The sequence below is a fragment of the Mytilus edulis genome, chromosome 5, assembly GCF_963676685.1.
Source record: "Mytilus edulis chromosome 5, xbMytEdul2.2, whole genome shotgun sequence".
NCBI classification, from domain to species: domain Eukaryota; kingdom Metazoa; phylum Mollusca; class Bivalvia; order Mytilida; family Mytilidae; genus Mytilus; species Mytilus edulis.
Genome location: NC_092348.1, coordinates 86,537,638 through 86,681,816, shown reverse-complemented (window position 1 = coordinate 86,681,816; position 144,179 = coordinate 86,537,638). Strand labels below are relative to the sequence as shown.

General features: G+C 32.3%; 6 protein-coding genes across 12 annotated transcripts in view; 4 read left to right on the top strand and 2 right to left on the bottom strand.

Moving 5' to 3' along the window:
* Positions 1–4,847: 4,847 nt before the first annotated feature.
* LOC139524695 (transmembrane protein 145-like) lies at positions 4,848–24,451 on the top strand. 5 transcript variants are annotated; one of them, XM_071319702.1, is made up of 14 exons: positions 4,848–5,007; positions 6,318–6,392; positions 8,171–8,245; positions 8,650–8,850; positions 11,467–11,557; positions 12,173–12,244; positions 13,077–13,226; positions 14,024–14,196; positions 14,674–14,846; positions 15,775–15,895; positions 20,372–20,431; positions 20,743–20,988; positions 21,998–22,030; positions 24,131–24,451. In XM_071319702.1, exons 1-14 carry the CDS (start codon positions 4,912–4,914, stop codon positions 24,323–24,325), a joined length of 1,761 nt encoding a protein of 586 aa, XP_071175803.1. In that variant the 5' UTR covers positions 4,848–4,911; the 3' UTR covers positions 24,326–24,451. The 5 variants fall into 5 exon arrangements, with proteins under 5 accessions (XP_071175803.1, XP_071175802.1, XP_071175800.1 ...); XM_071319701.1 differs by lacking the exon at positions 15,775–15,895 and adding an exon at positions 18,277–18,397 and having other exon boundaries at positions 4,851–5,007; XM_071319699.1 differs by lacking the exon at positions 15,775–15,895 and adding an exon at positions 16,983–17,103 and having other exon boundaries at positions 4,851–5,007.
* Positions 24,452–36,205: 11,754 nt separating this feature from the next.
* Positions 36,206–63,267, bottom strand: LOC139524694 (cystathionine beta-synthase-like). Of its 2 annotated transcripts, XM_071319697.1 has the most exons (17): positions 63,095–63,267; positions 61,044–61,193; positions 59,681–59,787; positions 58,773–58,907; positions 58,041–58,120; positions 57,648–57,782; positions 55,268–55,337; positions 54,669–54,760; positions 54,288–54,413; positions 53,904–53,988; positions 51,053–51,164; positions 49,051–49,131; positions 46,621–46,638; positions 41,516–41,650; positions 40,674–40,782; positions 39,605–39,689; positions 36,206–38,615 (listed from the first exon to the last, which is right to left on the bottom strand). In XM_071319697.1, the coding sequence occupies exons 2-17, from the start codon at positions 61,181–61,183 to the stop codon at positions 38,518–38,520; spliced, it is 1,608 nt and encodes a 535-aa protein (XP_071175798.1). In that variant the 5' UTR covers positions 61,184–61,193; positions 63,095–63,267; the 3' UTR covers positions 36,206–38,517. The 2 variants fall into 2 exon arrangements, with proteins under 2 accessions (XP_071175798.1, XP_071175799.1); XM_071319698.1 differs by lacking the exon at positions 46,621–46,638.
* A 178-nt stretch (positions 63,268–63,445) lies between these two features.
* LOC139524689 (fibroblast growth factor receptor-like) lies at positions 63,446–105,507 on the top strand. Its single transcript, XM_071319688.1, has 14 exons — positions 63,446–63,550; positions 68,312–68,689; positions 69,481–69,783; positions 81,634–81,912; positions 82,358–82,450; positions 86,615–86,703; positions 87,841–87,975; positions 91,772–91,934; positions 95,851–95,961; positions 98,462–98,652; positions 100,757–100,870; positions 101,422–101,533; positions 101,986–102,082; positions 102,739–105,507. The coding sequence occupies exons 1-14, from the start codon at positions 63,505–63,507 to the stop codon at positions 102,893–102,895; spliced, it is 2,268 nt and encodes a 755-aa protein (XP_071175789.1). The 5' UTR covers positions 63,446–63,504; the 3' UTR covers positions 102,896–105,507.
* A 10,380-nt stretch (positions 105,508–115,887) lies between these two features.
* Positions 115,888–128,079, top strand: LOC139524691 (lachesin-like). 2 transcript variants are annotated; one of them, XM_071319692.1, is made up of 8 exons: positions 115,888–116,068; positions 117,615–117,724; positions 119,000–119,258; positions 119,543–119,700; positions 120,999–121,200; positions 122,283–122,516; positions 123,620–127,588; positions 127,769–128,079. In XM_071319692.1, exons 1-7 carry the CDS (start codon positions 116,020–116,022, stop codon positions 123,754–123,756), a joined length of 1,149 nt encoding a protein of 382 aa, XP_071175793.1. In that variant the 5' UTR covers positions 115,888–116,019; the 3' UTR covers positions 123,757–127,588; positions 127,769–128,079. The 2 variants fall into 2 exon arrangements, with proteins under 2 accessions (XP_071175793.1, XP_071175794.1); XM_071319693.1 differs by lacking the exon at positions 127,769–128,079 and having other exon boundaries at positions 115,892–116,068; positions 122,283–123,287; positions 123,338–123,808.
* Positions 128,080–138,758: 10,679 nt separating this feature from the next.
* On the bottom strand, positions 138,759–142,832 carry LOC139524687 (uncharacterized). The gene is made up of 2 exons (XM_071319687.1): positions 142,733–142,832; positions 138,759–142,083 (listed from the first exon to the last, which is right to left on the bottom strand). Exon 2 carries the CDS (start codon positions 142,079–142,081, stop codon positions 139,469–139,471), a length of 2,613 nt encoding a protein of 870 aa, XP_071175788.1. The 5' UTR covers positions 142,082–142,083; positions 142,733–142,832; the 3' UTR covers positions 138,759–139,468.
* A 1,345-nt stretch (positions 142,833–144,177) lies between these two features.
* LOC139524692 (lachesin-like) overlaps positions 144,178–144,179 on the top strand; it is a 13,303-nt gene continuing 13,301 nt past the window's right edge. Inside the window, exon 1 of the mRNA XM_071319694.1 lies at positions 144,178–144,179. This exon is cut by the window's right edge and continues 105 nt beyond it. The gene's annotated coding sequence lies outside the window, so the exon portion shown is untranslated.

The window sequence follows — 144,179 nt, the reverse complement described above, 5'->3', positions numbered from 1 at the left end:
TCATCCTAGCCCCCCCCCCCCCCCCCCCCCCCTAAAAATTAAATGGTAGCTCCCTTACTTGGCGAAAAAAATAATAAAGTGGCGAAAAAAATAATAAAGTGGCGAAAGAGGTGGCGAAAAAAATAATTGACCCAGGGGAAACCCTGAGTAGCCAATGTACTGGTGTTCCTGAACAGGTTTAAGCCCAATTTCCTTTTTAATTTTAAAAATATGCTCTCCGTATGGATTTAATCTTTTGTGTTTGCAATATTCAATTTTCGAGCAAATCATCGATAATATTCATAACTTATTCGATATAAGTAATCGATAGAAGTAACATGTTTAAATTCCATATAGCGCATTCATTAAAGGGGCACTAGCTGTAAAATTCATGTTCACCGATTCAAATTCTCATATTTGATTTATAACAATGTAAAACATTTATCCAAACTATTAAAAGTCTAAATAAAACACACCGTGTAGAACGCCACATGCGGGGTGTCGGCTATGTTTGGCATGGGGTGGCAATTTTGAAGCGACGAAAAAGTAACAAGGTAAGTTCAAGCATCAAAATTTCTTATTTTTAGAACTCGCAGTACCATATAATGTATTGCACGGAAGGAACCGCAACATAATCTATTTCCTGAAAACAGAAGCAGTCGTTTTCAGTGCTCAGTTTTCTCAAACACCTCGCCCTAGTTTTCCGTGTTGCAGATTTTGAGGCTTTATATGCAAATTTCGGTATAAAAAATTACTTTACACAGCTACCTTCCGTATCATTTTTATAGAATTGTATTCCTCTCATTGACTTATACCAAATACCAGTTTCTTAGTTAAAATTAATTGGTTTTAAAACTGTTATTCATCAAAATATAAAGTGTCGCTCGGGGTGTCAGATTTTGCGTCGCAAGGGGTAGAGGCTTGTCATAAAAAAGAATACATTTTCTTATAAATCGATCTCTATCTGATACTTTTTAATTCAAACACACTTACACTGTTATGATGACAAATTACAAACTTAAGGTATGTAGTTCTAGCTGGGCGATTATGAACGAAATAACTGTCTTGAATCATATTTTCTTGTAAACCTGTTCCGTTGTATATTTGTGTACAAGTCGTTGTTTTCTCATTGACAATTGTAGTATCATCAGGATTATATACTTGAAGTTGTGTTGTCATTCGCTGAAAAAGATGCCGGTGAGTGTTTCATTGGAAATAGTGTTCTAATTCTTTTAGGAGTGATCGATTTTTGCAGCGTGCACGAATGCTTTTAAGATGAACCTGATGATGAACTATGATACATTTGGCTGGTGGAGGCTGCGGGCATATCTTATATTGAGGACTACTGTGTGATTTTCCACCATGTTCTAGTTTATTGAGCCATAGCCTTGACTTTTTTTACCATGATAGTGACTGAAAAGGAAAAGAAATCGTTTACCAGGCCAGCTTGAAAACTAAATATTTTGAGCCATTTTTTTTACTATGAATGAAATCAAAAGCACATGTTTTATAAGACCAAAAACAGGCAAAATGAAAAAAAATTATTTTGTCATGGTAAAGTAGATGTGAATGAAATCAAAAGCATATCTTTTATAAGACCAAAACAGGCAACATGAAAAATCCTTGTTTTGTCATGGTAAAGTAGATGTGTTTGAAATAAAATGTATCATATGAAGACTAATTTACATGCAAATATGTATTTTTTATGACAAGCCTCTACCCCTTGCGACGCAAAATCTGACACCCCGAGCGACACTTTATATTTTGATGAATAACAGTTTTAAAACCAATTAATTTTAACTAAGAAACTGGTATTTGGTATAAGTCAATGAGGGGAATACAATTCTATATAAATGATACGGAGGGTAGCTGTGTACAGTAGTTTTTGATACCGAAATTTGCATATAAAGCCTCAAAATCTGCAACACGGAAAACTAGGGCGAGGTGTTTGAGAAAACTGAACACTGAAAACGACTGCTTCTGCTTTCAGGAAATAGATTATGTTGCGGTTCCTTCCGTGCAATACATTATATGGTACTGAGAGTTCTAAAAATAAGAAATTTTGATGCTTGAACTTACCTTGTTACTTTTTCGTCGCTTCAAAATTGCCACCCCATGCCAAACATAGCCGACACCCCGCATGTGGCGTTGTACACGGTGAAACAATAAACAAGGCACATGTATGAAAATACGTAGCTTCTTTTCCTTTGTATTTGAGTCTAGACGCCATCTAATTATTTATCGAGTTGACCTCTATAGTCATCCGATGACCATATAAGCGATGTAAACATAAATATAGATATAAAAAGATTAAGCAAACACGTGCTGTTGAATTATTCTAGGTCTATTTAATTTCATATTACAGATAAAAAATAAATGTTTATCATCGTTTATACCTGTATTAGAATGTTTATTTGTGGATCGAATCAGTCAATCAAATGATTTACTTTTGTTTCACTTTCAATGTTGACATTCTCTTCTTTTAAATAACTTTACACATACAATTCACGTGTTATACATTTCAAGCTAAGGGGTTAAATTAAAGTTCACATGAATACGGATTCAATGAGGTCGAATTATTCACTTGGGTGCTTATTTTGACAAAATTGAACCTTATTGGCTACTAAAAAGGAATTATCATTTCATTATTTGTATTTCATTACTGATTGAGCAAAAAAAAATGATATATTAGGTTTTTCATATATTTCATAGCTAGTGCGCCTTTAACATTAAATAAAAAACTTCGCTTTCTCCACATATTTCGATTTTTGTTTAATCAAATCAATAAAATTATGAAAATAAAGAACAAGAGGCTGTCACAACGACAGCAAACCGGATTTATTAACATTTATTTGTGTCCTGGCAATATCACAAGAACCATTACTGATGAATGGTGAAAGTCAAAATCGTCAATATCAAATTTGACCTCCATTTTGTCATCAGTATCAACATATTAAAATTTGAAAAGCTTAGATTGAATGGTTCATGAGTAAATGCAACAACGTGAATGGAAACGCTATTTTACGATCTGTCAAGAACCATCACTCCTGAACGGTAAAAGTCAAAATCGTCATTATTGAACTTGACCTCTATTTTGTCATCAGTAACAACATATTAACATTTCAAAAGCTTTGGTTGAATGGTTCATGAGAAAATGGACGGACACGACGGGAAACACCATTTTTCAATCTTTCAAGAACCATAACTCCTGAACGGTAAAAGTCAAAATCGTCATTATTGAACTTGACCTCCATTTTGTCATCAGTAACAGCATATTAAAATTTCAGAAGCTTTGGTAGAACAGTTCATGCATAAATGCAAGGACACGACTGGAAACTCCATTTTTCAATCTTTCAAGAACCATAACTCCTGAACGGTAAAAGTCAAATTCGTCATTATTGAACTTGACCTCCATTCTGTCATTAGTAACAACATATAAAAATTTGGGGAGCTTTGGTAGAGCAGTGCATGCGTAAATGCACGGACACGACTGGAACCTCCGTTTTTCAATCTTTCAAGAACCATAACTCCTGAACGGTAAAAGTCAAAATCGCCATTATGGTACTTGACCTTCGTATAGTTGTCAGTAATAACATATTAAAATTTTAAAAGCTTTGGTTGAACGGTTCATGAGTTAATGCATGGACAACATTTGATTGCCACCCGCCCGCCCGACCGACAGCCAGACCGCCCGCCCGCCCGCCCGCCGTACATCCCCAAATCAATAACCGACATTTTTGTCACAAAAATCCGGTTAAAAAGTAGAATCATGTTCATCACCTTCAACTACACGTCATATATATATAAACATAAATCAATTATATAAACGACAACAGATATATAATTTTATTGATACATTTAAATTGATGTATTTAGAAAAATCATTGAGGCAAATGAAATGAAAATTTAACCTTTTTAAATTGATAATGTACATGTAATACAGAGTTCGATAACTAGGATTTGTGTCATTCGATCAATATTAACACAGAAACGTCGTCAGCTGTGGACATACATGACTAGTTTACATTCTATTGGTGATGTCAAACGTTCTGTAACATGTATTATTTCGTGTTCTTTCCTTGTTTTGTATTAACCTGCAGATTATACGAATTCCTCGTCAGTTTCTTAAATCAGAGATGTCACGTAAACATTTAATCATGAATAGATGTATTGACAAGTTAAAAAGGATGATACTAAGGGGGATTATATGCATGCATGAATCACAAACGCCTTAGCCAAATCAATGAGAAAATAACGATAAAAAATATACACTCTAGCGATTCAAACTATACACCTACATGAAATGCTTGCACAAGCTCAAGCTGTCTGTCAGTGACTGCGATTTCTCTTGAATCGGTACTTTACGTATTTTGTGTTAAATTTTGTAGGTTTTTTTTATTTGGCTTCGTGTCAATCTGATGTTAACCAACTGTCCAAGTTAAGGGGAGTGATGCGCTCTCAAACATGTTTAAACCGCTACAAATGCTGGTCTTTGTCAGAAATATCGCATACTTTCCGCTTTTTAGCAATCAAGAGTGAACGTTGCATATAAATAGAAACAGCTATGCTCGAAATATATCGTTGAGACTAATTATTCAAACGGTTAAAAATAATTGATTAAAATTTGAGTAATCAATACATCCATCATATATATGATAAATATTCCAATATTTGATTTCCTTTAACAAAATGATCTCCCATCAGGAGGATAAAAACTGAAACCATTTATATTTTACCATGGTCGGGTGTTACACGATCAATTTAAATCTAGAATATTGATTTGCGATGTAAATTGTTCATTTATAAAATATTAAAACATGTATAAAGGATTAATTTCCCAACAATAGGCATGTTTTAAATGCCCGTCATAATTTATAAGCCAGTAACAGTTATTTTAATGAGTGTAAGAGATCAGAGATCATGCTATGAGAAATGGAAGTGAAATTATTGCTATTGGTTTTAGGAATATTTCAATATAACTCTATTACCACTGGAAAAAGGGTGGAGGATTATGTTGTAGATTCTGGGGTGAGTACTTTTGGCGCAGGATGTTGTAGTACCTTTCCCCCTAATTACCACTGGAAAAAGGGCAGAGGATTATGTTGTAGATTCTGGTGTGGGTACTTTTAGCGCAGGATGTTGTAGAACCTTTTTCCTGGTTTTGGGAATATTTCAATATACCTCTATTTCCACTGGAAAAAGGGTGGAGGACTATGTTGTAGATTCTGGGGTGAGTACTTTTGGCGCAGGATGATGTAGTACCTTTTCCCTATTTTTTTTTGTGAATGGTAAGGGTGTTTGTAGCTGTTGTATTGTGGTTTTTTTTCTGAGAATGATCAACTAGCATATATTGGTTTTCTAGAGATTATGTTTCAGGGTCGCAAAAGTGTTTTTTTTCCCCTTTCTGTTAATAGAATAATATTGTAGTTACGACATATAACCCGTCAGTAACGTTCTAATCAAGACAGATGGAAACCAAACCAATAAAGAAGTTGAATAATATTTAGAACAGGAAATTCCTTAAAAATATGCAAAATTCTTTCTAAGGCCATCTAAGTCTTTCAAGGAAACATTGTCATTTTTCTATTAACATTTGGTTTACAGCGAAATGAAGTTTGTATTTGTCAGTAGAGTATTGTCTGCTAGATCGCTAGTGACATGAATGGATCCCATCAAAGTTACCAATGTTCTGTCATCTACAACAAATAATTTTTTACAAGTCAATATAAAATTCTGGATTTTAATTACATTTTCAAAAACATTTTTCAAAAATATGCTAAATCAAACAAGACTTCTTCACTTTAATTTGTTTTGTCAGACTTATTTACACAAGAAATTATGTTTAGAATGCTTTTATTGGAAATATTTTAATTATTTAATCAATAGATTCAATAACGGATAATTCTTAAAATAAATTTATATTAAATGTCCGAGCACAGTTGTTATAGATATGAATATTGCATACTTGTGACTCATTGTGTGTGTTTCGGTGTTGGTTTTTTTTACCTAGATTAATATTGATCTGAGATGCAAATTGTAAATTTATAAAATATTAAAACATGAATAGATTGCAGGTATTGTGTTTTCTCATTATGTTGCAGTCTCGCGGAATTGGTTGTTTTCTGTAAGGAGAATAATATTATAGTTTCAATAAGGGTTTTTCTCTGTCTGACACGACTTTGTATAATCAGAAATAAAAAAATCAGACTCGCTTCAGATGTTATTAATCAGAAACATCAAATAAAATGTAGTATTGGTGAAGAAACAACCAAAATTATCGCATATAAACAATATAATTATATAAATATATATTTAATTAGCGTATATTTATTTTACAGGACTGGAAGTTTATAACAAGGTTCTGTTTTCTAGCAAGGAAAGGTACACTCAGATATTCATTTGAATATCCAGTAGTAAGTAACACTCTGTAGTATGTCGTAGTACTGACACTAAAAGGTTTCATCACAATTCATTTATATGAATCAATAATCTTCTTGTTTTATTAATTTACAATTCTTATCATCATTTATTTAATGTTAGATTTTGAAGCACCTTATTATATGATGAAAATATAACTTGAGTGTTTTCATTCCTTACAATGCAATTTGAGAAACTTACAATGTGTAAAAAATAACATAAGTACGCACTTTTACGAAGACTATATTATTTCTGTAACAATAATATATATATATATAGATAAGAGAAACTGCTTACAAAGATCTCAAACTCGGATAATAAAAAAAACACTCCTTGTCATATAAAAAAGAAGATATGGTATGATTGCCATTGAGACAACTCTCCACAAAAGACCAAATGACACAGAAATTAACAACTATAGGTCACCGTACTGGCTTCAACAATGAGGAAAGCCCGTACCGCATAGTCAGCTATAGAAGGCATCGAAATGACAATGTAAAACATTTCAAACGAGAAAACTAACGGCCTAATTTATGTATAAAAAATGAACAAAAAACAAATATCTAACACATAAACAAAAGACAATTTTCTTAGTACTAAGGCATTTGAACCCTCCTCGTTCTGGGTACATTCATGGTCAAAGAGCATAGATCTCTTAAGGTGTGAATTGCCCTAATCTTAAGGATGTTATGGTAAATTGTAACCTAAACATATAACCGATCACATAAACACTGTACTTAATCTTTGGTCTTTGTGGCACATAATTGTAATAGTTATACATAGAATTTTAATAAAAGTTTCTTTGTGTAACAAAAACATAATAAAATAGAGCTTAGTATGTAAAAGTTGTTTGGTCTTTTCTCCTTAATCTATAATCTTCGCTTAAAACGGTTACACATGGTCAGTGTGCTAATTTACATAAGCCGATTGACTATTAAATATAGAGTTATTGTACTGTAGATATAAATATGTACTAGCAAGTGTGTGATATAAGGACAACTTAAAAAAAATTCTATTAACGAAGAGTAGCATGATAAAGTTTTTTGAGAACAGGCAATGGTTGATGAAATCAAACGGCCGTGTTTATACTATCATTGATGCAAAGGTGAAGCTTAAATTAGCGTACTTTGGCATTTTTAGAAGAAAAGCTTTTATCCACATTTACTTTCGGCACGATTGTTCAAAGATTTAAAGGTATCAAAACTGATTTCAAATGATTAGTCAATAATATTGCTAAAGAATTGTCAATTAGAGTAAACTGAATACCAAAATACTTCTTCCGTACTGTGCTGCTTAAAGTTACTGTGACAATCCCCCTTGATTTTTGTCTTGCAAAACCTCTGATAGTAAAAGTAAAATCTGGCAATCAAAAAATTTAATAATAAGATATCATGATCGCTTGCTATTAGAAGTCCAAGAAAAGTATGAAAAAAACAACTACGAAAGATTTATAATTAAGCAGTATCAGTCCAATGAATATTGCTGTGTTGAAAGAGTCACGTGCTCCCATCCGGGAATACTAAGTAAGAAGTTCATGCTTCGCGAGTGACACCTGGGTAGCGTTCAATATCGTAGCGGCTACGTAGTGCTACGTAGATTTTGACTATTGATCGTGTAGCTATAGACTAGCTTCTATATAGATATTGATAGCAGCTACGCTGCTACGTAGCTGCTACGACATTGAACTCAACCCTGTCGTGTTGCTCGCGATACGTAGAATTGCTGGCGCTTTTGTTTTAGATATCTTAACAAGCCAAATATCTACATTTTTCAGACTCATTCAACGCACAGTGTTCTGTTGTATTTCGATGAGGATGACCAATGGCCAGCCGTGTATAAAAGTGGAAAGGTAATGATGATAAACATTAGGGATGATTGTGTCATTATAAAACACTTAAGGCAGAAAATTGAATTCTTTATCTGTTTCCTAGGCCTGAAAACAGCTTTAAATTCGCTCAAAGACAGATATAATTTTTATCCTTTGCATCTATACAACTTTGCCACGTAAACTCAAATATAGAATGTGTAAAGAAGGAAATAATATTTAAGTTGGGTGCGGTGGTGTAGGAGCAGGGGAGGGGGGTTTAATATTTAAAGCGGAAAACAATTTCAGAAACTATCTATAAGAAAAGATTTTGGTTTCCTACGTAAAAATAAACGATTTATTTATTAGGTATATTCAATATCAAAATTTCAAATTTCGAGATATAATGATTGAATTTCACATTAATTTATCGTAACTTTTTTGTACAGACATGTGAGCAGAAAGTTGCCACATTGAATCCAGCTAACAACCAAATCATTCACATGTCCGTACTGTACAGCTGGTCAGGATGTTCACAGATCACTAAAAATGGACAGGATGTTATTTTATGTGAAGGAGGCAGGGTTTTCAAGTCGACCCGTGAAAGATGGTGGTTCTTGGCTGTTAGTCGATGTGATCAATCTTCAGGGGTGAGTTGATATGCATTTGATCAGTCTACACGGGTTTATTTATTTATGACGTGAACTGTCCAGTCTTCAGGAGTGAATTTGTCTGTAATCTCATAAGTCCTCAAGAGTAAGTGTGTTTGTCATGTGATGAATTCCTGGATGAATATATCTTTCATGTGATCAGTCTTTAGGAGAAAGTGTATTTGTCGTGACTGTGATTAGTCTTCGTGAATGAATGTATTTTCCATGTGATCAATCCTCAGGAGAGAGTGTTGTTGTCATGTGATGAGTCTTCGTGAATGGACTTATGCGTAATGTGATCAGTCATTTGGAGTGAGTGTGTTTGTCATGTGATTGGTCTTCTTGGATGAATTAATCTTCCATGTGATCAGTCCTCAGGAGTGAATGTGTTTGTCATGTGATTGGTCTTCTTGGATGAATTAATCTTCCATGTGATCAGTCCTCAGGAGTGAGTGTGTTTGTCATGTGATTGGTCTTCTTGGATGAATTAATCTTCCATGTGATCAGTCCTCAGGAGTGAGTATGTTTGTCATATGATTGGTCTTCTTGGATGCATTAATCTTCCATATGATTAGTCATCAGGAGTAAGTTTGTTTGTCATGTGATCAGTTTTCGTGGATGAATGCTTGTTGACAACATTTGTACTTCCGAATATAGTTTTAGTGGTGGTCATCCCATTTTTGTAATGGGTATTGTCCGCTTTCAATTTTATGCCTCGTTGTCTGATGATGTTTTTTTAATGTCTTCAACTACTGCGTTATGATTGTGTATACAATTCTATTTCTAGATGTAATGTACTGACAATTGACTTATGTCGAAAGTAATGAATGTATCTAAAGTCTAACATATATCTTTAACATGCAGGATTTTGTGTGATAGTATGGTATTCGTTTCTTTTGTCACGATCAAAATTTATGTACCACAAATTGTTTAAAAATAACAGACAAGTTCTAGTATGTTTTTATAAAACTAATTAAATGTAAATATTAGTCTTATTACGGGGCGCCGAATGAGACTCTTGTGGTTTTGTACAAAATTCAATTCTGTCATAACAAAATCATTTTTGTCTTACAAAACTATGTGCTACAGACTTGTTTTGTGAGAAATTCAATTTTGTGATGACTAAATTCATTTGTGTAGACAAAATTCATTTTTGTAGACAAAATTCATATTTGTCATGACAAAAGTCAATTGTTGTCTAAAAGGTATGCAAATATAAGATATATAAGATATTTGCATACAAAATTGACTTTTGTTACCTGATATGGAAATTAAATCACAAAAGTCAACTGTGTGAGGTAAGATTCAATTTTGTGAGACAAAATTGACTTTCGTGAGATAAAATTAACTTTTGTGAGACAAAATTGACTTTTGTGAGACAAAATTGACTTTTGTGAGACAAAATTCAATTTTGTGAGAAAAAATTCAATTTTGTCAATTTTGTTGAGACAAAAGTCAATTTTGTTAAGTTTGTTGAGACAAAAGTCAATTCTGTCAATTTTGTTGAGACAAAAGTCAATTTTGTTAACTTTGTTGAGACAAAAGTCAATTTTGTTAATTTTGTTGAGACAAAAGTCAATTTTGTTAATTTTGTTGAGACAAAAGTCAATTTTGTCAATTTTGTTGAGACAAAAGTCAATTTTGTGACGACAAAATTCATTTTTGTGACGACAAAATTCAATTTTGTAACAACAAAATTGACTTTTATGAGACAAAATTGACTTTCGTGAGACAAAATTGACTTTCGTGAGACCAAAATCAATTTTGTTGAGACAAAATTCAATTTTGTTGAGACAAAAGTCAATTTTGTCAATTTTGTCTCACAAAAGTCAATTTTGTCAATTTTGTTGAGACAAAAGTCAATTTTGTCAATTTTGTTGAGACAAAAGTCAATTTTGTGACGACAAAATTCAATTTTGTAACAACAAAATTGACTTTTATGAGACAAAATTGACTTTCGTGAGACAAAATTGACTTTCGTGAGACCAAAATCAATTTTGTTGAGACAAAATTCAATTTTGTCAATTTTGTTGAGACAAAAGTCAATTTTGTCAATTTTGTCTCACAAAAGTCAATTTTGTCAATTTTGTTGAGACAAAAGTCAATTTTGTCAATTTTGTTGAGACAAAAGTCAATTTTGTCAATTTTGTTGAGACAAAAGTCAATTTTGTCAATTTTGTTGAGACAAAATTCAATTTTGTCAATTTTGTTGAGACAAAAGTCAATTTTGTCAATTTTGTTGAGACAAAATTCATTTTTGTCAATTTTGTGTAACAAAAGTCGATTTTGTGTGCAAATTAGTTCACAGAAACCAAACTAAACTAATTTGAATACAAAATTGACTTTTGTCGCCCAATTTTCAAATTAGGTAACAAAATTCAAGTCTGTGTAACAAAAATGAATTTTGTCATGACAAAAGTGACTTTTGTCCGCTGATAGATAACTTTGTATGCAAAATTTTAAATTTGTAGTATGATACAAATTTTGTTAAACTGAACTTATTTTTGTTGAACAAAAGTCACTTTTGTCCGTACAAAATTGAATTTTGAGTACAAAACCACAAGAGTCCCATTCGGCGCCCCGTACTTATGCGGTCTTTTCTATTTTCATTTTCAGGGGGTTGGATTAAATTTTACCTACAATTTCCATATGACAAATGGTCCAGAGGATGACTTACTGAGACATGAATATTCAGCAGACGAATTTTGTAAGATAGTTTACCTTAGACATGTTGTCCTTTATATTAAGATAGTTTCACATATCTTCTATGTCATTCATATATCTGTTTTGTCATGTTTCATTTATAAGTTACCATACGATACTTTATATTCTGTTACACTTTCTATTCCTTCTTAATTTGTTTTTTATGGTACAAGATTATAATGAAAAATGCTGTATCAGAGTGTATCTTTATAAGGCTTTGCATTGGCTGAATTTATGATTAATTATATGAGTCATGCCTGCGATATTTATGATATTAATAGGATACGTTAGTTATCCGTAATGTTGTACGGTTATTATCAATGCTGTACGGTTGTTATCTGTGATGTATAGCTGTTATTCATGATGTTCGGCTGTTATCTGTGATATATGGTTGTTACCTGTCATGTACGGCTGTTATCCATGATGTACCGATGTTATCACGACTGTCATCCGTTATGTATCGCGGCGGCTGGTATCTATTATGCACGACTGTTATCCGTGATTTGTACGGATGACCCCTTTTGATTTTACATCATTATTGATCAACACAAGCAACTACATTTTAAGATAACAATATACTATATGAATATGAATTTATTATAGCATATTTTCTTTTCAGATATATTACCCATAGATATTTCCTTTTTGTTGGCATATGTAGTTTTGTTTGTTTTATCCTGTATTTGTGCATGTAAGTTTATTTACTAGTAAATCAACTCACCAGATAGAAAAAAACGTGTAAAATGCGCAATGACACAAATACAACGTAAACAGAATATTAAATCCAATAAACAATCATATCGTCTAATAAGTTTATGAAACTATGAGAACATAGTAGCTCCTGACGAGGTATTTAAATCATGTACCAGGGTTTATTAGATTGCTGGATTTTGCTCATTGTTAAAGGTCATACTGTGATTTATATTTGCCTTTTGCCATTTCTACGACAATTTGTACCTGTTGGAGAATTCTCTCATTGGCATTCATACCACATCTCAATATTTTTATATATATAAACGACATCGGGCCTTGTATGTACATGTACTTAGTCAAACTCATAGATCGGAAATAAACTGACAACCGTCATAGCTAAAAAAGAAAAAGAAAAACAGACAAATAATAGAACACAAAACACAACATAGAATACTAAATACTAAGAAACACGAACCCCACCAAAAACTGATCCCAGGTGCTCCGAAAGGGGAAGCAGATCCTGCTCCACATTTGGCACCGGTCGTGTTGCTCATGTTATTACAAACCCGGTAAATAGTCTAATTCGGTACGTCATATTCGTGAAAAGGGAAGGGGAATGTAGTAACGACATACGGAACATATCCGATACCATCTGTGAAACGGTTATTCAACAACTGTCAACCAACTGGAGATGGCGTTCGTAAATTCACGAAGGGATGATTTCAACTTCACCATTTGGAAATCTTGGTTTACTAGCTTCATTTTGAGCAGCAACCCTTAAAAGTCACGCAATCGCGGAAATATTGAACATGTATTTTCCGTATTTGTAGATCTTTTAAAACAGAGACAGTTGTTCCACACAACATATAAAATGTTCATGGTTGCCTTATTATTTTGGTTGGTTGGGTTGATGTTTGCGTCTATATCTTATGGAATGTATGGTGGCTCAGGGTATGAACAACCGCAAACTAAAGTAGTAGGTATGTCAATCGTTTTATATATTCAAATATCTATATAGTTGGTTGTTCTTTTGTTTGTGTCTGTTTTTAAACTGAAATCCAAGATGAACATCGATCGAGAATGAACAGCAGCATCGTTATTTTATGCAGAAGTGTATTCTGTAGCATTCTGTTCAACATATCGCAAGAAAAATTGGCCTCCCAATATTAGTACATTTGAAATAAATGAAATTAATTTTTTCAATAAAAACTCAATTATTTCAGTTCTTAGTTGTTGCCAAAATCCCATTCAGGCTGGTTATGTATACCAAACTCGATTTCAAGCTTTTACCATCAATTCCAGCTTACAATTTCGTTTTGTTGGAAGCCTGTTTATAAAGGAATAGAGTTCAAAAAGTGGACACTGAATGCTTATTATTAATGAAATTCTAGACATTCATTGCTGTGCATGTGCCTCTTCTGTTTAAACAGCACACACAGTTTAAAAATGCAGATGGTCTTATGTTATTATGGTTAACTGTAATTATATCATCATCGTTATTTTTATTGTATTCCCTCAAATTATATTATTTTTTTCTTCCACAGTAAAATATTTATAAGAAGTCAAATACATAGAACAATTAATAAAGAAAAATTGATTGAACATGAATCGTTTATATGTAAAGTGGTGTTTATTTTTCTGTTTCTAAGGTCGTAAATTCAGTTAACGATATTTTTTCTCTACTGATGTTAGTACTAAAAGGTAAAGGTTTTACTGTAACCAGAGGCGTTCTATACATCCAGAGTACCATAGTCATACTTATTTTCTGTTTTATAAGGTCGTATATTCAGTACAATTAGTGAGATGATATTTTTACTGATGTTGGTACTAATGGGGAAAGGCTATACTATAACAAGAGGCGTACTATCCACCCAGAGTACCATAGTTATATCAGTATTCTTCTCAGCATACACAGTCTGTTACTCTGCAGTGTTCATTTATGAAGCTAAGGTACCGTATTAAATTATATATCAATGCATGATGATTTAAGTAATTGTAAAAACCATGTTTTGGAATCTAAACTCATATTTCTATAAATATTTAAATAAGAAGATGTGGTATGATGCCAATGAGACAACTTTTCGCAAGAGACCACAGGACACACAAGTTAGCAAATATAGGTCACCGTACGGCCTTCAAAAATAAGCAAAACCTATATCGCGTAGTCAGCTATAAAGTCTGTAATCAGTTAAATATCGATAACATATCGAATTGTTTAATTTTTCACTTACACATTAAATCTTCGTACAAGGTCTTATAAAATAGATTGTTGATGATATATAAATGGGTAGCTTTAACGTGTTCAACAAGTATTTCAGACTATTATTGATATAAGGCAAAACACTTCAAAGCGAAATTTCTCACATTGATTTCTATATTGTTAAGTATGGTTTATGTTTAATAAATCTTCACACATTTATTTTTCAGGTGTTTGACCCTGGAGAAGTTCTGTATACATATGAAAGTCCCCCTGGTTATGGATTGATATCCCTCCGTCTCATAGCATGGGTGTGGTTTTGCTATTCTGTTTTTTTCACGCTGAAAAACTACAAATCAAAATCATTATTTTATTATCCGTTCTTTATCTTTTACACAATATGGTAAGTCAGTATTGTAATAGCCTAGTTTGTGTGTTATTTACGGAGTTTTTTCCCGCGTAAATCATAATGATACTTAAGGTGGTATGGGTGTCTTTCGCCAACTTGGATAGTAAAAAACAGAGAATCTAAGGTCCAAATTTTCTATCATGTTAGTAAAAGTTGATGCAGGAATGCAGATATTTAATGTGAATTTTCATTTTAAAGAACCAATTTATAAGAGTATAACTTATGAATATTTATATTTTTACAAGTGTAGATTGTTTATGGTTGATTTAAATGTTTTCAAATTGGAATTTTAAGGGAAGGTAACTCTAAACCAGTGCATTTTCTGAAGGAATCTACATGGAATTTAGCTATTTTGTTTTATAGCCTGAAAAAAAAACCTATCTTTTCTTTTGATATTCTCAAAGCATTGTCTGAAAGCTATCTTTTCCTGATTTATTTTACAATTCTATCATTTTGCTTTGTTTCTATTAACAAAAAGGTGTTTTTACCTGTATAATCCATACAAAATGTGTCATTGTAACTTGAGAAAATGTACAATGACCTATCATTTTTATAATTTTTGAACATGTATCAATAGACACTACGTTTTTGCAAAGTATAAACAAATTCTATCTTTTTATTTTAGACTCCCATACCACCTTAAATGCTGTAGTTTTACTTTGAATACATTTGTGTTCAAGATTTTCTATTAGGATATGCATCCAAAGGGTTATCTTATGGAGAATAATATAAGCAACAGACATGATTACTTATCGATTTTGTTTGATAAATTTTCATTTATGACATTTTAAGACTGGTGTTTGTCCTTCATGACAGGAATCAAGTAAAAATAGTATAAACATTATCAAAATCTACAGAAGTTTTAATTATCAACAGAAAACTATTTCATCGAGTTAATCACAACTCTTTATTTTTCTATAAGGTTTTGGTTGACACCTACGTTAGTGTTATTAACCATGTTTGAGCTAGATTTGTGGGTAAGAGAGAAAATTGTGATCGGAATTCAAAATACTCTTTCTCTGATTGGTCACCTATATTTCATGGTGAGTGATTGTAAAGTGTTGTGATAGTATGCTTTGCTGTTTTTACCAGGCCAGGATATCTGGATCATGTGCTGTGTACTGTTGCTTTACTTTGTTTGCTTGTATATTTTGTCGTTGGAGTTTGATGTCGGTGGTTGATGTGATCTGTTGCAATATTTTGATAATTTCGGTAACCTTTTTATGAATTCCTTTAGTTCTTATAAATAGTCGGGTATTACCTTTAATGGTGATTTTTGAAACTTATAAAACTTATCAAAGATAACAAGATTATGATAATGAACGTCAGATTGGCATTTCGTCTACTTAGGATATTACATTTACGAAAAATATTAAAATACTCAAGGATTTCATGTCAACGCAAAAGTGTCCACTTTTCCCTAGCTGGTGATACCCTAAGGGAATAAACGTCCACACCAATCTAGTGGTTGTAAAGTTTCTTAAAGTTACCGGCCTTGTTTTGTTTTACGCCAGACGGCATTTCTTCTACATAAACTCACCAGTAACACTTGATTAAAAACTTTTGGACTGCCCAAAAAATCAAAAATTAATAAGAATTTTAAAAAGAAAAAGTTATGCCATTTAATACTAAGTCAATCTGTACCCGGGAGTAGAAAACACTTAGATAAAACTTTTAAAAGATAGGCAGTAGTAAGAAAAAGTTCTATTTAAAATACTTTAAAGAAACAAAAGTAAAAGATTGTTTTGAAAATATATTAAATGCAATATTTTAAATTTGTTTCATTTTCTAATTTCAAGCTTAATGTGACACTAAAAAGTAACTTAGAATCGGTTGAACAAAACTCACGATGTAACAGTGGTTAAAATTGAAAAAAAAACATGTAATTTTCTGAGAGAAATGATTTATATAAATATTTAGTTTTGCTAGTATAACCTCATACCCCCGTGAAATATTTTCACATGAATGATTGTCAAAAAAAATGAAATTTTGAGCTTTTGTAGCTTCACAAGTTTGCACGTTTCATCTGTTTGTATAACGTTGTTGACATTGTAGGTTTAAATGAACGTCTTCGAAGTATTTTTCTTTGCAATTAATAAAAATATCATGCTTTCATCCGATCGTTTAAAGGTTTTGGGCCAGTCCTGCTGTGATTCTGATTGCTATGTTTGAGCTGGAGTTGTGGACTAGAGAGAAAATCGTTGTTGGTGTTCAACAGTTTGTAGCACTTTTCGGTCACGTGTTCTTTCTGGTGAGAATTAGGTGGTGGAATTGTAACGTGTAGCTACTAGTCTATATACCTTAGATATAATTTATAATACTCTGTGACATTCTATCCTAAATGTACTTCATACTATTGTGATAAATATAATTCTACAGTTTGAGACTTGTGTGTAGAACTCATTCATTTTCTCTATTATAGATTTGTGATAGAAGTAGTAGTAGTAGTAATAGATATAGTGATACTAATATATAAATGATAAATGAGCAACATTTGTAAAATGCGTTACCATTTCACAAATTACTAGTTCCAAAATAGAAAATATAATGAGTAATCCTTGTGTATATTTTTTTTTATAAATTTCCTGTTTACAAAACTTTAATTATTTTAAAAAAACTAAGGATTTTCTTATCCCAGGTATAGATTACATTAGCCGTATTTGTCACAACTTTTTGGAATTTTGGATCCCCAATGCTCTTCAACTTTGTACTTGTTTGGCTTTATAAATATTTTTGATATGAACGTCACTGATGAGTCTTGTGAAGACGAAACGCGCGTATGGCGTACTAAATTATAATCCTGGTACCTTTGATAACTATCTTACTGAAATGTCACATAAATATTGCTTTCCTATAAGTTAAATTTTACAATGGTGTCAATGTGGCTATATAATGTTTTGAAGTAAAACTCTTACTCAATTATATATATTTTTATCAATTGGATTTTTAAAATGCTCAAATAGGTGAATTTCGACACGTAATAGGAACATCAAATGTGATCTCTCTAAACTAAGTTTTAATATTACAGCTCCTGGTTCATTTACCCCTAAAATTAGCACTATTTTAAAAAGCTCAAATAAGATTCAATATTTTAGGGATAAATAATGGCTCTTGTCATAAAACCTCCTTGAAACGGTTAATGCTGACTTCTTTATAACTGAAACAATTAAAATGGAACAAAGCAGGCCTGTCTTGCATTGCTATAACTATTTATATAATTACTTAACATTGCGTGTTACTAATAGATCATTAATTAAAAAAAATATTAAAAAAAGTGAAGATTTGGTACTTCTTTCCTTATTTTCTAACGTATCACTTTCATTGATGTATTCATTCTAACTTTGTAAACATTTAACTCCATGTTTTGTCAATCATTAAAACATAAATAAAAATTTGGATTATAAATATCTATTATTTATACCAGGTTTTGGGCTAAACCGATAGTTATCTTGGTAGCTATGTTAGCTATTCCACAATGGATGAGAGAGAAAACAGTTCACGGTGTGGAGCTGTTTTGCGTTGTTTGTGGTCATCTCTTTTTTCTGGTAAGATGAATTAACTGCCACCATGATTGCTGGATCACGAATTAACATCGCAATGATTTTTTATATTGATATTTTTAATGTTACACATTTATTTCGTCATTTCTTGTTTTCACACAAATATTATGCTTGATACATTAACACGAATAAGAATACATAAAATATGTTTAAGATAGTTAGAGAAATGTAACTGTTTGATAGACGTTTTAAAAGGGGCCTGATATATTTACATGAATTTAGTAATCTTTCATGTTTTTTAATGTTTACTTTATTCAACGCACCATGTGTGTACGCTGATGCTATATCAATTTTATTGGTTGTATACGACAAGTGAACAAATTCCAGTATCTGAAGATAGTTCAAAATTGCTATATTGAGTATTTCACCAAAAATGTATGGAATGAAACATTAACCAAAACCAGAATTCGTTTGCATCCAAATTAACTTATTAGGACGTAATTGAAAGCAAATTTTACAAAATACTTTCACTACTTTGTGTCAAAATTTCTTAAAAGGCAACACTTAGCGCATTGTGGCGCTGTATTAACATTTAATTTTTATGGAAATATCTTTAATCGTTGACGAATTATAAAAGTATATGTTGTTGAATCTATATTATATCTATACAGGTTAAATCCACAATTTTCTATTTAAGAAAATGTCTGTACCAAGAAAGGAATATGACAGTTTGTATTCATTTTCTTGAAGTTCCGAAATTTTGTTATTTTCTTTCTGCACATTCCAGTTATTATTTTACAACTTGTTAGATTTCAAAGAAAATACATGCAAAATTGGTCAAACATCTTTGTAATTTTTAAGAACTCTTTTAGAAATAAATATCAAATTAGCATTATAGATTTTAGCTGACTGTAAAGTGAGAGGGTTAGCGCTATAGAACCAGGTTTAATCCACCATTTTCTACATTTGAAAATGCTTGTACCAAGTCAGGAATATGACAGTTCTTGTCCATTCGGTTTTGATGCGTTTTGTTATTTGATTTTGCCATGTGATTATGGACTTTCCGAATTAATTTTCCTCTAAGTTCAGTATTTTTGTGATTTTACTTTTTTCATGCCTATATTCTATGTCTCCGCCACATTGTGTTCCCTTTTTCCGTTTATTTATAACCCGTGTTCCTTTGATGGTGTTTATGTTGATATACTCTTATTGAGGCAATTACCATAGAATATATATGTAAAGGGCTCTAATAGAAAACATTGCCATTATTTCTTTAAGCTAGTTGATGATGAGTCTTAATTTGGTTTGTAGTGTAAAATCGTCTCAGATATATCATAAACGACATTTTTACCTTATTACATCTTTTGGCAGAATGGCCTACCCTTGGACTTTAATATTTCATGAGAATCCTATATGCTTCTTTTTTCTTTCTTTTTTCTTTATATCAATTGTTAGCATTATTGAAGCAGGTAAAACATTTTGCTATTCCGTAACGTCGAGTTATCATAATGACATATATTGTAACGACAAATTAACAATTGAAACGATATCAAGTCATTGAAGGTCTATTTTTGTGTGAATCAGTTTCAGTTTCAAGCCAAAGTAATAAACTGTGGTTGAAATCAAGGACAAGTATGAAATGTGAAACGTTTAGTAAAGTTTCTTAATGTTATAAATGAAGATACTTTTTTTTAGAATAATTGAATGGCATTAATGATAAAGGAAAATTAAAATATTAAATGTTATTAATGATGAAATATCTTGTGAAAAAATAAGTATAATTTAATAAATTACAATGGACAAATGTTTTAAATTATATCTTAATTTTTAAAATTCCGAATCATCTTAATTTTTAAACATCCGAATTATGTAGATATATTTGTATGTTCATATCTGTAAGCACTTATATTCATTTTTAATTGAATACTTGACAAAAACGTATTTTCATTTATTCATAATATGTAATTGTAAAGAGGTGAACTTGTAACACTTATTTAAACTTTGAATATTTCTTTCCAGATTTTGACTCGACCTCAAGCTGCTAATAAAAATTTTCCTTACCACGTTAGAACTACACAGGTAATATAACTTTCGTATACTGTTTTGTTCTTATTTTGTTGTTTGTTTAATCTTGTAATGCCACAAACATTTTAAAATGTTTAAATTAAATGACAATAAAGTCAGAAAAAGTATGGACAGTAGATATCTGTCAATATTGTAAAATAAGGAAATAACTGAATATAAAGACAAAAGGACGTATAATTAAGCAGCTATATATACATGACTCATACATGTGAAGAATTTGTAAAGGGATGGGGCCAATACTCAGTTTCCTTATTATACTGTACGCCCTACATTTAATTGTTTTATTTTGATTGTTTTTGTTACAGATTGCTAGCCTAACTGGAACCGAAGTCGATGGATTTAATTCATATAATTATAATTCTGGATCTATTTGTGCATCCCCATCCGGTCCAGATTTATCTAACTTGTTTGTGACGTCACACTCTCGTAGTACGGACAAATTAGTAGCGATGGGAGGTGACGATGCAAATTACGAGATGAAGAATTCCAGATCAATGTCGGAATTTGGGATACCATCACCATCATCACCGAAATACGATAATTTTAGAAGCGTAAGTCAGATTTTTTCAACTTAGCAAAGTGTATACACCTTTGGGTTATAACGTTTTTTTTACATAGCAGCTTTTCATAATTCTGGAACATGTGGGGGACCGGTTTCATTTATTTATACATGTCTTAGAAATAAGCGTTACCCAGAACGCTGGTTAAAATTTAGGGAATGTATGTGCCAGCATCACTATGCTGGTTAGCCTTAAAAGGAAAGCAAACCAAACTTTGCATTAATAGTTGCAAAGTTTCATGACATGATTTATCAGATCAGCAGTTACAACCATGATAAATCAATAACTGATACCAGTAGCACTTGCTACGGAAAAGATGATGAAAATATGGATTTCATGCGACTGTCACTCAAGTGAGAGGTTTTACTAGCTTTAAAACCAGGTTAAATCAACCATTTTCTAATCAGGAAATGTCTGTACCAAGTCAGGAATATAACAGTTGTTATCCATTCGTTAGATGTGGTTGAGCTTTTGATTATGATAATTGTGAAGGGACTTTTGATGTTTTACCTTTTGTTGATTTGTGTAATTTGGTCTCAAATCTCCTGCTTTTATAAAACTTTCGTAAAACTAGTAGATATTTAATACATTTTGATTTCAAAAAGATGATATTTACCGAACAAAGCTGCAATATTCTTTGCCAAATTCCAATGCAATGAATAAAACCTGAACTTTGAAAAACTCATTTACATTTTTATCTTGTACTTCAGTTCCTGATTGACAAATTACGAGACTTATTTTTTGCCTTTTCAAATTGGTTATCAGATTTCTTTATATATAGGAAATTTGATTGTGCATGTTAAATTTCAGCCAGGTAAAGTATGCTAATATTGAAATTCTATCAGATCAAATATATAAATTGAAGTCGAATTTATTTTAAAAAAAAAAGAAGAAACCTATAATCCAAACAAATCGTATAACCTACTTGAAATTGTACAAATTCGTATGAGAGAACCCATAAAAAACTATTTCTTTGTAATAAAATCAGATTGTTTTCTAGACTACAACAGGAATATCTTCTATAACTAAGTCGGTAAGATTAAAATGTTATCATACGTGTATTCACTTATATAGATTTCTGTTCTAAGATATGCCTTGTAGATTTCTTTGATCTTATGCTTATAATACATCATTACTGGTACTAATATACAGATAACAGAATCTTAAAAGATTGCCAATGAAACAAGTCTCTGACAGAAATGTTACCAACTGTAGGTCATCCCACGTCCTTATCAATGAGCAAAAATATTATCGTATAATACATTGAAGCTGTTATGGGGTTAGAGAATTCAGTAGGTCACTGACGAAAGAAACATTTCATATTCATTTCTTGACAATAAGTTATAACGATTTATGAGACAAATTATCTTATGATGAACAATAAACAGACATACACATGATAATTTCGTCTATCTATTCTGACGTTTTATTGATAGTTCAGATATTTTTTTCTCAGTTCTAGATGAAAAGTTGTTATAAGGATTGTAAGTTGTCTATGCATTGTTGTGTAGCCTTTGTTTTAGATCATTTCCCTTAGATATCATAGTTTTCTACTGCTTTTTACCATATCGGCTGCGTCTTCCATGTTATATGTTGTACTTGTTTTTGATTTCTATATATTAGATCTTATCAATATTATTTTTCCATATTGCTAATCAAATTATGTATCCTGTACTGTGTATCTTCAAAACAGAACTATTTCCTATTGGTTCATATCACTGAAAAATTACTTATATTCGAACAGCGGTATACTACTGTTTCCTTTAATTATACTTTGGAGTATACTAACAACAAGGTTTTACTGGCAGTGTGTAAAGACGACAAACATCTTAAGCTTTCTCCTAGCTTTTATACTTAAATTTATATATTTGTTCGTATGTATTGTTAATATTGAATGTAGTATTACATCTCACGCTTTACAATTTCCCTATTATATTACTGGTACCTTTTTTTTTAATTTTCAATCAGCACCAATTATTAGCTACTCATCACTTGCATATTTCTATGTTTTTTTAATATTTTTTTCTTTTGCTATCGCTACTCCGTGGTTTTCTATATTTTCTTATTTTTTATTCGTCAATTTTTTTAATTTATTCCTGTCAATCACTGAATTGTTTTGTGAAAATTTAGCTTTGACTGCATACAATTGAGTCTAAGACAAGCTCTCTTGTCATTGTCGTTTCAAACAATTGATTGTACGTGTTCCAACTTAAAGCATTCGGTCAGATTCTTTATTGTACGCAATTATTTTGATTACATACATTTGAATTGCTTAACATAATACACAGTTGTTTATTTCATTTTTACAATTTGCGTGGGCATCAAAATATCTCGAATATATGTGATAACATATGTTTCAAAACTAGTTGCAGGTGTAAGGACATACTATGTCAAATGTACGACAGTTATTACTGTTAGCTTTTCACCGCCCATGGTCTTGTTACATGTTTGTGGCAGGGCATACTGTAGTCCAGATTTATTTTCAAATATAATCATACATGAAAAGTTATACATTTTGTATTAAAGATACCTGGCGTCAGTGTACCTTTAAATATGCTGCCAAAAGCAAATGTACTGAGTGAGTGCACAAAATGGACAATGCATCTTTTAAGATGTTTGCATAAAGATTTTTTTGGCGTCCTATGTTACAAAACATTTAAAAACTTAGAAACTCAATCAAAGAAAACAATCATTGTATCCGTTATATTAGACCGTTAGTTTTCCCATTTGAATGGTTAACACTAGCCATTTTAGGGCCCTTTAAAGTTTGATGGTCGGTGTAAGATACGGGTCCGTGTTGAAGACCGTACTTTGACCTTTAACGGTTTACTTTTACGAATTGTAACTTTGATGGAGAGTTGTCTCATTCGCACTCATACCACATCTTCTTATATCTATTATAAAACTACTGATAGAAACAGGTTGCTTCCTAAAATTACAGATGGACGTCAAATCATTGACTTCATACATCTTAATTTAATACAAACTATTTTGATAAATTACTACAACAATATTTTTAACAAATATTAATTATAATAATAATCGGAGTTCAGTAGTTTGTTCTTTTACCCTTTAGTTAAAAGGAAAATTTAAGTAGTACATGTCATTATAGTTTGCTCTTTACTGTTTTCAGCGACCATCTTTTATGGCTTCTGGACTACCACCACTGTCACCGATAGTTACCACAGGTGATCAATTTATGAACTTTCCTCCATCAAGTACACGTCGTAGTTCTGATCTCATGGATTTTCCACCGCCTAGCCCACGCCGTAATTCGAGTTTGAATTCACCACCGCCAGACTTCGAAAAAATGTTTCATATTGGATGAAATGGTTGGATTTGCTGTTTGTGTCATGATGGAATGCATTTTGCTACTTAGTTGTTATAGTTAAAGATATGACAAGTGCATGGCGACAATATTTGTCGTAACTGGATGCAGGCACTTATTATTAATTTATTTGTACTGTTATTGTATTTATTATGTTTGATATTATAAGTTTAAAGCATGATAAACAAATGATGTCTAAGACAACAAAGGTTATCTACATCCTACTTAATTCCTATTGAGTATAAACTTAAAAATCGTTTTTGATCGCCGATGATTAGTTTGGGGATTTTGGCGTAGCAAATAAAAAGTATAAAATTCTTGATCTTACTCTATGTTCAAAGTTAGTTCATGATGACCACTTTACTATGATGTTGTCAAATTTTTAATGGCTGTACGAGTGGGGAATGTCCCCAAAATGATTTAGTTCTATCCTGTCCCTTGTACATTTTTTTTTACTTTCATTTGTATCTTTCATCAATTTGTTGAATAAAAGAATCCAATACTATTTTCTCATTTCTTGTAGAAAACAAACGTATGTCCTTAACAAAAAAGCAACGATTTAATATAAATGTATCATTAAATTCAAAGTAAAAATAGTTTCAAATGCTTTGAAATCTTATTCAACATACTTTAAATGGACCTTGTGAAAGTTGTAGAATAATTCAGAGATTGAATCGTCGACAAGCTCTACATGCTCTATTAAAGTTAATGATGTCTTCAAAACGTTTATCCTTTTCCTGCTATGTGAATTAGGGCAACAGTAGTTAGCCGATGTTGAAATATTGAGCAGAAAGAGACAAATTAGGTAGCATGCAACAACTGAGGGAATCGCATGATCTCCAACAGGAGTGAGACCGCTGTGATTTTCTCTGGCTATGCATGCAACCCTCAACATGCAAAATCACACTCCGTCAAATGTAACAATTAGTAAAATTACAGATCAAACAACCAAACTGAACTATATAAAAACAACTTACCACATTAACCCTTTTGATCGTAACAAGATAAATATTGATATTAATTATACTCTTGCAATTAGTTTACCGAATATTTTAAAAGACTCATTTGTTGAATCATCAGAAAATTTCGTTTTGTACCCTCTTATATGTTGCTTCAACGCTCTAGTTCAGCGTTTAATGTTTAACCCATTGGAATAATTTGCCAGAGATTTGTTTTAACTTGATTGTGTTGATCTAATTCAGTGTAAATTGAATTAAGTGTGATTAATTGAACACTGCCTTCTTAACTATAGTATACGTCTACAGAAGTTGCATATAAAGTTTTTGAGATAAAATAGAAGTTTGAGCCGAAGATCCTTTGAAGAAAACTCATTATTAGCATTAAAGTATTTTCAATAAATTTATAACGGTAATTTTGTGTTCCCTGTATATAAAATTTATCTTTGGAAATAACTGATTTCAAAACAATTGCATTACAGCAAGATGTTGCATACACATTTTGGAAGTTTTGTGCCTCTTATAACATTCATATACATAAGTCCAAAACACAAATATATCAACATCAAATGTTAACATCAATCAACAAAATTTCCAACTTCGTTATTCTTGAGGGATTTACTGATCATGAGTGACCTTTACGTTAAAGTTTTTTAAAGATGCGTGCCTGACTACAAGTATCAAAACATTAACCATTATCAGGAACTTTGAAAAATGTGGTGAGTGTAGTTGACATTTTCCTTGCAATCTTTTTGAACTAGTAAATAAGGTTCAATAATATTAATTATTGAATAAAAAGAGGAGTATAACGAATGGACACTCAAAACTCATAATTCGAAGAAAAACTGATAGCGCCATGGTAAAAGTCAAATACGACGAAAATATTAACAAGTAAACATAACCCTACATAACTAATAGACTTAGCAGCTTGAATTTAACCAAAACTGATTGCGATTAAAGTTGCTCGTGAGGGTAAGCAGATCCAGCTCCATAGCGTTCTATTATTTCGTTCTGTTTAAATCTCGGAAGGTGTGACTCATGACTCATTTGTCATATATGGTCCAATAGCTTCATCGTAAACAGCAACCCTCTATCACAGAAATGATATTAGGAAACATAAGCTCTGGAAATTTTAATCAGTTTGTTTTCGACTTATGAGTTTAAATGTCCATTTAGTATTTTCGTCTATCTTTTATAGTTTTCAAGATAACAGGCACATTAAATTGTAAAATTCATCAATCATCGCTAGATATATAATGAATAATCAGGCGCCCCTGAAAGGTTGCTATATAGAAATGGGAAATTCACAATTTAGAAGCTGAGTTTATCTCATTTGTTGTAAATGTTTGTTTTCAACAAACCCTTATTGTCAGTTTCTGGAAGAAGAAAAAGACAATATATGAAGCAGGCTTAGTAGTAACCTTTTTGTTATCCTTTATCTCAAGTCTGATCGGACAAATTCGTTAAACTCTTACTAATGAGGTTAAATAAAGGTAACAGTAGTATACCGCTGTTCGAAATTCACAAATCTATAAAGACAAAAAAAATCCGGGTTACACACTAAAACTGAGGGAAACACATCAAATATAAGAGGAGAACTACGACACAACAGAAACACAACATTGAAATGTAACACACACAGAAACGAACTATAATATAACAATGGCCATTTTCCTGACTTGGTACAGGACATCTGTTAAGAAAAAAAATGGTGGGTTGACCTGATTTTGTGGCTAGCCAAACCTCCCGCGTTTATGGCAATGTTGAATATATGTATACATATATAACTCGTCTAAACATACATATATATTTATTTATACATGACAGTACTACAATATAAATAAATGGGCGAACATATAGGACAGCGAAACACACGAATAATAGCTAACAAAAGGTACCATGTTTAAATTAGATAGAGGCTCTTATAAAGAGCCTGTGTGACTCATCTTAGATTAAAGAATATCTTCAGTAATGGACACTCTCCAACATTGTTAACTAGATTATTATTCATGACTTAAATACTTTTTGTTGTTAACTTATACTACTGCAAAATTCTGCTTTCTGATTATTTCTAGTTTTTTATTACGCTAAAAGAAGTAAACATCTCCATACATGTAAGGACAATAACTCATAAAAGACGACAAATGACAAATTCATCTTCATGTATGCTAGCCTGTTTTCCGATCTGGTCTTGTTCATGTTGTTAATCATTTTGCTTTTTAACGTTTCTATATACTATAGTTTTCGAGATCAAAGGCAGTAAATAATAATAAAAAACAATTGTCATTTAAGGGCAACAACTGATATAGAGAGTTGAGTCAGTTGACCAAAGATTTCACTAAAATCGTCTCATCTGTAGATCTTACTTGCGGGTCATTTTTGCTATTTAAAATTCGCTATCCATAATAGTTACGAAACGATACGAATGGCCCCGCTCGCAAAAAAGCTTGAAGCCATGTACAGGAGACAAAAATGTCTAAGTCCAAAGCCCGTTATTTCGGGGGGGGGGGGGGGGGGGAATGAAAAGATAAACTATACCTAAACTAGATCTGTACCTTTCAACACCGGTATACCACTTTTGCCTTTACTCATCATAGTTTACGCATAGTCTATATAAAGTTACTTGCGGAATGACAGATAATGGGTACACTATATGGCATCGAGCTAAGTCAATAGGTCCACCAAAGCTTGAAATTTCATTTTAGGGACTCATTACTCCTATGTTGATTCAATAGTTATCAAAAGTACCAGGATTATAATTTTATACGCCAGACGCGCGTTTCGTCTACATAAGACTCATCAGTGACGCTCAAATCAAAACAGTTAAAAAGCCAAACAAATACAAAGTTGAAGAGCAACTGTCGTTTTCCGCGATTTTGACTTATTATGTTTGCTTGTATTATATTCATCTTATAACACACCTTTACGATAAGAGATTATTTCAGCCTCCCAATTGTATAATTGTCTTGTAGCAACATTACAGCAAACTAAGAGCTCCAACCAGTGACAATTTTACGAACACCATTACGAGTTGGTTAACCGTTATGAAATATTTGTTTTACAGATAACGTAGGCGGATTCCGTTGTCTTCTGGTAAGAATGAATCATCCCGACTGTCATACGTGTGAGAAGTTTAGCTAGCTTTAAAACCAGGTTTAATCCACCATTTTCTACATAAGACAATGCTTATACCATGTCAGGAATATGACAGTTGTTGTCCATTAGTTTGATACTTTTGAGCTTTTGATTTTGACATTTGATAAGGGACTTTCCTTTGTGAATTTTCCTCTGAGTTAAGTATTTTTGTGAATTCACTTTTTCCACAACGAGAATCAACACTACGCCAAAATCTCACTATCAATAATAGGACTCAATTTGTAAAAATAATCTGTAAAAATACAGACTAGACAAAACTGAATATCACAAAAACATGTCACTATTGAGACCTTGCAACCAATATGTGATTGTGATGCTCAGACTTATATTGTGTCAATTTCAGTCACTCACCCTCATTACTCTGTTTTGATGTAATAACCACACTCTTGTTATGAAAGAAGATACTGGAGTCATCATTATATTCACAACAATGTATGTATTGGCTAAACAATTTGCACAAGAATATGCAAATATACAAAATATGTAAGGCAGTGTCTGCGCGTACCCGCATGCGGGTACGAATAGCAAAATTGCCGTTCGTAGGCTACGCGTACCCACATCCGGTTTTATAATAAATTGCCATCGGATCGGGAATTAAACGTAAAATATATACAGAAATTATCGCAATTAGTGAATAAAATTGATCAACTACTTAGAAGTTTTGTAAACATTTATATATATGTAAGTGAACAGTTTTTCTCGGTTAACAAATATTCTTAAAATGGGAAAAGAGTGATATACATGTGGGACAGACATTTCTAAGTTATCAAGTATCAGTGGATTAATTTTATACAAATTGTATATAAAAACAAACTCGGAGTCAATTGCAGCTGCGGAGAAAAGAAGAACTGGAAACACAAAAAATAAAGAGGAAATCAAGTTTTACAGAATAATTTTTTCCTGTATTCATGGAGGCAAAAAATTCTAAACAAGTTCGACAGGAAAAATTAAGGCCTAATACATTATTTCTGAAAAACAAAGGCCGATGCCAATAATCTTCTATGAAAGCTTCGTTAATAAATAACAAAATGTTTGACGAAAATGTAAACCTTCAGCGCATTAAAAAATATTTTGCCTCTGAGGCGTGGAAGCAACTTAAAATTCGGATATTATATATTATAGGACTATAGTTTACAGGGACTGTAGTGTATATTTCATTTTCAATCAGTGTGCATTTAATTTGCAAGGTTTATTATATATTATTAACTTATAAATATAATTCGAAAATATTATTTGTCATACCCTTCACTCGTTCTACTCGAAATCCCCATATTATCGATAATTTCTGTATATATTTCATGTTTAATTCCCGATTTGATTACATTTTATTATAAAACCGGATGTGGGTACGCGTAGCCTACGAATGTCAATTTGACTATTCGTACCCACATGCGGGTACGCGCAGACACTGCCAATATGTAAAGGAAAATAAAACAACACACACAGGTGCCAACTCGAGTTGCAATCGAAGTACCAAAGTTTTATCATTTTACAACCCTCAAGTTAACTCAATATCAACCCTGCCCCTGACCAGATTTAATCAAGTTGAGTTAAGTCCAAGAACTTAAAACAGACTGTGAAATCATTTGGGCACAAATAAACATATCGGGTGCAAAAAACCTTCTGGTTGGAAGTTATTATAGACCACCATCAGATGATGGAAACTCCATTAAGCAATTAGATTTATCATTAAGTAGAATTAATCAAACATCAACAAGTAACATATTAGTAGGTGGCGATTTTAATCTAGGCCACATTGACTGGTCTGTCCCTGAAGTAACACCTGGGAAACCAGATCAAGAACAGCATAATTCACTCTTAGAACTAATATACGATCACAATTTACATCAAATAGTGAACATACCTACACGAAAAGAACGAATTTTAGATTTAGTACTAGTCAATAATCCATCCAACATTAACAAGGTCAGTACACTACCACCAATAGGCCTTAGTGACCACGATATTGTCTATGTAGAATCTGACATCTGGCTGCGCAGGGTGAGAGAAAAACCTAGAAAAATCTTGAAATACAACAAAGCTAACTGGAGTAACATCAAATCAGATCTAGAAAAAACATACAAAGACCTACTAAACCTAGAGGACAAAACAAATGTAAATGACATGTGGAACACATTTAAAACGAATCTTTCAAAATCAGTGGAAAACAACATTCCCCATAAGTTCCTAACATACAAAAACAGACTACCTTGGATTCACAACAATCTAAGGAAAATGATCAATAGAAAAAACAAGCTCTATTATAAAATGAAACAAGACATCAAGTATGCTGAAAAGTACCGACATCTGAAAAAACAAGTACAAAAAGAACAAAGAACTGCATACTGGGGTTATATTGAAAAAATGATCTTAGACCTACCCATAAATGAACCAGACCAACAATTCAACAATCAGTCTAAACCTAAAAAGCTATTTTCCTTCATTAAATCACTGCGCACAGATAACACCGGTGTTGCACCTCTAAAAAAAGAAGGACAATTAATAGCTGACACAAAGCAAAAGGCAGACATCCTCAACACACAATTCCAATCAGTGTTTACAACAGAATCAAATAACACCATTCCAGACAAAGGTCCTAGCTCACACCCTGTGATAACATCACTTGAAATATCCTTACCTGGTGTCAAGAAACTCCTACACAATATAAACCCACATAAGGCAACTGGCCCAGACAACATCAGCGGCAGAATACTTAAAGAACTCAAAGACCAAACAGCTCCAATTCTCACACTTATCTTTAAAACATCTCTTGAAACTGGCATTACACCATCAGACTGGAAACACGCCAATGTAGCACCAGCATTCAAAAAAGGGGGAAAATATAAACCAGAAAATTACCGCCCTATATCATTGACATGTATATCCTGTAAACTTATGGAGCATATCATCACAAAACACATCATCAACCATCTTGAAAAGAACAACATACTGTATGACCTCCAGCATGGCTTCCGTCAGTCTAGATCTTGCGAAACACAACTCATTTCATTCATTCAAGAACTTGCAGCAAATAATAACAACAACACTCAAATAGACTTAATTATAATGGACTTTGCCAAAGCCTTTGACAAAGTCCCTCATAAAAGATTACTCTATAAATTACACTATTACGGTATCCAAAATGAAACTTTAAACTGGGTCTCTGCATTCTTAAATGACAGAACACAAACAGTTGTCCTGGATGGAGAGTCATCTGACCTAGCCCCAGTCACCTCAGGTGTCCCTCAAGGCACAGTTCTGGGCCCAGTATTATTCTTGGTATACATTAACGACCTACCAGAATACCTATCATCCAGTAAGCTCAGACTGTTTGCCGATGACAGTATCATCTACAAAACCATCAAATCTCAAAGCGACTGTGATGCACTACAGTTAGATTTAGATGCAGCTGCTAGGTGGGAGCAAGACTGGTTGATGGCTTTCCATCCAGACAAATGCACAGTCATTACAGTCTCACAGAAGAAAAACCCATTTAAACATGACTATATCCTTCACAATCACAAACTGGAACTTGTCTCTTCGGCTAAATATCTGGGCATTACACTTCAAGCAAACCTAAAATGGTCTAAACATACAGACAACATCATAGCTAATGGCAACAAATCTCTGGGCTTCTTAAAAAGAAACTTAAAAACATCATGTCAGAACATCAAAACTCAGGCATATCTGGCACTAGTCCGTCCTAAACTGGAATATTCATGTTCAGTATGGGACCCTCACACAGTTGAACAAACCTCAAAAATCGAGATGGTCCAAAGGCGAGCTGCCAGATATGTCTGTAACAGATACCATAACATCAGTAGCCCGACAGATATGATAAACACCCTAAACTGGCCAACTCTACAGGAAAGAAGAACTCGCACAAGATTAATAATGTTCTATAAAATAGTACATCAAATCGTAGCTATACCATCGGCTATTCTCATACCATCAGACAGTAGAACACGCAAAAACCATAATTATACTTTTAGACACATTTCAACCAAAAAAGATACATATAAATACTCATTTTTTCCATATACCATAACTCAGTGGAACTTATTGCCAATGCAAACAGTCGCTGTCGCCACAGTCGACACTTTCAGAGAACAGCTCACACCAGCTGTTCTCCACAAATTCATCTAACTCATTATTAGCCTATGTACATAGTTTTAATCACAATTTTAATAAATTATGCACCTCAAATTTATTTCCAAATATTTTTGTTTTTGTTTTGGCCCTTTTGTTTTTGTAAATATATATATAGGCCACGCTGCGCGCGCAAACAGTAAATAATCTTCAGATCATTGAAGGACTACTGAAAACCTAAAGAAGAAGAAGAAGAAGAAGGTTCATCATAAGGAATTGAAAAATATGGCCGTGTTTACACCTCCAAAATTACTATGAGTACAGACAAACTGGTACATCCAGGAAAGTTTTAAGGCATGGCAGGAACTAGATATATAAAAGTTATATGAAGTCTACGTTTCAGAAAATTAAAAACTTACCTGGATTTTGATGTTCATTTTTTTCCAGTCTGCAGAAGATAGCAAAATAAACAAACACCCGAGTTTCATTTGATACGGTCCACTCAGTTACACAGTTTAAACCTGTTAAATCACCTATTGTTTACAGGTGTCTATTGTCCATCTATTGTCCATTTAAATCAATACTACTCACAACATTGATTATATGAGGGGAGCTTCTCAATCGTTTTCACTACTTAGTTAATTTTTGCACCTTCTGCAGGAACGAAAAAAAATGGATAGCAAAATCTAGAAAAGTTTATAATTTTCTGAAACATAAAATGCATTTAAAATTTATATATCTAGTTCCTGCCATCCCTTAAAACTGTTGCAGGTGTATAGGTTAGTCTGTACTCAGAGTAAAATTTGGGGTGTAAATACGGCCATTTTAGCCAAAAGGTTATGATGAACCTTAAACAGCAAGATGGCGACGAAAGAGACGTGAGTGCTTTTCGAAAATATATTTTTTTATAATTCAAACGGATTTTAGCCATTTTATATGACGAAATAAAGTTTATGTTTATTTACAACAGTCACATAAAACACCACAATATATATCTATTGTATTACATCAATGTCCATCAACTGTAAATATTCGATAAAATATACACATGTGTACCTCCGTTATACTTTTCAGAGGGGGGCAATGTGACATTTACTGTTCTTGTTTTCTGGGCGTTTTTTTATTCATTGTTATCGGTTATTGTGAATATTTTTTTAGCTGTTAACTGTTATTGTCAAAATCAGTTCACTGTTCTGCTCTTATTAGGACCCCCTTTGCCCCCTTTCCGTAATAAATCTTATATGCTCAACCTACACACAGCCACGTTTGGGTTGGTTATAAGCGGTCTGCACTTGGTCAGATTGCAAGAGGGGTGCAACCTCTTGAAGCACAATTTCAAAAGTAGTTTGATCGATGTGGAAACTGCTTCTGAAATCTTTCGTGGAAAATCTTGGTACAGTCTCCTCGGCAAAGTTTTGTATACATGGGACCAGGTGGCAAATGGTCCCTGGGCAACAAAGTTGTCAATAATTGTATGAAGATTTGGTTAATATATGGCACTGGCTACGGTTACATGGAAATGTAACAATAATAAAAATATTATTGTTACATTGGAGACTAAATGCCGGAATGCATGGTTGGGTAAGGACCTGTTTAATTACGAATGTAACAATAATTATTGAGGCTACGGTTACATTGCGTTATTGTTACATGAAAAAAAGCAATGTACGATGGGACTAGTAATATGTACTAAATAATAAAAGTTGAGGACATTTATTACATACATTTATAACATACAATTTATTTACTGTAATTTTTTATTTACAATGACAATTTCTACAAATCCAGTAAGCAAGTTGTTTTTAAAGTCCGACACATTTTTGATGAACGAAATTACGTCCTCCACGGATACGTGTACATACAGAATTTCTTAGTATTTAAGTTACAGTTAGCAAACTTTGCTTTTGATTATCAATTTGCGTCAAATTATATTTTTAGCTGTATGAAATGTATGTCTTGATATTGTTTCAGTTTCGTTTAAAACGCATCCCAAGTTTTATTTTTTTCACCATAAACAAAATTGGTCCAAAGTATAATGACAGTAATAAGAGTAGATGTGCAGTTAAATACTGTAAAAAAGTGAAACTATTGAACTATATTTTTCGCCTTTGGCAGTCACACTCCTAATCTCGAGTAGTATCTTTAAGAACATCAAAACCATTAATACGTAGTAAAACTATTCAAGTTGTACACCATTTGTTGAATAATAATATTTTATTATTTATCAGTATTAAATTACAAGTATTGTTTAGTACATATGAAAGAATGAAGCAATACAACTATAGAAGATTTAAGTTTAATATCAATCTAGCGTACATTGCTGTTTTTCATGTAACAATAATGTAATGTAACCGTAGCCTCAGTAATTATTGTTACATTTGTAATTAATCGGTTCCTCACCCAACTTTGCATTCCGGCAATTAGTCTCCAATGTAACAATAATATTTTTATTATTGTTACATTTCCATGTAACCGTAGCCAGTGCCTAAAATCAATTATATACTGAATTGCCATCGTTTGTTAATCATCAACAAGAGGCTGTCACAACAACAGCAAACCGGATTTATTAACATTTATTTGTGTCCTGGCAATATCACAAGAACCATTACTGATGAATGGTGAAAGTGAAAATCGTCAATATCAAATTTGACCTCCATTTTGTCATCAGTATCAACATATTAAAATTTGAAAAGCTTAGATTGAATGGTTCATGAGTAAATGCAACAACCTGAATGGAAACACCATTTTACGATCTTTCAAGAACCATAACTCCTGAACGGTAAAAGTCAAAATCGTCATTATTGAACTTGACCTCTATTTTGTCATCAGTAACAACATATTAAAATTTCAAAAGCTTTGGTTGAATGATTCATGAGAAAATGCACGGACACGACAGGAAAAACCATTTTTCAATCTTTCAAGAACCATAACTCCTGAACGGTAAAAGTCAAAATCGTCATTATTAAACTTGACCTCCATTTTGTCATCAGTAACAGCATATTAAAATTTCGGAAGCTTTGGTAGAACAGTTCATGCATAAATGCACGGACACGACTGGAAACTCCATTTTTCAATCTTTCAAGAACCATAACTCCTGAACAGTAAAAGTCAAATTCGTCATTTTTGAACTTGACCTCCATTCTTTCATAAGTAACAACATATTACAATTTGGGAAGCTTTGGTAGAACAGTTCATGCGTAAATGCACGGACAACTCCATTTTTCAATCTTTCAAGAATCATAACTCCTGAACGGTAAAAGTCAAAATCACCATTATTGAACTTGACCTTCGTATAGTTGTCAGTAATAACATATTAAAATTTTAAAAGCTTTGGTTGAACGGTTCATGAGTTAATGCACGGACAACATTTGATTGCCGCCCGCCCGACCACCCGCCGTACATCCCCAAATCAATAACCGACATTTTTGTCACAAAAATCCGGTTAATAAAAATAAGATTTAGTATTGTTAATTGATCCATGTTAAACAATGGACCTTGAGTAAATCTCCACCAGAGTTTTTGATTTGATTGATATGCTCTTGACGCATGCACAATCAAACGTAAAAATTGAACTCGAGTAACCCGAGTTGGATGAATCGAAGTAGGCCCTTGTGTTAGGTTTTGTGTAAGGGCAGAACATAATACGGAATGATTTTAGTGGCAAAATAAGAAAAATAAGAAATGCATAAGATTCTAATTATAAATAATTAAACTATAAATCAGCAACTAATATAGACTGAAGTTGAATATTGAACAATATGCAAGAAATAAAATAAAAGTAACCCACAAATATCGATACTACATGTTACCCTTTGAAATGATTGTAATGAACTTTACATTATTATGGAACAACTCATCTGAAAAGAAGATATTTTGATGCTTTTTTTTTATGAATAAATAAATTCTGCTTAGCAATTACAGTCTTAAATAATTAGAGAACCATTCATACAAGCTAAGACATTATTATTAAAGTAACAAATAGACCTTAGCTTAAAATAATATTTGATTTGTCATAGGCATTTCATTAGAATTCAAATTACAATGTATCACAGACAATCATGGTCATGAATAAGAAAAAAGTGTCATGTTTTATAACAGTATTTGTATGCTTCTAACCCAGCTTTCAGATGTCATTAATCCATTTGCGTAAATTTTTAGAAATCGCAGAGACCATGTTCTTGTATGCAAACAAACAGTAAAACACACAAACATAAATAAATAACTACTGAAAATTCAGAAATTATTGCAAGGTTTTAGTCAATGAGAATAAACGTATTTACACTTTTGGTATTTAGCTGAATCTGGCCTCCGAATGACCTTAGATCTACTCCGAATCACCCTTTGACGTCAAGCAACAATCACTTTTAAATTGTGACGTCAAATAATTTAAATTATGATGTCAAAGTTTACGGGAACCTGTGTGATTTTACGGAATGGCGGACAAATTTGCATACAAGTGTAAATACGTCTATATGGAGACCTGGTGAGTATAGCAAAAATATGAACTTTAATTTTGATAACTGAAACATTGATCTGTATGCAGATCTTTTTAAAAATAAATTAATCTAACTCACATTTCTGAAATTAAACAAAATAAAATGCATGCATTAATTTCTGAATGTACGGTACTTATTATAATATAATAAACAAATTACAACAAGTACATATATTTGGTCAATGTTTTGATTATCAACAATTTAATGCCTTAGTAATAATATATAAGTATTGTAATTCATATGAAAGACAAAATACTATGTTTTGAAGTTACTTTTTTATGTAAAACTTATTGTAGGATTTTTGCATATAATTGTTTTTGTGAAAGATTTAGTTACAGAATTCTGATATTACCTAATGAATGAATTATGCGGTACCAATGTTAGCATGATTAACTGAGAAAGTCATTTATGTCAAATAGACCAATATAGATACCAATACTTACGTTTAACAAAAAACAAAAACTAACTAACAACAACAAAATACTTAATAGCTACCAAGGAATATATTTGTAAATTAAAACAGGCCTTAACCACTGTGAGATTCATGTGTTGCATTTAAAATTAAAATATATAAATATTGAACTCTTCAATAATCATTAGAGATTCTTCAACAAGATATAAATATAAAGACAAACTAAATGCCTATATAAAAATAAGTATCTATATATCATAACAATAATTTGACTTTATGTCAATAAAAAATTTAAGGAAGGATCGAATACAGGACAAGAAAAATGTCAATTGAGTCTTGTGAAAAAGTTTGGTCATGATAATCACTAAATGTAAAAATATTCAAAGCAATGTATAGTAAATCCTTTGTTTGCCCAAGTGTTGTTGGTGTAGTAAGTGTTGGCAATATTGGTGATAATACAAACAGACATTACCAATTAAAAAGTTTGATCAATATCAGAATACAAGTCAGTTATCACTTATACTATGGTGATGAAAAAAATTATAATAAATTTATTGCATTTATAAACATACTTTTTACAATATTGCAACTGTTTACCAACGTTTCAATTTATTTTATAAAATACAACCTACGGTTAAATTATGTGTTTAAGGAGAAATACTTGTTATAATATCAACACAAATACATGTATATCATTAAATCTCCCACATGTCATCAATTTATTTCCCACAAATGAATCGCAGATGAATCAATTCTTTAAATAAATTCAAACTTCACAGAAATAATTTCCAAATCTACATCCCAATTAAAAGTCCATTAAAGATATCTGCATTGAATTAAAATTGGTCCCAGAAAAATAATTAAACAGATAAACACTATGATTAAAAAACTTACATTTTAACTGTTGAACTGAATTATATTAATTTTGCGAAATTTAAATCACATATAACTATTATGCTAGGAATGTAATAACTAAAGTGCACTAGTATGCACATAACCAAATCTATCTATAAAATTAAAAATTTAAGTTCAAAGATAATAGCACTTTCACGTCTTTGCTCTAGCTGATAGTCACACCAATAATTATACTGGATGTTGTTTGGTAATAAAGTTCAAAAGGTCAATCCTTGTGGCAAGGCCAAAAATCATTTGCTTCTTTGACATCAAACTCTGGCCTTCATCTGAAAGAAAAAACAGAATATCATATTTATTTATAGAAAAAGCTATTCAAAGAGCTGACAATGGTTATTTTTCTCTTGTTGTAATCTAATTTAATCTGTAAATAAGAAAGTAGAAATAGACCAATCAGATGACTGAAGTGAACAACCTAGAGGTTCTTAAGAGCCTGTGTCGCTCACCTTGGTCTATGTGCATATTAAACAAATGGATTCATGACAAAATTTTGTTTTGGTGGTGGTGATGTGTTTGTAGATCTTACTTTACTGAACATTCTTGCTACTTACAATTTTCTCTATCTATAATAAACTTGGCCCATTAGTTACAGAGGAAAACATTTTGTAAAAATTTACAAAAATTTAACAAATAAATGAAAAACTGTCAAAAATTGACTATAAAGGGCAATAACTCCTCAAGGAGTCAACTGACCATTTGGGTCATGTTGACATATTTGTAGATCTTACTTTAACAGTTTATCTCTATCTATAATAATATTCAAGATAATAACCAAAAACAGCAAAATTTTCTTAAAATTACCAATTCAGGGACAGCAACCCAACAACCAGTTATCCGATTCATCTGAAAATTTCAGGGCAGATAGATCTCGACTTGATAAACAATTTTACACTGTCAGATTTGCTCTAAATGCTTTGGTTTCAGAGTTATAAGCCAAAATCTATATTTTACCCCTATGTTCTATTTTCAGCCATGGCAGCCATCTTGGTTGGTTGGCCAGGTCACCAGACACACCTTTGGGCCAGGTGAGCTAAAAAGATCTCAATACAATTTCATGCCATTTATACTGGCTAGATTTGGAAAATCTTTTCAACTAAACAAAGAATTAATAAGCAATGTTCTCTCAAGGTCTGACAATAGGATTCAGGGACATAACAATTTCTTAGAAATCAATAATTGTAATTTTTACCCTAAAAACAATGATATATGACATTCGTTTAGATTTACTTGAGACAAACATTAAAAACTTCAAACTTACACTGTCTCTGGTCATGAACTACTACAACAAAGTGGTCAGTGTCTAGCATCCTTGATATCTGACCAAGAGTTGTACCCATTTGGACCTGTAAATTGAAAGAACAACATCTTTGATATAACATTTGAAAATTATGTGTCTATTATCACCTTCTTTCAATTAGAAAATATCCATGAGAATTGTAATGGAAATCTACAAAAAATAAATGTATATCTTTGGACAAGAATGCTATGCTGAAGCTTTACAATTAAAAAAATTAAAAAGGGGCATAACTCTAGAACGGAGCATAAAAACTAGTTTAAGTGAAAAAGTATATGTTTAAATTAAGGAGGCTCGAGGGTATAAAAATTTCAGAAAAAATTAAACATTTGTTTTTCACTACAAATTGTATTTATTACCTTTTGTAGTTGTTACTTTATCATATGGTACAAAAATCATTCAAAACAATCAATTCGTGTTGGCCCCAGATGACATTTAAAATGTGTACATCATTGAAAAAGTTCCAAATTATCTCCCTTTGGTGGAAAAATGCCCTTTTTTGGCTTTAAAATTGAAATATCTTTTTTAACTCATCGGTGACATATAATTTTTAATATAATTTCCATATAAGCTGTACTTAAACTAAATTATTGTAAAATTTGAGCGATTTCTGTAATAAATTTCTTTTTTTATTTCGATATTACCTATATTTCTCCTATTACTTCAACCACCTTTACAAAAATGTAAGCTTCTTTCGAAGGCAGATTGTGAGGGCAAATGAACGGTGACCCCACTTTTTTTATTTTAATTTTCTATTAACTATAAGATAAAGTTCATTTATAGAAAAATATAGAGAAATCCTATATAAATGATTTAGACCCCCGAACCCCCTTAAAGTAATTTCAGGTAGCAAATGAATATCATTGGTATATTTCTCACTGATATTTTGATGAAATATTTACAGGTAATGCTAAAGAAATATTTATTTTATGGCGTATAGCCACAAAAAATACAACGCTACATCATATTTTTTAACATTAATATTTCACATTATCAAGTCTTTAAAAACAAATTGTTTGAACTGTGGTCTTACCTTCTTAAACTGTTTATACATAACAGCACTGACATGGTCTGATGGTTTAACCTTTGACCTGACAACCTGTGACATCATATTACCCACAGTCAACATACCAAGAATCAGTCTGAAAAACAAGAGCAATGACTTGTGTTAATTTATTGTAAGTATGCATTTCACTAACAGAGTGCCAGGAGAGAACCACTGACCTTCAGCAGGAAATCTAGCTTTGATTATAAAACTCCAATAGTAAGTAATATAACATTATGACTAATATTTTTTTGAACAACTGTCTCAAGGTTTTAATAAACAAGGACTAGACCCATAACAGTGATATAACAGTTAAAAAATGCCATCTATGTGTTACAACATATGTCCCAGTCAATTAATTTGTGGTATGAACAACTCATCATCTATTGTAATGGAAAACATGAAGAAGTAGTCTAATAGGTCCAAAGGAGCTTACTTTTTACAACAATGAACTCATCACTGTAAGCTTCTAATGAAATGTAAAGTAATTCTAAAAGATTGTACAAAATGCATCTGAGATAAAGACTTACCAAAATATCTGTTAAAGAAACAAATGAACAAAAGGACAATAAATGTCATAACAATATACTGTGGATTCATAATTATTCATTGGATACCAATTTTCAAGAATTTTGTGGAGACAGGTGACCACCAATTTAAATGTTCAACGAAATACAAATTTTCAAAAGGAAAGTATGCAGACTTTGCCAAAACCATGGAATTTAATATCCACGAAAATGCAAGTATTCATAAATGCATGAAAATTGGTACACATGAAAATAAATGAATCCACAGTATTCCCTCCATAGAGATCATTACAATGTTATTACCCAGCTTCATTTACTACTGGTACTTGGTCAAACCCTTCCTTGTTTAGTAGCTCTAATGTTTCCTGTATGGTAACAGTTGGTGTCACAGTCAGTGGAGCTCTTAAAGATAAACTACTCACTGGTAGATTCCACCACCTAAAAAATAAACACTAAATTTCATACACATCATTAAATAGAGGCTCCATTGAGACTACTTTACTCCCCTGATGGTTTTGCTTAAATCTTATACAATGTGAAAAGACCATTCGTGTTGAATGGTCATTGTGTGGGCCAAATTCATTTCTTGCTGATTAAGGAGGCTCGAGGGTATAAAAATTTCAGAAAAAATTAAACATTTGTTTTTCTCTACAAATTTTATTTATTACCTTTTGTAGTTGTTACTTTATCATATGGTACAAATATCATTCAAAACAATCAATTCGTGTTGGCCCCAGATAACATTTAAAATGTGTACATCATTGAAAAAGTTCCAAATTATCTCCCTTTGGTGGAAAAATGCCCTTTTTAGCTCACCTGGCCTAAAAGGCCATGTGAGCTTTTCTCATCACTTGGCGTCCGTCGTCGTCGTCGTCGACGTCGTCGTCGTCGTTAACAATTTTTCAAACATCTTCTCCTCTGAAACTACTGAATGGATTTAAATGAAACTTAATATGATTGTTCCTTAGTATATCCTGCACAAAATGTGCGCTTCGATTTTTGATCCGTCAAAAAACATGGCCGCCGTTACTTAAAATAGAACATAGGGGTCAAATGCAGTTTTTGGCTTATATCTCAAAAACGAAAGCATTTAGAGCAAATCTGACATGGGGTAAAAATGTTCATTAGGTCAAGATCTATCAGCCCTGAAATTTTCAGATGAATCAAACAAACCATTGTTGGGTTGCTGCCACTTAATTGGTAATTTTAAGGAAATTTTGCAGTTTTTGGTGATTATCTTGAATATTATTATAGATAAAGATAAACTGTAAACAGCAAAAAAGATCAGCAAAGTAAGATCTACAAATAAGTTAATATGACCAAAATTGTCAATTGACCCCTTAAGGGGTTATTGTCCTTTAATGACAATTTTTCACAATTTGTTCATCATATTTGCTAACTTTAAAAAATCTTCTCCTCTGAAACTACTGAATGGATTTGGTTAAAACTTAGCATGATTGTTCCTTAGATTATCCTGCACAAAGTGTGTGCTTTGATTTTTGATCCGTCAAAAAACATGGCCGCTGTTACTTAAAATAGAACATAGGGGTCAAATGCAGTTTTTGGCTTATATCTCAAAAACGAAAGCATTAAGAGCAAATCTGACATGGAGTAAAAATGTTCATTAGGTCAATATCTATCAGCCCTGAAATTTTCAGATGAATCAAACATCCTATTGTTGGGTTGCTGCCACTTTATTGGTAATTTTAAGGAAATTTTGCAGTTTTTGGTCATTATCTTGAATATTATTATAGATAAAGATAAACTGTAAACAGCAAATATGATCAGCAAAGTAAGATCTACAAATAAGTCAATTTGACCAAAATTGTCAATTGACCTCTTTAGGAGTTATTGCCCTTTAAAGACTTTTTTCACAATTTGTTCATCATGTTGACTTACTTTAAAAAATCTTCTCTTATGAAACTGCTGTATCAATTTCAGCCAAACTTAGGCTAAATGAGTTTCAGAGTTTCAGAGTATCTAGTATAAATTTTATATTTCATTTCCTTGTATGTCAAGAAACATAGCTCCTATGGCTAAAATAGAACATAGGAGAAAATGATTTTTTTTTGCTTTTGAAGAAAATAGGACGATTCAAAGAACATTTAAATAAATTGAAAAGCCAAAATAATCATTGATGAGAGATTAAACCAAAAAATTTCAGGTGAGCGATTCAGGCTCTTGAGAGCCTCTTGTTTGGCTTTAAAATTGAAATATCTTTTTTAACTCATCGGTGACATATATTTTTTAATATAATTCCATATAAGCTGTACTTAAACTAAATTATTGTAAAATTTGAGCGATTTCTGTAATAAATTTCTTTTTTTATTTCGATATTACCTATATTTCTCCTATTACTTCAACCACCTTTACAAAAATGTATGCTTCTTTCGAAGGCAGATTGTGAGCGCAAATGAACGGTGACCCCACTTTTTTATTTTAATTTTCTATTAACTATAAGATAAAGTTCATTTATAGAAAAATATGGAGAAATCCTATATAAATGATTTAGACCCGCGAACCCCCTTAAATATGCAGGACAGTGATGTGTACATGAATATCTGTTAGTATTCAAGGTAGTAGAAACAGGATTTTTATCTTTTTTACAAATAAGGGTTGGGCCAGTTGAACTAAAAAATGCTATTCTTAAATGTTAAATTTAATCAAAATCTTTACCACTTTTTATTTCAGTAATTCTGTTTTACAATTGCTGACAAGATATATGTGTATAAACCCTTTTTTGAAATATTATTTGACTTCTGTAAAACTAATTACCACTTTTTTCTATTTATATAATTCAACTGTCATTGTCTTTTTTTTCCCAACCAAGTTATAAATCATAATCACCAGTTACCACAATGTGAATAATATAATACAGTATAAATAAAATGAATATAAATGTCTGACACCTAATTTATGTTTTTCTTATAAAAAAAAAGAGTGGAATATGTATCCATGCCGGGTATCCATGGGACACAGATGATGCACAGCGCTTGCATACATAACATTATAAATGGGCATAACTCCAGAACAGTAACTGTGACGCCACAGGAATATGAATTTATACTGAGTTCTGTAGTAATAAGCATTGTGTAGAATCTTCATAATTTTCTGATTTACAGACATACAAGGGTAAACCTTAATGCCCCCTTCGCTACAGAGGGGGCATAAAAAAAATCAAAATTTTTTTCTTGACACATACTTTTTTTAAAATAAAAAAGAAAGCAAATGTAATAAAATGTAACCTTGTGATGTGATAGACTATAACACTGCATACACACACTCAGTGTAACAATATTCTCATATAACTAACATGTGAATTTTATAAGAAGAATTAATAATGATAGTTCCCTAAAAAGGAAACATTTAAAGTTGAAATACTTTCTACATACAATGGTTTAGAAAGAATTGTAGACAGAAAAAATTCAACAGAAAAACAGATGAAATCTTAATAATAAAAGTTAAGAATCCAAGGAGGCATTACAACATGACATGTACATTGACGACAGTAGCTTAGAAGAAGCTATGGATAACAAATAAACCATATGAAAAGTTGGGTCTAAATTTTGTACTATTTTATCAATAGAAAGAATGCTCACATCACTGAAATATATCACTGAAAAAAAGCTCATAAAGTACTTGACTTGTAAAAAAATTGACGCCCTTATAAATATAGTTGTGTCTGTTTGTGTTGTGTTGGGTTGCTGTCTTCAACACCTTTTTTATTTTTATTCTGTATTATAAAATAAATAAACTCACTCTACTTTAGGGAAACAACACCAAAAATGTCAAAATTTGTGTACACAATTCAGATGCAATGCAACCAAATAGAAAAGTTTGTGAATCAAAATTAAACCCTGATGAGCAGTGCAACCCAATTTAAAAGTTGTGAACCAAATCCATCAAAAGCAATGCAACATTACAGACAAGTTTATGAACCAAATTCATGAAGAATAGTGCAACCAAATAGACCAGTTTATGAACCAAATCCCTGACAAGCAGTGCAACCAAAATTGACAAGTTTGTGAACCAAATCCCTGACAAGAAGTGAAAAACCAAAATTGACAAGTTTGTGAATTAAGTCCCTGACAAGCAATGCAATCAAATGGACAAGTTTGTGAACCAAATCTATGAAAAGCAGCGAACCAAATGAACAAATTTGTGAATTAAATCCCTGACAAGCAATGCAATCAAAATTGACAAGTTTGTGAACCAAATCCCTGACAAGCAGTGCAACCAAATATACCAGTTTATGAACCAAATCCCTGACAAGCAGTGCAACCAAAATTGACAAGTTTATCAACCAAATCCCTGACAAGAAGTGCAACCAAAATTGACAAGTTTGTGAACCAAATCCCTGACAAGCAGTGCAACCAAAAGTTTGTGAACCAAATCTATGAAGAGCAGTGCAACCAAATGAAAAAGTTTGTGAACCAAATCCCTGATCATTGCTTTCTTTCAGACACATAAAAATTACAACTCTAACTATTAGAAATCCTTGCTTTTATATTGCAGTTATGTTATGCTCTATATCCCCTACTATTAAAATTTGCAATTTGAACAAACATTTGATTAAAAAAAACTCTTATCAAAGCATCTAATCTATCAGATATTCAAAATGAACAAGTTATCAAACTTTCTTATAATTACTAAATTAACATAGAATTTTTTTTAACTTCTAAGCTTGAAAATCATTAAAAAAGATGAATGGACTTGTAAGTGATTTATCAAATTTCCTAAATTTCACAGACAAACAAAAAAAATATGATTATAAAGAAGAAACAGAGGTTACAAAAAGTCAAACACTTTGGAACACCAACCACTAATAAGGCCACACCAATTTGATCCCTTGTTCGACGGACCCGCCCGCACCTATTTTTTTTAAAACAGAATTTTTTTATTTTTTTTATATTCCCGCTTCCCGCATCCGGAATTGTAATCATGTCCATTTCCCGCACCGTCACACATACATAGACCAGATTTAATTATTTCTTGGTGAACAGGGAAAAAATACTTCAGAAATCAAAGAAATGTCAAAGTACAAGTGATAAATCAAGTTTTAATATCATGAATATTGTCAAAACCTATTATTTCATGTTTACAAAAAAAAATATAATCGCTCGCCTTCACTTTTCAAGCTTCGCCTCAAAAATTTGCAAATTATTAAAATTTTCAAATCGCTCTCTCGCCCCAAATTTTGGAGTCCAAAAATTCGTAGAACAAGAAATTAAATTGGTGTGGCCTAAGTATAAAATTATGTATAAATACGAACAGGTTAAAATAAAAGGATTTGCTATTTTTCCAAATTTTGTTAAACAGCTGAATGAAATATTGCAATTCAATGTTCCTAAACTACCACAAAGAGGTATGATGATTTGTTAAATGATTAAATAGAAAACACTTGCTACCTGTTTTTTGTGTCAGTCCTAAAACAATATAAAACATCTGAATATATAATTTTACTGTTAGTACTGTTTTTCTTGGATAATATTACATGCTGAAGGTACTAAATGTTGCTTATCTCACAGAAAACCATGCATAAGTGTCTTGTTGTGAATCTCACAGAATCTCATATGTACACACAACACTTTGGCCTTTGATTAAAGAGAAGTTGTCAATACTTGTTTCAAATTAGAAGCTAATTAATGTAGTCAAATTAAAAAAAATTAAACAAGAGGCTGTCACAACGACAGCAAACCGGATTTATTAATATTTATTTGTGTCCTGGCAATATCACAAGAACCATTACTGATGAATGGTGAAAGTGAAAATCGTCAATATCAAATTTGACCTCCATTTTGTCATCAGTATCAACATATTAAAATTTGAAAAGCTTAGATTGAATGGTTCATGAATAAATGCAACAACGTGAATGGAAACGCCATTTAACAATCTTTCAAGAACCATAACGCCTGAACGGTAAAAGTCAAAATCGTCATTATTGAACTTGACCTCTATTTTGTCATCAGTAACAATTAGGGATGTCAAAATATCTGAAATTTAATACTCGGATACTCGGTCATGATACTCGAGTACTCGCGAGTACTCGGATGAATCTTAAACGCCTATTGAAAAGTTTAGATTTTAGGTGGAATGCAGTGTTTTTGTTATTACCTTTCATAAACATAGCTTGCTATTCAATTAAACAATGAATTACCGACCGCCGTTTCTACAAATAACCTATCATAATAGCAATTATTGTTTGTTTACGTGTTCATGAACCCAGAGACATATAATACAATAATACAATAATGTGAATGAACAAAATCCAATAAAATTAAAAATATTTGCATACAAAGTCCGACAAAGAAGACTACATTTTTATCATCTGTTCCTGAGGAGTCAGTATTTTTTATATTACGACTTGTCCATTAATTTGTCAACAACAGTATTAGACTTCAAATTTTTTCGCTTTTTTCGTGTCGCTCAGTCTTTTTTTCTGTGGTTTTTTTTTTTGCACTATCGTTTGTCTTATTTTCCTTTTTTAGCCATAACATTGTCAGTTTATTTTTTACTTTAGGGTTTGAAAGTTGATTTCGTACTTTCGCCTATCTTTAGTTAAGTTTCAAACACAGAGTAATTAAATTAATTTAGATATACATCTCATACCAATCACGTTTATATAGAAGTCTTGATTAACGAACAAAGGTAAGTTTTACACTCGTGATGAGTTAATTATAAATCCATGAAAGTGTTGATCCGTCTATAACCACCGTTCAAATGTCTCTAATCGGTTGCGTAGGTTCACCGAAGTTATTAAGAAATATGATCTGATCAACAGCGTCAGACGAAAGACTGTTTGACTTTCTATTTTTTTGTTTCAAGTAGTGCACGTGAAAACGTTCACTCGGAAGAAAAGGACGTTGATGGTACTACTATAACAGATAGTAACTAACGAAGGGGATATTTCATCTGAACTAAAGTGAGTGGAAATGTGAAGAGAAATATCTCCAGATGTATAACAGCAAACGAGTATCCGAGTACTAAAACAGTACTCGAGTACTCGGCCGTTCGATCGAGTACCTGAGTACTCGAGTACTCGTTGCCATCCCTAGTAACAACATATAACAATTTCAAAAGCTTTGGTTGAATGGTTCATGAGAAAATGCACGGACACGAATGGAAACACCATTTTTCAATCTTTCAAGAACCATAACTCCTGAACGGTAAAAGTAAAAATCGTCATTATTGAAATTGACCTCTATTTTGTCATACGTTACAACATATTAAAATTTGGGAAGCTTTGGTAGAACAGTTCATGTGTAAATGCACGGACACAACTGGAAACTCCATTTTTCAATCTTTCAAGAACCAGAACTCCTGAACGGTAAAGGTCAAAATCGTCATTATTAAACTTGACCTCCATTTTGTCATCAGTAACAACATATTAAAATTTGGGAAGCTTTGGTAGAACAGTTCATGCGTAAATGGACGGACACGACTGAAAACTCCATTTTTCAATCTTTCAAGAACCATAACTCCTGAACGGTAAAAGTCAAAATCGCCATTATTGAACTTGACCTTCATTTAGTTGTCAGTAACAACATATTAAAATTTTAAAAGCTTTGGCTGAACGGTTCATGAGTTAATGCACAGACAACATTTGATTGCCGTCCGCCCGACCGCCCGGCGTACATCCCCAAATCAATAACCGACATTTTTGTCACAAAAATCCGGTTAAAAATTGATCGAAAAATGCTGATATTGCACTACATAACATATAGTTAAAGATGTGTAAAATATAATTCTATCAAGACTAATCTGACTGTAAATATCCTGCAAAATCTAGAGATCAAATTAAAAATAAAACTCATCAATTATTTTCTGTGATATCTTACCATTCGTCAGCAGATGGGACCTGGTTATCAATCTGTAAGAAATCTCTCTGGCTCATCCAATCATCACTCAGAAATTTCGTCCTGGAAAAAAATGTTTAAATTTTACAAATGCTAGAGAAGATAGCGCATAATAAGTGTGTAATGTAAATTAAAGATTTCTGATACTCTTCATAAAAAGCTATTAATATTTATCTTTGTTAAATCAGTTGCAATATGCATGCTGATGAAAGAAATGAGTAATATTTTCCATTTACAGCCTTACAAGGGCAGATAATTGGCATATATAATATTATTGGAGTTAACTCCCTTATTATGAGTTTAATGAATGAACTGTACTGCTGTAATGTTACGTTTTTCAGTTATGCATAGTAACCTTAAAATACATTTAAGTTTTTGAAATTAACGGAATTTCGATTTAACAAAAAATAATGCAAAGAATCGAAATCTGAACTTCAATTTACATGAATAACATTTTACATTAATAAATATACAGTGTACCTGTCTTATCCAACACAAAGAGAGACCAGAAAAAAATGTCAGATTAAGCAAGGTGTCAGGATACTCAGGTTTTTACTACATTGAAAGGCATATTTTTGGACCATGAAAATGTGTTTCGGTTAACCCTTTCCTCCATAATGACGACTTTGACGCCTGTGTAGTACCTCAGTTGAAATGCTTTGACTTAAAAATGTCTGCATCAGACTTAAAAAAATTTGTATCCAATATGAAAAGGAGATTCATGAGAATATCTGACTTGAATTTCATTGATGAAATATTCGTTTTCACAATGCATTAACACTTTAAACCAGATGATATTTTTTTACTGAAAAAAATCCTATGCGAATCAAGTATATTAAAAAAAAAAATCCAGGGAGGAAAGGGTTAAAGCAGGATGTTGGAATATTCAGGTGTCGGATTGGGCAGGTTACACTGTATAAGTATTTCACATCAAAAACAAAATTAATAATTAAAGAACCTTAGTGAGCACGCTCACATACCCCAAGTCCCCACATTGTCATTGGAGAAATGAAATAAGTGAAAGAAAAGAAAATTGTAAAAGAAAAAAAAATTGAATCATAATTTTCTGTCAATATGCACATCTGCATAGTATGTCTTTATTATCTACAAAGTTTCATGAAATTCTGTTGTGTGGTTTCAGAGGAGTTGTGATGACAAACTGTTGCAGAAGTACATTGAAGCAAATAAGTTCAAAGGGGCGTAACTCCTAGAAAAAAATAAATTGTAATTTCCTGTCAATATGCACATCTACATAGTATGTCCTTATTATCTACAAAGTTTCATGAAATTCTGTTGTATGGTTTCAGAGGAGTTGTGATGACAAACTGTTGCAGAAGTACATTGAAGCAAATAAGTTCAAAGGGGCGTAACTCTTTGAAAAAAAATTCGTAATTTCCTGTCAATATGCACATCTACATAGTATGTCCTTATTATCTACAAAGTTTCATGAAATTCTGTTGTATGGTTTCAGAGAAGTTGCGATGACAACTGTTGCAGTAGTACATTAAAGCAAATTATAAGTTCAAAGGGGCGTAACTCCTAGAAAAATTTTGAATTGTAATTTCCTGTCGATATGCACATCTACATATTATGTCCTTATTATCTAAAAAGGTTTCGTGAAATTCAAGAAACAGGACTGACGGACGGACAGACTTCGTTGCATGGGGTATAAATATGAATAATGCATGGGAAAAATGTACTTTTTAGTTTTTAAAGAGACAATTAAAATTACCTGTAAATCAGATATCAAATATTTCATGCAAAAATTCTTCCCAATTGTTAAAAGGTACTGTGTGGACATTGATGTAAGTTGTTATTTAATCTGGTTGATTCATCAAAACCGTAGACAATGTCTTCAAAAAATTACATGAATTTAGAAATTGTTTACGTTGGCATACATATGTTTCCTTTTTGCTAATTTAGATCTATTATCATGTCTGTTGTAATTACAACATATATCTAACAAATCATCTTTGAGACTTACATATAATTTCTGACAGAATCTGCTAAAATAACAACACATCTTTGTCCTTCTTTCAATCCAAAATCTTTGGCGGCTTTTAAGGCACAATACATTGTTGCACCAGAACTGCCACCTGGAAAGATAAATTTGATACTAGAAATAGAGGTGGAATAATAAGTTTGAATCTATAAGATAGCAGACATTGTCAAGCTAAGCATTTCCCCATTTGTAGTTCAAATTATCTGAAATTAGGAAGTCTGACAGATCTAATTTACTCATTATAAAGTAGTTACCACTCTCTGAATAATTGTCTGCAAAGATTTACTCACCACAAAGTAGTCCCTCCCCATCTGATTATTTGTCTTCAATGATTTACTCACCACAAAGTAGTCCCTCCTTTCTAATTAATCATCTGGGCAAGAATGAATCTTTATCTAATGATTTACAGTTCGCATTGGAAAAGATGAAAAAGAGAAAAGATATTTTCTAAATCTTTCCTTTGCCAACAAAGGTCTCGATGGCGTCAACCTTGGCAATATCCTTCATCATAAATTAGTTCAATCGAAAATACCTCCTTATTTTAAAGACCAGTCTGTACCAATAATTTCTTATACCTATACCAAACCTATTGCAACTAAAATTTTCAATTACAAACGCGTTTTGCAGGATCTCGATATTGACGACTTCAAGTCTAAACCTCCTGATTGCACTTGTGCTAGTTCCCAATTCACATATAATCCCGCTGGCCACGTTATTACCGGTGACCTTAACATTGTTAATAACACTTCTCTACGAAACGTGTTATCGAAAGGTCCGAAATATCGTGAGCCTAAATCCATCAATTGGAAATACAACTTTAAAATTTTGATGGATTCAGTCGAGGATTATGCCAGGCAATGGGCTAAGCGCGAGAAGGAAGACGTAGACACTCTATCCGAATGGATAAAGGCAGTGAGGTCCTTAATACAAATCAGAATTAAGAAACTGAATGGGTCCATCAATGCCCATGCTACGTCAATTTTTAAAGACCCAAATGTTGCTAAACACCTATCCGACCTCCATGATAAATATGTTGTTGTCCCCGCAGACAAAGCCCCAAATAACATCGTTTTTGTCTGTAAAAGTCATTACATTAATTGCTTGATAAACGAATTAGGTATAGACAATTCACTTGGAAACTCAACATATACCCTCACGACACTTACCAAAGAGGAAATCCTGGATAATCATAGGTCTGTTCTTTGTTCCTTTGGTATTTCAACCAAAGATGAAGAACTGGATCTTCCATCACTGTATTGGATACCTAAACTACATAAGTGTCCTTACAAACAGCGGTATATTGCTGGGTCTTCCAAGTGCTCCACAAAACCTCTTTCTAAATTATTAACATCCATTTTATCAGCAATCAAAGACGGGCTTCAAAGTTATTGTGAAACTGCCTATTCTAGAGGTGGCGTGAATCAGATGTGGATACTTAAAAATTCCAAAGATCTTTTAGAGTACATACAATCTAACTCTCTTTCATCTTGTAACAGTATTAAAACATTTGACTTCTCTACTCTTTACACAAGTATTCCACATTCCAAACTTAAAGACAAATTAAAAGAGTTGGTATTACTTTGCTTCATAAAAAAGAATGGCCAACGTAGATACAAGTATCTTGTCTTAGGGAGGGATAAATCCTACTTTGTAAAGAATCACTCTGATTCAAACAAAAAATTCTCTGAAACCGATATTATCAAGATGCTTGATTTCTTGATTGACAACATATTTGTTACGTTCGGAGGACGTGTTTTTCAACAGACTGTCGGCATACCTATGGGAACAAACTGTGCCCCTCTACTTGCTGACTTGTTTCTTTATTATTATGAGGCTGACTTCATGCAGGAACTTCTTAGGAAGAAAGATAAGAAGTTAGCAATATCCTTTAACTCTACTTTCCGCTATATAGATGACGTTCTTTCACTAAACAATTCAAAATTTGGCGACTATGTGGAACGCATCTATCCTATCGAATTGGAGATAAAGGATACTACAGATACAGTTAAGTCAGCTTCATATCTTGACTTACATCTAGAAATTGACAATGAGGGTCGGTTGAAGACAAAACTTTACGACAAAAGAGATGATTTCAGCTTTCCAATTGTGAACTTTCCATTTCTAAGTAGCAACATTCCAGCAGCACCTGCATACGGGGTATATATCTCTCAATTGATACGATATTCCCGTGCTTGCATTTCCTATCATGATTTTCTTGATAGAGGGTTACTGCTCACAAGGAAGCTATTAAATCAAGAGTTCCAAATGGTGAAGTTGAAATCATCCCTTCGTAAATTTTACGGACGCCATCACGAGTTGGTTGACCGTTATGGAATAACCATTTCACAAATGATATCGGATATGTTCCTCACGTCGTAACTACAATCCCCTTCCCTTTCATGAATTTGACCTACCGAATTAAGACTATTTACCGGATTTGTAATCACATAAGCAACACGACGGGTGCCGCATGTGGAGCAGGATCTGCTTACCCTTCCGGAGCACCTGAGATCACCCCTAGTTTTTGGTGGGGTTCGTGTTGTTTATTCTTTAGTTTTCTATGTTGTGTCATGTGTACTATTGTTTTTCTGTTTGTCTTTTTCATTTTTAGCCATGGCGTTGTCAGTTTGTTTTAGATTTATGAGTTTGACTGTCCCTTTGGTATCTTTCGTCCCTCTTTTACTCACCACAAAGTAGTCCCTCCTCTCTGATTAATCGTCTTGACATGATAAATGAATCTTTATCCAATGATTTACTCACCACAAAGTAGTCCCTCCTCTCTGATTAATCGTCTTGACATGATAAATGAATCTTTATCCAATGATTTACTCACCACAAAGTAGTCCCTCCTCTCTGATTAATCGTCTTGACATGATAAATGAATCTTTATCCAATGATTTGTACCACTTGTCCACTTGCTGAAATAAAATATAAGTTAAGTATGTATATAAAGTAGTATGTAATCAGCAATGCCAAAAAACCTAAATATCACTACTATTTTTAGTTTTTAAAAAGTATGCAAAACAAGAATATTAAGTTCACTCAAAGTGAAGAATTTGAATAAATAGTCGCTAGACATCCTGCATTTTGGGTATGCCTATTGTTGAAGGCTGTACGGTGACCAATAATTGTTAATGTTTGTGCCATTTGGTTTATTGTGGAGAGTTGTCTCATTGGCAATCATACCACATCTTCTCTTTTATATCCTATAACTTACTGATCTATCACAAACTGTTGGTATAAAGTCATAACCAGTTCCCTCAACTTCATAACCTGTCACGTCTGTTTTATTTAACTGTTCTGGTTCAGCAATAATAGAACCTTCTGGATCAACACCAATGATCTAAAACAAATACAAAACTTATATTTAAACACTGCATTCAGTCAGGGGTACCGGTAATACATTTTCAAGTAATTTTTGTTTACTTGTACAGCTTACCTATTTTGAAGGTACAGTTATATCCCTTAGTTGTCAATATGTTTTTTAACTTATTTATCATGCCTGCAAAGTCACATTTCTTCACTTCTCTTAAAACCTTTATCCCACACTCTATTCAATAGTAAATAGTATTTTGAAGGACTAAATAGAACCACTTACTTTACACTTTGGACATTTCAGTTTGATTTTTCTGGCAATGCCTGTCAGTGTTCCACCTGTTCCAGCCCCTAGTACTACCATGTCTACATTTCCTACAATAAAATAATGATAAATATACAGTATGTGTGGATAGCGCAAAACATAAATGTTTGAATAAAATTTAACATCCAAAGGCAAATGTAACATACATATCAGGATGAGAAGACATTGAATTAATAAGAATATGAACCCTGCTTTGTTTTAGACCATCAAGTTCAGCCAGATTTGTATGTGCTGATTCACAAGATAACAATTGACATAAAAAAATGTCTTCCTCTGTTTACTTTTACATCATAAACTATAAAATAATAGGCAAAATGTTTTATTTGGTACAAAAGAATATAAACACTGGTTTTGCCCTCCAAATATTCTTAATACTGATTTCAATGTAATTTAGGCTGCTGACTAGGTTATTGATGGTTAGTTACACCCCAAAAAAGACATTTATGCAGTTATTTCAAGACAAGATGTGTTCTGTTACAAAGTGAAATCCATTCTTAGACATAAGATTCATTTTTGAAAATGTGAGATTAATCTATAACATGTTTTTATATACATACCATCACAGGAATTCAGTATTTCTTGAGCTGTTCCATCAAAATGAGCTATAGGGTTACTGGCATTTCTGTACTGTTATAACAAAACACATTTTACTTAAAATCTAGATCTCACAAATATGAATTTTTTGACTAATTCTTTCAAGTGTTGATTTGTTTATAGCTTAATCTTTATTTATACCCTACACTCCCAAGGCTTTTCTACCTCAGGAATAGATTACCTTAGCTGTATTTGGCAAAAAGTTAAGGAATTTTTGGTCCATAATGCTCTTCAACTTCGTACTTTATTTGGCCTTTTTTAACATTTTTTTATACAAGCTTCAACATGTTCAATGATGAGTCTTTTCTAGACTAAGGCCAGGATTTATTAATTTGTTGGTTTACAGATCTGCTGACCCGATTTTGCTGATTTGCAGAATAAAAATAAAATTGACTTTTCATGCTTTTTTATTCCCGCCGACCCAAATAAAAAAACATTATCTCTAAAAATAAATAAAATATCCTTTTTTATGAAATGAAATGCATTATTAATCACTAACACAATTGATAACACTTTCTGTTGTGCAAACTGAAACTTCCAATTTATGTATCTAAAAATAGACAAATCAATAAAAACTGACCTTGAAATGTTGTTTGCGCAAATAATTTTGCGGAACGAGACCTGTGTTTAAAACCCATTACACATTAAGTTCGTTTCCCGTATTTGTCATCATTCCGTAAGATAGAAAATGGAAAATGAACTTGTCTAACCTTTGAAGACGTTAAGTTGAAGAACTCAATTAAAACAAATCTTTTGGAATTTCCTATAGACTTGTGTCATTGATAATTAAAAAAAATTTGTCCATTTAGATATAAAAAAAGGGAATGCATGACAACTGATGAACCCGATATTCTCTTTTTTCCAGTGGACGAGTCTATTACATTTTTAACATGTGTGTTGAGACTTATTTTCCTTACGACGTTTTTGCATTTTTTTCTTTATCAGTTTTCGTGTTTGAAGATCTTTAATCACCAAGTTTCCTGAAATTCAGACTGCCTTTTGCTGTTACTAAAAATAGTAAATTACAGTGGTTGCAATATAGGATTAACCATTGCATTATTGCAACAAATCAGTATTTAGTATTTAGTTAAAATAAAATTGAGCGAAGATGTACATTTTGTAAATCAGATAACAAGTCTATAGAACACCTATTTTGGAATTGCAATACTGTACAAAATTTTCTACAGGATATTGATAACTGGTTCCTTTCCGGTGGAATAAGTCTCCCAATGAATAAATTAAACTTTCTTTTTGGAGACTTATCCAAGATATTCCCCAATAACCCATACAACTTGATTTTTCTTTATATTAAACAATATGTGTAAAATTCTAGATGCTTTAAAAAGAATCTCTCATTGCAAGCAATGATAATAAAGCTGAAAGATATGCATAAATTAGAGAGTATGATAGCTGTAAAAAATAAAAAAGATAGCTGAATTTGACACTGTATGGAATGTTTTTGAAAAAGTTTTATTGAATACCAGCTAATGTCTTCTTTTTTTGTTACAATTACTTATGACTATTTAATTATAATGTATTTTAAAGAAAATATTTTTGTCATGTTATGTACTTAATCTGTGTTGATGGCTGTTAAAATATGTCTCGTTAATTTTGACAATTTAATTTTGTCTTTTTCCATGGACACAACCCCTCTTTTTCACAGAAAATTATTAGACGATGCCATGCAATGTAAATGGCAGCTGAGCAATAATATTTCATTGAACTAGTATATACAAAATGATGATAAAATAGCAAACCAAACATATTGTTAGAAAGGTAAAATATATTTTTTTTTTTTGCATATTTTTCTGTCTTGAGAGATTTTTTTTCCTTTTTTTTACGACCGACCGACCCAACTTTTTAATGGTGAAAATCCGTAAATCCACAAAATAAAAAACCCTGGCCTAAAGTTCACGAAACAATTGTCTGGTGCATATGTAAAATTTCAAGCCTTGTATCTATGATGAGTTTATTTCCAATAGACATAGATATTGAAAATACTATTTGATGATTTTATCTTGTGTGTGGTGCTTACATGATTCAACTTAATATATTTTTATCATCAGTGATGTTTTACATATAACCTTGATAACCAAACTTGATAATGAATACATTTCCTGGATAAACACAAGTTGTTTTTAATGCATGATTTAAATTCCAGGTATAGGTAAATCACAGAATCATGTGAATAGTTTTTCTCAGAGCTTTCTTTAATTTCCTTGTTTGTCAAAGAAGTATTGTTTCATGCAACTACCATTGATATCTGTTTGCTTTATACACTACTAAAATATAAAATTTATACCAGTTGTATTTAATAATTTCAATATATCTATATCTATCTACCTGGTCGAGAATATGTGAGTTTGGAATTTCTTCCATTAAACGTTTAGCTACACCAATGTGAGATTCTGGTGAATCAAAAGCTGCAGATGTTGGAGTTCTCACTATCTCAGCTCCAAAGGCTCGGAGGACATCAACCTAAACCAAAAAAAGTAAAAAAATTCTCCTAAATGTGAACGGTAAAAAAGGTGAAAGTGATAAATATACACTAGTATATTAACTAATGAAAGCAATTATTTATTTTTTCTTCGTTCTGTCTTTTTACATTAAATCTATACACATCTTCATGATAATTCAAATACAACTTGTTTTAGATAACTCAAAAATAAAAAAAAGTCCTTGTATGAGTAATAGAACCCATACATGCCATAGACACACAACTGACAAAAGCATTACCTTTTCTCGACTCATTTTCTCTGGCATTACAATAATACATCTGTAACCTTTGACTGCGGCAGCCATTGCTAGTCCAATACCTGTAAATAAATCAAAACATTACATTTATATCTAACAATATAAATTCTCAACCATCAAGGGAGACAATGAAGAACTTTTTTTTAAATATTCAAACTAAAAGTTGGGTATTGTGACAAAACTTAGAAATAAGTGTTATTTTTTTAGGTTTTCAAAATTTGCCTTTTAACATTCTACTTCTCTGAATCCAGTATTAAATTTTATAACCAGAGAAAGATTAAATCTGCATAATTTCATCTACTAACATCTTTAAATAAATTGTGAGGTCTAATTATCAAACCATTCAATTACTTTTAATGACATTTTTTTGTCTGCACATCCCAAATCATGTTGTTTCTGAACACTACCAGTTACCTGCAACCAGTATATGTTTTTACCTGTATTTCCTGATGTTGGTTCTATAAGAACATCTCCCTGTTTGACAATGTTTGAGAACACTACCAATTACCTGTAACCTGTTTATGTTTTTTACCTGTATTTCCTGATGTTGGTTCTATAAGAACATCTCCCTGTTTGACAATGTTTGAGAACACTACCAGTTACCTGTAACCTGTTTATGTTTTTTACCTGTATTTCCTGATGTTGGTTTTATAAGAACATCTCCCTGTTTGACAATGTTTGAGAACACTACCAGTTACCTGTATATGTTTTTACCTGTATTTCCTGATGTTGGTTCTATAAGAACATCTCCTTGTTTGAGAATACCCATCTTCTCAGCATCTTCAACCATTCTATAACCAATTCTGTCTTTTACGCTGCCTCCTGGGTTGAAAAACTCACATTTGGCCACTAAAACAATCAAGTTACATAAAATAGATGGAAAGATACAGTTTGGTGTCCAGCAGCAAATCTAAAGCAAATCAAACATGAATGTTGAAACATTTAAACCACTTAATTTGTTTGCATCTGTTCTAAGTCAGGAATCTGTGTTCAGTGGTTGTTGTTTGTTGATGTGGTTCATTAGTATTTCTCGTTTCTCAATTTTTATATAAATTAGACTGTTGGTTTTCCTGTTTGAATGTTTTACACTGGTCATTTTGGGGCCTTTTATAGCTTTGTGTGCTTTTTAGTACAAATTTAATCTTAAGCATGTTATCTATGTGATGGTTCAAACTTAAAGAGACACACTTTCAATTAACAGAGCCTATAACTAGATTCTTTCATTAAAGAAATACAAAGAAATCATTTAATGTGACATAATAAATTCCTTGATCCTAATTATATATAAGATACATGGATTCTGGCCCAATCTCTGTTTGCATCAGGAGAACTGTTGAGATGTGATCCACAATCCCAGACTACTGAAATGAGTACCTTCATTGGCCATGGCTTGAATGTACATAACATGTATATATATGGATCTTCATGTTGTCAATGGACTTTATATATGTACCAGTTTTTGCCATTTTTCAGATTTAATATTTATATAAAAATAAGGATATATGTGATAGGATTGCCAATGAGACTATCATTCAAGAGTCCTCATTTGATTATATAATATTCACATGATATAAGAACTCTACTTGTATGTCTACAGTCAAGACATTTATACCAAAACTTACATATATCACATTGTAGCCCTTCTTTCTTTGGAATGTTGTTGAGTTTGACCAGAGGTGTGTTACCAATCTGATGTAAAATATTTGGTAGAATCTTAGGTCTTGGTGTTCTGAAAATTTTAAAAAGATTGCTCAATAACATGTCTTTGGTGAGAACCGGAATCTCTATACTATAGTTTTTATTCTAACGGTAATTTTCCATAAACTAATTAATTGAAGAGACATTACAGTATCCATTCACAATTAATATCTCAAACTTCTATTTATCATGTTTAAAATTAAAGTATACTTTTTTTAACCAATTTTCGAAGCAAGATAATAAATAACATAGACACACTGTTCCACTTAATGTATTTCTGCAGTCTACTCTTTCCATTTGAAGAAATACACTTTTACAAACAATCTGAGACATGTTTTTCCATCGAGTTTTATTTGTGATAGAATAAAGCGACAAGTTTTAAGAAGAACTACATGTACACTAGTGTAAAGAAGAAATACATAAGAACATCCACTAAAATGTTGAAGTTTACTTAACTCACCTGTCTCAGCGCTATGCTTCATTGAGGCTACATGTAACTTTCAACATAGTTTTATCTCAAAACCAGAAAAACAACAATGAATATGTGATATTCTTTAAACTAACCAAATCTTCTAAGATACAAAATTATCACTACATTTATTTAGACAATATCTGAAACAGTTAACAGAGACTAATACTGTTTAGTGGGTTATTTTCGCAGGGTGTAAATTTTCATTATTTTCCCAGACAGAACAAAATCACAAAAAAAAAAAAAATCTGCCAAATTAAAAGTTTACATGCAAAGGTATTGATAAAAGTTTATAATTGGCGAAAATAATAACTGCCACAATATTTCATATACCTTTTTCAATGAAAATTGCGAAATTCTACACCCGCGAAAATAACCCGCTATATATACAGTACATACATGTTTAAACATGGTAAATGTATTAAACTAAAAAAGAAATACGGAACATAGTAAAACAGAGGCAGACTGCCTTGTTTGTGTTGTTACATGACTAAACAGGTACATTTGTACAATAAATATTTTACAGCAGAATGCATATATTGAGTGTGTACATTGTAGGTAAAGGTAAAAAATTTTGTTAGCAGGCTTGTTAGCTGAACTGTGAAGTCATTATTAGGTTAGGTATACTACCCTTCTTTCGAAGTAGTCAAGTCCTACAGACAGATAGATTGGTTATCTGTCTGATTAGTATACTCTTACAGGAGGAAAGTATACCTAACTAATGATGACTTCATGGTTCAGTTAGCAAGCAAGCCACATTTTTTAACCAAAAATATTACTTTTACCTACACATTCTGCTGTAATGTGACATGACTTACACATCAGCATGTATATGTGGAGACTCCTCCATAGACTTGGCCTGATGAAATGTACATTTACTAGGCAGATCTGGCCGTTGCCACTTCCTAAAAGGACTTTCTGAGATGTTCAAGTTTTCAATTTTCACAATATTAGCCATCTTTATGCTTCTGAAAAAAAAAAGTTTCTTGTGAAAACATCAAGTCACTGCCAGAACATTTTGTTCTTTTGTTTGGCTTTGACACTGCAAACACTTGTTCAATTTTTATTTAAACAGGATTATTAATACTGTAAAGTTTGAGCAGAGTAGTTATTCATTGAAATATTTTTTTTTTATTAAAATTTAAACCAAAATCATCTCCCATTCCATGTAGACTTTAAAATATTCCTTAAACATGTTAAACAGTATATTGGCTTCATCCAATCCAATCCCTAAATATAACAAATTCAGGGGCAGCAACCCAACAACAAGTTGTCTATTTGGTCTGAAAATTACAGGACATATATGAAGTAAATGTAACTTGAGTGTCTTGCTATGAAATCATTATTGGCAAGCGTGATTTCTGACAAAATGGTGACTATGATTTTTGCAGACCAGATTTCTTTTGGCCTTTTTATCATTATTATACCTCCTCATGTTCCTGTACCACCTATGCATGTATTTATGATAATAGTTGCGGTACTGGCCATCAAAAGACACCCAGTCCTACCTCAGTTTGGCTACTTTTCATGTTTTTCCTGATTTTAAACTCTTAAAAGGCCATTAAAGTTGGTAGAATTTTCCTGTACATTTTTTAATGTTTGAGAAATTTAAAGTTTCTGAGTCTTCAGTATGGTATATTTGTGTGATAGATGATTTTTCTGTAGTCTTAGGATTCCGCATTTGATTAGAAAGAATAAGTGGTGTGCCAATGATGACAAAACTTGTGATTTTTTTCCCTTAACTTTTTTGGTACTAATAAATTGCTCATGTCTTCTGTGTGTTGGCTTTAAAGAGACTGATCCAAGTAAGTAATTAGGTTTTATAGTATACGGCTCACTGAGCACAGGACGGATCCATTTCTGATTGATAGATTTTTACCTGTATTTTACCTTTTAAAAAAGGTTGTGACAGGCAAAAGGAATAAAAAGTTCATATTCAACCCTCAAAGCCTGGATGCTTGGATAAAACACCATTATATTCATTCATGGTGGGATTCGTTCCTTCAAATTAACCTTGAAGGCATAAATTAACTAGCAGTAACAGAAATATGTTAAATATCAAACAAGCTCGTATCAAATGACCAGTATGGTTGAAGTGTGAAATTCATTAAAAAGTATCAAAATATTAAAAGGAATTAAATAAAATGAGATGTCAAAACACTTTTGAGCAGTTGAAACAGAACATATGTATATGCTCCTCATTTATTTTTTATATATTTCTCTCATAATTATCCACTGTCACTCCTTCATTGTATATATATTATTGTAGTTAGTCTTTAATTTGTTGCCATAACCATTTATTGTCAATGTGTTAGTGCTAATAAAGTTATCTTATCTTATCTTATCTTATCTTATAAGGTTGCCTGAACTAAATGAGTATATATATAATTGTTTGCCAAAATCTTAATATAAATTTGTCTTAGTTATACTTCTTTCATAACTGTAATCTAACAACCTGGATCCAGGTTGCCTGTGATAGTCCAAGTTTGGAATGATATAGTCCAAATAATTATGACGTCTGGCAAGGCTATTTTAATTTTTTCTGGGACGCCTTAATTAAAAATAGCCTTGCCAGACATCATAATTATTTGGACTAGGAATGATATGACATTATACCCCGTTATTGGCATTATTGCTATAATTTCAAAGTGATGATTTTATATTTTTTATACATATTTAACTCTGAAAACAAGGATTACCTTAGTCCAAATAATTATGACGTTGAAAAATGAAAGGCTTTTATAAATATTATTTTGCTTTGACGTCGTTAATTAATATTGATACCCCACTTTTCGTGACCTGAGCCTCAGCCTGTCATATTTCATTATTGAACATATTTCATTAGTCTTTATAAATTAAGTTTAACTACCTGATTTTGATATTGTCTGATGTTGAAAAGCTAGCCTGTTTTACTTAGGTACCAAAGCAACGGACAAATTGTTTATAGTACAGATCTATCACACGTGTGTCAAAACAAATTTTTCCGTATCAACTATTTATTGGACAAATCTGGTAGGTGTGTCAAAAGGTAAAACTGGTAATGACCTTGACCTTATTTTTGCATTTTAGCAATATATTTGATACATATTGGGAAAAAAGGAAATATTTATAATAGTCAGAGGGAAAAAATAGTGCTTTAAGTACAACATTTGACTTTTAAGGAATGTTTGAAGAAACAACTCAATCTCGACACCCCCGTTAACATGGAATATTCCTGACGGTGTAAAGCATTTTTGCGACTCGTTGATCTGAGTGAATAAAGAGCTTGAAAGATGCTGAATGATGAAGATGTTGCTATTGAGTTTGTGTTTGTTTCTTGTTAAAGGTAAAACTTGATAACATTATAAATAATATTTACGGTAATGCAAAACTCATCTTATATTAAAGATAATCAATATATTGAACTGTTATTTTCTGATTAAGAAAAATGCAAAAATTATGGCCTTTATTTATCTTTTATTTTTTTATTTTTTAAAAGTTAAGTTTTATCAGATATGCCATATGATTTTCAATTAGAGTTTGTGGAATTCCTGTCAGATTTAACAGTGACGGCAAAGACTCTGAATAATTTTAAGTCTGCATTAAATGGCGAAAATTGGAACCTATATAAATTCATATGTTCGTGTTAAGTGTTTCAGCTGCGCACACCTAAATAAGTATTTTTTGATAAGTTTAATATATTATATATAAATATATTATTATGAGATGAGAAATCATATACGACAATCCAAGATGAGGGGTCAGTAGAAGCCTTTGGCTTATGTAACGACCCGAAGATAAAGGTATAAAGGTATACAAAGTATGTATATATTCCAGACCATATATATGAGTATTTGGACCGTATGCATACTTTGTCAAAATACTCATACGGTCGGACCCTACGCGTACGGTCTGACTGATATAAGGAAGTTGGTCAAGTTTATTAGATACAAATGCATATATAACAGATGAACATAACTTAACTCTCAAACTAATATAAAAAAGTTCAATGGTAATTGAAATAAAAACTTTATATTTTAACTATTTCAAAAATTCACGCTAATTAAATCTGTAAATCTCTTGTATTTGGCATGTCGATCAGTTTTACATTAATTGCATTATGATCACTGAAATCAAGGATATCATAAGTAAACATAATGTGGAAGGACAATTGTTTTAGAATATTTAGCAACTTTACAAAAAATTGCAAATGCAAAGCCAAAGGAACATGCATGAACTGCAAACATGTAAACGTAAAAAATATTAAATTATTTGTGGTAGCAAGTGTCACTTTGGGCAAGAGTACCAAAATAGGATTCAGATATACAATTAAACAAATATTTAATTTCAATTGTTCGTTTGTTCATTTTATCCATCTACTAGTCAATGCTAGTAATCGTAATAATAGCAATTTGTAAAACTAAAAATAAAGATTTTGATAAATGTTTGTTTAAATTTAACACATATGAATCAATAACATGTATGGTTAGCTCGTACTGGACCATACACATATACTCATGCGGTGCGGCCGTACAAGTATACGTATACAGTCCGGACCGTATGCGTACGGCCCAAATACTCATATGATCTGGAACATATACACATAAACGTTAAAATGTGAAGGAACTCTGAACTGTACCCAATGGCACTTGTTTCTATCCATGGGAAGGTTGACTATCCATATATGACACTAATTGTTGTATTAATTGTCTTTGCCCGTTTGGTGGTTTGATGATGAGCATAATTGTTTTATAGCTTGGAATGAGTAAAACAATGATATTCAAATTTTAAAAGAAGAATTTTCACAGATGCTTCTAAATATATTGTGTGTCGGATACATCGTGGTATATATACTCAGAAATAAAGAGTAAATGGCTGTGTTGTAATGTGTCCTTTTAGTTTTTTTGTAGAATACATGTGAATTCAAGTCAAACTTCACTGGGTTTTTTTCTGACCATGCAAGACCCTCGTGATAATTCAAGTTTTGTGATGTGAAAGACAAAGTCACAAGTTAAGTTGGATCTTGGTTTACATGTAGTTGTAAAATCTAATTGGTTGATGATTGTTTTAAAAATTTGGAAATGTATCAATAGACAATATAAGACATGATAAAGATAAGCATATATATACAGTAAACTTGTATGACTTTGTTTTATATTAAATACTTCAGTGCAAATCTAAGAAAAAAATATTCTGGATTATTTTTTTATCAGCAATTTTTAAAACAATATAAACATGAAAAATGTACTGTAAAATTTTGGACAAATTTTATTAAAATATATTTTACAACAAGACTGAAATAAAAATCAGGCAAATATTTACATGTACATTGTACAAAATATGTTTACAGGTAAACAGACCTGGATTACCGTCACCCTAGCCAGAACCCTTAATATTACATTTATCGCTAACCCAAAAAACCTTTCAATTGCATATTCAGAGCACTAACATTAAAGTACAGTGGTGTTAGGAATTGGTCAGATGATTTTTCCCTCAGGATTATGACACTATACCATTGTATACTGGAGTGGCAGTTTATGAAAGGGATGACAAAATAAAAACAAGTTCAAAATGGCGATTAAGAAAACCAATCTCAACGAACTGACCGAAATTATTTCTGCATAAATAAAAAATTTGACCCAAATCCCAATCTAAGGGGGAGTAGGAGGGGTCCTGATCCCGAAATCCCGGTCTTAAAAACATAAAATCCCGAATTCCCAGCCTTAAAAAAACGAAATCCAGAGGTCCCGAAATTCGAAAGAAAAAATTCCCAGATCCCGAAATGGTCAATCCTGAAATCCTGAGCTTTAAAACGTCTGATCCCAGAGTCCCGATAAAGGTCCTATCCCCCTCCAATCTGTCGTTTAGGACAAATGGATTTCAGAATCAGTCATGTCTGGCATAGATGACCATTTCCGGACCCTTGGTATACAGACATGTACATGTATAAAATATTCTGTTTCATTAAGACCTGATTGCTAAAATGTACATACCGGTATATACAATGTATACAGGGAGAAATTTTATAAATTTTTTTTAGATATACATTTATAAGATATTATTTCTAATTTAATCAATTAGTGAAAACTATCGATTTAGTTAAAAGTTTCAATAATCCACCAATAACAATAATATCTGATAACCAGAATTTCATTTACAAAGATAAATGATAACCTACAGTAAAAAATAATTAACTGTTTTTATGATTTTGTCTTGTTTTCCCCAAATTGCACAAACAATAGGCTTGATTTTACTTAATTTAGTTCTTATTTGATGGACAGTATTTTGACAACAACAAAACAGATGTCCTAGTTTCATGTCACCTGATTATAATAATTAATGAGTAATGAGTAAACAAATTTAATCTGCAGGTGCAGCATGTAATGTATAGTTACAATGTAACAATAAATAAAACAAATGCACTGTTGGCTACATGTATAATCAGAGATGTTTTGGGATCAGAAAGCATACCTAAATCTATTGACACACTTTTCTACCCTTAAACAATTGTAATATCTCCTACAGCTCAATTTGAAGTTTGATTACTTAATCTCCAGTGGAAAATAATTTATGCATGTATTTAGGACAAAAAACAACAATTAATGGATTATGCAATAAGTAGGTAGGAATTACAAGGTAATGTAATATACCATAAAAGTAATGTTGGGAGTTATTGACCTACATGTAATTATAACTGTCAAGGACTTTGTGGCTAAAACAAGCATTTGTCATGTTTGAGGACATGAACTGATCTATAAGTGTATGGATCTCTATGAAATTGTACATGTACCTCAAGGTTCCATACATTGTACATAAAAAGGAAAGTTTGATTGATTTTAGGTGTAATCATGGTTATTGCTTAAACTATTGAGGAGTAAGGGGACAAAAACAATACCCTTCTAATATTTTGTTTATTCTTGACCAATTTCAATGGGGTTTGATTCAGTCTTGATTTCTATGGGATCTTTAATATGCTGAATCTTACCATGTATTTAGATTTTGGATCTCATTTAAAAATTGGTCCACATTGATGTGCAATGGGTTCAAAATTAAATTTTCTTTGATTTCTTAAAAGAAAATGTATAATTAGGGTTCAATCTAACCATGTACAAATATGTATTTAGATTTTGAATTTTGGGTTTGATTTCAAATTAGTCAACATTGATGTAAAAGGGTAAAAAAAATAACTTTCTAAATTCAGATGGTATCAAGCTTGAATATTGTGTCCATACTTGCCCTAGCTGTTCATGGATTGACCTCAGTGAAGAGCATGTATTTGTATTGATATCATCATATTATCATGATTATAAAAAGAAATGAGGAGGAATGCATACTTTATCAGAGAAGAAAATCAATGGAGAATATAACAATGTATTATAAAGACTGTAAGAGGTCCCAGAGGAATTCTTTTACAGCTTTAATTTCCTGCTTGCAATTCAACAGCAATCATGATAATCTATACATGTGATACTATAGGAATACAAATAATCTATGCATTTTCAGTCATGTAATTTTCCATTGATTTCATAGAAATTCTTTGAATTTTCATCCTTTTATCGTGTTGATGTCACAGTCATGTATTTTGCTAAAAAAAAGTCTTTCGGGCAAATTTTATTTTACTCTCCTCTGGGTATATGTTACATTTAAAACATATACAATATCACATTGTATGTAAATTGCATTTGCACCAGAGAGTTGTTTCAAGGAAAATAGTCTGATATAAACAGTTTAATGTACTAAGGTTTAACATTTAAAAAAAATAAAAATAAAGGCTCTGCAAAGTAAAACAATGCTAAATTTAAAGCAACAAATTAGCCATTAATTTTTGTACCTTTTTTTTTTCTTTTTTTTTCAAAGTTTTATAACTTGTAAAAAATCATTTTAAAATTCAATATGCTTGCCCTAAAGACATTACTTTTTTTTTTTTTTAACTTTTTTTGAACTTCCCACATAGGTATATTTTTTCCACTGAAAATAGACTATTTGTATTCATGTATTACTGCATATTGACTTTTTTTACTTCTTTAAAACTTGACCAATTTTTGTTTACAACAGTTGTAATGTCATGAATGTGATTTTAAAATGAGTAAACACATTTTATTTGCAGGTGCAACATGTGACCATATCAATTCAGAAAATGTGAACCAAGCAGCCTTAGTAGGTAAAAATGTTACACTGTCATGTGCTATGAAACAAAATGGTGTGGACATATTGCACAACAATCATCAACCTAAAAAATATAATGTAACTTGGAAACACACCCCTGTACACTCTCAGAAATCCATAAATATTCTAGAAGTAGAGATAGACACTCGATCCCATCCTCAACTGGTTTATACAGCTGATGGAAACAAGTATTACACATCGGCTAAGGATGCATCACTGATAGTGCTAGATATTGACCTCACTGATGCTGGACTGTATACCTGTTTGGTGCAAGGGGATTCACTGTTGAAAAATTCAACTGCAGATTTGTTTGTGTTATGTAAGTTTTAAATTTGTATAAGAATAATATATTCTAGAAAAAATATAAGAATTGCAAAAGGGCAAAGGAGTTGGTAAGACAAATAAAAACAGATAACACCATTTTAAAAAGAAATAGACCTTAAAAGAAAACTACCCACACAAACATAAAATAAAGATTGACCAATATGAAATTGAAGAACATGCACAAATGACCTAACAAACAGTGTTATATATATCATGTTACATGAAATTTAATAGGAGTTAATCATGTTAATGAAGAAAAAACAGAATAAGAAAAAGTAGGGAAAGGCAGTTGTCAGGTATAGTCACTCTGCTGGTTTATATATTTTATGCATTTAAAATATTGTTTTCAGTAAGCTTTGTTATACCCCAGAGTTTAAAAATTAGGGGTATACGGATTTACCTCGGTCCCTCCCATGAATATTTTTTGTCGCATCTATCTCAGTAACTATATTACAAGTATTTCTGAAATTTGGTTTCAGGGTTAAGTTATCTATACCATATGATACATTTTCAGATTCATCAATCAACAACTTCCTGTTTAATGAATACTAAGATTATTTTTCACATGACATCCAAGTTGAAATTTTTTACATTTTTCTCTTGAACTACATGTACATGTACGTACATTACAAGGATTTTTTTAATTTAGTTTCATTGTTTATATAGCTATACTGTGTGATGTGTTTTCAGATTCATCACTCAACAACTTCCTGTTTAACCACAAGTATTTGGGCGGGGTATCATCACTTGTTTTTAACTTAAATTACTGTGATTATTTTTAAACAGTGCCACCACAGTGCCACAACCTTATACCATCCTTCACTTACCAAAATGGAGATGTCAACCAGCAAACATTGTTTGATTGTTCTGTACATTACCGTGGTAACCAGCCTCCTATAATACTTTGGAAACATGACAAACAGGAACTGAATACTGGCACAGATTACCATAACAACACTTTTGCCATGGCAACCTTATCATTTAAGCCAGATAAAAAGTATGATGGGTATAGATTCCTGTGTTTGGTGGAGTATCCAAGTGCTAAGTTTCTAACAGCATGTCAAACTAAGCCACCATTACAGATTTATTGTAAGTTGAACATACATGGGAATTATAATTATACCACTGCTCCAAAATAGGCAGTTAGTGTGGGTCTGTCCAAATTTTCGTCAATTTTTTTACAAAAATTACAAATCAGAGCTCCTAGAAATCTTCATATAAGCATACTACAATGTATACTGTGTTAAGCTTTTTCATATTAATCACTTATCATTTTCCTATTTACCAAATACTTATTTGTGTATATATATATTCTTACACATGATGCAAGTAATGCCATTTAATGGCCATATATGGAATTATTAGCATCATTTTTCTCAGGGACTTCCTGATATTTTTAATCAAATTTCATCTGAGTATGATAATATATAATTGTTTGGTCATCACACAACTTTTTATTTTTGGGAAACATACTTATAGTGGGACATATCTTCTTCTTCTTCCGAATACGGGAGTAGACTCGTAGGTAGGAGTGTAAAACTTCCAAGAACTTGTGTGCTATGTACATATGGACTTAATTTAAAATTAATATGACAAAGAAAAATAGTTAACAATAACATAGATACATTATGTACAGTGGCTTTGTAGTTTAATAAGTTGCTGTGGATCCTTCAAATGTTATAGTGGATATGCCACTTTTGAAGGATTCCAGTGTCAGACATACCTATTGCTTTAGGTAGTGAGTTCCAGTCCGAAATAGTGCGAGGATAAAATGAAAATTTATAGAAATATTTATTTGTTGATATTTGCCTAAGGGAGTAGGTCCAGTAAGACCCCTTTTTGGCCCCAAAATATAGCAGTTTTACAAAATTGTTAAAATGTTAACTTTTAGTTATTCATTGGACAGTAGAATGCTTCTGCTACATAAATATGTGCTGTTTTTAGTGGAAGAAGACGTCAAGTCTTCTGAAGACTTAAGGGGCTGACCATTGGCATTGAGTCTCCGTATGCCGCATTCATTTCGTGTATTACAATTTCAAAACAACTTAGATTCCTGAAACCGATTTTTACACATGATTAGGCATCTGAATCATTTAATTTGTAAATTATGATTGTAAAACAATCACTATCGTAAATATGACCCTTTTATTTATTTAAATTATTAGATTTCATCTCATCCACATGAACGTTATTTGTTTACTTGTAACAGGATGTTTTAACTGTAGATATTTGTATTACGCATGCGTGAATTTGGTATCGGGACAACTCGCCCTGCTTACAAGTTCGCCCTTGAAGTTACGAATTTGCAATCCTGCAGACAAGAAGATTTTGTTTTTATATAAATAAAAAGGATATATAAAGTGTTGTCTTTATTCATGGTTTTCCTTTGTCATGTGAATTAGATGCCCTTCGTAACATACATGTGAACCTCCCGTTTAGGAGAAAAAACTCCCGTGTATGAAATTTTTCAGACGCCATATTTGATCATTTCTTACTACTGTACGGGTGTAATTGACACCTGTGTTAAATTTTACCTGAACATCAAAGAAGATGTATAATTATATGGCTTCACTTGACAGCTTGGGTGTCAAACATACTGGTAATCAACGATGTTTACCTCTGGCTAACTGCCGTTGTGTTATCAAAACGATGTGTATTGGGAATATTGAAATACTTTTTTTTTGTTACTTCCCTTTGTTTTATCCTGTTTTCAGTTATTTTGCTTTTAAAAATGTAAATTGTAAAAAGACTATAAATGATTAATATTTTAATCAAATAATCATAAAAGGATGTTGATTAAATGAATTTAAATGATTTTGGACAAATAAAAAAATTAAAATTTATAAATTATTTTAGCAATCTAGACCTCCTTTCAAGGATTAAATTGAAGTTTATATCATAAATTTGTTTATAACTTATTTGAAGTCAGCATACTATATGTGCAACTAGACTAATAAAAGGTCTAGTAGTTAGATTAATTCCTAGTAAAATCTTGAAATTTAAATTTGTAAATGTTAGTATATATTAGATTCTAACATGACGTCCTTCAAACGCTTTGAGTACACACCCGTGGTAAAATATGAATATATTGCCAGTGCTGTTCCGATTGTACTCCCACGTCATATGCTTTTTTATGAATGAGATACACGACGTCATAGAACAATGACGTTAGAATGTAAGCATTTTACGGGAAAATGCACGCTTGTGAATCCGAAAATCATCACAAGGAAACATACACAAATGATGCTAAAATGTGGCAAAAGCCCTTTATTGTACATCATATAAGACATATAAATAAATTATCATTCAAATTCATCCAAAACTGTCTAAATACATTATTTTAAATAGTTTAAACATGTCACTAATGCAGTTTGCTCCGTTCTTTTACGCTAGTTTATTAGAGCGTTTATTTATGGGAACGGCAAATATTTGCCTACACCTAGAGCGCTTCGATCCAAAAGAATTGCCGTATGTGTCCTATCAGAATCGAAATAATTCATGGGGGAATGAATATATCTAGATTTTACCACGGGTTGTCCCTTTATGCCGATATTTTACCCCTCGCTATCGCTCAGGGGTAAATTATTTGTCATAAAGGGCCAACCCGTGGTAAAATCACGATATATTCAAGCCCCCATGAATTATTTCTTAATTTTATTGTATAAGCTAAGAAATAGCAAGACATTTTATACTGTTTTTAAATCTTTTTAAGCTTTCTACAAATATGACTTTCATAATGCTTAAAATCCATGCAGTACTAGTGTTAGTGTATGTTATTTTTTTAATTAATTTACGATGTTGCAAATATACATGTGGAGCTTATTTCTTTCTTATTTGTCTATACATTTACAAATGATAAGGAGATGGAGACATGAACAAAAATATATACAGATAAGATATATAAATATAATGATTCATTTGCAAGCAGTGAACAATCATTTGTCAAAAACAAAACAAAACAAGAAACAGATTCTTCTTATTATTTTATTTTATTCAAATAGAGAGGCAATAAGGGAACTATAAACATTACAATTTGATGGAAAGGAGTAGGGGCATTAAGGCCTGGTTTTGGCCCAAGAAAATAAAATGTTTGATAACTTTTTATACGACCGCAAATTTTGAAAAAATTTTCGTCGTATATTGCTATCACGTTGGCGTCGGCGTCGTCGTCGTCGTCGTCGTCGGCGTCGTCGGCGTCGTCGTCGTCGTCCGGCGTCCGAATACTTTTAGTTTTCGCACTCTAACTTTAGTAAAAGTGAATAGAAATCTATGAAATTTTAACACAAGGTTTATGACCATAAAAGGAAGGTTGGTATTGATTTTGGGAGTTTTGGTCCCAACATTTTAGGAATAAGGGGCCAAAAAGGGCCCAAATAAGCATTTTCTTGGTTTTCGCACCATAACTTTAGTTTAAGTTAATAGAAATCTATGAAATTTTGACACAAGGTTTATGACCACAAAAGAAAGATTGGGATTGATTTTGGGAGTTTTGGTTTCAATAGTTTAGGAATAAGGGGCCAATAAAGGGCCCAAATAAGCATTTTTCTTGGTTTTTGCACAATAACCTTAGGTTAAGTAAATAGAAATCTATGAAATTTAAACACAATGTTTATGACCACAAAAGGAAGGTTGGTATTGATTTTGGGAGTTTAAGACCCAACAGTTTAGGAATTAGGGGCCAAAAAGGGACCCAAATAAGCATTTTTCTTGGTTTTCGCACTATAATGTTAGTATAAGTAAATACAAATCTATGAAATTTAAACACAAGGCTTATGACCATAAAAGGAAGGTTGGTATTGATTTTGGGAGTTTTGGTCCCAACAGTTTAGGAAAAAGGGGCCCAAAGGGTCCAAAATTAAACTTTGTTTGATTTCATCAAAATTGAATAATTGGGGTTCTTTGATATGCCGAATCTAACTGTATATGTAGATTCTCAACTTTTGGTCCCGTTTTCAAATTGGTCTACATTAAGGTCCATAGGGTCCAAAATTAAACTTAGTTTGATTTTGACAAAAAATGAATCGGTTGGGTTCTTTGATATGTTGAATCTAAAAATGTACTTAGATTCTTGATTATTGAAGTTTTTTGGTCCAGTTTTCAAATTGGTCTACATTAAGGTCCAAAGGGTCCAAAATTAAACTTTGTTTGATTTCATCAAAAATTGAATCCTTGGGGTTCTTTGATATGCCAAATCTAACTGTGTATGTAGATTCTTCATTTTTGGTCCTGTTTTCAAATTTCAAATTCTACATTAAAGTCCAAAGGGTCCAAAATTAAACTAAGGTTGATTTTAACAAAAATTGAATTCTTGGGCCTCTTTGATATGCTGAATCTAAACATGTACTTAGATTTTTGATTATGGGCCCATTTTTCAAGTTGGTCCAAATCAGGATCTAAAATTATTATATTAAGTATTGTGCAATAGCAAGTCTTTTCAATTGCACAGTATTGTGCAATGGCAAGAAATATCTAATTGCACAATATTGTGAAATAGCAAATTTTTTTTTAATTAGAGTTATCTTTCTTTGTCCAGAATAGTAAGCAAGAAATATCCTATTGCACAATATTGTGCAATAGCAAGAATTTTTTTTAATTGGAGTTATCTTTCTTTGTCCAGAATCAACTTAAATCTTTGTTATATACAATATACAATGTATATACACTTTTTACTACCAACTGATAAATTTAAATAATCTTTACCATTCAGTGATAACAAGCAGTTTTTTTACATCTTAATATTTTATGATGTATTTAAATGAGTAGTTATTGTTGCAAACTCCATTAGAAATTTGAATTGATATCAGTTTTGAAAAAGGGAAACGGGGATGTGAAAAAAAGGGGGGGGGGGGTTAAATTTTTCTCATTTCAGATTTCATAAATAAAAAGAAAATTTCTTCAAACATTTTTTTGAGAGGATTAATATTCAACAGCATAGTGATTTGCTCAAAGGCAAAAAAAACCTTTTAAGTTCATTAGACCACATTCATTCTGTGTCAGAAACCTATGCTGTGTCAACTATTTAATTTTAGATTTAAAAAGTTTGAAGAAGAAATCTTTAATTGATTTGTAAAATCTTGGCATTTGTTTTGTGTAAAAAAAACCATGTAATGTCAAAAATTTGATCACAATCCAAATTCAGAGCTGTATCATGCTTGAATGTTTTGTCCATACTTGCCCCAACTGTTCAGGGTTCGACCTCTGCGGTCGTATAAAGCTGCGCCCTGCGGAGCACCTGGTTCAAATTGGCACATAATCTTTAGAATTGCATAGGTTCAAGAAATATAAATGAAAAACATTAAGATTCTTATGTGATGACGTCACAATTACGTCATAATATGTACTGTTTTCACAAAAACGATGAAAATTCAGAATTTATGCAGTTTTCCATCTTTATTTCTGTTGTGGAAACATCGTGCGCAGCCAAGAAACAACAAAATAATTTAACTGAAGCTTTATTATTACTATTGACAAAATCTCACCAAATATAAAGTTGTTTCTTGGGTGCGCACATACTTTTCCAATCGAAAATATACTAAAAAATTTGATGAAAAACAAGGAAAATCACAAAATTTTACAAAATATGCAAATTAAGGCATGATTTGTTGCCATGATAACTTGTTCAATGTCCAAAACTATTTTGTTTTTCTGAATTCCTTCTACCTGAGATACTTTTCAGTAATTTAAAAATATGTATGATAACTTTTAAATTTGCAGTAAATTTTGGGCCAAATAAGGGCCTTATTGCCCCTACTCCGTTGAAGAAAAAACACAATTTCTACATCATTTGGTTACATTTACGACAAAATTTATGTCGATAAAAAAACATGATGTTTTGACCATTCAGTACTTAATAGATGCATAGTTCTTGGGGAAAAGTTTCATCAAATAATATGAATATAAATGACTTTTTTTGTGCTCATTTTTTACAGTGGGTTGTGATGATCTTCCAGTTAGGTTACCCTCATTTGGAGTGTTGTTCCCAACCTGTTAAAGGTCCATCTTTGTGCATAATTCAAAATTGGAAATTTCAACAAGCATCTAATATTCTTAATCTGGAAAATAAACCCTGGTCTGCTAGCTTCATGTATATTTTTTCTACCGATTTAATATATAACTAGAATCATGCAAACAGACTTAAGGAAAAGGCATGTAAGTTCATCATACAAATATGACACTTTTCCTAGACAATCCAGATCTTGCAAAATACGTCGCTAAAAATTGAAACCTTTAAAATTGTTGTTGTGCAGTAAAAACCCATATGGGAACTTTCAAAAGTTGGCAGGTATGTAACAAGTCTTACTATTTTTATGCTCCATTTATGGGCAATATGTTTTCTAGTCTGTCCGTCCGTCCTGCTTCTGGTTATAAAGTTTATGGTCGAGGTAGTTTTTGATGAAGTTGAAATCCAATCAACTTGAAACTTAGTACACATGTGTTCCTCTTGATATGATCTTCTTAATTACTGCCAAATTAAAGATTTTACCTAATTTTCATAGTCAACTGAACATAGAAAATGATTGTACGGATGGGAAATCCATGTGCTTATGACCTTTTCTTGTTTGAAGAAAAAAAATACATTTTAACGATAATGGAACAAAGCAGCCTGAGTAAGTGGGGCTGCTTTTATGGTAATTCAAGTTACCTTTTATTCACCTTCTTCCACTTCAGAGCTATCAGCTCTTTGATTGACAATGCCATGCATATATATATTGGGTACTAGCACCATAAAGTCATGCTAAATTACTGAAATCTTCACAATTCTAGCATTTTAGTTAAATTTTGGACGGTTTTCGTGTAAAACGAAAGTGGCCGCATTCGTGTTCATCCTGAATATTAAAATGTAAGTTGTATGTTATGATAATACATAACATATATAAAGGTTGAGGATGAACACGGATGCGGCCACTTTCGTTTTTGACAAAAACCATCTGAAAATTGACATTTTTCGGCATATTTGGTAGATTTTTCACATTTGAGCTTGAATCGGATCGTTTTTAAAGACTAAATCAGTGAAAATCTTTCACATAAACTAATTGATTCAAATGAAATAGACACTTAAGTGTTTAAAAAGTGGTCAAAATCTTTCGTCAGATGAACCTGAAATTTGAGGCCAAAATTGGTCCTTACCGGACCTACTCCTTTATGTTTCCCCTGAGTACATCTATCAGATATTGTTAAATTGTCCTTAAGAACTTCAACTAACCCCCAATTTATTTTATATAGCATAGTTAATCTAGCTTTTTTCCTTCTTATTAGCTCACCTGGCCTCAAAGGCCATGTGAGCTTTTCTCATCACTTGGCGTCCGTCGTCATCTGTCGTCGTTAACAATTTTTCAAACATCTTCTCCTCTGAAACTACTGAATGGATTTGAATGAAACTTAGCATGATTGTTCCTTAGATTATCCTGCACAAAGTGTGTGCTTCGATTTTTGATCCGTCAAAAAACATAGCCGCCGTTACTTAAAATAGAACATAGGGGTCAAATGCAGTTTTTGGCTTATATCTCAAAAACGAAAGCATTTAGAGCAAATCTGACATGGGGTATAAATGTTCATCAGGTCAAGATCTATCAGCCCTGAAATTTTCAGATGAATCAAACAAACCATTGTTGGGTTGCTGCCACTTAATTGGTAATTTTAAGGAAATTTTGCAGTTTTTGGTCATTATCTTGAATATTATTATAGATAAAGATAAACTGTAAACAGCAAAAATGATCAGCAAAGTAAGATCTACAAATAAGTTAATATGACCAAAATTGTCAATTGACCCCTTAAGGGGTTATTGTCCTTTAATGACAATTTTTCACAATTTGTTCATCACATTTGCTACCTTTAAAAAATCTTCTCCTCTGAAACTACTGAATAGATTTGGATGAAACTTAGCATGATTGTTCCTTAGATTATCCTGCACAAAGTGTGTGCTTCGATTTTTGATCCGTCAAAAAACATGGCCGCTGTTACTTAAAATAGAACATAGGGGTCAAATGCAGTTTTTGGCTTATATCTCAAAAACGAAAGCATTTAGAGCAAATCTGACATGGGGTAAAAATGTTCATTAGTTCAAGATCTATCAGCCCTGAAATTTTCAGATGAATCAAACAAACCATTGTTGGGTTGCTGCCTCTTAATTGGTAATTTTAAGGAAATTTTGAAGTTTTTGGTCATTATCTTGAATATTATTATAGATAAAGATAAACTGTAAACAGCAAAAATGATCAGCAAAGTAAGATCTACAAATAAGTTAATATGACCAAAATTGTCAATTGACCCCTTAAGGGGTTATTGTCCTTTAATGACAATTTTTCACAATTTGTTCATCATATTTGCTAACTTTAAAAAATCTTCTTCTCTAAAACTACTAAACCAAATTCAACCAAACTTCAACTGAATGATCAGTAGGGTGTATAAAATAAAGTTTGTGCTTTATTTTTTATTTCGTAAAAAAACATGGCCGTCATGGCTAAAAATAGAACACAGGGTAAAATGCAGTTTTTGGCTTATATCTCAAAAACTCCAGCATTTAGAGCAAATAAGACAGAAGTTAAAGTATTTATTAGGTCAAGGTCTACCTGTCCTGAAATTTTCAGCCGAATTTGGTAACTGGTTTTTCAGGTATAATGCCCCTGAATTAATGATTTTAAAGAAATTTTGCAGTTTTTGGTTATTATCTTGAATATTATTATAGATACAGATAAACTGTTAGTAGCAAAAATGTTAAGCAAAGTAAGATCTACAAATAAGTCAATTTGACCAAAATTGTCAATTGACCCCTTAAGGAGTTATTGCCCTTTAAAGACTTTTTTCACAATTTGTTCATCATGTTGACTTACTTTGAAAAATCTTCTCCTTTGAAACTGCTGTATCAATTTCCGCCAAACTTAGGCTAAATGAGTTTCAGAGTATCTAGTATAAATTTTATATTTCATTTCATTGTATGTCAGAAACATAGCTCCTATGGCTAAAATAGAACATAGGAGAAAATGATTTTTTTTTGCTTTTGAAGAAAATAGGACGATTCAAAGAACATTTAAATAAATTGAAAAGCCAAAATAATCATTGATGAAAGATTTAACAAAAAAAATTAAGGTGAGCGATTCAGGCTCTTGAGAGCCTCTTGTTTCTAAACTTTCCCATTCCAAAGATTTAATTAAGTTGGAAACTGTCTTTATAATCATTGAAGACAAACCTTGTTGCCTTACGCTGTACCTGCTCAACCTGAGTGATGTGTTGCTTTTTGTATGGATCCCAGACAGGGGAAGAGTATTTGACGACTGGACAGACAAGTGATGTGTACGTGATTATGGAGTATCATTAGTCAGCTGACAGTTAAACTTATGTGTATTGCCTACTATTGAGTTCACTTGGTTATATTTTTGCTATTGTTACACCTTTACAAAGCAAAGATGCCAATGAAAGACCTAAAAGTCTTGCCACAACCGGCACATTGGTACCTTTCAGGGTTTGCGTGAGCAGCTGTATGGTCAGCTAAATATCGTTTTGATTTGAATTTCTTGCCACATTCGTCGCAAGACAATTTATCAACTCTTTTAGCCGAACACACATGCCGTGCTAGACTAGATTTATATCTGTATGTATTGCCACACGCAGGACACCCAAAGGGTTTTGTTTTTTCGTGTGAGGCCTTATGCCCTTCAAAATTGTTCTTGTAGGTAAACCCTTTGCCGCACTGGTCACAAAAATATTTAAAGTTTCCTTGGTGTTCTTTTTTGTGAGAGTTCAGGCCTCCTCTAGTCTTGTAAGTCTTGTTACATTCAGTGCAGACAAATTTTTTCTCACTGCCATGTGACATGACATGGTTTGTAAGATCATACCTAGAGTAAAACGACTTTGAACAAATGTGACACTCGTGACCATTACCGGTGTGACCCACAACATGTCGCCTCAAACTGGTACACCTATCAAATGTTTTATCACAAATATCACATACATATGATTTTGAGGCAGGGTTATTGTTGTTGTTGTCTATTGTTACTTCAACTGTACCAAGCAGGTCTTGGGCCAGTTGGGTCTTGATTGATGGGCTCGGTTGTGGAGTTTCAGGTATGATTTCTTCATCACTTGTGATGGATTCAACCAGAGTGAGCTGAGTTTCAGGTATTATGGTTTCTTCATCGAGAGGAACTGGATCTGAGAAAGAGTCATCAAGTACCTGACCTGAGATAGTCTGAGACTCATTATGATGACTTTCAGGGCTGTGTGTAATTAACTTGAAGCCAAAGTAGGACATGTCTTTACTTAACTCCTGTAAATTATTTATATATGAATATTGAGTACATGCAGAAAATAAAACTATAAGCATTTCACAATATGATAAAAAGGTGAAATTTGAGAATATAAGAAAGAAAAAAAACAATGATTTCGTGTAGAAATTGTGGAAAAATCATTTTATGTTACCTTTATGACTGAATTTTACTGTTTAACCTTTATTTTATAGACCTTTTCTATAAAACGAAAACAAGTTTAACGAATAAAAAAAGTATCAGAAATTGTATCTTCACATATTCCACGTTTGTCACTCGAATATATGTTAGCACTGCAAAATATAGCTTTAATATTTCATGTTCACATTACCGACTTTTGAATCTGGTACAAGTGTTTTCTTTCGACAGGATACCTTCTTGGCTGATATATGACGGTATTATTCTACCCATTCAATTAACAACAACTTAAAGAAGTAAAAATCTAAATTTCACTCGGTGCTCTCGGGACAAGAATTTCATATCAGCAAAGTAAATAAACGTTGTCGAAAAAAAATATTGTCCGGATTCAAAAGTCGGTAATATCAATACAAAATGAACTAAGCTACATTTGATAACTTAACTATAATTAAAAATACTGTTACATTGAACACTAATTGGCGGAATAAAAGATCGATTTGTGACCTGGTTTATTACGAACGTAACAATAATATCTGAGTCTACGCTTACTCAAATATTAGTGTAACGTTCATAATTAATCAAGTCCCAATCCGATCTTGCATTCCGGCAATTATTGTTCAACGTAACTGTAGCCACTTCGAATGAACTATTGGTTATTTTCCGTTGTAATACATAACCGGTTGACTCATTTCACTAGATACCAGGAAACACACGAAGGAAATTAAGCAATGTATGTTTTGCAGAAATATTTAAAAAAAATTACACCTATAATAAAAGTATGTTAAAAGGAGTACTGGAATATAGATACATAGTAACGCTCAGGCGCCCCATACATACTATTTATAGAAAAGAAAATGCGTTAAGATATTGCATTTGATCTCAGGTTATTTAGCATTTGTTTTACTAAATGCTCGTTGTAATAGTTGTCAAATAGAAATCAGCAACCGGTGCCTTTGTCCAATAGTAACCGTAGTCTAGCATTTTGTCGAAAAACTTGTGTAAACGTAAATTGAATAGGAAAAATGTATATTTCATGTGTTGAAAATGTGTTTTTTGCACTAAACTAAGTATAAATCATGAGTATGTTACCGTTTTTTGACAATAATGGCAATAATTAGACGATAAATTCGTTCACTCCTACGTTCCCAATTGAATATCTAGATTGTTTTATTTATTATTTGGAAAAGTAATTCATATAAAATATCAAACTGAACTGAAATCGTTAGACAAATATGTCTTATATTCCGTGAAGACGATATCATACAAGATCAAAGTTTTTTTAATACATAATATTGATGAAATTCAAACACTTACCATGTTTACTCGTGGGTTTTTTCGGATAGCAACCGTAAAAGTTTCGGATAGCAACAGTGGACGCGTTTTTTTTCCGAATAGCAACCGTCAACGTACTACACCGTGTTTTATGTCATTTTTAATGTATCTACTTTGATAGCCCCTAATTATATAATCTTTTGTAATCTGCTAAAAGAAATAAAAAAAATTAACAAATATTTATTTTATCATGTTTTTTCAATTTTAGATCCTGTACATTTAAACAAAATGATAATAAAATATGTTTATAATTCTGGAAAGACCATAAACCTGGACTGTCAAGCAAGTGGAAATCCCCATCCTAAATATAGATGGACATTTAAACCCAAGGGAGATAACTCGGCAGAAACTATTTTGGCTACAGAACCAAGATACACAATAACTGATGCAGACAAGAGAAATGAAGGAACATACAACTGTACAGTGACAAACAACATTAATGGAACCTTGTTTATTGATACTCAGACAAAATACATCAAAATAAATGGTAAGATATTCTGTTATTAATAATAGAAATTTGTGGTATCTCATGCATATACATATAGCTGTAGTGTAATTTAGATGGTATAGTTTTAAACAATATCTACAGAATACTTATTATTGATGGTTTTTTATCATTATTTATGAAATATATGTCATGCACAGTAACCAGAGTTCCGAGCAATATGGTAGCAGCTGAATAGGGCCACTTATTTTTGACTACTGAACGTGAAGCAAGCCTAGCTGCTATCTAGGTCTAATTAGCAGCTATGCTAGCTACATGTCCATTAGTCAAAAATCGGCATAGCCCTATTTAGCTGCTACCATATTGAATGTAACCCTGGTTACTGTGTGAAATGTTCTACATCTAGTGGTTTCATCTGTTACATATTTACTTTATAACAAATATTTTATTTCAGTATAAATTGCATGAATCTGTTTTATTTTTGTAGATGAAAATAGTTCTGATGGAAAATACAGATTTGTTATTATACAGTCAAGTCAGGAAGACAACACTACCCCAAATCCAACAACTTCAGCTGGTGGTTAGTTCTATCTTATATACTCTAGGCCAACTCACCTATCAGTAGATTTATATAACAGCAACATTTTTACTGCAAATGTGTCTAGCTTGAATTTTTAGAATACAGTACATTCAGAAATTATTGCGTGCTATTATTATTACGATTTTTATACGACCGCAAAATTTGAAAAATTTTTCGTCGTATATTGCTATCACGTTGGCGTCGTCGTCGTCGTTGTCGTCGTCGTCGTCGTCCGGCGTCCGAATACTTTTAGTTTTCGCACTCTAACTTTAGTAAAAGTGAATGGAAATCTATGAAATTTTAACACAAGGTTTATGACCACAAAAGGAAGGTTGGTATTGATTTTGGGAGTTTTGGTCCCAACATTTTAGGAATTAGGGGCCAAAAAGGGCCCAAATAAGCATTTTCTTGGTTTTCGCACTATAACTTTAGTTTAAGTTAATAGAAATCTATGAAATTTTGACACAAGGTTTATGACCACAATAGAACGGTTGGGATTGATTTTGGGAGTTTAGGTTTCAACAGTTTAGGAATTAGGGGCCAAAAAAGGGCCCAAATAAGCATTATTCTTGGTTTTCGCACAATAACTTTAGTTTAAGTAAATAGAAATCAATGAAATTTAAAGACAATGTTAATGACTACAAAAGGAAGGTTGGTATTGATTTTGGGAGTTAAGGTCCCAACAGTTTAGGAATTAGGGGCCAAAAAGGGACCCAAATAAGCATTTTTCTTGGTTTTCGCACAATAACTTTAGTTTAAGTAAATAGAAATCTATGAAATTTAAACACAAGGTTTATGACCATAAAAGGAAGGTTGGTATTGATTTTGGGAGTTTTGGTCCCAACAGAATAAGGGGCCCAAAGGGTCCAAAATTAAACTTTGTTTGATTTCATCAAAATTGAATAATTGGGGTTCTTTGATATGCCGAATCTAACTGTCATGACTGTGTATGTAGATTCTTAACTTTTGGTCCCGTTTTCAAATTGGTCTACATTAAGGTCCAAAGGGTCCAAAATTAAACTTAGTTTGATTTTGACAAAAAATGAATCAGTTAGGTTCTTTGATATGCTGAATCTAAAAATGTACTTAGATTCTTGATTATTGGCCCAGTTTTCAAGTTGGTCCAAATCGGGGTCCAAAATTAAACTTTGTTTGATTTCATCAAAAATTTAATAAATGGGTTCTTTGATATACCAAATCTTACTGTGTATGTAGATTCTTCATTTTTGGTCCTGTTTTCAAATTGGTCTACACTAAAGTCAGAAGGGTCCAAAATTAAACTTAGTCTGATTTCAACAAAAATTGAAATCTTGGGGTTCTTTGATATGCTGAATCCAAAAATGTACTTAGATTTTTTATTATGGGCCCAGTTTTCAAGTTGGTCCAAATCAGGATCTAAAATTATTATATTAAGTATTGTGCAATAGCAAGTCTTTTCAATTGCACAGTATTGCGCAATGGCAAGAAATATCTAATTGCACAATACAGTCGATTCCACTTAATTGCATACCGCTTAATAGCATAATTCGGTTAATTGCATAGTTTTCTCCTGCACAAAACCATTTCCCATTCATCTAATGTTAAATTGTCCGGTTATATGCATAGCTCTACAAGTGGCCTTTCGGTTTATTGCATAGAAAATTATTGCCGTCTAGATATGCTTAGTTAAAAACTGACGAGATTTTTGACCGGAAACGGTCATATGGTAAGTATATTTTTCTTGAATGCATCCTTATTTTCGTTATTATTTCATGTCTACTTTTGTGTTATTGAAATAAAGTTTTAAAACAGTTTCTTTCGTGTTTATATTATGGAATTTGATTTAAAAATAAACCTCGATGTCTACACAGGTAAAGTTTCCCATGTTCTATTTTAAGCCTCGAGGTCATAAAAATGTCAAACAGATAATTGTTGTAAAAACACTGACCATTCTACTTCAAAGGGTGTTAATAATTGATTGGATTTAAACAATTGTCCATAGATTACATTTGGGGTTAATTTTTAAAACAAAAACTCCTGCTAATTATCCATCATAACCAATGTGAACTCTATTGGGCTTGGGGTGATCTGGATTAATGTTAATATTATAGGGCATTTACATATGGTTAAAGAATTTTATACATCAATCATTTGTTTTTAATATTTTATGAAAAGAGCATTTACTTTTAATTATTATATTTTCTCACTTTCAACACTTGTGTCCAGCAATTAACCCGTACAGGGCCCCACCATTACTGCTTTGCATATACGAAACTAACAAGTTGTTACTTCAGTGCCCAACTGCATATCAACAGCAATTCATTACACATCTATTGTTAAAATAATTATAAACTGTTAAGTATTGTTTAAAAGTTTATTTTAATCAAAGCCTAACAATGTACATTGTACATATGGGTCATAGAAACAAATCTATTTTTAGAACAGTTTATTTTCGTATCCCAGGTAAAGGAAAGTCTGAATGCAAATAAACTAAAACTAAATGGGTTTATAATCTTTATTTAAAGAAACAAAATAAAATAACACATATGACACTAGAGTAGACATAAAATTTTTATTAGAATAAATCAACATTCAGTATATTGTATGTGGATTACAGACGTTCATCTTTCTTCAGGGATTTCTTTTACTGATCTGTTCTATCGATGTTATTTGACTCTGTCATTTGGCATTTCAGATATAAGCATACTCCGCTTTATTGCATAATTTTGTCTGACAAATAGGCTATGCAAATAACCGGAATCTACTGTATTGTGAAATAGCAAATTTTTTTTTAATTAGGGTTATCTTTCTTTGTCCAGAATAGTAAGCAAGAAATATCTAATTGCAAAATATTGTGCAATAGCAAGATTTTTTTTTAATTGGAGTTATCTTTCTTTGTCCAGAATCAACTTAAATCTTTGTTATATACAATATACAATGTATATTCACTTTTTACTACCAACTGATAAATTAAAATAATCTTTACCATTCAGTGATAACAAGCAGTTTTTTTACATCTTAATATTTTATGATGTATTTAAATGAGTAGTTATTGTTGCAAATTCCATTAGAAATTTTAATTGAGATTAGTTTTGGAATAAGGGAAAGGGGGATGTGATTAAAAAAATTGGGATCAATTTTTCTCATTTGAAATTTCATAAATAAAAAAGAAAATTTCTTCAAACATTTTTTTGAGAGGATTAATATTCAACAGCATAGTGAATTGCTCTAAGAGAAAACAAAAATTTTAAGTTCATTAGAACACATTCATTCTGTGTCAGAAACCTATGCTGTGTCAACTATTTAATCACAATCCAAATTTAGAGCTGAATCCAGCTTGAATGTTGTGTCCATACTTGCCCCAACCGTTCAGGGTTCAACCTCTGCGGTCGTATAAAGCTACGCCCTGCGGAGCATCTGGTTTCATTTTGGACTGATTTGCCATTTTTAATTTTTTGTAATATTGAGAATAATTCTGTTTTATCCATTACAAAAATGCAAGTTCAAATTATTGCAATTATAACACTGTCTCAATTTTAGTAATAATAATAACATTGCAATAATTTCTGAATTATCAGTACATTGAAGTATTATATATGTTTACTTTTTCTTGTATTTTTATAAGTAAATTTCTATGATTTTACTTTTCTTTTAAAGTTTGAATTATCCCCCTTTAATCTTCTCTACTAATTCTATTAATTGTTTTACAATCACTTAAATCGTCAAGTTTAAGGAGGTTGTACATGACCAATTGAATAAGTATTACCCCTGACTGATTTCAGGTTAAGAGGGTGAAATACAAAACATTTTCATCTAAGAAAATATTATTTTAGATTTATAGTACATTTATATACAAATTTATTTACCTAAATGATGAACCCTAGTACTTCAGTCAGTGTTTATTATACTCACAAGATCCAAAAACAGTACATGAAGGGTGGCATACATTTTATATAAGTTAAAACTAATATTAAACACCAAAGAAATCTGAATCATATCTTTTTTCTGCTATCACTATAGCAATTAGCTTTGGAACATTTACATGTTCATTATACAAAAAAAAGATGTACTGGTAGTATGAACGCCAATGAGTCAACATGTACACACCAACAGAAACCAAAGGATGTATAATGTTATGGTGCTGTCAATTATAATTTGATGAATTTCTTATTTGTGTTTTTTTAGTATCACCATATGCCATTGGTGCAGTTATATGTGCAGTATTGGCTGTGATTTTAATCCTGGTGTTTGTTATCCTGGGAATGAAGTTCAGAGTAAGTATATCAGTGTTCTAGCTTCAAAGTTTGAAAACAGGGCGCAGCACCTAACCTTTTTGATTGACGCCTACACCAGTTTCTCTGGCACCCTATCTTTTTTATCACAAAAATATTGTTTTTTCTCAGCATTTTTTTTTCCTTTGAAATACTGGCAAATTCGTAATTCTTTTTTCTATGACATTAACGCATAAAATTGCCCTTTTTCTGACTAGCACCATGCCCTATTTTAAATCCTGGCTTATCTGTAAACACTGTATATTGTATAGTTTTGTGGTCAAGATTGACATTTGTCTATTTCTACATAAACTTGTCTTTTTGATACACCTAGTAAAAGAGTCAAGTCAAGCATTGAAGACCTGTTGGTGACCTTCTGCTGTTGTCTTCTCTATGGTCGGGTTGTTGTCTCTTTGACACATTCCCCATTTCCATTCTCAATATTATTCAAGTGTAGGCTTTTGTCAATACTTGGTGTCCATTATCTATTATTAGTCTTCTATCTAAATCTGTTTCAAAAATCTTCATCTGAAAACTTCTTCTTCATCATTCTTTCTGTCAGAGCTCTTCTGTGGGTTTTATTTATCCTAAAACCAAAATAGTTGCTATTGCTTAAAATGGGACAGGTTGGTAAAATGTATACAAAAATCTGAAGAAAAAAAAGGATAAATGACGAGAACAAAACTAAAGAATGAACAAAACATACCCCACCAAAATTAAAGGATAAAACTCAGGTGCTATGGAAGAATAATTAGTTCCTGCGTCACTATTGACACTGATTTTATTGTTGTAAGTGACTAATGATTTCTTTGAGGAAATGAAAAAAATGTGGTTCAATTTATAGATTTAGGTCTCGACTCTAGCTGCCTTCAACTTGACCTTTACTGTTACTAAAATCTAAACATTGGACAAAGATTTGTACTTTAAAAATTTGAAAAGCACGGGAAAGACTAATTGCTACAAAACAATGGTTATATATTTCTTCAAACATGACTATATGACTTGTGTATAACTTTTATGAAAATTAACTGTTTAAACTTTTTGTGTATCTTACAACACATAAACAATATATGTAGTTGTTTTGTGTTGTCATATATATATATTTAATGACAGTACTAACATTTGTATGATCTTCTCTAGGATCAATGCTTTCTGATGCAGATGAGGGACAAACGAACTCATACAAGATTGACCCGAGATCATGACGAGAACATGGATGACCAGGAAATAGAATTATTAGATGAAAGCGTCCAGTCCAGTGTTCGTACTGATGAGGTGAGATAAATATTTTAACAGGATTTATAAAACTCTGAAATGATTTATTTTCGTTACTTTCCTGGATCTGAGAAAACTTGCCTTTTCATGGATATTTAGTTATGTTGTTGTGGCAAAGTCTGCATATATTCTATTAGAATTTTGCAATTCGTTGAACATTTAAATTTGTGGTTCCCCTGTACTAATGAAATCCACGAAAAAAATAATATCCAACGAATATTAATGAATCCACATTATTACAGATGGAAATAAGGATGTATCAACTCACAAACTATTAATCACAGGGCTGAATTAGAATTTGTATATATGTTATGTACAAGATGTAAGTTTGTACAAATTATAATTTGTACAGGGTTTTTGTACAAGTTATAAGTTTTTTGACACACACCTTCTTGCACCAGGTGATACAGATTAATCTTCTTATATGTACTAGTTCAATGTTTTAAATTCAAATGTATATACTTCAACCTAACATTTAGTGCTGTTATCCTTGTCATCAAAATGGAAATGAGGATACCTGAATGGTTTTTACAGTTCTAATTTTATTTTTCTCCTGGTACCTTATTTATATCCATAAAAAGTCTTTTTGTGGTCTAATAATGTTTTTTGTATCAATGCTCGGTATTAGATTGTGCCATGTAGTTGTGAAAATATGACAGAAATATGTGAAGCAAAAGACTGTAAGCTTGCATCATCCATTTATGTGAAGCAGTTCATTAAACACTGATAACCTGTACAAAAAATTTGTACAAACAATTTCTACAACATTACAACTTGTACACAACATATATAAATCTTTGAAATTTTTTGTGACTTAAATAACATACAATACAATCTATTAATTTTAGTCCTCACTTTACATTCAAATTATGGAAGTCCTAGTGTGAATGTGTACTCATTGTACTCATTTTAGATGAGTCATTGAGTCCTAAACTCCTGAATGTTCAATTGGATTAACCATTTTCAAATCAGGTCTTAGCTATATCATAATTCTAATTTCCATTACAAAGAAATTGAAATTTGAAATCTTAATGTTTGTTTTACCACACTTTCTTTCCAGTAAGACACTTGAAAGATGAGTTCAAACTTTTTTAGCTCACCTGGCCGAAAGGCCAAGTGAGCTTTTCTCATCACTTGGCGTCCGTCAGCGTCCGTCGTCGTCCTGCGTTAACTTTTACAAAATCTTCTCCTCTGAAACTACTGGGCCAAATTTAACCAAACTTGGCCACAATCATCATAGGGGTATCTAGTTTAAAAAATGTGTCCGGTGACCCGGCCAACCAACCAAGATGGCCGCCATGGCTAAAAATAGAACATAGAGGTAAAATGCAGTTTTTGGCTTATAACTCAAAAACCAAAGCATTTAGAGCAAATCTGACATGGGGGTAATATTGTTCATCAGGTCAAGATCTATCTGCCCTGAAATTTTCAGATGAATCGGACATTTCGTTGTTAGGTTGCTGCCCCTGAAATGGTAATTTTAAGGAAATTTTGCTGTTTTTGGTTATTATCTTGAATATTATTATACATAGAGATAAACTGTAAACAGCAATAATGTTCAGCAAAGTAAGATCTACAAATAAGTCAACATGACCAAAATGGTCTTATTGGGCCAAATTTAACCAAACTTGGCCATAATCATCATTGGGGTATCTAGTTTAAAAAATGTGTCTGGTGACCCGGCCAACCAACCAAGATGGCCACCATGGCTAAAAATAGAACATAGGGGTAAAATGCAGTTTTTGGCTTATAACTCAAAAATTAAAGCATTTAGAGCAAATCTGACATGGGGGTTAAATTGTTCATCAGGTCAAGATCTATCTGCCCTGAAATTTTCAGATGAATCAGACATTCCGTTGTTGGGTTGCTGCCCCTGAAATGGTAATTTTAAGGAAATTTTGCTGTTTTTGGTTATTATCTTGAATATTATTATAAATAGAGATAAACTGTAAACAGCAATAATGTTCAGCAAAGTAAGATCTACAAATAAGTCAACACGACCAAAATGGTCAGTTGACCACTTTAGGAGTTATTGCCCTTTATAGTCAATTTTAAACCATTTTTCGTAAATCTTAGTAATCTTTTAGAAAAATCTTCTCCTCTGAAACTACTGGGCCAAATTTAACCAAACTTGGCCATAATCATCATTGGGTATCTAGTTAAAAAAATGTGTCCAGTAACTCGGCCAACAAACCAAGATGGTTGCCATGGCTAAAAATAGAACATGGGGGTAAAATGCAGTTTTTGGCTTATAACATGTATAACTCATAAACCAAAGCATTAAGAGCAAATCTAACAGGGAGTAAAATTGTTGATCAGGTCACGATCTATCTGCCCTGGAATTTTCAGATGAATCGGATAATCGGTTGTTAGGTTGCTGCCCCTGAATTGGTAATTTTGAGGAAATTTTGCTGTTTTTGGTTATTATCTTGAATATTATTATACATAGAGATAAACTGTAAACAGCAATAATGTTCAGCAAAGTAAGATCTACAAATAAGTCAACATGACCAAAATGGTCTTATTGGGCCAAATTTAACCAAACTTGGCCATAATCATCATTGGGGTATCTAGTTTAAAAAATGTGTCTGGTGACCCGGCCAACCAACCAAGATGGCCACCATGGCTAAAAATAGAACATAGGGGTAAAATGCAGTTTTTGGCTTATAACTCAAAAATTAAAGCATTTAGAGCAAATCTGACATGGGGGTTAAATTGTTCATCAGGTCAAGATCTATCTGCCCTGAAATTTTCAGATGAATCAGACATTCCGTTGTTGGGTTGCTGCCCCTGAAATGGTAATTTTAAGGAAATTTTGCTGTTTTTGGTTATTATCTTGAATATTATTATAAATAGAGATAAACTGTAAACAGCAATAATGTTCAGCAAAGTAAGATCTACAAATAAGTCAACACGACCAAAATGGTCAGTTGACCACTTTAGGAGTTATTGCCCTTTATAGTCAATTTTAAACCATTTTTCGTAAATCTTAGTAATCTTTTAGAAAAATCTTCTCCTCTGAAACTACTGGGCCAAATTTAACCAAACTTGGCCATAATCATCATTGGGTATCTAGTTAAAAAAATGTGTCCAGTAACTCAGCCAACAAACCAAGATGGCCGCCATGGCTAAAAATAGAACATGGGGGTAAAATGCAGTTTTTGGCTTATAACTCATAAACCAAAGCATTAAGAGCAAATCTAACAGGGAGTAAAATTGTTGATCAGGTCACGATCTATCTGCCCTGGAATTTTCAGATGAATCGGATAATCGGTTGTTAGGTTGCTGCCCCTGAATTGGTAATTTTGAGGAAATTTTGCTGTTTTTTTGTTATCTTGAATATTATTATAGATAGAGATAAACTGTAAACAGCAATGATGTACAGCAAAGTAAGAACTAAAAATGACCAAAATAGTCAATTGACCCCCTAAGGAGTTATTGCCCTTCATAGTCAATTTTTAACAATTTTCTTAAAATTTGAAGATTTTCAATAACATTTTCCACAGAAAGTACTGTTATAGATAGAGATAATTGTAAGCAGCAAGAATGTTTAGTTAAGTAAGATCTACAAACACATCACCATCACCAAAACACTATTTTGTCATGAATCCATCTGTGTCCACTGTTTAATATTCACATAGACCAAGGTGAGCGACACAGGCTCTTTAGAGCCTCTAGTTTCTCTTGATGTTGATTTTTCCACAGCTTTGGACTGGCCATAGCCAAAAAATGACCTATTCAAAATTATGTCATATGAATAAAATGGAAACAGAAATTATTTTACATTTTGTTTTAGCCACAGTATGGTAGATTGAAGCTATACTGGGAAATTCCCAGGAAAGATATTCGTTTAGTAGAAGAGATAGCTGCAGGGAGTTTTGTAGAAGTATGGAAAGGAAAAATGAAGAAATATCCTAACAGCAGTGAGATTCAGAAAGTAGCAATAAAAAAACTAATAGGTAAAATATGATATAAATGAAGGTTTACATGAACATGTACAAGTATATATAAGAAGATGTGGTATGAGTGCCAATGAGACCACCCATGTCAAAATAAGTAAAAGTAAACCATTATAGGTCAAAGTATGGCCTTCAACACGGAGCCTTGGCTCATACCGAACAGCAAGCTATACAAAGGGCCCTAAAATGACTAGTTTAAAAACCAAAAACAGGAAAACCAATGGTATAATCTTTATAAAAGACCAGAAACAAGAACCACATAAACAACCGACAACCACTAAACAACAGGTTCTTGAATTAAGACAGGTGCAAACAAACGCAGCGGGTTTAGTGTTTGGTAACTAGTGGGGTTAAATTTCAAGCAATGTTTCCATTGGTTTTATATAAAGGCTTAATATGTATTATATTTTATCATATTTTGCTGTACTGTTGTATGGTCATTTTCGGAATTCCCAGGAAATTGAATGACCCGGAGGGTATTTGAAAAATCTCAGTAAGGGGTGAATTTCGCTGGTGTGACCCGTAGGATAGTCATATAGAACTGGTCTTTACTAGAAATAATGAAGATGTATAAAATTGATATCTTTTTTTGATTCACTGAACATGGAAATTGTGATAGTGCAAGAAAGGAATGTTGTTCTCCATATATGCTTTTTATACGACCGCAAAAATTGAAAATTTTTTGGTTGTATATTGGTATGAAGGCGTCGTCGTCCGAAGACATTTGGTTTTTGCACTATTACTTTAGTATAAGAAAATAGAAATCTATGAAATTTAAACACAAGGTCTATGACCCAAAAAAGGAAGGTTGTGGTTGATTTTGGGAGTTTTAGTCCCAACACTTTAGGAATTAGGGGCCAAAAAGGGCCCAAATAAGCATTTTTCATGGTTTTTGCACAATAACTTTAGTATAAGTAAACAGAAATCTCTGAAATTTTAACATAAAAGTTATGACCACAAAAGGAAGGTTGGGATTGATTTTGGGAGTTTTGGTCCCAACAGTTTAAGAATTAGGGGCTAAAAAAAGTCCCAAATAAGCATTTTTCTTGGTTTTTGCACTATAATTTTAGTATTAGAAAATAGAAATCTATGAAATTCTAACACAAGGTTTGTGACCACAAAAGGAAGGTTGGGATTGATTTTGGGAGTTTTGGTCCCAACAGTTTAGGAATTAGGGGCCAAAAGGGTCCCAAATTAAATTTTGTTTGATTTCATCAAAAACTTAATTATTGGGGTTCTTTGATATACCAAATCTAACCGTGTATTTAGATTCTTAATTTTTGGTCCTGTTTTCAAATTGTTCTACATCAAGGTCCAAAGGGTCCAAAATTTAATTTAGTTTTATTTTAACAAAAATTATTAGATATTAGATTATTGGGGTTCTTTGATATGCTGAATCTAAACATGTACTTAGATTTTTGATTATGGGCCCAGTTTTCAAGTTGGTCCAAATTAGGGTCCAAAATTTATCTTTGTTTGATTTCAAGAAAAATTGAATATATGGGGTTCCTCAATATGCTGAATCTAACAGTGTATTGAGATTTTTTATACGACCGCAAAATTTGAAAAATTTTTCGTCGTATATTGCTATCACGTTGGCGTCGTCGTCGTCGTCGTCGTCGTCGTCGTCGTCGTCCGAATACTTTTAGTTTTCGCACTCTAACTTTAGTAAAAGTGAATGGAAATCTTTGAAATTTTAACACAAGGTTTATGACCACAAAAGGAAGGTTGGTATTGATTTTAGGAGTTTTGGTCCCAACATTTTAGGAATTAGGGGCCAAAAAGGGCCCAAATAAGCATTTTCTTGGTTTTCGCACTATAACTTTAGTTTAAGATAATAGAAATCTATGAAATTTTGACACAAGGTTTATGACCACAAAAGGAAGGTTGATATTGATTTTGGGAGTTTAGGAATTAGGGGCCAAAAAAGGGCCCAAATAAGCATTATTCTTGGTTTTCGCACAATAACTTTAGTTTAAGTAAATAGAAATCAATGAAATTTAAACACAATGTTAATGACTACAAAAGGAAGGTTGGTATTGATTTTGGGAGTTTAGGTCCCAACAGTTTAGGAATTAGGGGCCAAAAAGGGACCCAAATAAGCATTTTTCTTGGTTTTCGCACCATAACGTTAGTATAAGTAATTAGAAATCTATTAAATTTAAACACAAGGTTTATGACCATAAAAGGAAGGTTTGTATTGATTTTGGGAGTTTTGGTCCCAACAGAATAAGGGGCCCAAAGGGTCCAAAATTAAACTTTGTTTGATTTCATCAAAATTGAATAATTGGGGTTCTTTGATATGCCGAATCTAACTGTCATGACTGTGTATGTAGATTCTTAACTTTTGGTCCCGTTTTCAAATTGGTCTACATTAAGGTCCAAAGGGTCCAAAATTAAACTTAGTTTGATTTTGACAAAAAATGAATCAGTTAGGTTCTTTGATATGCTGAATCTAAAAATGTACTTAGATTCTTGATTATTGGCCCAGTTTTCAAGTTGGTCCAAATCGGGGTCCAAAATTAAACTTTGTTTGATTTCATCAAAAATTGAATAAATGGGGTTCTTTGATATACCAAATCTAACTGTGTATGTAGATTCTTCATTTTTGGTCCTGTTTTCAAATTGGTCTACACTAAAGTCCAAAGGGTCCAAAATTAAACTTAGTCTGATTTTAACAAAAATTGAAATCTTGGGGTTCTTTGATATGCTGAATCCAAAAATGTACTTAGATTTTTTATTATGGGCCCAGTTTTCAAGTTGGTCCAAATCAGGATCTAAAATTATTGTATTAAGTATTGTGCAATAGCAAGTCTTTTCAATTGCACAGTATTGCGCAATGGCAAGAAATATCTAATTGCACAATATTGTGAAATAGCAATTTTTTTTTTAATTAGAGTTATCTTTCTTTGTCCAGAATAGTAAGCAAGAAATATCTAATTGCAAAATATTGTGCAATAGCAAGATTTTTTTTTAATTGGAGTTATCTATCTTTGTCCAGAATCAACTTAAATCTTTGTTATATACAATATACAATGTATATTCACTTTTTACTACCAACTGATAAATTAAAATAATCTTTACCATTCAGTGATAACAAGCAGTTTTTTTACATCTTAATATTTTATGATGTATTTAAATGAGTAGTTATTGTTGCAAACTCCATTAGAAATTTTAATTGAGATTAGTTTTGGAATAAGGGAAAGGGGGATGTGATTAAAAAAATTGGGATCAATTTTTCTCATTTGAAATTTCATAAATAAAAAAGAAAATTTCTTCAAACCTTTTTTTGAGAGGATTAATATTCAACAGCATAGTGAATTGCTCTAAGAGAAAACAAAAATTTTAAGTTCATTAGAACACATTCATTCTGTGTCAGAAACCTATGCTGTGTCAACTATTTAATCACAATCCAAATTTAGAGCTGAATCCAGCTTGAATGTTGTGTCCATACTTGCCCCAACCGTTCAGGGTTCAACCTCTGCGGTCGTATAAAGCTACGCCCTGCGGAGCATCTGGTTAATAATTGGGCCCGTTTATAAATTGGTCCACATTGAGGTCTAAAGGGTTTAAAATTGAACATTATTTGATTTCATCAAAAATTGAATTCTTGGGGTTCTATGATATGATGAATCTAACCATGTATTTATATTTGGATATTGGACCATAATAGGTAAATGTCCAATTTAAAATTTTTAAGTTTAAGTTCTTAGACCACATTCATTCTGTGTCAGAAACCTATGTTGTGTCAACTATTTAATCACAATCCAAATTCAGAGCTGTATCAAGCTTGAATGTTGTGTCTATACTTGCCCCAACTGTTTAGGGTTCGACATCTGTGGTCATATAAAGCTGCGCCCTGTGGAGCATCTGGTTTAAAATATAATATTAAGTTCATGTATTGATTCCTTCACAGAAAATGCTACAGAACAAGAAAGGAAATTTTTCCTAGGTGAGATGGAAGTTCAGAAAATGTTACAACCTCATCCTAATGTTATCCTTCTGATTGGATGTTATACATTCCATGGTAAGTTTACCACCAATAGAAATACAGATAATGTTACAACCTCATCCTAATGTTATCCTTCTGATTGGTTGTTATACCTTCCATGGTAAGTTCTCCACCAATAGAAATACAGAAAATGTTACATCCTCATCTTAATTTTATCCTTCTGATTGGTTGTTATACCTTCCATGGTAAGTTCTCCACCAATAGAAATACAGAAAATGTTACATCCTCATCTTAATTTTATCCTTCTGATTGGTTGTTATACCTTCCATGGTAAGTTCTCCACCAATCTATATACAGAAAATGTCATAACCTCATCTTATTCTTTACATTGTAAAATTTTTAATTTGTTCACAAAATTAACTCTTTTTAGCTCACCTGGCCTGAAGGGCCAAGTGAGCTTTTCTCATCACTTGGCGCCCGTCGTCGTCGTCGTTAACTTTTTACATTTTGAACTTCTTCTAGAGAACCACTGAATGGAATGAAACCAAACATGGCATGAATGTTCCTTATGAGGTGCTGACCAAATGTTGTTACTTTGTAGCCGATTCATCATCCAAGATGGCCGCCAGCGGGGGACTTAGTTTAACATAGGACCCTATGGGAAATATATACAAATGTCTTCTTTTAGAGAACCACTGAATGGAGTAAAACCAAACATGGCATGAATGTTCCTTATGAGGTGCTGACCAAGTGTTGTTACTCTGTAGCCGATCCATCATCCAAGATGGCCGCCAGCGGGGGACTTAGTTTAACAAAGGACCCTATGGGAAATGCATACAGATGACTTCTTTTAGAGAACCACTGAATGGAATGTAACCAAACATGGCATGAATGTTCCTTATGGGGTGCTGACCAAGTGTTGTTACTTTGTAGCCGATTCATCATCCAAGATGGCCGCCAGCCGGGGACTTAGTTTAAGATGGCCATTGTTATATTATTGTTCGTTTCTGTGTGTGTTGCATTTTAACGTTGAGTCGTTTGTGTTTTCTCTTATTTTTGAGATATTGAGATCAGACGTGGCACGGTACTTGTCTATCCCTAATTCATGTATTTGGTTTTCATGTTATATTTGTTATTCTCGTGGTGTTTTGTCTGATGCTTGGTCCGTTTCTGTGTGTGTTGCGTTTCGGTGTTGTGTCGTTGTTCTCCTCTTGTGTTTGGTGTGTTTCCCTCGGTTTTAGTTTGTTGCCCCGATTTTGTTTTTTGTCCCTGGATTTATGAGTTTTGAACAGCGGTATACTACTGTTGCCTTTATTTAACATAGGACTCTATGGGAAATATATACAAATGTCTTCTTTTAGAGAACCACTGAATGGAGTAAAACCAAACATGGCATGAATGTTCCTTATGAAGTGCTGACCAAGTGTGTTGTATTTTTGTAGCCGATCCATCATCCAAGATGGCCGCCAGGGGGGGGGGGGACATGGTTAAACATAGGACCCTACGGGAAATGCATACAAATGTCTTCTTTTAGTGAACCACTGAATGGAATGAAACTAAACATATCATGAATGTTCCTAATGAGATACTGACCAAGTGTTGTTACTTTGTCGCCATTCCAACGTCCAAGATGGCCACCAGTGGGGGACTTAGTTTAACATAGGACCCTATTGAAAATACATACAAGTTTTTTTCTTATAGAGAACCACTGAATGGAATGAAACCAAACATAGCATAAATGTTCCTTATGAGATGCTGACCAAGTGTTGTTACTTTGTAGCCCATCCATCATTCAAGAAGGCCCCCAGTGGGGGACTTAGTTTAACATAGGACCCTATGGGAAATACATACAAATGTCTTCTTTTAGTGAACCACTGAATGGAATGAAACCTAACATAGCATGAATGTTCCTAATGAGATGCTGACCAAGTGTTGTTACTTTGTTGTCATTGCAACATCCAAGATGGCCGCCAGTGGGGGGACTTAAGTCACTTAGTTTAACATAGGACCCTATGGGAAATGCATACAAAAGTCTTCTTCTAAAAAACCACTGAATTGAATGAAATCAAACAAAGCATGAATGATCCTTTCCTTATGAGGTGCTTGCCAAGTGTTGTTACTTTAAGCCAAATTTTATATTTTTTTATATGATTTAAAAAACCCAAGTAAATCAGGTGAGCGATACAGGCTCTTGAGAGCCTCTAGTTTTTAGATAATTGCTTCTTAATCTGTTGATGTTTTTAAAAGCAACTTTTGATAAAGGTTTTTTATACATGGTCAACAAGAAACTTGTTAAATTAGGATTCATTTATTTTTTTGTGGATACCAATTATTGTGGATTTAGGAAAATTGTATTTTCATGGATACATAATTTCATGGTTTTAACAAATTTTGAATCTTTGTATTCAGCTGAACACTTAAATATGAGGTTCAACTTTGACCAAAATAATCCACTAAAACAGTATCTCACAAATGATAATGAAGTCACAGTATCAATAAACATCTGAAGTCATTCAAAGCATCTTTAAGACTGATACCCTGAGCTGCCTTTCTTACCTGCTATATTATATTACAGAGCCATGGTTGTTAATGTTAGAGTATGCACAAGAGGGTACTCTATATGAGTATCTACAATACAGCCGTCCAGGAGCACAAACAGTGCAGATCTCATCTAATTCAGTACATCATAAAAACATCAACTCACATCGACTGCTAGCCATAGCTGCACAAGTAGTAAATGGATTGATGCATCTACAAAAGTTTAAGGTATTTAGTTATCTAGATTTCTTATAATTGTTGAATTGGAGGGGGACAAGATTATTAGGGGGATGGAGGAGAGTGTAAGGAATTATGAATTACATGTCCTTCATTTTGTCTGTTTGTCCATGTCATGTTCCTTGGGAAATAAACTACCCCTTAACAACTGGACTGATATTGATTAAATCATAACCCCTGTCATGAGGATGCCCATAAACAAAAATAATCTGAAGATGCCAGTGGCGGATCCAGAAATTTTCATAAGTGGGGGCCCACTAACTGACCTAAGAGGGGGCCCGCTCCAGTCACGCTTCAATGATTCCCTATATAAGCAACCAATTATTTTCCCAAAAAGGGGGGCCCAGAGGGGCCCCCCTCTTCTGGGCCCCCCCTCTAAATCCGCCTCTGGATGCACATAAATTAAAATAATCCCAGTCAGACATTATAAAGGGGATATAATTGAATTTATTTACTTCAATTATGCACCATGTGGTGGTAGTATCCTATGAAAGCAACCCTTCCTAAGTAGCTAGACAGATTTTGATTTAACACAGTTGTAAAACAACCTGAGGATATGCTAAAAAATGAATATAATTCTGGTTCATAATGTTAAAGGGGAGATAATTAGCTTACTTTAATTTTGGTATATGTGATAATTGTGGTAAAAGGCAGAACATCCTTTTGTGAGTTCACAAACAGTTCTAGATTAAATCTATTGTTATTTGAAATTACTGAGGATTAGGAATGATAGATTCTCTAGTTAAAACTTTAATTCTCTTTGAGAGAAAATGCAAAAACTTATCTTCAGATTTACAGAACGTAGAATTTGTAGGAGTCTGATTGTGTAGCAGTTTTAAGTACAGTAGATAAAAAAAGTTTATGAACGTGTTGAATGAAATCTTTATTAAAGTTTCTATGGTAAATTCTAACTCATAAACCAGGGCATATTTTGTATAAATTAAGGACATGTTTAATGATTAATCTTTGCACTGACAGCCACCCCATATGGAAGCTGATTTACAAATTGATCTTATCAACATCTGGGGTATATTTGTGATTTATGTGAAGTTGTAAGAATCTATCTTTTATTTGGCTTTAAGTTTAACTAATTTGAAACTAAGAAAATCAACCATTTGATTGCTAAATCCTCAAAAAAGAAAAGGGTTAATTGTGAGTTTTGAACTAGGAAGTGTTTAAATGAATAATTTGTGAAAGAAGGATTTCAACATGTCCTGTCCATCAAATAGATATAGGAAGATGTGGTGTGAGTGCCAATGAGACAACTCTCCATACAAATAACAATTTAAAAAGTAAACCATTATAGGTTAAAGTACGGCCTTCAACACGGAGCCTTGGCTCACACCGAACAACAAGCTATAAAGGGCCCCAAAATTACTAGTGTAAAACCATTCAAACGGGAAAACCAACGGTCTAATCTATATAAACAAAACGAGAAACGAGAAACACGTATATATTACATAAACAAACGACAACTACTGTACATCAGATTCCTGACTTAGGACAGGTGCAAACATTTGCAGCGGGATTAAACGTTTTAATGGATCCAAACCTTCTCCCTTTTTCTGAAACAATAGCATAACATCACAACAAAGAAAAACATACGATAAAATATCAATTGGCAGACTTAACTCAATCAAAAAACGTATGATTAAACAATGAACGAATAAATTTAAATACCTAGTTCCTAGGACCATGAACAAAATCAACAACAAAAAATTACATTTCAGTGTTACATAATAGATGTTTACTTAGTATGAAAAGGGAAGGAAAATGTGTCAATTCATCATAAAAAAAACCTACATGTATGCAGTAATAAAGAAATAAGGATGGCACCAAACTGAATAAGAATGTTAAGTTGATTATTTAAAGACTATTAACATAAGTTTAGACACTCTGACTGACTGTGGACTCACATGTCAGGTAACTCATGTATAGTAAGAGATATTTACCTTACCTTCACACCCTATCTAAATGCTATCAGAGTTCATTATATTCGCTTAGATTATTTTTTTAACCTAGATTTGTATATTCTGAAAGGGTTTATGAGATTCAAACATATGTTAACTTCTGTTATCCCTTATTTACATTACAGTTGATATACTATCGTCTGAAGACCAGTAATATATTGGTAGGACGTGGAGGCATCTGTAAACTTACAGGATTTGGATTCCCACATGAAATCACAGAGCGAAATCAGTATGAAAATGTAAGTCATAGTCTTTAGTCCTAGCACATTCAGGTTTGATGCTTAAGTTTCAAACTGATATAATGGAACAACTATTTTTTTCTGTTGAAATTCTTATGTAGAACAATAACAGGTTTCAAAATAGCGAACAACTTTTCTACTCTCTTGAATTCTACCTTCTTGAGATGATGTTAGTCTCAATCTTTTTCTAATTCTATTAAGATTGAGAAATGCAGAATATGTCAATAGAGACAACAACTTGACTAATCAGCTGAAGGCCACCTATGGGTCTTCAACACAGGGAGAAAATGTGTACTAACTTAAACAAATTGAAAAATTATGTCTTCATCATATGAAAACCAAGCACAATCCCTCCCGTTAATGGTTTAGAATTATACCATCATAAAATATATGAGAACATAACCTGCGTCATACCAACAACTGGTTTTAAAATAAATGTAATCAAAGACCCCGTGAGTAAATCCATAGTAATACCAAAATATGCCATTCTTAATGTCCAGACAACAAGAATGCAGTTAAACTGTTGTGACCGGTATGTTGTATTTTTTCAGGATACTTTACCTGTTGAGTGGATGTCACCAGAATCATTGAGGGAACAAATATATAATTATAGAACAGATATCTGGTCATATGGGGTGTTATTGTGGGAAATCATTCATTTTGGTAAGTTACCACAAAAGCTTTTAGCTGTTTATAAAACCCAATATTGCATTATATAAAATTATATAAGTTTATCAAACAGTTTTTTTATTTATCAGCTTCAATTGAGGAATTTTGGACTTGATTGTGTATATATACTTTGACTGATTAAAACAGTTGTTCCAATTGCTTATTTAGGAGATAATTGATATCCAGGCAGAATCATATTTAACTATAATTATATGTTTGCTCCTTGTGCCCTTAATGCTTAAATTGTCTATAGCAAATACCATATATTAATTAGATCTCTACTTAATATAAAACTGTGAACAATACTTACAATAAAATCAAACTTGGTCTCTATTTGTCTTTTTTTGTCTTTTTCTTTTTTAATTTTATCATTAGGATTCTAACTCATTGACTCATTTTATACATCTCCTTTTATTTATATTGTTTATATTATTGTTATATTTTAGGTTTATCTCCATATTTGAATCTTGAAAGAGAAGAAATAGAAGATGATATTTTGTCAGGAAAACGCCTAGAACGACCACCACACTGTAGTGAAGACTTGTAAGTATTCCAATATTGACTTGATCATAATCATAGGTTAACTAATTGATGCTTGGTGTACATCACAGAGTGGGCAAGATTTTTATCACATAAGTCAGAGATAGTAATATTCTGTTCTCTGTCATTTTGTCACATGCCATTGTTATTTTGCCATATATTGACAGTAGTAGGAGGCCTCTATGACCTAGTGGTTTGAGTAGTTACTACTGTAATCACTAGCCAGTCAACACTGAGCTTGTGAGTTCAAACCCAGCTCAAGCAGGTGCACTCGACTCCAATCTTAATTGACTAGGATTGACAGTTTTCCTATCGTATGTCGGTTGTTTTCTCCGGGCACTCCATCTTCCTAAACTAATAAAAAATGACCACCACAAAATAGCTCAAAATGGTGCATAAAAGTGCCGTTAAAACCCCAAAAAAATAATATTGACAATAATTCAATTTGATCGTTATTTTCAGTAGATCATGTAAATAGCAGGGACTTATCTTGCAAAAAATGTAGTGATTGTCTCATATCTTTGTTTCTAACAATCTGTCAGCAATAGTAAAAAAATACAGTTCTCTCCCTTGACAAATTATCATGAATATGATCAGCATTTGATAGTTTTGGTCCATATATTAAATTTGGTGATCTTGTTTACATTTATATATTACAGGTACCAGTTAATGTTAGATTGTTGGCAAGAAGATCCAATGAAGAGAAAAGAATATCCTGATATTTTACAAGTTTTGTCCAACATGGCAGCTGATCATTCATTACATATACTTCTTAGCAGTTTACCTGACATGTGTAAATTTACACAAGCTGTATAGTAGTAGTAGCTGTTTCATTTGTATACCTGTCAGACACATGTGAATTACAAAAATTTGTTCTCTTTCATTTGTATACCTGATAAATGTAAACTTACACAAGCTGTGTAGAATCTGTTTTATTATAATATTATGTTGCTATATACAAATGACATTTAGTACCAAAATTTGTACAAATTTACCAGACACTTTGAATTTCTTCATATATGAATTTTGTTATACTCTAGTCACTTATACTTGATTTTTGACAAAATTCAAATATACAGTGTATATATGACTTCTTAATGTGGTACCTTACACTACAGGGAGATAACTCTGTAAGATCAGCTAAATGTTTTAATTACGTTGTGTTGATAAGGGAATTTTAAGCTTCTCAATGATCAAAATTAGTGTTTGTCAAACTGCTATATAACCATTGTGATTTTCTGATAAAATGGTTGGTTCAAATTTTTTGAAATTTTTATATTTTTGTCAAAGGGTCAAAGTAAATACTTTGTCAAAATTTTATTAAGATTAAACAAGCCAAATTAATTTTAGGGAAAGTGTTGGGTACCACCTTAACATGTCTTCCTGATAACAATCAAATTTACAGACATATAATTATGTTGTGTTTCTGTATTCTACATTGGCTAGTGGTATAGGGGAGGGTTGAGATCTCACAAAACATGTTTAACCCGCCACATCATTGCACCTGTCCTAAGTCAGGAGCCTCTTGCCTTTGTTAGTCTTGTGTGTTTTTAATTTTAGTTCATTTATATGTTTTGGAGCTAAGTATGACATCCATTTTCACTGAACTAGTACACAATTTTATTTAGGGGCCAGCTGAGGACCACCTCCAGTTGCCGATTTTCTCGCTGCATTGAAGACCTATTGGATGGCCTTCGGCTGTTGTCTGCTCTTTGTTTGAGTTGTTGACTCTTTGACATATTCCCCATTCCATTCTCAATTTTAAATAATTACTTTATATTGCTTTCAAGTACTTAATTTCCTCAGAGGTACAGTACAGTAAGCAGGAATGTTTTAATTTGTACTCGAGTTATATGTATTTCTAATATCAGACATAAAGGACTGTTCAGTTTGGATTTCAATGAATAATTGTCATTACATATTGAAATAAATTGATGAAAACTTCCCCCAAAAAGTAACATTATGGAATGAATAACAATTTCAGCCTCTCAATTTATACAGGAGTTATCTCCCATCTGGTAATGTCATTGACTTCTGAAGCAAAATGTGGATTAATATTTATATGAAACCTTAAAGTGTCCAATACATATATTGTTAGTGTTAGTTAGTGAACATTTTAGTCTATCATGCACATATGTTATTTGTTATAGAATGTCTAGTTTTAATCAATATGTTCTAAAAGAATTGTTATCTGTTGTGATAGTGTTACCAACTGTTTTTATATTGTTTGTTTTTATTCTTTTTTAGATTTGTATTTTTGTGTAAAAACTTTAAGTGATCTTAAACACCAAGTCAGTTTGCCATATAATAATCAAGTCCAAAATCGATTTTAAGGGTTTGTACTAAATTGTTTAATTTGGAAACACTTTACAGCAAGTAATTGAACTATAACTTCAGACATGATTGAAGGATGTACTCAGGTGAAATAAAAAAAAAATCAAGAATTTAAAATTTTTACTATAAGTTGGAAGAGCATTAGGTCAAGATCAAAAAAAATTAAAAATATTGACAAGTTATGGAGTTTCTTTTTGAGATATTTGAAAATTAAAACATGGCGGGAAAAGGCTGACTGAGGCTTTTACCTTAAATTTGCCATGGTATTATTTGGGTCTCAAATCGAAATCGAAATCTGGAATCTGCTTAAATTTTTGTAAATGACTCTTTAAGAGCTATTGAAGTCTTATTTGAAAAGAAATATGGGTGTTATGGGGCAAAATATTTTACCCTGTATAGAAGAAAAGAACAAGGAGTATTTGACACAAATTCCTAAACCTCACCTAAGTACATCCTTAAGTGGTTCTGATTGAAATACTCAAACAAATGGAAGTTTTTAACGACCTTGACTGGCTATACAGCCCTTGCACGGTCGGTGAAATACTCAATGAAATAATGTGTCCTTTTATAGTTAACATTTTTCTCATGTACCCTTTATTTTGTTAATTGGGTTGTAGATAGCATATTTATACCTTTTATATTGTAATTTTTATCTTTTTTTTTTTATTATTTATACATTTTGATTATCTTGTCAAAGGCCAGTATGAGCCTATGCTATCACTTGGTGTACGATGCACATCTTCTATAACTATAAACTTTATCTCTGAAACTACTGAATCGTTTGATTTATCTTCATGTGGTATCTAATTTAAGTTTGATAATTTCATTACCTTGGATCAGCTAAAATGATCACCATTGCTGATCAAAAAACCTATTAAAAGTAAAATTCAAGTCATTTTCAAATGATATTAAAACAACAATCATAAGACAAGTTCTGACAACTGTATGGAATATCAAGGTTGACCAATTCTCTAATTGTACCAAAATAATCAGACAACTCCATTTTAGATTATTGCCCTTAAAATTACTTTTTATCAATGACAGCATTAATGTATATAAAGTTTAAAAATGTAATAAACAGAAAGAAGTTTAAGGTAGCACTCCACAGTTAGGTGTTTAGTTTCGCATTTTGGCCCCTGTGGATTTTTCAAATATGAATGCTAGTGTGCAATATAATTCATTTTTGGATAGCTGAGTATTAAAATAGCCTTTGTATTGGGTTTATATGAACATCAAGATTATGTAATGTATGTAATATAGGCTGTTTTCTGTATGACAGTCCGTATTTGCATGTCCCTACCATACATTGGTCCGGCAATTATTATAATTACAAAAAAATGAGGCGAAAGACACCCATTTTTTATTTGATCATTAGGAAGATTTATGAAAACAGTTTCTAAAATGGTATCACTCAAAGGCATTGAAATTGTAGTTTGATCCAAATTTTAGGGGGATATGTGACATGTCCACCCCCCTTTTTGCAATATTTTATGGTAAATAAATGCAGAATGTTGCCATGGATACACATAAAAGGAATTATTTTTCACTCTTTTGACTTTTGAAAATCAAATCTATGGTATATACTTCAAAACATGTAAATTTTAGAATTGATGTATAAACTACAAAGTTAGATCAGACATAACAAATACTTTATTTTTCACATGATTCTGATAAACTTAGATAATTCAACTCAACCTTGAATGCCAAATAATTCAATAATGTTTTAATTGTCCTTTGGTAATTTAAACAATGGCAAACAAATATCTTTAAGGCTTATTATGCCCCACCTACGATAGTAGAGGGGCATTATGTTTTCTGGTCTGTGCCTCTGTTCGTCCGTCCGTCTGTGCGTCCGTTCGCTTCAGGTTAAAGTTTTTGGTCAAGGTAGTTTATGAAGAAGTTGAAGTTCAATTAACTTGAAACTTAGTACACATGTTCTCCATGATATGATCTTTCTAATTTTAATGCCAAAATATAGTTTTGACCCCAATTTCATGGTCCACTGAACATAGAAAATGATAGTGCAAAGTTCAGGTTAAAGTTTTTGGTCAAGGTAGTTTTTGATGAAGTTAAAGTTACATCAACTGGAAACTTAGTACACATGTTCCCTATGATATGATCTTTCAAATTTTAATTCCAAATTAAAGGTTTAACCCCAATTTCTTGGTCCACTGAACATAGAAAATGATTGTGCGAGTGGGGCATCCGTGTACTATGGACACATTCTTGTTTTTCTTGTATATTAGTTAAGTTATAATTCCAGCCATATAAACTTGATTTATTTTGTTCTTAATGATTTGTTTATTGATATGTTGTTACTATAGCTACATGCACAATTCCATTTTAAATAAATTTTATATATTCTTTAATGTTTATGTTGTGAATATGTTGTTAAGTTTATGTTGTAATCTCAAAATAAAAGCTTTTTGAAAAATCTTTTTTTCTTTATTGCCTGACGAAAAAAAGATCTAATGCAAAAAATGTGAAATATATATGAACTGATTCACCAACGATTAGAAATGACAGAATATAAAATATTCACAGTAAAACAGGATTTTTTAAAGACAAGACTGTAATTGGTTGAGACAACAGACACATTGAACAATAATCTAGTACAAAATACACCGCCTAAAACTTATGTAAAACAACATAAAAAAATTTATCCTGGTTAGATATATTTGAATTATATATTTAGTTATTTGTGAACTAAGTTAAGTTGATGCAGAATCTTTTGGTCTCCTACCTATATTACAATATTTGAATGCATACAAACATAAACATGATTAAATAACAAACTAACCAGTATCAGTGGACCTCACATTCATTATTTTTATACATCTACATAGTTTTCAAGAAAAATATAATTATTAGAGCTCATTAATGGAGGTGAAATTATTAACATTAATTATCAACTGATGAGGAAATAATTGTTTACACTTTTTAGCTCACCTGGTTCAAAGGACAAAGTGAGCTTTTCTCATTTCTTGGTGTCCAGCATCCAGCGTCCGTCATCTGTAAACTTTTACAAAAATATTCTCCTCTGACACAACAAGGCCAAATTTGACCAAACTTGGCCACAATCATAACTAGGATATTTAGTTTAAAAAATGTGTCCAATGACCCCACTCGCCAACCAAGATGGCGGACATGGATAAAATAGAACATAGGGTTAAAATACAGTTTCTGGAAAAATATCTTTGAAACTAAAGCATTTAGAGCAAATCTGACAGGTATAAGAATGTTCATCAGGTCAAGATCTATTTATCCTGGAATTTTCAGATGAATCAGACAACCGTTTGTTGGGTTGCTGCCCCTAAAATGGAAATTTTTAGGAAATTTTGCAGTTTTTGGTTATAATCTTGAATATTATTATATACAGAGATAAATGTAAACAGCAATAATGTTCAGCTAAGTAAAATTTACAAATAATTTGCCATGACAAAAATTGTCAGTTGACCCCTTAAGGAGCTAGTGCCCTTTATAGTCAATTTTTAACAATTTTTCATAAATTTTTGTAAAAATCTTCTCTGAGACTAATGAGAAAAATTTAACAAAACTTGGCCACAAACATCAATAGGGTATCTTGTTTATAAAATGTGTCCGATGACCCCACCTGTTAACCAAGATTGGCGACATGGCTAAAAATAGTACATAGGGTTAAAATGCAGTTTTTGGCTCATATCTCTGAAAGCAAGCTTTTAAAGCAAATTTGACGAGTTAAATTGTTCATTTGGTCAAGATCTATCTGCCCTATAATTTTCAGACAAATCAGGCAACTGTTGTTGGGTTGAAACCCTGGAATTGGTAATTTTAAGAAAATTTTGCAGTTTTTGGTTATTTTATCTTCAATATTATTATAGATGGAGATATACTGTAAACAGCAATAATGTACAGCAAAGTAAGACCTACAAATAAGTCAACATGACAAAAATGGTCAATTGACCCCTTAAGGAGTTATTGCCCTTTATAGTCAATTTTTATTAACAATTTTCGTAAATTTTTATTAACAATTTTCGTAAATTTTTGTAAATTTTTACAAAGTATTTTCCTCTGAAACTACTACTCATTATAGATAGAGATAATAGTAAGCAACAGAAATATTCAGTAAAGTAAGATCTACAAAACATCACATTACCGAAACACAATTTTGTTATGAATCAATCTGTGTCCTTCATTTAATATGCACATAGACCAAGGTGAGCGACACAGGCTCTTTAGAGCCTCTAGTTTCAAAAATGTACTGACATAATTTTACAACAAATGTAGGAAATATTTGAACTTTGACAGTTGTTTGAATCAAACAAAAAACAAAACAAAAACCTGAAGCACATGACAAAGAACAATTTAAATCAGGAGATAGTACCTATAAAACGGATTTGTTAAATGAGGGACAAAAATAAATACCAATAATGATAATTTTTATGTAAAAGTCAAGTATTGAGCACAGTCATTCATGTATAAACAATTAACAATGAAAAAAAATTGAAGCTTTAATTTCCTATCTGAAGAGCTTATTACGGTTGTACCATTCATTTGTATGGCCGCCTATGATAGAAGGGGGCCTATATTTTCTGTTCAGTTAGTCTGTCCCTGTAAACATCACAGAAGGGGCCTATATTTTCTGTTCAGTTAGTCTGTCCCTGTAAACGTCCAGTTAGTCTGTCCCTGTAAACATCACAGAAGGGGGCCTACATTTTCTGTTCAGTTAGTCTGTCCCTGTAAACGTCACAGAAGGGGCCTATATTTTCTGTTCAGTTAGTCTGTCCCTGTAAACGCCACAGAAGGGGCCTATATTTTCTGTTCAGTTAGTCTGTCCCTGTAAACGTCACAGAAGGGCCCTATATTTTCTGTTCAGTTAGTCTGTCCCTGTAAACGTCACAGAAGAGGCCTATATTTTCTGTTCAGTTAGTCTGTCCCTGTAAACGTCACAGAAGGGGCCTATATTTTCTGTTCAGTTAGTCTGTCCCTGTAAACGTCACAGAAGCGGCCTATATTTTCTCTTCAGTTAATCTGTCCCTGTAAACGTCACAGAAGGGGCCTATATTTTCTTTTCAGTTAGTCTGTCCCTGTAAACGTCACAGAAGGGGCCTTTATAGTAACCACTTTTTAGCTCACCTGACCTGTATGGATACCAATAATACACGTTTGCTTATCTTAAGAATTTTTGTTAACTTATAGCAAAAGTCCATTACTAAACTTTGGTGAATTGTTAAATTCAGACGTAATCTCAGATTAGCTCACTTTCGATATTCATAAATTTTAAGGTATGAAATTTATTCATAAATAATGCGTAAATTTTCCAGTTTTCAGAATGTAACTCAAAAATGCTTTGAACAATTTTCATGAGACCTTGGTTAGTAGTTTAAATGTATTGACATACGTTTTCTTTCGATTTTTAAAAGTTTCAAATTTACATTTTGAAGTATTGAGACTTTATTAAAAAAAAAGTGAGATTTTCTAGTATTGTGGACAATAACTCAAAAACGCTTTTAAATATAGCAGTTATCATGAAACTTTGGAGATTTGTTTAAATCTATAAATTCCTTATATGACATTGCAAAGTTATTGAACTTTATTAGATGAAAATAGTAAAATTCTGTCCAGGTTGCGATGGGCGTATCATGCGCAAATGGCGCAACTCTATTTGAACGACCGCAATATTTTTTATATTTGGTCGAATATTTGTATCACGTCGTCGTTGTCAGCGTCGTCCGAAGACGGAGGGTTTCCGGATAATAACTTTAGCATAAGTCAATAGAAATCAATCAAATTTTAGCACAAGGTTTATAACCACAAAAGGAAGGTTGCGATTGATTTTGGGGTTTAATATGGTCCTAACAGTTTAGGAATTTGGGGTCAAAAAGAGGCTTAAAAAAGGCATTTTTCTAGTTTCCAGACAAAAACTTGAAAACGAGTTCATGGACCCTTCTTTTTTAAAATGCCATTTGGTTTTATTACGTAAGAAGATAAAGTGTGCCAATTTTCACGAAAACGTCAATAGTGCATTTTTTTTAAATTTGATAAATATACAGCAAAAAATTATGTTTTTTTTCTACATTCGTAAACATTTGATAAATATTAGTTATTTGAAAAAAAAAAAAAAATTGCACAAATTTAGGTGACGATTATATAAAACAGAATTTACAAACAATTTAACAAAAAAAAAACCAGCTTGTGTTTATCTTTTAAAATAAAAAATTATGTGTTTCTGTCGAAAGGAATTTCAAAAATACGTCAACAAATCTGAATTTTGAGCAAATATATAAAATTTCGATCTCGTTTTACTCAAAAAGTAGCACGTGAAGGTATTTTTTTTAATATCGTATTTGATTTAATCAGTCAAAAAATAGCCTATATCCAAATTTTCAGCAAAATTTCAATATGGGATCAAAAGTGTATTGTAGGGATCTCTCTGAAATTATACCACAAGTTTCCATACCACAAGGGAATGGTTAGAATTGGCTTTTTTTTTTGGCTCGTACCTTTTTGGAATTAAGGGTAAAAAAAGCGGGAAAAACAAAGGCTTCTTGGTTAATTGACAATTTAAGACAATTTTAAAGCAGTGTAAGGGAGGTAATCCAATTACAAAATTATACTTTAAGTACAATGTTGGATTACCTCCCTTATACCGCTTTTAAATTATGTATTGAAAAATGATGATTGTCTTGAAATGATTAGCTGTCAATTTAATTTTAGCATTTTTTATTAATGAATATTATTTTTAGTCATGACTGTGTATGTCATTCTATATTTTAAAACTTTTATAATGTATTTAAATGGGTAGTTATGGTTGCAAACTTCATTAGAAATTTGAATTGAAATACTAACCATATCTTGAGTGAAATAATTTGTTTTGGGGAATGTGGAAAAGGGGGAGGTGAAAAAATGGAGGGGGACAATTTTTCTCATTTCAGTTTTCAGAAATGAAATGAACATTTCTTCAAATAGTTTTTTTTTTGTGGGTTGATATTCAACAGCATAGTGTATTGCACAAAATCAAAATTCCGGAGTAAAATATTCCCTATTTTTTTATTTTTTTTGGAGGGGGGTGTCAATTCGCAACAGCATAGTGTATTGCACAAAAGCAATCAAAATGAATATAAATTCAAATCATATAAACAGTTTGAAGTTCTTTTACTACAGTTATTCTATGTCAGAAACCTACTGTGTATCAAAAATTTAGTTACAATTCCCATTCAGACCTGTACCAAGCGTGAATATTGTGTCCATTTTGGCCCCAACTTTTCAGGGTTGGACATCTGCGGTCGTATCCAGATGCGATTAGCGAAGCATTTTTTTTTTGGTGTAAGAACATGTCATTCAAGCAGTAAGACAACTATGTTTTGTTTAGGAATAATTCGGGGGGATGAGGATTCGATTCAGGTAAAAAAAAAAAAAAAGACAAGTATATGTATATATATTAAAATAGATATAGGAAGATGTGGTGTGAGTGCCAATGAGACAACTCTCCATACAAATAACAATTTAAAAAGTAAACCATTATAGGTTAAAGTACGGCCTTCAACACGGAGCTTTGGCTCACACCGAACAACAAGCTATAAAGGGCCCCAAAATTACTAGTGTAAAACCATTCAAACGGGAAAACCAACGGTCTAATCTATATAAACAAAACGAGAAACGAGAAACACGTATATATTACATAACCAAACGACAACTACTGTACATCAGATTCCTGACTTAGGACAGGTGCAAACATTTGCAGCGGGATTAAACGTTTTAATGGATCCAAACCTTCTCCCTTTTTCTGAAACAATAGCATAACATCACAACAAAGAAAAACATACGATAAAATATCAATTGGCAGACTTAACTCAATCAAAAAACGTATGATTAAACAATGAACGAATAAATTTGATCTGCGATATCTGAATGCACAGTTAATTAAATATTAGAGACAAACATTCATGACCAAAAAGCTAACAAACAAATTCAAACGCAGGACATGACTGAGAAATATTTAACCAATCAATGTTAACTTTAGAAATCGAAATATCATAGTTAGGCCATTGTCTATGCACCACAAGGTTTGATCTGATCAGAGCCATGAAATATACTATTTCATACATACATATTGATGTTTCTGATCTGATTTGATTTATGAAGGTCTGAATTATGTCGACCCCTTTTTTAACACTATCATAATACAACTGTTTGATTTAAATTTGTTAGAAAAAAGACAAAATAGTTTTTTATTTGTATACGTTTTATTACGATTATGATAGGGAATAAAGCAGATGTTACACGTCCCTGTTCCATGATAAACAAATAAACAATATATCAATGAAATGTACGTGTATGTGTTCCGATAACCTGAATCATGTTATTTGTATAAGGCGATTGATATTTATATAGTGCTCCAGGTTATATTGTTTACAGGTCAGGAGGAGCTAATAAATCTTCACACTTTAACTTGTTCTCGACGTTTATACAATGTGAATCTATGTATTGCAAATTTCCCAAATATATTTAGAAAATTCACAACTTGAAGTGTCTTCTATGTATGAAAAAAGCATTGACGCATTCTGGTGAGAATTTGTACTATTCTGGTATCGTTATTTTTGGAGCATGACTCTTTTCAGAGTTTAAGTGTTTCTTATCTAATGTACAAATATGTATCTATATATATATATAATATATAAGTACGTCTGAGCAAGTGACAACTCTACAACAGATTTATCTATCGGATCACCAGCAGTGATGGTGATACATGGCTGTATACATTATGTATATACAACTCGTCTAAACATCAACCCAACAATGTTAGATCTGTAAATTTACTTTCGCAAATTTTTGGTTCTTCCCTCGCCGGGATTCGAACCCATGGTACTGAGATATCGTGACACCAAATCGCCTGCATTGTAACCGGTGCGCTAGACTACACGACCACCTGGGCTTGCTTTCTGTATCTTACATTAATTTGTAGGATCCTTTTCTATAGATAATTTAGCTGATCTGTAAAAATAACATTTTCATGCCTTATATATCATGTACTGTAGTACGATGCTAGATTAAAACTGACGTGGAAAGGTAACACCCGACCACCGAAAGCTTAACTTTTATGGAACCCAGGTGGTCGTGTGGAAGCCTATTAGCCGAATAAACCACAATATAAATTATATAATATAATACACATATATGTAACCGGAGAGCACGTATCTACTCTACAAATTCATATCGTCAGTCACCACCGGGATTCGAACCCCGGTCGTCTGCGTGACTGTCAGTGCGATAACCCACTGAGCCAAAGAATCGATTCCCTAGCTCAACAAATGGAAGTTTTTAACGACCTTGACTTCCCTAGCTCAGTTGATTAAGACTGGCTTTATATGTTCTACCTGTACGGAGGGGAAGCAACCCCGCTACACTATTCCCCCACCACAAGAGTCATCATATCTTCATATATGACTCTTATAACAACACAAACCCTGGCTATACTCCAGATAACCATCGTGGAGTTTTTAGTCGGGCGTCAAATGTAACCGGAGAGCACGTATCTACTCTTCAAATTCATATTTTTTTTTATAAAATACGAACCCCGGTCGTCTGCGTGACAGTCAGTGCGTTATCCCACTGAGCCAAAGAATCGATTCCCTAGCTCAGTTGACTAAGACTGGCTTTATATGTTCTACCTGTACTGAGGGGAAGAAACCCCGCTACATATATATCCGAGCACCGACCTCACCTTCCATATGATATTTTCCGAACTTTATCACGGATGCACTCCTACCATGGCTATCACATGGCAAACTATTTTATCTACTGTGCGGGTCATCCGAATATTGCCTATGTGTTGGTCCGATTCGGCTGCACTGTTACTGATATGCTCTCACAGAACTTTTCATTGTTACCCAACAAGTAATGTTGCTCATTATATATATGGTATATACATTTAGAAGCCATTTACTTAAAACCAGCATTTGTTGAAACCGAGGGGGTGATTCAATGTATGTTTTTTCTGCATTTCTTAACTTCTATCCTGAATGAGAGGATCCTGTCGTTCCTCTCTACCTTAGGAAAAAATAAATCCAATGCACGACTTAAACTGTATAAGAGATCTTTTATTTGGCTATCACGACCAGAGTTGCGGACTCCAACGTTGTCTTAACAAATTAATTTCCTCTGTATTAGATGGAAATTACAAAAAAAAAACTTTAAAAATTAAAGCAAGTTATTGATTTTTAGCACAGGCAAAACAGTTTTAAACATATTTTTTTAAAAACAAAAAATCATTATGGGAAGATAAAAATCGTAAATATGCCGCAGATGATCTCTTAACAGCTATAGCTGACCGTACGGCCTCTAACAATGAGCAAAGTCATGATACCGCACAGTTTATAGCTAAAAAATGGCCCTCTTTTTCTGTTAAAGATAGATTTAATAACTTCCAAGAGGTACCACTGAAAACCTCTTTTTTTAGTCTAATTAAACCTGTTTTGACATAAAGTAGTGAACTATGAGGGCCCTCATGGGGTTTTTGATTATGTGATTACTTAGCCGTTTTTTTAATGATTATTTGATTATTAAGCCAAATATTTCATGATTATTTGATTACCTAGGACTGTATTTTTAGTTTATGATTATTTGATTACTAAAGATAAGCAAATATTTAATGATTATGTGATTATATTGGCAAAAAAATGGTGATTATGTGATTACTAGGACCCCCCCCATGAGGGGCCTCAACTATGGTTATCAGATTATAACATAAATGTAAATCAGTAATTTTGACAATCTACTAATTGATAAATTACAACAACACAAGACGTTGAAATCTATCCTTGGGGTCAAAAGACAGTCATCACATATGAGAATAAGTGCCGGATTCCGTCTCTGGGATCATTTCTTCTGGACTGGATTCTTTAAAAGAATGTTATAAGCCCACTAATATAAACTAATTAACAGGTCCATTTATATATGTTTTACGTATTGACTGACGGAAAGTCCTTAACGGGCTTATATTTCAAAAATATGTATGTATGTAAAAAGTGTGAGTTTGAAAATTATATTAACTCGATTTTTCTTTTTTTGAAATTGATATTGACTCGCACTATTTTTAGTAATATATGGAGTCAATTTCATTTCTAAAAATCATGATTAACGTCGAGTCCAAATGCCAAGTTAAAATAGTGAAAATTACAAAATATATAATTGGAAAATATGTGACTAAATAAATTAATGAGAAATAAGGAAATAATCTATTAATTTATACAGAGACATATAATACCAGAGACATGCATATAAAATGGTTCTGATTTATATAAATATTATATGTTTTTTTTTCTACAGACAATTTAGTTTTCTGTGCTTTTTATTACGCATGCCGAGCAATAGTTCTATAGTGATACATTCTGGTTTCGTGACTGTTTACGACAATTTGAAAACAGTATTGGTGTATTTGATAATGATGTCACCAGATTGATTCATAAATGGGTCATTCGTTTACCTGTTTAAACAATTACCTGTGTAGATCACGTGACCAAATAAGCGACATTTTGAACCAAAGTGTGTTTACCTGTGGCACGAAAAAGGAAATAGCTTGAGATTGAAAGTTACTGAATTTGATGTGATCGAAAAGTTTATTAGAAATGATAAATGTGTTAACTACCGTCGTTCTTTCGTCAATATTTTGCTCAGGTTAGTTTTTCAAATACATTTTTCAAATTCCTGAAACAGCGTGACGATACCAAAAGTGTCCAAATTAAGAACAAAACAGAAGAGATCTCTCTCACCCAAAAGTCCTATCCATATGGTTTATAACCTAAATCTGTGATCAGTAGATATATCTATAAATATATATATGTTTCTGTTTGGACCAATAAAATATTCATGTAATTAATCCTCTGTTATGTAACAACTAGTCACGAATTAATATGCCATTATAAATAATGTTTTATATGGATGTATCAAGTAATTAAAGGCATATTTTCTCATTTTTTTTTTGGGGGGGGGGGGGGGGGGAATTCATTTCGAGTACACAATTTGATCTTCTAATAGATTCTAATTAACTGTCTATTATCAGTTACTTTGTCCGTCTTTTTGTTTTGTTTGGTTATATTCAGTTTCATGAGAAAACCGATGTTTTTTTATCGAATAATCAGGATAAAAGGTTGAATTTGGAATAGGAAATATTAAGAAAACCAGAAAAAATTTAGTAAGTGTTAAATAAATGTTGGATATTGTTTTTATGTTTCTACTTTTACCACTAAGTGACCACCATCACTTAGGTTGACTATCCTGTCATTGTTTGGTGTGCGCTTGCTGCTGCACATACTTCACAAGTCCAAAATGATTTATACAGAAATGAAAAATGTGTGCTGTACTCACCATATATGCATGTACATTGTGCAAATAAAAACATGGGACTTGAAATTTAATGTGTATGTAGTAGTCTCAAAAATGAGTCGGGACTTTCTGCAGCATTTACCTGAGGCAGATGATGGAAGTTTTTAATGACCTCGACTGGCTATACAATCTCTTATGGTCATTGATTAGAAGGACTTTTCCTGTTGCAGGTCTTGCAAGATGGTATTTGAAAAGAGTGGACATTTCAATATGTCTTGATATAAATCTGTCTGGTGGAATCAATTTGGTCGCCAGCATCAATCTTTACCCTCATTCGAAACTTTGTAAAAGAGGTTTACAGGTAGTCAAGCGGTCTTTCTTCTCTTCTCTTCTGTTGGTCATCGTAGTTTTTGTAGCATATACGTTACATAATGTTTCATACATATTATTTACTACCCTTGAGGTAGAGAAATTTTAAGAACTCAAAGTACTCTGCCTGTGCAATAAAAATATACATGCCATAACATGTTTAAACCCCTCTGCATTATTTAAGTATGTGCCTGTCCCAAGTCAGGAGCCTGTAATTCAGTGGTTGTCGTTCGTTTATGTGTTACATATTTGTTTTTCATTTATTTTTTTATATAAATAAGGCCGTTAGTTTTCTCGTTTGAATTGTATTACATTGTCTTATCGGGGCTTTTATAGCTGACTATGCGGTATGGGCTTTGCTCATTGTTGAAGGCCGTACGGTGACCTATAGTTGTTAATGTCTGTGTCATTTTGGTCTCTTGTGGACAGTTGTCTCATTGTCAATCATACCACATCTTCTTTTTTTTTTTTTATACATGATGACATTAATGTACTTAATTAGATCATACCATTGATTTATATTTTTCAGTTTTTGCTGCAAGACCAGAAATAGTAGATGATATTTTACCAGAGGTTAAAAAACAAGGTCAAACAGCATACCTGAATTGTTCTGTCATAAATTTACAGTCTCCTGCACAGGTACAAATATATATATATAATCTCCTAGCAAGAGGACAAAACTTATCACTAAAATAAAAATGGGGTTTCTGTTTAGATGCTGATCTTTGTTTTGGTCAGTTGGTAGACAAATAACTAAAAAACGAAGCTTTTACAAGGTTACAACAACTGTGAAAACTGTCTGTCCTTTTGTCATGTTTGTAGTGCTTGTTTAAAATGACAAAAATATAAAGGAAGGACATTCTGATGTAGGTTTGGTATTGCAATACATGTATTTTTTAGTTCTTTACTATACAGGTTGTATTTATCTCAATGTTCAAGACATTGACCTGTAATCGTCTTTGTCCTTTGGTCATTCATGAATACTAATTATCTTATTTGCAATCATTTTATGTAACCACATTTCCTTATTCAATATAAAAATGAGGAGATGTGGTATGATTGCAAATTTAAACGAGACAGCCTTTAACAATGAGAAAAATACATACTGTATGAATGAATGTAAAAGGCCCCACTATTAGAAATATGAAACAATTGAATTGAGAAAGCTAACTTTAGCCGAATTTATAAAGAAACAATTTATGAAGAACAGAAATATCATGACATGAACCAACCACTGAACAACAGTTAGGCTCTTGACAAGCATACATTGTAACCAGCCTAATCTGACACCTGAGTATTCAAACAACCTGCTTTAACGGACACATGCAATCATCCTAATCTGACACCTGAGTATTCAAACAACCTGCTTTAACGGACACATGCAATCATCCTAATCTGACACCTGAGTATTCAAACAACCTGCTTTAACGGACACATGCAATCATCCTAATCTGACACCTGAGTATTCAAACAACCTGCTTTAACGGACACATGCAATCATCCTAACCGGACACCTGAGTATTCAAACAATCTGCTTTAACGGACACATGCAATCATCCTAATCTGACACCTGAGTATTCAAACAACCTGCTTTAACAGACACATGCAATCATCCTAATCTGACACCTGAGTATTCAAACAACCTGCTTTAACGGACACATGCAATCATCCTAATCTGACACCTGAGTATTCAAACAACCTGCTTTAACAATCATCCTAATCTGACACCTGAGTATTCAAACAACCTGCTTTAACAGACACATGCAATCAGCCTATTATAAGGGCCTAAATATTATTGTTGGAGAGATTGATCATTTAATTTAAAACTACTGAATAATTTTGATATTGACATTAAAATGCATTTTAATTGATTTTACCTTATGTTTTAAAAGTATTGCTTTATGTTTTAAACAGTTACAATGGATTAAAAAGACCACACCAACTGGTGACCCTTTACACATTTCCTCAGATGAAACTGTTCGTATTAACGATTTTGTTGAAGGCAGAAGGAAATATGATGTGGTGAAATACGGAAATACCAATCGTTTAATGTACCAACTGATTGTCCGATCATTAACAGAGACAGATGCAGGGAATTATACATGTCAGATCTATCTACCAAATCAGAATTACAAAGAGTGGCCACAAAAGTTGGGTGTTTTAACTGTGCAAAGTAAGCTATTACAAGTGTTCAAGGTTTATCATGACATTGTTTGACATAATTTAACACATGTAGTGATACATTATGACATACACACATACACTTTGTAGACTAATCAATTGTAATTTTTTTGTCAGTTATGTTATACATGTACCGGTAATGTATGAAGATGTGGTGCAGGTATGATTGGCAATGAGACAACTGTATAATAGAGTCCAATTGAAGTAAATTCAATGTTTTTATAATAGAAAAATAATAGAAAATAGTCTAGGGAGAATGTTGAATATATTTTCCAGTTGCTCCTACTATAAAAGCTGATAGTGCTGCCAGTATAACTGTACAGGAAAATCAAAATATCACGCTGACATGTGAAGCTAATGGTAATCCTGCACCGAATATTACATGGAAAAGAGGAGATGGATTCCCCCTCCCTAATGGTGGATTCCAGCAAAGGGTAAGGCAAAATAAAAACATGATTGCTTCTCAAGCCAACTGCTTTTACTTTTATCCATTTGTATGTCCATCTGTCCATTCATACCTCCCAAAATTAGTTTCTGTTTGCCTCAACCAAATGTTATGAAACTTATACACAATGTTCATTACCACATAACACAGGTCAAGTTTGAATTTTGGGGCATCACCTTTACCATTCTAGAGTTATGTCCCTTTACAAATGGAAAATTGCTGGATTTTTTTTGTTTCTGTTCTCTTACTCTTGTATTATATGAAACTTATACACAATGCTCATTACTACAAAGCACAGATCAAGTTTGAATTTTTGTGGCATCACGTTAACTATTCTAGAGTTATGCCCCTTTACAAATGGAAAAAATGCCGAATTTTCATTTCTGTTCTCCAAATGTAACTTGCTTCACCCAAATGTTATGAAACTTGTACACAATGCGTTACCACAAATAAAGATAGAGTTTGAATATTAGTGGCGTCACTTTTACAGTTCAAGAGTTATGCCCCTTTTCAAAAGGAGAAATTGCTCAATTTTTGTTTCTGTTCTCTAACTTTAGTTTCTTTAGTTTGCCTCAACCAAATACAATGTATTGTGAAACTTATACACAATGCTTATTACCACAAAACACAAATCAAGTATGAATTTTGGTAGCATCATTTTGTAGGTAAAGATTGCATGAAATGCAATCAAAACTGTATGATATTGACTTGATGTTAAATCTTCCAACTCTGAAGGCTTATCACTACCTTTTTGATAGACAAAATTTAATGCATGGATCATAAAATTCTATATAGCCTATCTGAACTTTTCCAGAAATTTATCAATTTAATATATGCTCAGATGTTCTAGTCATAAAATAATGTTATACTTGTCAAGAGAATAACATAACTTTTGCAATCTGTTCTGAAAATATGAATGATGTCATTGTTAAAGTCATCTTATAGAAATGGACTTATCTTCCTTTGTCCAAAATTAAAGTTGAATTAGCTACAAAAAACAATGCTTTATACATATTTAATTTTACTTCCCACTGATAAATTATAAGCGAAAGCCCCAATGGGTGACTAAATGATTTATTTAGGGGGGAGGATTTAAAATGAATAACTTGGCCTTGTAAAAACTTTGCACAAAACGGTATGATAATGAGTATTCTGCAACACAAAGAGCAGGATATACCAATGTGTACAACATTGCAAATAAATTTTTGTAAGAAACGAATGAAAATAGATGACCAATCTAGAAACTGTTAATGAATGCATCAAACTAACATTATAAATGTATTACAGGGTGGTGTTTACAAGGTTTACCAAATCAATGCCACAGATCGTGGACAGTTTATTTGTATTGCTGATAACAATGTTAAACCACCAGCATCTTATACAGTACAGCTTGAAGTCAGGTTTGCTCCCTACTGTACGGCTGTTCAGGATACCGTAGGTCAAGCACAAAATCGGAGGTTTCATGCAAAGTTGGAGTGCTTAGTAGCAGGTAAGCTTTTAGAAGTTAATCTACTGTAACTCTTCATTTGACTAATTTTAATAGTAGGGAAAATTATTTATTTTAAGTTTTCTTTTGAGAGACCAGAAACCCGAAGTTGACAATTATCTCCCTTATTTCAGTCAAAAATATAAAGAAACATTAATTTATGGAATCAGTATGAAGAAACCTATGCTTGGACACCAAAAGTAAACAGAAAGTAACTTCTCATCAATAATTTATAAAATTGATGACGAAAGACCTTGTTTTCTGAACAATTGTTTTTTATTCCACAGCGACAATTTAATTACAACCATTAAAGGAAGGTTGGGATTGACTTTGTGGGTCCCAACAGTTTAGGTATTACATGTAAGGGCCAAAAAGGGGCACAAATAAGCATTTTTCTTGATTTTCGCACAATAACTTTAGTATAAATAAATAGAAATCTATGAAATTTCAACAAAAGGATTATGACCACAAAAGGAAGGTTGGGATTGATTTTGGGAGTTTTGGTCCCAAAAGTTTAGGAATTATGGGCAAAAAGGGTCAAACTTTGTTTGATTTTGTGAAAAATTGAATTATCATGGTTCTTTAATATGCTGAATCTAACTATGGATTTAGATTCTAAATTTTTGGTCCCGTTTTCAAATGGGTATACATTAAGGTCCAAAGGGTCCAAAATTAAACTTAGTTTGATTTGAACAAAAAATGAATTCTTGGGGTTCCTTGATATGCTGAATCTAAACATGTTCTTAGATTTTTTATTATGGGCCCAGTTTTCAAGTTGGTCTAGATCGGGGTTTTTGGATATTTGACCATAATAGGTAATTGTCCAACTTAATTTTTTTGATTTCTTAGACCACATTCATTCTGTGTCAACTATTTAATCACAATCCAAATTCTGAGCTGTATCAAGCTTGAATTTTGTGTACATACTATCCTCAACTGTTCAGGGTTCAACCTCTACGGTCGTATCAAGCTGTGCCCTGTAGAGCATCTGGTTGATTTTTAATTGAATTTCTACATATTGTGATCAGGTATTTGAAGGATAATATGTAATTATGATTAATGTATGTGTATTTTGTTATACTCAGCTAATCCTAGATCAGAAGTTATATGGTATAAAGAAAACAAAGCAACACAAGAAAAAGAACAAATTCAGGACAATGACAAATACAAATTAGAACAACAAGATGATCAGAGATTGAAAGCTGATGAAAAATGGTACACTCTTGAAATAAAAAATGTACAAGGAAATGATTATGGAGATTATTATTGTACAGGGAAAAATGAACACGGAGAAAATCAAGCTAAATTTCAACTTTTTGGTATGTATATTATATGTATCATAAGCTGTCATGTTGTCATAGTTCTGCTCTAGGTCATTACCTAGGAAATATTGAGTGTGTGTGCTGTGTGCATCATAGATATTTGTTATGCATAATATTAAATATGAAAATAGTGTAGAGGACAAAAGTCAATTTGTTTTGGTGATGTTTGTCAATGAGTTGTTGTTGTTGTCACCATTTACATACAGGGTAAGGGTAACATGACTATCTATGTCGTTGCTGTCACCATTTACATACAGGGTAAGGGTAACATGACTATCTATGTTGTTGTTGTCACCATTTACATACAGGGTAAGGGTAACATGACTATCTATGTTGTTGTTGCCACCATTTACATACATGGTAAGGGTAACATGACTATCTATGTTGTTGTTGTCACCATGTACATACAGGGTAAGGGTAACATGACTATCTATGTTGTTGTTGTCACCATTTACATACATGGTAAGGGTAACATGACTATCTATGTTGTTGTTGTCACCATGTACATACAGGGTGAGGGTAATATGACTATCTATGTTGTTGTTGTCACCATTTACATACAGGGTAAGGGTAACATGACTATCTATGTTGTTGTTGCCACCATTTACATACATGGTAAGGGTAACATGACTATCTATGTTGTTGTTGCCACCATTTACATACAGGGTAAGGGTAACATGACTATCTATGTTGTTGTTGTCACCATTTACATACAGGGTAAGGGTAACATGACTATCTATGTTGTTGTTGCCACCATTTACATACATGGTGAGGGTAATATGACTATCTATGTTGTTGTTGTCACCATTTACATACAGGGTAAGGGTAATATGACTATCTATGTTATGTTTACAAAGGCTGTTTGAAATCTGTCTTTTTTTTTATAATCGTTAGAAGTCTTCATATTTTTTGTGTAAGAAACTTATAACTAGCCCATGATGACGACAAATTGTATCTCTATTGATCTATTCATTTAATTTGAATTAACTTTATATAAAGAGGAGCACACATCTTGCAAATTTTGATGTGTCACATTTATTTATTTGATATTAAAATTATTTTGATACAGCTTTGAACTTGTTTTTAAATTTACATTATAGAAACTATGGAATGTCAAGGACAGAACTGTCCATCTGTTGGAGCAGGGAAGGCACCATCAACTTACCAAGTTTCCATGGTTACATTTATGATTGGACTCATCATTAGCTTCAGTATCAATAAGTGCTTACAAAGGTGAAATTTTGTTGGAGACATACTTCATTAAACATTCCATGTAAAATGGAAAAAAACCCAAGTGTGATAATAACCCAATGTTAAAAAGCAATTTAATTTTCTTGTAAATAATAACATTGAAGTATATTTACACATGTATATATTCATCAAGTTTGTGCCATATATTATTTTTGCAGTTATCTCCTTTGATTATTGATTAATCTATAAAGAACCAGTACTATTTTTGACAACATAATAAAAAAAGCCCAAAATTTATGAAAGATATTTGTAAAACACCTCTGGTAAAATTTGACTCTTTCTTTCAGACTTCATGAACACGATAAAATAAGTATTTTTGGGGTTTTTTCTCACTATGTAAAGTAATGCCCATTTGCACTTGCTGCAGTAGTTTCCATTTCTTTAAAATAGGAGTTTTTAATTGGCTGCCATATTAAAATACAAACTGGCAGATGTTTATTATTTGACTAACCAAATTAGCACATCATAAGTACAAGCTGATGGAAGATTTGAATGAATTAAACCAAACTTCTATGTCATTTGGTCTATGGTTGAGAGTTGTCTCATTGGCAATCATACCACATCTTCTTATTTTCATATTAAACAAATGAAAACAATATTTGTTAGTCTACCAGTCTATAAAACAAGATTTATGAAAAAATGTTTACTCATTACTCTCTAAAATGGTTACCAAGGGAAATAACTTTAAATTACAACAATAATGAAAGGTATCTATTATCTTGTTTATGGATGTTTATGTTGACTTGAAATTAAAACTCGCATTAATACAAAAAGTGGGAAAATATATATAGATCTTTGTTCTTATTTTAAGATATAAATGCATTTGATACACAAACTGTTGAAAACAGAAGCTCCATGTTGCTCCTAAGAAATTTATTAAAATCAATGAAATTTTTTTGCAAAAAAAAAGGAAGAAATAACAAAAATTAAGGGCATACTATTGTGATGCAATGGTTCTAAAAAAATCTGAGATGTTTAACATATTGTCAATGAAATTTTTCTATCCTTAAATATTTAAAAAAAAAAAAACTGCATTATATGTATGAAAATGTTTTATGTTCATAATTTAATGAATTACATTTGTACTACATTTTATTGATTAATTTGTTATCATATACATTTTTATACTTTTCATGTAATATTTTTGTATATTTGTATACTATGTAATATATGTACAGATTTACTGTAATCATTTTATATTTATTATTATGTATTTGTAATTATTGTGAAGACACAAACTTCTGAAATAATTTTTTGAATCTCTAAGCTCTACTTGTTCTATCAGTCTTACATATATATATATATTTGAATTTTGAAATTAATGTATTTGTGTCTTTTTCATGTGTTACTTTTTATCAATTTACTTAACGCATAATATACAGTTTTCCAATTGAGATTTGTTTATTAAAAGACCCTTTATCCTGTATCTCTACATGTTTTAATGAAATATTACCTGACATGATTTGAAATATCCTTTATTTTGAGGGAAATAATATTCAAAAGAAAGACTAAATACCTCATATATAGTTGATAAAAAGTTTGCTCACCCTGTATCTTGTTATATGATAATTGTGTTTATTTCAAGTTACCCTTATTGAGTATCAATTCCACTAGGTCAGTTATGTATAAAGTGTAGGTTAGATGTCGTTGTAATATATATAGTCGACTCTGGTAATGTTGAATCACTTGGGAGTAGACAATCATTGTACTATATACAGTCAACTCTCGTAATATTGAATCACTTTGAACCAAAGAAACAAATTTGAATCAAGCAAAAATTAGATTTATAAAGTATTAAATATGTATACTTATTACTTTTTGGTCCAAACACTCTGTTCGAGTTACCAGAATTTTTTCTTAAATGTGTTTGTAATACACTTGATTGACTATATCCCTTATCTGTTTTTGTTTTTAACTGATCATTTCTAACAACTCATGTTCTTGTGCAACTTGCGTCATATACTTGATGAACAGGTCGGCATTTGTTTTGTGCCACCTTTTTACCTTTCTGAATGCTATAATGTTTCTGGTACTATTCAAGAGGGAAAAATCCTATTTGAGCAATATTTACTTAGGTGAGATTAGGTTAAAATTTAAAAATTAAGAAATTTAAATTGATACTTTAAGCTGGTAGAGTATCAATTAAGGATAAAGATAAGCTAAAAATATTGATAGGTCATGGACCTCCTTTTCGAGATATTTGAGATTTAAAATATGTTGGGAAAAGGCTGACTCGGACTTTTACCTTATATTTGCATAGGTATTATTTGGGTCTCAAAATAAAAGAAAGAAAATCAAGAATCTTCTAAAATTTTGGCAAACAACCTTTCATGATCTATTCATTCTTATATGAAAAAATAAATGGGTGTTATGGGGGAAAATATTTTACATTGAATTGTATGGAAAAACACCAAGGGGGTCCGAACATTTAACACCAATTCCAAAACCTCACCTAAGTACATCCTTAAAGAGAAAGTGAGGTTTTGAAAATGATTTCATTAGGTAGAATATTTGTAAATATTATTGATTTTTGGAGTTTCCAACATAAATAGGGACTTTGCATGATTTCTTTTCAGAAAAGAAGTGAGAATTACATACATGTTAAAACTCACAACATCTATGAAAATGTGTTTGTTGTTACAAAAAAACTTGAACATAAACTTGTGATCAAGATTTTCACATTTAAATTTTCTTTGTTAATCAATTAGAAGATGGGAAATTAAATTTCTCATAAATTTTGATTTTAAAGTGTATTCAAGAAGTCTAGCAGATACCCAGATTCATGAATATTTATTTAGAAGAAATTTATTGATACATGAAAGAGAGTATTTCTGCTTTCTTTAATTTTGTTTTTGTTTACTTCATTCAATGTTATACTCTTTCACAATTATACTCAAGGAGTGAAAGAACTGCATATGGTTTGAACCTGAATACAAGGGATACATAATTTATAATGAACAATTTTATGGTCAGAATTTAGGATTTTACATGAATTTTATGATTTGGATTGTATTTCATATTCCTTAAACAAAAGGAGATGTTGTATAATAAATCATTTTGGCATTGTCTGACAAAGAAATAGACGGCTAGAATCTTACTTTTAGATTTAATTATTTTACCAATTCTTTACTGTCAATCAATGACACAATGAATATTAGAATAGTGAAAATACATTTACTTTTGACATTTTTTTTTCACACACTATGAATACCTGCTAACCTTATAACTAAATGAATTCAAGAAGCACTGTTGATGGCATTTAATGATACATGTATTTGCGTTATTTTTAAGCAGTTTCTTCTAATTAGAGATATTTTTTGTTGTTTTTAATTGTTCTAATTTTAGTATTTTTGTAATCAATTGGAATAAGTTGAAATAGAGTTGTATTGTACAAACCAGGTTTACAATTAGGTATTGTAGATATAATCTTTTGTGCTATTGATGATTAATGATGACATTACAAATCTGACAGTAACCTATTGTTGCCATAAATTATATCTATGCATCTTGCACATCTGAATCAAAAGGCAAATGTTATTTATTTAAAAAAAAATTCAGTTTATTTAAAAAAAAAAGTTGTGATTGCTTTGTTTCAGGAAACTTACCTTTCAATAAATTTGAACTATTATTTATCTCAATCTTATTAAGGATGCTTTGTTTAAAAAGTATCTCAGATTTTTCTAAAGAATCCTAGTTTCAAACTTTGTACCTAAATACCTTTGTGTTTTGATTATCAGTAAGAATATTTTTCATATTAATCTCACCACTATTTGACATAGCCAGGACTGTCAATAAAGGAGGAAAAAAAACAACATTCTGTAAACCAACTTATTTTCGCGGATACTTTATTTCGCGCCTTTTAAAATTCGCGATTTTCTTATTTACTTGATGTAGATTAATAACGAATTACTTATTCGCGACGATTTATATTCACGTTATTTTTCTCCTCGCGAAAGTCGTGAAAAATAAATCGCTCGCGAAAATAAGTTGGTTTACAGTATCTTGTAACATCCATAATGGTATAAAACTATGAAATTGTGATTTCTAAAAATACTGGTTGATTAATTGAAATTAACTGAAAGCATGAACTGTCTGAAATTAAAATACTAAACATTTTAGGTTTTACTTTTCTATAGATATTAAGTAAAGCAGGTTCATTTGAACGTCTACTTTATTCTAGAATACTCATTTTCTGAGATTTAGTTATATCAGTCAATTCTCAGTTAGACTATTTAGAATTTATGAATGAGATTGTTTCAATTTATATAAAATTGGTTAATACTATGAAATAAAATTTGTATAATTTGAATTGTGTTGTTTATCACTTCAAAATGGATACTCTGATATAAAAAAAGTAATTGAATGCAAAAGGGATGAAAAGGAAATAAGTATATATAAGCGAATGTACAGGTAAAATTGACATGTTCACCTACATACCCTCTAAGAAGACCATTTAATAAACAAGGATCTCTAGTAAAAAAGTCCTTAGCCAGAATAAATATCCACTTTGATAGATAAAATCGACCACTTTGATAGATAAAATCAACCCATCAACTTGAGGGTAGTTTGTATTGCATCTGCTACCAGGCAAGATTATTGTACATAAATATAGGAAGATGTGGTGTGAGTGCCAATGAGACAACTCTCCATCCAAATAACAATTATAAAAGTAAACCATTATAAGCCAATATACGGCCTTCAACACAGAGCCTTCGCTCACACCAAACAAAAAGCTATAAAGGGCCCGAAATTACTAGTGTAAAACCATTCAAACGGGTAAACCAACGGTCTAATCTATATATAAAACGAGAAACGAGAAACACGTATAATTACATAAACAAACGACAATTACTGTACATCAGATTCAGGTGCAATCATTTGCAGCGGGATTAAACGTTTTAATGGTACCAAACCTTTTCCCTTTTTCTGAAACAATAGCATAACATCACAACATAGAAAACAACACGATAAAATATCAATTGGAAGGCTTAACTCAATCAAAAAACGTAAATGAACACACTATGAACGAATAAATTAGATCTGTGATACCTGTATGTATAATCTCTCTTCCCCAAGCCTGCTCCACTCAACACGGACACTTCTGCATTTCTATGAGATAAGAAAAGTACTGGAATGGCTCACTTCTTGTTAGAAAAAGTAAATACACCAATACAACGAACTCTAATGATAATTCAAAATGGAAATTCTCTTATCAAATAGCAAAACCAAAAGATCAAACACATCAAACGAATGGAAAAAACCCTCATATTCCTGAATTTGTACAGCCATTTCCTTATGTAGAAAATGGTGGATTAAACCTGGCTTTATAGCTAGCTATACACCTCTCACTTGTATGACAGTCGCATGAAAACTTTAATATTGACAACAATAAATGAAAAAAATACAAACATTTTTTTATACAGATTATACTGTCGGTTTCCCCGTTTGAATAGTTTTACACGAGTGATTTTTGGGTCCCTTTAGAGCTTGGTGTTAGGTGTCATTCTAGGCTCTGCATTGAAGACCGTACCTTGACCTGTAATGGTTTTCTTTTATAAATTTTGACTCGGATGGAGAGTTGTCTCATTGGCACATGATTTGTAAAAATGTCAACATTGTGTTACATTCTTAATCACTATTAAAAACAAACAAATATGAAGACAAAAAATGACCACAGCACAACAACAATGGCGGGAGACATAAGTATCGAGCCACACCACTAAAAAAATATAACCAAAAATCGACTAAACAGTAAAAGTTGAAAAAAAATACAAATACAAATATAAGAACACGTAAAAGCCCCCATCACACTAGACCAAGAAGATCCAACTAAAATTATAAAAAAATCAGATCGCGGTGATTGCCGTATGGTCGGCTTGAATATACAATTTTTGTCTCGCTTGACTTAGTCAAAAATCGAGACATATGTATGCTGTTTCCGTCGTCGGCGGCGGCGGCAACAATGTATTAGTTTGTTGTGAACCACAAGTTGTAGGTAAACCATATTTGGTATGCAGTTGTATTAACATTGGTGCACCTCATTTCCATGGAGATACTTTGACCCTGCCCCTTCAGGCATGGTCTATTGTCTTTGAAGCTTTTGCTTATTTTACATGTATTAGTTTGTGATGAGTTCAGTTTATGAGGAACAACTAAGGAAGGTCAACGATATTAGGTTTGCAGTTGTATAAGTGCTAGCATATCTCATTTCCATGGAGATTATTTAGCTCCTCCCCTTCTAATAACTTTGAAAATTTTGCTTAATTAACATGAATTAGTTTGTGATTAGGTCAATTCAAGAGGAACTATAAATGGTAGGCCAATATTAATTGGTATTCAGCTGTTCAGGCATTAGTACATTTCATTTCCATGTAGAATATTTGGCCCTGGCCCCTCCCAGTCATGGTCTATCGACTTTGAAACTTTTGCTTAGTTTACATGTATTAGTTTTTAATTAAATCAGTTTTAGATACAAGTATCTTGTCTTAGGGGTAAATCAAATTGCTTGATTTCTTGATTGACAACATATTTGTTACGTTCAGAGGACGTGTTTTTTAACAGACGGTCGGCATTCCAATGGGAACTAATTGTGCCCCTCCTCTTGCCGACTTGTTTCGATAATATGATGAGGCTGACTTCAATCAGGAACGTCTTAGGAAGAAAGATAAGAAGTTAGGAATATCCTTTAACTTTACTTTCTGCTATATGGATGATAATCTATCACAAAATAATTCAAAATTTGGTTGAAGTCATCTACCCCATCGACCTAGAGATAAAGGATACAACATATACAGTTAAGTCGGCCTCATATCTTGACTTACATCTAGAAATTGACAATGAGGGTCGGTTGAAAACAAAACTTTACGACAAAAGAGATGATTTCAGCTTTCCAATTGTGAACTTTCCATTTCTAAGTAGCAACCTGCAGGTGTATATCTCCCAATTGATACGATATTCCCGTGCTTGTGTTGACTATCATGATTTTTCTTGATAGAGGGTTGCTGCTCACAATGAAGATATTAAACCAAGAGTTCCAAATGATGAAGTTGAAATCATCCCTTCGTAAATTTTACGGACGCCATCACGAGTTGATTGACTGCTATGGACTAACCGTTTCACAGATGATATCGGATATGTTCCTTACGTCGAACAATCCCATTCCCCCAGAGATCACCCCCGAGTTTTTGGTGGTGTTCGTGTTGCTTATTCTTTAGTTTTCTATGTTGTGTCATGTGTACTATTGTTTGTCTGTTTGTTTCTTCATTTTAAGCCATGGCGTTGTCAGTTTATTTCGATGTATGAGTTTGACTGTCACTTTGGTATCTTTCGCCCCTCTTTTAAGATAAACTGCTTACATTTTAAGTCAATGATATTTGGTATGCAAATTTATTGGAATTTGTAATTATCGTTTCCAAGGAGGTTATATAGCTCCAATTCCTCTTAATGGCTCATTGACTTTGAAACTTTTACATAGTTTAGAAGTCAATATTTGTGTTCAGGTTTGTTTAAAAGAATGACTTATAAAAGTCAATGATATTTGGTAAGAAGTTGTATTAGCATTGGCACATCTCATTTACATGGTGATTATTCAGCCATATACCTCTGTCATGGTTCATTGAAAATTTGCCTAACTGATGTAACATGTTAAGTTATACTATTTTAATGCCAACATTTGCATAATCAAAATCCAAAAAAATACAAAAAATCGATACATGTCATATTTGTCACGTTGACACCACGACCTTGCTATGCTCCTGATAAGATCCTGCCCCCATTTCGCTACGACAGTAACATGTTCTAGTTACGGTCTTGTCACGCTGTTTCCAAGGTTAGGTAAATTGATAATTTCAAAATTAAAATCGTCTGCTTTGTCATAGATTCTAATACTCAGGTAACTTTTTATGTCAAATTCGAGGTACAAGTCTAAAAAGGAGGCGGGGGAACCCGTATCTGTTTTTTCTTTAATTTCTAGTACTGGAGGTTATATTAATGAAACCTTAAGCAACTTCACCTGCATATGGAATATACATTTCCCACATTATTCGGTATTCAAGAGCTTGCAACTCTTACTCAGACTTTGTAAAACGTCATCAGTGTCTGAGCAGGAAATGGATGAACCAGGGGTATGTCAAAGAACGTCTTTTCTTTTTTCTAAATAAGTTCATCGGAAGGTACCACTACCTTGTTGATAAATATTCCGTATCAACATCAAATAAAATACACGATGGTCTTAAAATATAGATTCTGCGTACTGACGTTGTTTATCATCTGAAAAACGTGTAATAATATTTTGTTATTTGTATTTGTTTAAATTACTTTTACTGTTTTGTCTTTTTTGTTGATATCTATTTGACGTGACTCTAGTGTGAAGTCGTCCATCTGTGTCAATATTGAGGAAAAAATCAAAGTATGACACAGTCCTTCTAGTATCAGTAGTACCTTTTGATTCACTGAGATATAAGGTTTAAGGATTGACTGAAATATTGGTTATTCTGTGATATGGCATCATCAATATACTGTAAACACACTTATTTTCGCGAGCTATTTATTTTCACGACTTTCGCGAGTAGCAAAATAACGCGAATATAAATTGTCGCGAATATGTAAAACTTGGATCATTTCTTATTAAATTTCATCAAGTAAGACAGAAAATCGCGAATATAAATAACCGCGAAATGGTCTAGAAAGGGTAAAACGCGAAATAAAGTATCCGCGAAAATAAGTTGGTTTACAGTATCTGAAAGTAAAATTAAAGAATTTCGCAAGGATCTTTTTCTTTTTGTCATTTAGATGACTCTAAATAAGTTCTGCTTCATACGAGTACAAACACAGATCGACCAATTGGGATGTACAATGAGAACCCATAGGAATAACGATGGTCTGTGAAAATATAAATCCTCCAAACTCAACAAATATATTGTTGATCAAAAGGTCCAGCATTTTGATAATATCATCTTCAGTGTATTTTGTGATAGAATGAGTGTGGTTCTTCACAAAATCAGAATTCTTATAACCCAAAACAGGAAATTTATATCTACGATTCCCGGTTTGATAGAACAAGCTCTGTTTCATGAGATGATGAATTCGATCTTTCAATTGAGCATGGTTATTAAACACATTTATTTTAAAACCAGTTGTTGGCATGACACGGGATATGTTCTTCTCATATATTTTATGATGGTATTATACTAACTCCCTAACGGGAGGATTTGTGCCTGATATTCATATGATGAAGGCATAATCTTTCAATCAGTTTAATTGAGGTCTGGAGCTTGCATGTCAGTAACTGCTAGAAGTTGTTGTTATTTATGTATTATTGTCATTTTGTTAATTTTCTTTAGTTACCTCTTCTGACATCGGACTCGGACTTCTCTTGAACTGAGTTTTACTGTGCGTATTGTTATGCGTTTATTTTTCTAAATTGGCCAGAGGTAAAGGGGGAGGGTTGAGATCTCAAAACACATGTTTAACCCTTCCGCATTTTTGCGCCTGTCCCAAGTCAGGAGCCTCTGTCCTTTGTTAGTCTTGAATGATTTTTAATTTAAGTTTCTTGCGTTTAATTAGGAGTTTAATATGCCGTCCATTATCACTGAACTAGTAAAGATATTTATTTAGTGGCCAGCTGAAGGACGCCTTCGGGTGCGGGAGTTTCTCGCTGCATTGAAGACCAATTGGTGGCCTTCTGCTTTTATCTGTTCTATGGTCGGGTTGTTGTCTTTTTGACACATTCCCCATTTCTATTCTAAATTTCATTAATAGTAGTGTAAAGCGTACAAATATCAAATGTGTTAATGTTGCTGTAAAATTGCAGATATTGTGATCTTATTTAGCAGTAGATCTTTAGAATTTTGGAGAATCCACATCTGAATGACACCAATGGTCGGATATAACTCATCACAATATTTTTGAAGTTTTGTATCCAGTATAATGACGATAGATTTTCTTCGTTTTCTTTAATGTTAAGGGCATACGATACAGTTTTGATCCCGTATTTACATTTTGATAAAAATTTACATATAGACTATTTTTTATCAGATTATATCAAATATGTAATAAAAAATATACCTTCATGTGCTACTTTTTAAGTAAAATGATGTCGAAATAGTATATTTGCTCAAAATTCGGATTTGTGGCCGTATTTTCCCTTTCGAAAGAAAGACATAATTTTTTTGTTTTAAAAGATAAATACAAATTGTGTTTTTGTTAATTAATTTGTAATTTCTGTATTGTATAAGTATCCTAAAAAAATTATACATTTTTTATTCAGAAATAACTCATATTTATCAAATGTTCATGAATGTAGAAAAAAATATCATTTTTTGCTGTATATTGATCAAATTTTAAAAAAATGCACTATTTACGTGTTCATGAAAATTGGCACACATAATCATCTTACATTATCAAACCAAATGGCATTTTAAAACAGGGGGTTCATGAACTCGTTTTCAAGTTAATACAGTTTGAAGGATAAAAAAAGACAGATTTGCGATTTTGTAAAATTTCATCCTTTGCAAATAATGTTTTGCTGTTAATTGCAAGGTCTATTGTGGATCATTCAAAATAGTGGTTTTTACATATGATGACAATATCATTGGAGGCTTTGTCTGCTGGAACAACGGCATATTTGTCCTGAAAATAGGATAAAGCATCCACAATCTTCGAAATCTTGAATGTGTTAGAAACCCTTGTGCTTATAAGACATCTAATACATACAAAACAGAATTAATATCAATAACGGAAGTATTTTGGGCCTCTTGAAATATTAAATAAAGTTTAGATAATGAAATAAAGTAAAATTTAGATCGGATATGGCGAAATCCTCAATGTCTTTGAACATACGATAACAGACTATCAATTGTCTACAGCACGTGGTGTATAATTTCTGTGATTATGACTTCTATTTCTTCGAGAAGAAGTGAGAAGAAATTTGTCATTGCATCTATAGGAAATGGCTTTTCTCAACTCTCTCATCCAAAAGTTTTCTCTTTGTAACCGATATAGTGTGCTCAATATGAAGTCATTTGTTGAATGATACATTTTCTCTATAATGCTTCTTTGAAACAATCGATTTGTCAGGCTGATTAAAATGTTTCTAGAGAAATTTGTTGTTATTACGATCATAAAAATCTAAAATATCTGAAAGCCTTATAGAACAGGGTCGAATATTAACAACGGTGTCTGAATTTTCATAGTACAACTAAGAATCAGAAGACTTCACATGTGTCGTTTTCATTACATCTTTTAAGATGATTCTTGGAACACCTGATAGAATCGGCGTTGTAGTGTAATTGACAAATTCCGATCGACATCTTTTTATGTTGGACGACGTGTCATTCGGTATTGTATTATTTAGGCTACTTGTATTCATGCTGTTAATAGGCTACCGGACTGGTTGAATCCTTGGGGACAGCACTGCAAATTTAGAATATGTATTTTCATTTTTCCGTATTTTACTGGTAGGTAAACTTATTCTTTATTACTGTTTATTGAAAGAATATACAGTCTAAGATTCAAGTTTATCACTCACCAATCACTCACCAACTACTTCGTACATTTTACGGACGACACCACGAGTTGGATTGTTTATGGACTAACCGTTTCACAGATGAAATCGGATTTGTTCCTTATGTCGTAATTATAATACCCTTCCCTTTTCACGAATGTGACCTACCGAATTAGACTATTTACCGGATTTTTAATAACTTAAGCAACACGACATGTGGAGCAGAATCTGTTTACCTTTCCGGAGCACCTGAGATCACCCCCGTGTTGCTTAGTCTTTAGTTTTCTATGTCGTGTCTTCTGTACTATTTTTTGTCTGTTTGTCTTTTTATTTTTAGCCATGGCGTTGTCAGTTTATTTTCAATCTATGAGTTTGACTGTCCCTCTGGTATCTTTCGTCCCACTTCTCTGACAAAACCTTCGTGTTTAAATTAAAATCCAAAGAACTTTTTAATAGTTTTTCAAAATGTAGTTAATATCATACTTTTTGGAAAAAAATTATAATAAAAGGATTCAACGTGCTTTTTTGCACTCTCCAGATTGTGTAAAATTGTCAGATTTTGTATAGATTATGGACGGAAAACAACATTTTATGTAATAAACAGAAAACTGCACCATAGAATAGTAAGATACAATTAGTGACGTTAGCTCTAGTAATATGCAACATGAAAAAGTGAAATACAACAATTCCATAAAAGAGTTAATTTATCTTAGTTATCATCCTTTATATCTGAGTTATCTAGCTAACCTTATGTGACAAAAAAATAATGATGAATTAGTTAAAAACAGCAGTTAAGATAATTACACATATAATTTTCTATATCAACATGAAAATTCTTACAAATAAATTACATACAACTCTCGAAATCTGCACGTTTCATTAAAGTTCTAGACCGATTGTTATCTGATCTTTCAAAATCTAAGATGGAGGAAGACACCCCAGCCGCCTTAAACATGTCCCTGTTCCATAATCTTAAAGGTCTTGTCTTTGAGAGTTGTGCGGGTTCTAAAAAAATGAAATTTTTGTCAACGTACAGAATGCTCCTTTCAATATCGGATCTGGCTTCCAAATAAAAAAGACAAACTGATGTTAGCAATAGTTCTGACAAGACAATATTATTTCAACTAAACTAGTTTTTCATTATCAGCCATTACTGGTGTAAATGTTAGGATTCCACGTGCATTTATGATAGAAGAGGGACGAAAGATACCAGAGGGATAGTCAAACTCATAAATCGAAAATAAACTGACAACGCCATGGCTAAAAATGAAAAAGACAAACAGGCAAACAATAGTACACATGAAACAACATAGACAACTAAATAATAAGCAACATGAACCCCATCAAATACTAGGGGTGATCTCAGGTGCTCTGGAAGGGTAAGCAGACTCTACTCCACATGTGGCACCCGTCGTGTTGCTCATGTTACATCAAATCCGGTAAATAGTCTAATTCGGTAGGTCACATTCATGAAAGGGAAGGGGATTGTAGTTACGACGTAAGGAACATATCCGATATCATCTGTGAAACGGTTATTCAATAACGACCAACCAACTCGTGATGGTGCTGCTGGAATGTTGCTACATAGATATGGAAAGTTCACAATTGGAAAGCTGAAATCAACTCTTTTGTTTTAAAGTGTTGTTTTCAACCGATACTTATTGTCAATATAGAAATAAGGAATACAGAAGCGTTTTATTTTACCGTTAATGTTATTTCTACCACACAGTACGTGTGCTCGTGGACTTTTATCAGAGATGTTTAGTAACCTATATAGCTGATATATTTGGTAATGACTGTATCGTTAGGTGACGATCGTATCTGAACGACTACCGGATGTATGCAGAAAATTGACTAAATGAATTTGAAAATTACAACATATTAATGTGTGAAAATTGAATACCTAACATTAAATGGAGACATAAAGTTTTAGAATGAATAGCAATCTGATGATAAATTGCAATTACAGCAATAATTGATGTAAGTGAAATGTTACCAATGTTATTACTGAACCATATTTACAAAATGTCTCGTTTATGGCTATACATTAAATAATTGTAAAAAAATAAATTTTGTAGAAGAAGATGTTTATCACAGTTACGGCCATGACAGTTACATGAGAAAAGTATGCTCTTTTGAAACAATTCATGCGTTAAGTTAGAATATGGGAACATAAAAAGATAGTATAACGAGTAAAAACAACCCTGTCGTGGTTAAATGTATGGAGTATCAAGGTGATTTATACAAATCTTCCAATTATCTTCCAATACTTTTGATACTTGCTAAACTTAAAAGTCACTTGATGGTGCACTGGCGGATGCCTTAGGTGATCGGATTCGAGAAGTAAAATTTGGTAGAAAGTTAAGTGCGGCTTTAACAGAGATACAAAAAAAAAAAAAACGAGACCAGAAAGCATACATGAATTGTTCCGTTATAGATTTTCAGATATATAGTTATTCTATTCTTTATAATGGGGAATATCAATCTACATTTATAACTAGACTCAACACTGATCAACATAACATTTTGTTTTCGACAGCATTATGGTAGAGACAATATATTTGGGTCAATTATTGCTAAATATCAATATTCCCGTTTACCTCAACCAATTTCTCCATGTCTATGCTAAAAATGTGACATGAATGACTAAACTGAAACTATAAGAATATTCTGTCAGTTGAAAATTAGTATGTTTCATTGTCCCCATTTCATATTGCAATATTCAAACAGCTTTTTCTCAAGAATGAGACACACCAGCAAGCTATCCCAAATGTCATTTTCGAAGGATGACCGCTGGAGCTTTTCTACGTACTACCCATACCAAAGGCATTATGAAGGCATCATTCCATGAAAAAGGGTCTCGAGTTAATCAACAACTCCAAGACATCTTTTTACCTCAATGGACGGTGAACAAATATCATTTTCTATGTATCAGATTATTCTTGTATTGTTCCGGCTTGCCTTCTTTTATTTAACATTTTTATCATTCTTCCAACACCAAATGTATATGGAAGTAATTTGCTGTCCTTCTGTGGTAAAGCTTACAATAGAGGTTTTATGCATGTGAAACATGTAAAATATAATGTCTCCAAAGTAAGTTGGTTTAATGAAGATCCTTTTTGAACAAAGGCAAATATGCTGTAAAAATAAAAAAAGTAATATCGGACTAAAAACTTATAAAAATACCTGACTTATAATTTGCATTTAATTTGCATTTCGTTAACACAATACTCATGTAGGGTAGACAGCATAATTAGGGTGTTCATGCACAAGCGTTTGTACTTTTGATAAGTGGGCTATATTAACCTAGATAACTGAAACACATCACCAATAGGAAAAGACCAAATGTTGTTTACCTGTTACATCATGTACATGAAACAGTATTTAAGCTGGGATCTTCATTTGTACTGAACAGTTGATCAAAGATGGTGAATAAGTGTCCACGGTTGGAAAATAATTTCTAATTCAAAAAGTTGTAACAAACATCAATATTTATATTTTATTTCAAACATAAGCATACAACAAATCAAAATGCAAAACGGCAGATCTCAACCAATAGAAATAAAAAAGAAAATACAATGCCAAAATATGGGTATAGAGTATGCTGTAATCTACGTTTCAGGTACTTATGCATAGATTCAAATGAATAGTTCAAACATATTTTGTAAATTTGAATAGTTTTCAATGGCTAAATAAACTGATAATAATACAGTCAAATAACTGTAAAAGTTTCTCCTCAAAATTCCTATTAAAAAAAAACATTGGATCGAAATATAAACTGATAAAAATTTGGTATAAAACATGACAATAATATGACAGCTTACATTTTCAGTATTAAAAAACATGCTCAGTGTATGCAAACACTCTACATGTTGTGTATTGCCTCTCATCTGATGAAAAAATAATTACTACACATCTTTTTAAAATGTTTTCATAACAAACTTGGATTGCCAACAATGAAACAATAACGTAAATTACACAAAACTGTAACGTATCTTACAAAGAAAAATTCTCTCATAATCAGGATTGTTTCATCCTTCTTCCTGAATTCTTTCAAAATGTATGAAAAAAGAAATATTGTAACAACATTTTGGGTGTTTTATCATTAAACTGTAAATGTTTTACAAATATAACGTAAATTACACTTTATAAAAAAAGAACGTTCTTTCTTGATTTTCAGTTTTTAAGCATCTGTTTAAGTATTAGATCTTAACTGTAACAAACTACAGGCATTTCTATAGTCCTGAGGATCAATTTCAAAGCTTCGACCACTCCGTCCAACTTTATTGGGCTCTCTAATGTTACACAATATGTCTGTGACCTGTAACCATATTTTGTCTTCTGGATTTGGCCATTTATACAAAGGATTTCCAGTATTCCTTCCTTGACTTGGCCGCAAAAAATTAACTTGACATTCTTTATCAGTTTCATCGATGTCTGTTATTTTTCCAACGTGCCATGCATTATCATATATTGCCGCAACAAATTGGTCGACGGCGATGAGTATCTCAATCCTGTCAGCTTCGACTTCAGCTGTTTCAACATGCTCATTTTGATTTATATTGGCCTCTTTTTCTGGTACTACAACACGACCAGCATTCTCTCCTTTCAATATGTTTGACTCTGAGTAATCATGGAAATTACCTATCAAACATTCCTCACAGTAACAGGAAGTCACGGTCGTCTTGACTATACCTTTAGATACACCAACCACACAGTGGACCTGCATTGTTCCCTTCAATGGAATTATGTGTTTGTTGAACTCTGAAATCTCTAACCTGCTATCTGTGCATTCTGTTGAATTGTAATAAATGTATTTAGCACTCGTGTGGTGCTTTTGCACTCTTTCAAAGTACTCAGGTGCATCCTGTACTGTTATTTTTCCTTGTCTGACGGCGAGGTCTGCGGTACGTTTTGATGTTCCCCCAATGCCATCGCATGGCCCTTTTCCGTGCCCGGTTTCAAAATAGTTCCAAATGGCATTGACACCAAATATATTTTTATGATCAGACACAATGTAGAAGGCCGTCTTGTTACGATATTGTGAACTTGGACTATCTGTCCAGTAGTGAACAACCTTCAGATTATTGACATGATTCTTTATTTCAGACAAAAGCTTTTGAATGATGGTATAAACAGATCCTATGTTGTGCCCAAGATCGTCGGAAACGAAGACATAGTTTTTATGTTCAAGTTCCTTCTGTTCGTTCTTGAAATAAACAACAACTGGATGTAGGGTAACAGCACTCGAATTCCAATATGCACTCTGAACTTCATCGGCTGAAGTACATGAAAAGTTTTCGGCAAAGTCCATCTGCACGATTACATTTTCACACGGTAAATTTTCTTTCAGATTGTTTAAGGCTTGGTATTGAAGTCGAACTCTTGACACGTGTTCTTGAAAATCACGAACTTGAGTATGTACAATTGAAATGAAGCTGTCCCTTGTTTCCTCTCTCTCAACAATTTTTGTTCTTTTTTTGCCATCTGCCATCTCAACCTTTTTCCACTGTTCATACCTGACATTTTCATTTCGAATTTCTGAGAGTATCTCTGGGAGTGGCTTGTCTTTTAGCTGCCTTACAAATTCATCGGGATTGATGGTTACGTTGGCACCTGACGTTTTCATGTTCTTAAGGGCTAACGCCATGTTTTGGTGCTTTTGGCAGAGGCATTTATTTCTACTTAAATGTTTGGTCAGGCATATATGCTTTGGTCTCAAACGACAGAAGGTAGCAAGTGAAATTTTCTTCGGTGACTCAGTTTTGAATTTGAGATGCAAAAATAACATGCTGTCGTTAAGAACTCTTTTTTGTATATGACCGGTTTCAGTTTTCTTTTTATCGTTTTTGCCAGGCATCATTCTGCTATTATCGTCTCTTTCTAAGAATGTGACGACGTCTCCACGAAGTATTTCTCTTGATTCTACACGCTTCCTCAATAAAGAAAAAGAGAGCAATTTGTTGGAACACACTGTGGCCTTGAAGTGATGACGTCTTATTCCGGATTTGATGCCTAACATTTTCTTCATCTTGTACTTCTTGATTATTTCTCCGTTAACAATTTTCTTCAAAACGTGTTTTCCCTTCAACCCATTTGATTTCCAAGCAGCCCCTATCTCTTCTGTTATAACATTTGCAAAGAGTAGTTTTTCCTGGATCTTTTTTGGAACCTTATGTGGTGTCAGACCCTCTTCTCTGATTTCTTGTATAGTTCTTTTTCTAGGTGTCAGAGCAATTGATGTTGATGTAGAAGGGCTATTTCTGGAGGAGGATGATGTAGTAGGATTTCTTATGATAGTTTGTGTTTTCTTTTCCCTGTTTATTAATCTCTGATATCGCTTTGATACGGTCCTAATTTTTCTATTGAGTAGTTCATTTTTGTCTGTCAGGTCTGCTATTGTTCTTCTATGTTTGGCGTTGGCACGATTTACTCTAGTTCTGGTTCTTTTCTTTGTAGCCAGTGACGGTAACTTAACTATCAATTGTTCAGTCACAATGTTAACTGTAGATGTGACATCTGATGATGATGATATTTCTGAACATTGCTCCAAGTTATTAGCTACTGTTTTGGTTTGCTCCAAATTATTAGCTACTGTTTTGGTAAGATTCTTTTTCTTTAGCCTATGTTGTCGAACCCATTCACGAACCTTTTTACGCCTTTCATTTGCCTTTCTTTGTGGCTTTTCTTCTATTGGCACATAGTATCCTTTGACTCTTTCTCTTTCTTTTTTAAGATAAGCTTCTCCTTCTTTCTGTTTTTTTCGCTCTCTATAGGCTTTCTGAATTTCAGCCTTTGATTTTCCCATTTCTGAAAATAAAATAAAATTTGATTAAATCAACAGAACACAAATTAACTACAGCATTATAAAGCCAGCTATCTGAAATGATGGTAGAAATTCTTTGATATACTCTTAATAAGAATGCGTAATCTACGTTATCAAGTTGTGTAGTCTACGTTATAACATTTTGCACACGTTAAATGAGAGGATACTTGGAAATTAAATAGCAATGAAGCCGTTAAAATAACGATAAACACCCTTGCTGTTGTTTACATGCTTTCAAAACATGTCTGACTTGACACAGCAAAAGAAATGTTATAAATTATAAGCCTTTCTGTAGCCATAAGTAAGCTACGTTATCAGGGATTCAAAGGAGCAAATATGCAATATATTTACACATCTGGATACACAATGGAATAAGTTTGCAAAATTCATGAACAATTATGTCTATTTTTATAAATTTTTGGGATGCTAACTTCTTTGTACCTTATTTGTAGTCATAACATTCGGACACTACTGATCACGTAAATTACCAATTTTTCTAGTGTTTTTAAATTGAAAATACATGCTGTAAATGCTTATAGCCTCTAATGAATGCATCACAAAAGGTTTGATAAATATGCATTTAACTTTATATATAATCTTGAATCACAACGAAAGACAATATAAACTCCTTACCTGAATTTAAGCTGAGTATTCCACATTCATATATTTTGAAAAACCTTGAAGGTCAAATGACGCTTTCCTTATATGACGTCAGACGAAATATGAAAACAAAGAACCACTGGCGGTAGAATAACGTCAAAATTTCCGTACTAACGTCGCGTTTTATTGTCATATTGTATAGCAGGTAACGTAATTTACAAAACGTAAATTACAACCACCATCTATTTTCAATTTTTCAGCAAGTTCTAAAGCCTCAAATCTAAAACACCGGGTATTTAATTGGTCTTTACAATAAGGTGTACCTTTTAAGGCAAACAATAAGCATTAATTCACATACTTATGTTAGTAATCGCTATAACGTAACTTACAAGCTTATAGCAACGCTCGTTTTCGGTTTCATAAAATGTAAAAAAAAATATTTCAATGAATTTCAAGACAAAGTTTGTACATATGTTTAACAGCAATACTTTTAAAATAAGTTTGGTCTAGTTAACATTCGTTAAATACTATATGTAGTAAAATTGTATAAATTTTAAGCTTAACAACGTAGATTACATAGTTTTCGGCGACATCAGAAAAAAAGGTGTATTGAAAAAATGTATATATTTGAATGAGAACTGTTTTTTTCACTTTGTTGTAACGTTAATATGCTACAAGAAAACACTTTACATTGTTCAGAACTATAGATTGGTTTTTATTTGGCAGTTGTTTCATTATAGCCCTATGCCTGGCGACATGCATTTTTGGTGAAATTAGCGTACTTTCGACACTAAAATTTTACTGAACTAATGTAGGCAAGTCAAATAAATTGATTGAAATCATTAAATTATATATATCTTCGTATAAAAATCACAATAATTGACAGATATATGCTGTAATACTCCCCTCGGGCATCAGCGACAAGGATTTCACAAGCGTGGACACTTATTCTGAGAATAGGTGATATAGCTGACCGTACGGCCTCTAACAATGAGCAAAGTCATGATACCGTACAGTTAGCTAAAAAAGGCCATCTTTTTCTGTTAAAGATAGATTTAATAACTTCCAAGAGGTACCACTGAAAACCTGTTTTTTTAGTCTATTTAAACCTGTTTTGAACTATGGTTATCAGATTATAACATAAATGTAAATCTACTAATTGATAAATTACAACACAAGATGTTGAAATCTATCCTTGGGGTCAAAAGACAGTCATCACATATGAGAATAAGTGCCGGATTCCGTCTCTGGGATCATTTCTTCTGGACTGGATTCTTTAAAACAATGTTATAAGCCCACTAATATAAACTAATTAACAGGTCTATTTATATTTATAAATATGTTTTACGTATTGACTGACGGAAAGACCTTAAAGGGCTTATATTTATTACGCATGCAGCAATAGTGCTATATATATATAGTGATACAATTCTGGTTTCGTGAATTTGAAAACAGGATTGTTGTATTGATAATGATGTCA

Coding starts and splice junctions, on each gene's coding strand:
- LOC139524689 (XM_071319688.1), top strand. CDS start 63,505: ATGATGAAGATGTTGCTATTGAGTTTGTGTTTGTTTCTTGTTAAAG. Junction 87,976..91,771: donor CCAGTGTTCGTACTGATGAG/GTGAGATAAATA, acceptor ATTTTGTTTTAG/CCACAGTATGGTAGATTGAA. Junction 101,534..101,985: donor GTGGGAAATCATTCATTTTG/GTAAGTTACCAC, acceptor GTTATATTTTAG/GTTTATCTCCATATTTGAAT.
- LOC139524694 (XM_071319697.1), bottom strand. CDS start 61,183: ATGGCTAATATTGTGAAAATTGAAAACTTGAACATCTCAGAAAGTCCT. Junction 53,989..54,287: donor CAACAGTTTGTGATAGATCA/GTAAGTTATAGG, acceptor ATTTTATTTCAG/CAAGTGGACAAGTGGTACAA. Junction 38,616..39,604: donor AGTTCATGACCAGAGACAGT/GTAAGTTTGAAG, acceptor TTTTTCTTTCAG/ATGAAGGCCAGAGTTTGATG.
- LOC139524687 (XM_071319687.1), bottom strand. CDS start 142,081: ATGGGAAAATCAAAGGCTGAAATTCAGAAAGCCTATAGAGAGCGAAAA.
- LOC139524691 (XM_071319692.1), top strand. CDS start 116,020: ATGATAAATGTGTTAACTACCGTCGTTCTTTCGTCAATATTTTGCTCA. Junction 116,069..117,614: donor TTCGTCAATATTTTGCTCAG/GTTAGTTTTTCA, acceptor TATATTTTTCAG/TTTTTGCTGCAAGACCAGAA. Junction 122,517..123,619: donor AGCTAAATTTCAACTTTTTG/GTATGTATATTA, acceptor TTTACATTATAG/AAACTATGGAATGTCAAGGA.
- LOC139524695 (XM_071319702.1), top strand. CDS start 4,912: ATGGAAGTGAAATTATTGCTATTGGTTTTAGGAATATTTCAATATAAC. Junction 8,851..11,466: donor GATGTGATCAATCTTCAGGG/GTGAGTTGATAT, acceptor TTTCATTTTCAG/GGGGTTGGATTAAATTTTAC. Junction 12,245..13,076: donor TTTATCCTGTATTTGTGCAT/GTAAGTTTATTT, acceptor CCGTATTTGTAG/ATCTTTTAAAACAGAGACAG.